Source organism: Zootoca vivipara, chromosome 7 (genome assembly GCF_965207765.1).
Source record: "Zootoca vivipara chromosome 7, rZooViv2.hap1.1, whole genome shotgun sequence".
NCBI classification, from domain to species: domain Eukaryota; kingdom Metazoa; phylum Chordata; class Lepidosauria; order Squamata; family Lacertidae; genus Zootoca; species Zootoca vivipara.
This window is the reverse complement of record NC_142590.1, coordinates 44,781,683-44,925,861: the sequence shown is the minus strand read 5'-3', so window position 1 is coordinate 44,925,861 and position 144,179 is coordinate 44,781,683. Positions and strand designations below refer to the sequence as shown.

The window sequence follows — 144,179 nt, the reverse complement described above, 5'->3', positions numbered from 1 at the left end:
GAAAACCACAGCCAGACTGTCCGTACTTTTTTCCTGGAACTGATCCGAGCCAGAAAGCCACTCATTCTGCATAATGGCCTAATTGATTTGGTTTTCCTGTACCAGTGCTTTTATGCTCACCTTCCTGACAATTTGGGCACCTTCACTGCTGATCTTTCAGAGATGTTCCCAGCTGGCATCTATGACACCAAGTATGCTTCCGAATTTGAGGCACGTTTTGTGGCTTCTTACCTAGAGTATGCCTACAAGAAATGGTAGGTATCTCTTGCCAGATCAAGCTGTAAGCACCCTGACGAGGATTCTTGGGCTGAGATCCATCATAGCACAAGTGGACATTTATTTGCCTGCTCACATAACAAAGCTTTTCCTTCCTCCCCTCCCCCTTTCACCTCCCCATGTACTCCCAAAATCTACTCTGGAGATTTGAGGGACCAGGTTTTGGGAGCACATGGGTGTGGGAGGTAGAATAGAATTTGGAAGTTCCATTGCACAGGCTGATTTCTGTTGGGTAAGCAGGCATACATCATTGAATGCTGCTCCTGGGCTTTAAGTAAGGAGAATACAACTGCTGGGTCCAAGGCTGCTGCTCTTCTATTTTTACTGGAACAGGTCTGATTTGGGTATGAATGAGTAGGTAGAGGACAAGAAGTATGAATACCATATCCAGTTAGTGACTTCCATTACTTTCCATATAGGTTATTCTATTTATGTGCATTTTGGGCAAATACTGTGATTCAGTTAAATCTTAATTGTGATTCAATTAAACCCCAGGCTCCACTACAAACTCATGTACAAACACATGCATGTACTTGCCTGCCATTTGTCTCAGGTTGTTCTCTTGCTACAGCTTTCAGCAGAAATTCTTTGAGTTTAAATTATTCTTGTTACTAAATTTGTATTCTGCCCTATACCTGTAGATCTTAGGGTGGTTCACAACATAAAAATTCAATATAAAAAACACAAAATACATGATAGAAATATGAACAAAAACAAACCAATAAGCGCCCCTTCCACAACCCATATTAAAGGGCATCGGATGTCAATCAGACAAAGGCCTGGCTGAAGAGGAACGTTTTCACCTGGTGCCTAAAGATGTATAATGAAGATGAGTTGCATTTCTTTGTACTGCTTAGGAGACTGAAATCTCCTATTTGATACTAGAGCCTGGATTCTGAGTAATGCATTTTACTTAATTCCAGTCTACAAAATTTTGACTGGCCTTGGCAGTTAGCCATAATTTATGGTCTCCACGAACTCTACTCCTTTGGCACATCCAGAGGACCCAAGAGATGAAGGGTCAGTCGCATTCCATGTTGTGCCTTTAAAACACTAAAATACAGCAAGGAGGATTGTCACTCAATTTTCGGTATCTTCAAAATGTGGCATGAAGCAAAAGTTCTTTGCATACAGTATATCAGAAAATATATTGAAAAAGAGACTGCAACAGTCTCGTCTGTCTAATGCAATAGAGGGTGGCTCCTGACTAAGTTCTCTGTGGCAGCAGAATGAAGGGGTAGGGTTTTTCATGTTGTCCTTGGCTACTAGCAGAAGAAACTAGTAGAAATGTGCAGAACTGACTAAACAACTCCTCAGGTTTTTCTCTTCCCTTTTCTCTGTTTCCTCACTCCCTGATTCTAATAATCAAATGAGAGGTTTGCCTTCTGCTTAGAGAAAAATACTAGTTTGGGAAGATGCTCATACCCTGTTAGGGTGTTCCAGGTATCGCTGCCAGTCAGGGAAACAAGCAGTTGTGCTGATAGCATTTTCATGTGTCTGTGCTTCTCTTCTAAAAGGCAATGCTATGTATCTTTTATATTCTTATTTCCGCTTTAGCTCATTTTTCTACATGCAGGGGGCTTTTCTATGAATACATAGAGGAGCCTGTCCCGAAGGGCAGTTGATCTCCTTGCTCTGACACAGCCTCTGTTCCAGGTTCTAATGCTATTCTTGCCTTCCAGCAAGCGAGACAACTACAGGTTGAAGAATTCAGAAAAGCAGCACCTCAGCATAGAGTTCTGCAACTACCCAGACAGCATAGCTTCCTACATCGATTATCGTTTCTGTTCCCTGTCAGATGCCAGCCAATCTGGGCTTGACCCTGCAAACAAAGTCACCATCTGTCAAACGTTTTCTGTAAGTATTACTTCTCTCTACCTTCTGTCAAATAGAATTTGACATTTACAATAGTAAATTGTAAATAGTTCATTCAGTGTGGTGGATATTCTCAGATAGGGACTGTGAGGACAATATGTCTACCGGTAGGATGAGAGAGAGGCTCTTGGGCTGGGTGTGTGCGCAGCAGTGGGAGGCAAATGCTTCTCCTGGCATTATGGTGAATTTTAAAGCATGGTACCTCTTTCTGCAGCTTTCTGATAAAAATGGAGATGTGCTACCTTTTAATAATGAGGGTATCTGGGAGCTTACTAGGGAACACAGGAGACCTGCTAGATCAGGCTAAAGGTCCAATTAGTCCAGTATATTTGATTTGGGTGATCCAGAATAGTCTTTAACATTGCTATTTTCTAGTTAATTAGCATGGCATAATCTCACAAATGTGGTAAATATCCAGAAGTTAATGTTGAAAGTCTCAAACTTGGGTCCCCAGCTGTTAGACTACAACTCCCATCATCCCTGACCACTGGTTCTGCTAGCTAGGGATGATGGGAGCTGTAGTCCAGCAACAGCTGGAGACCCTGGAGACCCAAGTTTGAGAATCACTGCTGTAGGGTATCTAAGATCCAGTGATATTTTCTCAAGTGTTCTAATGATTCTCTCTCCCCCCTGCAGGCCTATGGCTGGTGCCCAGATGGATTGAAGTGTTCACAGTCTCACAACATTGACCTAATAATTAATGAAGATGAGAACCACAAAGAGGACAAGCGGAAGAAAAGAAAGCAGAAGTGGAAGCATCGGAAGAATTTTGTAGAGCCTTCAAAGGAACCTGCGTTAAGAAAACCTGAGAAGGAAGGAGAGGCGGCTTGCAATATGGAGGATGGTCCCCCATCCAAGCAGTCTTGTTTAAGCAACATGGTTGCTCCTACTGTAGATTCTGCAGGCACAGAAGCTGTATCCAGTAATGAGGAGAGTTCAATGGACGTGGAACGAGAACTAGGCTCTGACACGGCATCTGATACCAAGATGGATGAAGAACAAGCCAGTGCCACAGACAATGAGGGCATCACTTTATCACCATCCAAAGATGGGCCACAACAAAGGGCAGCAGGGACTGAAGGATCAGGACCAAAAGTCCAGATAGAGTGTGCTTCTGTAGCAACAGCTTTGTCTGGCACCCAGAACCCAGTGGCACCAGTGCCTGGCTGTTCAGAGGGTGGTATTCACCGGGCTGGCTTTGATGCCTTCATGACAGGTTACATTATTGCCTACGTTCATATGCTCAAAAATGATGAACACAAAGACTCAAGTGAAGGGCCTTGGTTGCCGGACTGCCATAACAAAGTGTACCTCAGTGGGAAGTCTGTCCCCCTTCAGATAGTGAAAAGTTTGTTTTCTAAATCCTCCAAAGCTCACAGCCAGAAGATGAAATTGGCTTGGGCTAGTAAGTAGAGCTGGGAACCCTCCTACTTGGGACTTTATATAAGAGCTGTTGAAAACAGCAGCAGCTTCTACCCACAGTCCTCAAACAAAAGCAGCAGACTGTAACTTTTATTTTTAAACATCTGCACAATTAAATTACTCTGTATAGTACTAGAATTTCCTTTCTTGTTAAAGGTAGAGCCTTATGTACACAGGACCAGGCAACTGTCTTAAACATGGGAGAGCTATGAGGAGCCCTAATTTATAGCATATTAATTTAATCCACTCATTCAAACCCAACAGCATGAGAACCAGAAGCTTATTTTTGTAACAACCATGGAGACCACTTCTTCTCTTGCATACAAAGACCAAACAGCTTCCATATATAAGTAACAATATTTATAGTAGTATAAAACCTTGTATTTATGCAGTATTTGTGCAATTTAAATTTCAGATCAGAGCCTGTTGGGGATTACAGTCATACCTCGTGTTATGTTTGCTTCACGTTGCTGCTTTTCAGGTTATGAATATGTCAAACCCGGAAGTGTTTACTTCCGGGTTTGCCACACACAGAAGCGATCTGTGCGCTCCATACATGTGCAGTAGCGGTGCTCTACTTACGGACTTTTTGGGATGCAAATGGTACCCCGAAATGGATCGCATTCGTAAGTAGAGGTAGCACTGTATATTGGTAAGTATGCACCAGCGTACTTACCAAACTAGATACAATATTGTGTAAATTCAGTTAAAGTGCGTATTCAAAAAGATTCAAATCGCAGAGGGAGGGAGGGGAGAAGGAACAACATTCAGACTTCAGGGTATGTGGCAGTGGGGGTGCTTTCATCCCACCCTGCTGCTTGTGCCCAGTATTTGCATATTTTAAAAGTGCATGGTAGCCATATAACTAAGCTCATGTTTTGATGATTGGGTCTTTAGTTAACTACTTTTCCAACCCACCCAAAGTTCTATGGGCCTCATCAGTGCCTAGTACATGGCATGTGCAGAAAACCTAGTACAAGACTCTGCTGCTTAAAGACATTCTTGAGGTCCAGCAGGTCTGTTTTGAACAAGGCACGAACAGTGCGACAACATGTCTCTTGCAGTAGTCTAGCTGTTGCTCATGTTTATCACCCTTTATGAAATATTGCATTGTATCCAACTAAATAATTGTGTGCACTGAATGACTTCCACAAGTGCAACAGTGTTCCCTTTCCTCCCACTGCATGCCCCCCCATATACTCTTGACATTTCTGCAACCTGGCAGTGTGTGCAATGATTTGGTTAGATACGGCCTATTCTTTTCTGTAATAATAATGTTGGAACATTTGGCGCAGGAGGTAAAAAACTGCAGCTATGTGTGAGACACAGAGGATGGCACAAGAGCTTGAAGATGCAAGAGAATTTCAGAAATAGGTTTCATGCTTTTCTTCTACCCATACCACTTGCCTGTTCGATGGTAAGTTTGCTGCAGAATAAATGAGTAAGAAGCTTCTGTGAACCTTAGTTTGCAAAGGGCAGAGGAAGATATCTGCAGCATACTCTGCATTCTGTTGTTCTCAAACTAAATCAAACAACTGCTCAAGATTTGGAGTGTACTTTAGGTAAAACCTACTGGAAACAAAAAAGGGTCAAAAATCGATTCACCAATGCTACCTTTAAAGTCAGGTTTGGCATTAGTAGAGGGGAAATGTGCCCAGCCAACTAATGCTGTTACAGCAGAGATTTAATCTCTTGCTGGCTGCCTTTACTTATAAAAGGCTTTTAATCTTACTCAGCTTTGTAACCACTAGCTTTAGCAGGGAAAGAAAACAGTCTGTTTTGTTAGTACTCTCCTTCTCAGGCCAAATGATCCTCCCACCAATTAGTTGCAAAGACAGTGGCCTCCCCATGCTGTGGTAGTTTGGCCCTCTGACCAATCTAGTTTGGGCAATCTAATCTCAGTAGAAGTAGTATGCACAAGTATTAGCTGTGCACAAACTTCCTTTTTGTGAACAAGCAGAAAGCCTTGGTTGATCATAGTGCTTGGTTATGCCCAAATGGCTTCCAAACAAGCCAAAATATGGAGTTAAGGTTTTAGGTTTGCTTATATATCTTAGCTTGTTTGGCAGCTATTAACCATCTGTTCATAGTGGGAACAGGAAACCATGCTTAACTGGGATTTCCTGGCTTGTTTCACAGCTCACAAAAAGGGAGGAGCAAAGCTTCCATGTGTGGGTGCCTGACACTCCTGTATATTGCAGCTTAGAATTGATGGTCATAGCACAATTATCAAGTAAACTTGGTATACAACTAAATCAGTACAGCAGGTGTGGGAAACCTGTCGCTCTCTAGATGTTACTGAACTACAACTCCCATCAGCCCCCACAAGTGTGGCCAGTGATGATAGGAGTTCATCAACATCTGAAGAGCCAAAGGCTTCCCACACCTGCAGTACAAATCAGCCATAAGTTCTAAATCTATCCAGTATTTCTTACTCTTCCCCCTACCCAAATGTATTTATACATTAAGCTTCTCTCTCTTTTCCTTCCGCTTAAATTTATTTTGCTTTTCTAACTTTTGTTTTCTGCTTCTAACACTAATGGTACATTTTAATTCACTGGTTGCCACTTATTGCTAATATTCCTAATTGATGGTGATCTGTGGGTTTCAGATACAAAGGAGTTGTACGGGGAAAATACGGGGAACATATTAATCTATCACTTTTGCCTGAACTGGTGCCATAACGCCCACTGCCAACACTAGTGTACAATATCCTTTTGGGCTAGCCCTGCATGTGTTACAAGAGGTTGTTATAGCTGCTAGTCCTCAGAAGTCCTGTTCACATAAGTAGCACAAGATGCTTAGGAGCCAAGCATTCAAAGTTGATTCAATAAAACTATAAAAGTATTTAATATACAGTAACTTGATTTGTTGACATAAGATGTTGTGATGACTACTGGGTTAAACGACTAAAAAAAAGATTATGCCAAATACAAATGAAATAGGCCAGAAGCAGTATGCGTCTGAATACCTGTTGTTGGGGAGGATACTGTTTATGCATTCCTTCCTGACTTTATGGAAACGTGACTTGACCACTGTGGGAAACAGAATGATGACACTTTAGTTCAAAGCATAGCTTTGATGAAAGATCAGAATGAAAGTGGGGGGTGTATTTTCTAAGCCGCATACTGTTGGGTAGTTGGAAATAGAAACACCACCTTTTTTTGGGGGGGGAATCTGAATTCCACACAACAAATAAATAGTAACTGTCTCTTTGTAGCTTGAAAAAAAGGAATCATAAAATACTATAAAAGGAACCTCTGTGAAATCAGACATTTACCAAAGAAGCAGACTATCACATCCCTTAAAAGTTGCACAAGAAATGCAACTGTTTCATTGGATTTCATACTGCATTATTATTTCATACTGCATTATTATTTCATACTCCATTATTCTCGCCCTTATGCTAGCACAGCAGCTCTTGCTCTGGTGGTCAGAGAATGCTGAATCCAGGGTAGAGCTTTCTTCCTTAGCTCTCTTTTCAACCACAAAAGTAGATTTATTTGTTTTTATTCTGAAAGCAAATTGGGAAACAGTTTACAAAAACTGACAAAGAAAACATTCAAATACTTTAAACTAGATTCATCTTTGGTTACTTATTTCAGTTCCAGTAAAACATACTGCTGCTGTAGTTCAGGAAAAAAAGTCAGACCAAGTAAAACATAAAAACCAATATTTGCCTTCTTTACACATCCATAAATATCTGCAGTATTAGAAAAATGTTTCATAAAGATTCTTTTCTGGCAGTGTTAAATTATACACAGGCTACAGACTTTTTTTCCTAAGATTTAATGACAAAGTTTAGCTATTTACAGACTGCAAATATTAAGACATAAAATTCCTTCATAAATATGAAAATAGATCTTGCAAAGATCTTTAAACCTTAATCAAATATTTGGCTGCCCCAAAAGTTATTTTTGCATAGAAATGTAGTGACATGCAGTATAAACAGCAGCATTAAGTGCAAAGAGGAATTATTCAAGTGTCTGTAGTTAAACTGGCAAGAAACACCAGTGTTCTTGGACAAGATACAGCAACCAAGAATAAACCTATCATACTCCTGTCTTCTGCTGGGGTAGCAATTTGTTACATACAATTATACACAGTCATCTTTCACCAATCAGTTACAAGTATTGCTGCTATTACGTGTTTAATAAATGTAACATAGAAAGATTGAGTGAATTAAAAACAGATTGGGGATCTTAGATGGGTCTGCAGGTCGCTTGTAAGAAAGCAAGATGCATCTGTCAGCAAATCAAAAACATGATAAAAGCAAAATTCACTATTGTATTTGTACAAAGCACTGCCAATGTCTTGCCACAATCTGTATTCATTACAGCTAATGGCCAACAGCTGCTCTGCAATACTGGCTCTAGACTGCATACCCAGAAGGCCATGGGGCCAGGGACTCTTACAGGTTGTAAAAGTGGACAGTATACATTAATTTTTAGCCACACAATGACCAAGGAATTGGCTTCTACCAAGCTCCTTCAAAAAGAACTCCATTACAGTGTGGGCTGGAGAAATGTCATGCTTTCTGTACCAGGATAAGAGACTAAAGCATTGCACTAGCATTCTGATAAGAATGCAGAGCAGCCATATAAAGGACCCTCTCCCCCAGCTCAAGAAAGAATACCACATCTGATAGGTTGTTTGCAGAAAAACTGCATGAAAGCAAAATCATAGATGCACTTTTAAAACATAGATGAAGCAAAATCAGAGAGGCCACTTGTTTAAATCTTCACAAAACAGTAAGAGTACAAGTCAAACATCTAAAGGCTACAGGGTTCTAGGAGCTCACACATCAACCACAGAAGTGTGGACTCCTTTCATGGCCTCTAAAGCAGACTCCAGTGCTCAGTTCTTTCAGTATCCATGCACTGATCAAGAGTAAATGCATCTTCCTTGGAGAAACAAAATGTTACTATATCCTAAGTGTGCAGTGAGGTGGTAACACATTTATTTTTCACTGTCTTAAAAAAAAATGCATGCAAAAAATAGCTGTGGGGAGTTCTCCGGAAGGAACTTGACATTGTTAAGGGCTCCTTTATAGATAAGCATAGATTGCAAAAAGACTTTTCTGCTGTCAAGGTTGCAACAAGCAACTCTTAGGCAAGATATTGTTACCTGTTTTTCAAATATTTCCATATCTGTGATCCCCAAGTTATTGCTTGCTACTTTTTGTGGACTTTCACTGTTTTTATTGTTCCTTTTTGAGGGGTTAATAAGAGAGGACATCTACACACATCAGGAAGCAGCACTGCTTTTTTATTTCTTCCCCACAGGGGAGTTCTCATTAGCCTATTATATTAAAATAAGGGACTAGAGTCAAGACTTGGGACCCCAATCCCTCTTATTCAGCACATACTAACTTCTCTCTACATTGAGCATTGTGCTGGACTTGATACTCAGAGAGAGATTAGTGAGGACTGGAAGTACTATTTCTGCAGCTACAGTCAGAGTCTAGTGAACAAGCATCCCTCTTCCAATGGAGGAATCTCAAGTGAGGTACTTGTAAGTTATACATAATGTAAATACAGACCAAGTTTCCATATGTGCACACATCTGTTCAGAGTGTGTGACTGACCTACATGGAGAGGCTGATTGAAGAGTTGCACAAAGAGCTGGACAGAGCTGGATTTTAAGAGAATGCTGCTGCGGAAGGGCTGGCTTACTTTTAAGAGCTCCCATGTCAAACACTTGGGTGGTTATACACTTAATTTCTTCTACAATATAGAATTGGAGATACTGAAGAGTTACAAACACACAGCTGTTCATCCTCTTTGTGCACTTCAAATTTACTGAATAGGCATTTGGTTGCACAGCACCTATTATTGCTTAAGGAAAATGGGATCGACCTCTTTCTTAAGGTGACCAAAGCAAGTAATAATTGGACAAGGAATGCTTGAAGTAGGAATCTGAGCTGTTTGCTTCCAGTATTTGAAACTGGATTGGAAGAGGTAGGAAATTTAGCTCCAGCACTGAAGTCTGACTTTCTTCAGTGGAACTTTGGGTTTCAAGCCAGCACTATGAACCTGTCATTACAACAGAGGTACAGGATGCTACCACCTTATCTATGTTGTCCCAGCATTGCCAATTTCCATCTTGTTATACTCAATAAGAGGTCCTTTATACCTGCACAGCAGCTCCCAAGAAGGGACACAAAAAGAGAGTTATAGATTTTTTTAAAGGATGCTGCCAAGTTTGGAAGAATTTCTTAAATGGGATCTAAGCTGTGTACACAGACAGAAAATGGCTTCTAAGTAGAGGCAAGCCTAGGATCCCATATTTATGGCCCTGCATTGATCCAGGCGTTCCATGGAGATATCGTTCTCCCCTTCCACCTGCAGTAGCTGCCTCCTGAGGTACAGTAAGGGATTATTATCTCTCACACACTGACATACATGCTCTCTCTCCAAATGGACTGGTCTGGTTGCTACACTTTGCTAGAGTATTCTGACATAGAAAATTAAAAAAGCAAAGAGTTGGGAGGAATATGCCACCATGGTATCATGGCTGAACTTTAAATGTCACATTTTGATTGCTCGCATACTGATGCTGGTGCATTTGAAGATGGCAGAGAAACAAGATTTGAGATGTCACTATCCACTGCCTCAAAAAGAGAGGCTTCTCTGCCAGACTGTGGGGAAGGGTTAACACTGAACAATAGTTTGGAAGACTCCGACCTAGTGGAAGGCATGTTCCTTTGAGTTTCATCTTCAACTTCCATATCTTCAGAGGAGATGCAGCTCATAAACATCTCTGAGGATCTATTTTCTGAATGGTCTAAATTATGTGCCAAGATACCATCTACATTCTGGGCAACTTGCCCCCTGGGCTTTCCGAGTTCTGCTTCCTTAGCAAAATTTACAGGGCAGTACCCATTTTCATCTTGGGGCTCCAGTCCATCAGAATAGTCCATCTCCTCCTCTTGCAGAGGAGGAGAAGGCAAGTCCTGCCTATGATGTTTGGCCTGAAAAGGAGGAATCTCAGACACTCCATACTGACTGCTGCTCAGTAGCTTCTGCCGCATTTCAGCCCCCAGCTGGCTGGGATCACATCTACCAATGGTTGAAGAGAGATCCCCAAATGTTCTATAATCTTTATGCACAAATTCAAGAGATCCTGGAAGTGATCTGCTCCGTCTTGCAGGAAGAAAAGAGGAGTCCAGCCAGTCAGTGTTAGAAGTCTGCCGGAATGGGGTCTGGTTCATCTTCAGACATCCTTCTGCCTCCGGCGAGTGCAAGTCAAATACAAGTGATATAACAGATTTGCTTGGCAAATCAAAAAATTTGACCTTCCCACCTTTCAAGTCTTCCCTAGAATTGAAAGGATTGACTTTCCGATTTGCCCCTTTGCTTGGTGTATAGTAGGGGTCCTGAACATTTATCTTGCAGCAAGGTTTGCGAGAGAATATGTCTGACTGACTGCGTGATAGCCAGATATTGCGCCGTGGACGGGGTGATTTAGGTGGAATCTTGTCATCCAGTGAACTTAGCCTTTTTAATCCTTGTCCCCTCTCTAGTAAACCTAAAATGGAGAGAAAAAGAAAATCAGACTTAAAGAATGTTGCTAGTGACAGGATTAGAATGATACAGAAAAAGATCACCAATGTACATATGACATTCTGTTCAGTCTTCCACAAAACCCCACACTTTGGAAATGTATGAACTCACATGGAATTCTGTATCAATTGAGATCCAAATATTTTTTATGCAACATAAGTAGGAAGTAAAGGTCTAGTATAGAATATTAGTACCAATAAATTGTGTTTACAGTAATCTAAGGATTGATATGATCTCTAACTCCTCATGTTCATCCAAAATCTTTTCTCTAAGTCAACATTTTACTGCTTTGAGCTGCATTCTGCATAGACCATTAGAGGGGAATGCAGTACCAATTGTTAAAGACTGAAGACAGAATAACAATCTTATCTCTATTATATGTGGACAAGTATTTTCAAAGGCCAATATAACAGGAGATACAGCCTTCCCATTGCTCACTGGAAGGACAGATCCTGAAGCTAAGGCTCCAATACTTTGGCCACCTCATGAGAAGAGAAGACTCCCTGGAAAAGACCCTGATGTTGGGAAAGATTGAATGCACAAGGAGAAGGGGACGACAGAGGACTAGATAGTTGGACAGTGTTCTTGAAGCTACCAACATGAGTTTGACCAAATTGTGGGAGGCAGTAGAAGACAGGAGTGCCTGGCGTGCTCTGGGCCATGGGGTCACAAAGAGTCGGACACGACTAAATGACTAAACAACAACAACAGCCTTCCCATTCTATTATTGTGCTCTGTGCACTAGCAGAATGTTCCCAAGAACAAGGGTTGAGGAGGACAGCCACCATTTCATGAGACTATAAGACAAATCCATGCTACTAAAGGCTGATGTTTTCAACGTGAGGTTTCCTTAAAGCAAAGACACCCCTGTGCTTTGGAAGGTGAAGGCAAACAATAATACCTCCCTCTGGAAGTGAAGAGGTTATATTCCACATCAGCTTTGAAACAGCACATTGTCCAGTGGAGAAACTATGACACACAGCAGTTGGGCTTGGGGGTAAAATCTGTTAAATACATGTAAATAATGCATCACTAAATAGAGCAACTGCAAATATTAAGGTCAAGTGGAAAGTACCGTGTTTCTCATATTTTAAGTCATCCCTACAAAATAAGCCATGGCAGGATTTTCCTGAGTTGAAGAAATATAAGACATACCCCAAAAATAAGCCGTAGTGGTGGGAGCAGGTCTGGATGGCGCCATGGAAGAGGAAGATGCCTGTAAGCGCCCGGAATCGGCTGCTGCTGCCCCTCCAAAATGTCCAGCAGCATGCACCGCGCCAAGCGCTGACCCGGCGGCGGGACGCAGCAAGAGCCGCAGCACGCGCTGCTCCGAGCCCCGACCCGGCGGCGAGACCCGGCAAGAGCCTCAGCGCGCGCCGCGTGGAGCCCCGACCCGGCGGGACCCAGCAGCGTGCCCCGCTGAAGCGCCGACAACGCGCGCAGCAGCCGCCAGTTCCGGGCGCCGAGCCGTGACAGGAAGAGGAGGGACGCAGCGGGACGCAGCTACAACGACAAAAAACACCCGGCCGAGCCTTCATTGGCCGCCGCGGCTGCCACTCGCTGGTCCCTCCTCTTCCTGTCGCGCGCGCTGCAGGTCCCGCCGGTCCCGCTGCTGGGTTGGCGCTTGGCGCTGGCGCTGCGGGACGCAGCAAGAGCCGCAGCGCGCGCTGCTCCGAGCCGGGATCCGGCAAGAGCCTCAGCGCGCGCCGCGTGAAGCCCCGACCCGGCGGGACCCAGCAGCGTGCCCTGCTGAAGCGCCGACAACGCGCCCAGCAGCGCAGCAGCTGCCAGTTCCGGGCGCCGGACAGGGGAGGTACCATACTGTAATTTTTTAAAAAAATAATAAGACACCCCCCGAAAATAAGCCATAGGCTTATTTTCTTGAGAAAAAAAGATTATAAGACATGACTTATAATATGAGAAACACGGTAGCTGTCCCAGCCATGTAACAGGTTCCTCTCAAAATTGAGAACAGATACCCAAATTTTGGCTGCAATTTCTCTAAGCACACCAGGGGGCAGTGTGATGCTTTACAAGAAGGTACAATCCAATCCTAACACCAATGCTTCCTATGTTTTATTATGTTAAACGTACATATTTCTGGGTACATTAAAGGATTTGCAATTAACCAGCACTGATACAAAAACCTTTTGAACAAATTTCAGGGTCCACATGTATCTCCCACATATGAAAGTGCTTCCTCATTTGTGCAATGCCAAGTGAATTTCTTCTCACATGTCTCCAGTGCCCTTAATATTGCAAAGAATGAAGAACCCAGTGTACTCTGGATCAAGCTGAACAGCTATTGCTGTTCAAATAAAGGCACTTTTCCGTACAGTCCTCAATCCTTATTGTGTGGGGTAATGACACCTATGGCCCAAAACAATGTATTCAGTCCCTAGATTCATTTCACTCGCAGTTTCCACAAACAAACTTGCAGCAGTAGTCTTCAAAGCTGCAATAATTCAAACTGATCTGATATAGTCTCTAGGAAATACTTTGCAGTAAGTCAGCCTCTGGTTAAAGGTCAGACATCCCAAGCCAACAAGGAAGAGCTTAATTTGGATGAAGTTCCTGGAATCCGTTTCAGAAGGGCACAGCAGACACCAGGAGCCTTGTTTGCTTCTAAAATTAGATATTTAAACTCCAAAAGTGCAAGCTACAGAAAAAGCTACTAACAGCTAGTAGTTACTTAAGTAACAGTTTCCTTTTGAGGTCTATATAGTTAGAATTTGGGTACCTATGGAGCTGGGCTTTAGAAAAAGTGAGAAATAAGAATAAAAAAGATGAACGATCCAAAGTTTACATCATATGCAAATAAAATGTTCCCTTTGAAAAATAAAATAAGAGTACTAATGTCAAGCAAAAAAGCGTTTGTGAGAACTGGTCTTCATCTGTCATAGCCTATGATGCATTAAAAAACGGGTGTTTCAGAAATGATATTAGGGAAAGTTTGTTCTCAAAGTGGCACCTGCTTTGATCCTGCAAGGATTAATTAAGACATCAAAGGATTATTTTACTCCACTAGTCAAGATGATCCTTAATGCAGAGCAATTCTAATTCATATTTACACATGGGGCGTGGCAGAGAGAAGACAAGACAACATCCTGGAGATCCACTTGCAGAGTGTCCATCACATCAACTGTCCTGCTACTGCCACTGAGAACAGAGCAGCTTCCTTTTCTCTCCCCAACTGACAGGGCTGGCACAGAGTTGCACCTTTTCCATGGGCCTGTCTGGGGAAAAGGGGCTTTGGCACACACCTTGTTTCCCCAGTGCAACATCAATATTCAATTTCATGATAATGTAGCTCAAGTCATGTTTTCTTATTTAGAAATAAAGGTATTATTTCTGGTTCACATTCTCCATCAAAAATTCAAGAAAGGAACCCTCATTATAATACAATTTTTGTTATTCTTGCTTAGTAATCAGAGCAGCTTTGTGCTCATTCCCCTTGATCCCTACCTTTGGAAACTGAGATGGGTTTTCGATCTGTGCTGTCCAGATTTAGGAGCTTTCTTTCTCTTTCAGCCTCCTCACTTTTCAAATTCCCTAGAATTTCCTCCAGTGTCTTGACAATGTCAGCAAATGAAGGACGTAATTTTGGGTCCATCTATTAACAAAATATGTGACAAGATACAAAAGAGCTTAGTTATGAAGAAAAATCTGTACACATAGCACTATGTTACAAAAACATGATTTTCTTGGTTTTTTACAAATTTTACATGATTTTCTTGGTTTTTTCTCACAGGCATCATCTTTAACACATGTATACCTACAGGTATATTGTTATGTTACATGGAAGAAAGATTAACTGATGTTTCATTTTGACAAAGTCATACATCTAAAGCAATGTAGAGCAGAGGAACTATAACTTTTAAAATATCCTCTTTGCTTTAAAATATCCTATTTGCATTCCAGAAATCTAACATTAGATTGTAGAGATGCCCTCTCCTCCAAGTCCCTCATGAACCATTTATCAAAGTTACCAGAGGCCTCAGTGTACTGATGTTTGTTTTAGGAAATATGCTCATTCCATTCTTTTCCTTTAAATAATCAGCACCGTTGATTATTGTCTCACAAACAGGGAGGCTTTTGAATCAATTAAATATACTCACATTGCAGCAGTTGAAGGCCAACTGGAGGAAGTTAGGGGGACAATCTCCCACCATGTGCTGGAAAGCATCATAATCCAACCCAAAATTCTGCAAGTAGAGGTGGAAAAAGAAAAGGAAGGTAAAAGTTAACAATTGAGGCACAAGAGAGGAATGGGGAGGAAATGAGGAAATCATGAAGACAGTGTTACAAGGCAAAGCATGAAAGGGAATTAGAGATAATAATTCTCTACTTAAGCAATACAATGAATTACATATATAGGTTATTCCCCATACAAGCAACACACCAAATCACATCTATTAGTGTTCTAACAAAAACACAAGGTTCCTATGTAGATATGAGCAATGGCAAGGGGAAAGGGTAATTTATTCTTGTCTCAGTTTGTGCCTTGATCTTGTATGGACACTGAGGTACACCTACTATCTCCTAAACATTCTGCCATATGAGGTGAACTTACTTGAAGCACAGTTCATATAACCTGACATTCCTAACTGTACAATGTTTAGCCATCTACAGCTTAAAATGCATAAACTCCATAACGTATCTGTGATGAAGTAAGAAAACGTTCAACTTGCATCATAATCCATCTAGTTTTGCAATAACTTTGGCATGGACTACTTTAAGAGTTGGTGATTTCATAAGTTCTCTCCAAGGAGAGATGACTGCCTTAAAATCCCCCCTTCTCTTGCAAGGAGAAGACATTTTCTACATTTTCAGTTTGAGAACATTTCATAGGAAGCTGTCTTATGCCAGGTCAGGCTACTTGCAATTTGGCCAAGCATCATCTACTTCAGCTAGCAGTAATTCTCAAGTGTCTCCTGTAGAGGTCTATCACATCAGTGCCTACCTAGTCTTTTTAAATGGAGATGCCTGGGGTTGAATCTGGAACTTTCTGCATAGGTAGGATAGGACATGACAGCTTCCCTCTTACCCTGCTCTCCTGTGAAAAGGCAGAAGTGCATCTGAGGTAGTGAGGCAACTCACCGATACCAAAATGTAGTTCTAATTTAGAAGAGAAGGATTCCTATGCAGATAGTCCTCTTTCAGTGAATAAGGTACCATCAATAACCTGCTTTGGGTTATACCAGTCAGATATTATAGAAGCTCATGGCTAACTGCTGATGTAACATTCACCTGCAAAGTATAATTATGTGCTTTAAATGGGGAAGGAGTGGAGAGAAGGGGTTAGTGCCAGTCTCTGCATGCAACTGTAGCAGAGGATGAATGCTTTATTAGAAGACTTATACAGTGGTCATTCATCATGTGTTCAGCAACTCTGCGAACATTAATAATCCAGCAAAATTCTTTAGGATTCTTCCCTTTCCAGTCCTTGTTAATGCACTCTGCTTACCTCTGTGCGAGGGAGATAGTCTGGATCTGCCTGGATCCTTGCTATAATCTCACAAAGAATGATGCCATACGAGAATACATCCGCCTGAGGAGGGGTGGAGGGGGAGAAAGAAAACATGACCACAACTGTATTACAGGCACTCCTGTGCTGCCTGATCTAGTAGGGTCTCCCTTCCCCATTCATATGACAAAAGTGTCCTCTATGGTGTTCACGTTTTTTACTTTCCAACATTTGCCAGTTCTAGGTCAAGCAATTAAAACCTAGGCCTGCAGACTGGCAGTCTCACTTCCTTCTCCTAAGGGATAATGCATAAAAGCACATTCATTGAACAGGTATCTTAGGACCCAGAGATGTACCTGTAAACAGGGCTCAATGTGGACTTTTCAACTTTGAGGTGATCTCCACTTCCCCATCTCTGCTGCTCAACGCATGTGTGCAAGCCCCCAAATCAAGGTCCAATTGCCTGTTCCCCTTCCCCTTCCATGCTTCAGGTGGGCTGCCCAATTTGTATTGTTATATGATCAAGTGTGTGTTTACTACACTTTTTTTAATGGCTAGCCTTTATTCACTTTTAAAACTGCTCTGAGAAGACATGACTGTGGTTGCGGCCAGCTAATCAGTACTGTGCAAAACTGGCTTCTGTTGCAAACCAGAAGAACATATTTAAGCTCAGTCTGGCAGAGCCTGGACAAAAATGTGATGTGCTAAAAATAATGTACATCTAATGTACATGTATCCCACTGCCCACTCCGAACAAGGAAAATCAGAAAATGTTGCAGTATTAACTGGGAGAGAGAGCTCATCAAAACAGTTACCAAATGTATTTAGAGCTATAAAAATACTGGTACTACTCACAGGAAAGAGAAAGTACATAGCATATTGCTGTGCAATATTAAAAACAAAACAGCATGTGTATGACTAGAGGAAACAACTTCCCCTATAGCATATCATACCTATCATATGAGATAATTCAGCTAGGTACCTGCAGGCACAGGGTTTCATATGATTTATGCTGTGCTGCTTTTTACTTGCTTATCTGGAAGCATTTATTGTCATAATAAAACTGTCAAGGTTGAGAAACCCATTTTTTGCTACTCTGAAAATTAAGAAAAACAGAAACCTTGGATATTTATTCCACTTAATGAAATAAAAAGTGCTGTCATTCCATTCAAATGAGATCTATAGTAATCCACAGAACTCTGAAATCATGTTCAGGAAGGAGCAGAATTTTCCAAGTAGGACCCATTCAGCTAAACTTATTAATTACTATCATGTTAGAACAGCTTTAAAGCTACAGGTGCTCACAAATTCCCCACCCCCACCTATGCCAGGCAACCAGCATCCCAATATCTATTAACTGATGTATAATTAAAGAAGACCAACCTTTTCATTATATGGCTCATCTCTCAGCACTTCAGGTGCCATCCAGTAAGGAGAGCCCACCACTGGCAGTTTCTCACTTTAAACATTTGAAGAGAGAGGTGGTTAGAAGCTGGCAAATTAAGCATTTCTTTGCAACTCCTTTCACTTTCAGCATGGGAACAAGTACAAGCTGTTCTCTTGCCATTCATATTAATTCTATTTGTCTGGACAACAGAAGGTGATGGAGAGAGCAGAGGTGAAGTGTGAAGTGCCCAGAGTGCCACTGCAAGCCAAAAGAGCTTCTGTCCTTTCTCCTGAAAGGCCTCTTCATAGTTCTAGGCTCTTTAGAGCAAGTCTTCAGATATCATTAACAGGCAACAGTTGACACTTCAGAACACCATTCAGTAGCAGATAACCCTTATCTTGAACAAAATATCCCATGACAAATCAGACTATTCAGAAGTTTATCCCTAGACAATTCAGAAAAGCATTCTACTTAGGAAGCATAATAGGAAGCTTCCTGGAAATTGAAATAATTCATTTCCATATTTATAGAGCAGCTGCGTCGAGTCAGTACATTTTTTAGTTTAATTTTGTTTCACCCAAACTGTTCTAGTTACAGGTAGGTAGCCGTGTTGGTCTGCCGTAGTTAAAACAAAATAAAAATAAAAAAATCTTTCCAGTAACACCTTAAAGACCAACTAAGTTTGGTATCTGAAGAAATGTGCATGCACATGAAAGCTTATACCAATGACAAACTTAGTTGGTCTCTAAGGTGCTACTGGAAGGAATTTTTTAATTTTCTTCTAGTTCAGTTCATTAATGGATCACTTATCCAATGGGAAGAATATGACAATACTGATTTGCATAACTGCTTGAACCATGTTCAGGGTCAACATAGTCACTAAAATAGTAATTTTACAGAACCCCACTCATTAGTATTCATGGTACTTTACACAGCAGTTAAACCATTTGGATATCTTTTTAAAAAATATATGAAAAACAGGAAGGCAAGGAGAAGGCTTTCTAAGTGGCGTGATGATATCTGAAAGAACTGTATGAAACTTTCAAGAACTGATTTTAGTGTGAGAACTCAAATGTGAATCGTGTGAAGAAAGATATACTTGAGCATGTGCAAAGTATTTATATTCCTCACTGAGCAAACATACACTGCTGCAAACACTGAGGATCAAAAGGTGCATGTCAAGGTGAGCACCAACATCTATCTTTTTTAGGAGATGACCTCATTTAGCCACTATGCAAACTCATGGTAAAAACTCCCATAGCAACTTCAGTCTTAGTCTATTGCAGCTAAAACAAAGAGTCTGAAAGCACCTTAAAGTCTAACCAATTTATTATGGCATAAGCTTTCATGGTCTGGAGTCCATTTCATAAGTTGCTGTTGGGACTGTTATCCTCACTTGACAGATACATATAAACACTGGGGCATACAAGAGAGAAAATATAAATAGGTGGGCTAAAAAAAGCCAATAATTTCAAATAGGTGGAATACAGTCTTGTTCTTCTTCAGCTTTGGTTTTGCAGGTTTCTGCTGATCTGAAAGCTGCCATTCTCTATTAGAAGAATGTCAAAGGGAAATCTAGCATGAAATAGAAGAACTAGAACTAATAACCATATTTGATTTTGTTTGCCTTGTTTGGCAAGTTTAATTCTGTTTGAATATACAAAATGGTTCTCTCTCCCACTACAGGTATTAGCGATGAGAAGTTGATTCTGTTAAATAACTCATAACCAATACCTGCTGCTGTGAATGGTCACTACTTGTTTGACAGATTAAAATATTTACTGAATTTTCAGACTGTACCTTTAAATTTCTTTGCCATTTTATTCCCACGGCTGAGGATTTCCCCCATAGTTTATGTTTGCAGTAATATTCCTCATTTTGATTCATGCTGACAATGCTACTTACCTGAATTCGGGGATTTTCTCTGCTAAGCCAAAGTCACCAACTATAGCAGAATATCCATTCTCATCAAGCTTTATCAAACAGTTCTGAATGAAAAGAAGAGGGGAATTAGTGTGGTCCACATTTGAATCCCACCATTAAAAACTTAAAAATAGGAAGCAATACGTGTGTGTGTGTGTGTGTGTGTGTTATATAGTATCCCACCCTTCATCAGAAGTAATCTCGAGATAGCTCACAAAATTAAATATACAATCAACTAACAAACCATTAATCATAGTAACTAATCCATCTGTCAAGTATTACAAGGAACACCTCTCATTGTAATGTAGGCACATGCACCACAAATTTAAGAGGCCTGGCAAAAGAGGAAAGTCATTAGCTGGTGCATAAATATAGACAAGTATGCACCAGGTGAAGCTCTGAGGGGAGTGAATGTACCTCAACTGGGGTGCTCTTGCCAAGACCCTCTGGTGAGTCATTTTGTGACTTCAGTCAGCCATAGCACTGCCAGAAGAGCCTACAACCTCAAAGCCTGGCCAGAACAATATGATGTGTTTCTTCAGATAATCAGGCCTCTATTGTGCCATTTAGGGCTTTGTGTGCCAGTGCGTGTATTTGAAGACTAGTTATACAGTCTTAGGCAAATATACCTACTAAAACTCTGGCTTCTGCAATCTCCAGATATGACTGATCTGAAGATCAGCCAAAGCTACTGCTCCTTTTTTAGCAATCTGTTCAAGTTTACTATACAGTTTGACTGGGAAAAAGAATGTCCACCCCAATTCTAAATATGCAACAGTTACCTGAATAATTACCCAATAGCACAGGAACATTTGGGAGGCTAGAGAAACTAGTAGTGTAATTCTATGCTTGCTGAGTCAGAAGGCTTACTCCCAGCTAAGTATGTATTGGATTGCAGCCTAAGGCTCTACTCCTAAACATGCTTATGAGGGAGCAATCCCCCTTGAACACAGTAGGAATTCTCAACAAGTGTACGACTGCACCATAAGGCTGGAAATTCTATTTACATTTGGGAGCAAATCATACTGAACCCAGCAAGACTTCTGAGCTAACACATACCAGTATAGGAATGAGTTGCAAACAGAACAAGGAACAAATATGATATATTGGGCACTTGTGCTGTTTGATATCTTTAAGTGAAATCACTTTGCTAGATTCAGTTCATGGATTATTACTATGAATTATAATTTCTAGGTTTACACTGCATTTAGGCTGTAGTTTAAGCACAGTATTAATTTCAATTTTTTTGCCTTTTGCTGATTTTAATATCTCAGGTAGAACATTAATTTGATATTTCCATTCAGAACATTTTTTGGGATTTTGCTTTTTAAAATAGATCACTACATACATTTAATCTATTTTAAAATTAAAAAATAACTTGCTTGCAATGTCTGCAAGCCACTGTCAAGTCTCACTTAGCCAAAATCTTGTAGGTAAACTAGGACTGTGAACTGTAGTCTTTACTGGATTTGGAGACCAATGGCCACATCATTACAATGATACTTAACTGTCAAAGACAAGGAGCAGATGGGGAAATTAAGCATTCTGGTCTGTGTACTGTTCTCTCTAATGTACTGATGCCTCTGGCACTGGCAATTGTTAGCCTTTCATTGAAGTATATGAAAGTATAGTAAAGTTCTGTTCTTAGTTTTGTACAGTTTAATTTCTTGCACAACTGCATTGCCCACTGTAACACACACATCCATGTTAACAGCAGGCAGCAGTGACTTTATGGACTTTTCTTGAGTTGTAAACTGCAAAATCAGCAAATAAATTCAGGTACTTGCCTGCTCATAAAAAGAGCAGATGGGAAAGGAGAGGGGGAGGAAGGGAGAGGGTAGACACATCAGGCTCAGGTCTTCATTGTACTTCTCTAATGGACACACATAGATTCCTGTTTGATGCCTAGGTCCCAATTAATATTTATTTTATTTTAACCTGGATCAGTTATAGCACCCACAGTTCACTTTGAGATTTGAAAAATTGCACAAGGTCAACTGAATCAGGCCAACCCAACACACACTAAAGCTTCTCAATTATGGCCTTTGTTATCTCTCGTCAAAGAATGCATTCATTCAGCTTGCTTGTGGTAAACTATTTGTTCACTGCAAAATGCAGCTAAATCCTAGAGGGATAACATTAATCATACAGCAATGTTAAAACCACGATGAAAATTCAGCAGTTGGTGTAGAAGTAACCATATGCTGGGCAGCAGCCATTTGATAATGCTAGGGTTCATTTTGGGTGCTTCATATGGCAAGTAATTTTTCTACCTACTTAAGAAGCTTTTAGTATAATACAATGAAATCAAGCTTTCTCTTACAGTTTATGAACTTTCAAACTATATGCCCTGAATACAGAGTTGTATTTCTCCAAAAAAAAAAATGTTGCTGATCAGTGAGTGGTTGCTATTCATTTGCTTTCCTGCATTAGCCTTCAATATTTTTTCCTTAAATGTAAACAATGCATGGGAGGCACATCTTATTGTCCAAACTTTTACAAGTATTCCAGTAAGAATAACTGCTTTGAATTTGTTTGACCATAACTTCATGTCAAACTCTGCTTGAGATAATACCCTTTTCAATCATTATGGCACCCACCCACAGTTTGTCTCCTAATCTCATTCCTATTCATTATCTCCCTCAAAACTTCCCTTTTCCTGTTCTCTCTGAAATTGCTGCCCCTTCACTCCAATAACTATACCTTACTGTAACCAAGTCAAAGTGTCTGTAATTGAAAACACCATGTTCTTCTCTGCCTCCATTTCCCTCCCACTTCCTCTGTTTTTCATGTGTTTATTTTAGAATGCTATTTGTAAAGCATCGTGTTTTACCTGAACCAATGGATTCAAATTACAAGAAATGAGATTCCAACTAAACACCAGGAAGAACTTTCTGACAGTAATAGCTGTTCAACAGTGGAAAGGGACTACATTGGAAGGTGGTGGACTCTCCTTCATTGGAAATGTTTACATCTACCTGTCAGCTATTCTTCAGCTGGAATTCCTGCATTTGCAGGACTAGGTGATCCTTTGGGTCTCTTTCAACTCTACAGTTCTATGATTTTATGTGTACAAATGTAGTCCCATATAGATTTTTTTAAAACCACTTTAAGCCATATTAATTGTGCTTTATTTAGTTTCTTCTCTAATCCAATTTCATTTCAAATACTAATATGTATTGAGACACCGAATTTACATGGGCAATCTGCTGAATCAGATTACACTACAAGGACATCATAAAATTACTGTATTCCAGAAAACCCACATCACTGATTAGCCAAGCTGTGCTCTACAAGGCAACTGTGGGCACTTATTATAGATACGTCCCTGGATTGAGCATTACAGAAGGTCTGTGGGAAACTGTTTCATTATATTAATTTTGATAAAGAGAAGGCAATCAGACTGGGAACCAATGGTTACATTTAGTTGAAATACTTACTGTCACTATACTATCCCTGAAAATAAGTATTTAGAATGAATTTAATCATGACAATCGGGAGTGTTCTTGGTTACTGAGGAGTGACAGTGTTGCAACAGGTTTTGGATGGAATTGTATTCCCCTTTGCCTGTTTTCAGGCAAAATTCAAAGTCATTGTCTAAAAACCCTATATGTTTCAGTACAGGATATTTAAAGGACTGCCATCTGCCCTACTTTAATCTTGCCCATCCACTGAGGTCAATGAGAGAGGCGCTTTTTGTATGTCCAATAACTCATCACCATCTGAAACATGGTGGGTGGGACTAGCACTGCTCTGTTTATCTAGCCCAGTACCCTCTACCGTCTACCCTGACTGATCTCGCACAGAGGCTTCTCACAGGCTGGTGGTTCCAAGGATTGAACATGGAATATTCTGTATGCAAATATTGCACTCCACCACTGAGCTACGGCCCCTCATTATGCAGATTCAAATTCTGTGGAATGTATTGATACACTGCATGTATAAAAAAAGTCCAACAATACATGATCAAATCTCTCTGTGGAGACTTCCCCAGAGATACAATTCTGGAAGTTTATACAACCTGAGTTATGCCTTAGGCTGAAATCTTCACTTAAAGAAGCTGAAACTGAACTCCAAAGAGTTAACAAATGTTTATACATAAACAGATGTGAGGTAACATAAAGCTCCTTTTGTGTGTTGAGAGAGCTTAACATCTGCTTTGCACAGTGTAATCCTGCTAAGGAAGTTCAACATTTATTTTCTTTTCACATAAGAAAAAGAGATCCACTAGCAATAGCTTGTTCAGGCCCAATGCAGTTTCCATTAATTTCTTTGTGCTACGGAAAGCAAAGAAGGATTGCTTTATATTCAGGCATGTTACCACAGTTTCCTTCACATTAGCTAAAATGCCAAACAGCCAAATGGGACAATATTAACTGCTACTTGTTCTGTCATCATCACTGCCAATGATGGATGAGGAGAGTAAAGGCAAACGTATAATCCCTCAGTTTCAAACCACATCTTTCTAATGAAATGTATCACAGCCCTTACTATGAAGTATGAAAGTGAACAGGCACAGTGCTAATACACAACAATATATTCCTGGTTACATACGTTTTACAATATTGCTAAAGAAATCCATTTCTGCTAAATGCTAAATGAAGTCATTTAAGAGAAGCAATTTATGCTGAAAAGTGTGATATAAACTCTCTCTCTCTCTCTCTCTCTCTCTCTCTCTCTATATATATATAGTGTGTGTGTGTAAACAAGAGAGAGTTCACACAATTTTGCACTGTAAAAATTTGTCTCAGACAATCAGATTTATATAAAAACATAAACAGGTAAGAAATGCATCCTCACAATAACTCATTGTCTTCTGCTTCTCATCCTCTTTCATTATTGCTTTCTGGCAACTTGAAGGTTTTACAAGGAAATTATCTAAATCCAAATTTAATTACCTCATTTGATTTTGAAGTTCACTAGCTTAAATAGCAATTCCATAAATCAAAGGAAGGTAGGGAAAAGGCTAGCATAAAAAATATGCTGAGTAGATTTATTACCACTTAAGTAACATTGGTATTTCTATTTTAGGATTTTTAATTTTAGGATTATGGAGCTTTTGTACTACTCTGGCTTGTCAATCTTGAAAACTTTTCAAGAAGCATAATGGCAACATGGAAATCTACTCCACATTCTCCATAGTGTTCTCAATATATTTTGCATTTAGACCGAGGTGCAGGGAAGAACCTTTGTTCGTTAGTCTGATAAGGATCCCAAAAAGGTCCACAAGGACATTTTTCTCAAAAAAAACCCTGAGCTGTCCATCTCTCTTTGTAAGCTTCATGCATGTGCATCTGGTTGGAAAGCATATGAGTAAAAATGCTACTACAGTATTTTTCAAATGAGGAAAAGAACTGGATCCTCAGCCCAGAGCTTCTGCACTTCACAGAATGCCTCCCTGGCTGTGTTTAAAAGCAAAGAAGAAATGGTGAGAAATGCAAAATATTTTAGCTGTTCTACAACCATTAGGGGCTTTGCTGGGCTTAAATATAAAACCTCTTGGGATCCTACCTGCAAAACACAAACATATCAGATAGATATTGGGGAAGGAGGTTTGCAGTGCAATCCTAACCACGCCTACCCAGAAGAAAATCCTATTGAATTAAATGGGGCTTTCTGCCAGGGAATAGAACTGCTAATACATTTGCAAAGCTAAGCAGGCCTGCTTTGGTTTCAAAGTGGATGGGGGATTGCAAGGTGAGATTCCTACCTCTCAGAGGGTTGGACTAGATGGCCCATGGGGTCCCTTCTAAATCTACAGTTCTATGATTCTACCCCATACCTGTGATGTCAGGTATGCAACAGGTAGAGATTTGGAGACTTAAAGTGTGCTCCCAGTTGTTCCTTGGCAAGCGAGGACTGGTGCTGCTGAAAGCACCAATTACTTTGTATTCTCAGCTTGAATTCAAGCTGGTGATTCAAATGATCTTAATCTACTGGCATGGCTCGAGCCAGGGTGACATTGGAAAATAATTACTTTGCGTCATCTGATGTCATGTTGAAGTCAGGTAATTTGAGTGCACAGCTCCGCCCAGCTGTCAAATTGGTCTGCAGGGGATGGGGGAGCTTCCAAAATGGCCCACTGGCTGCCAAACGTTCCCTGCTCCCGATTTAAAGGGTTAAAAAAGATTGCACATACGAGTACATTATACCGTTGTAATTCTAACTATCTATAAAGGTAGATATCATCATAGTACAAATGGGGAGAGGGGTCGATATTGAGAGGGTGTGGCTTTTTAAAGACCACCTAGTGAGTTCAGGGCTGATTCAAACAGGAGAATTCATTGATTCAAACAGAATTCATCTCAATCACTTAAACAGCAAGATAGAGTGAAACCACAGACAACACTAACAGGAATTATGATTTGCTCACCAATATTGTAACACCAAACAATTTTACACTATTAAGTGGTATCAATGCAGCCCAAGTGCTATTGTACTAAAGCTTCTCATCTTAGTGTTTCAGGCATGACCTAATTACTTTCAAGGCTCACACAACTCTTCAGCCATAAGTATACCACCTGTTAATATTTGCCTTCCATTTGAATTAATTTCAAAAAGACCACAGTTCAGTTACAAAAATCAGTATACTGAAGTCTGGAAATACTCCTATAAACAGAAGAGGTGGCATTTGGGATGCTTTGCTTCTCAAGAACAGAGACAGTAACTCTTTATTCCATTCTGTCCCATCTCCCCAGAGTTGGCAGACTATTAAAGTGCATCCCAGCTGGTCATTTGCAGTTTTGGCATGAGAACCTTCATAGTAACTCTGCATTTTACCTATGGCACATTTAAAAAATCACTATCACTTTTTTTTAATCATTAGTGGTTTATAATAGTGTTGTTTATGAATTAGTGCCAAAACAACAGATAATCGTCAAGGTGATAAATTTCTGATTGCTTTCCTCACCAGTTTGCAATTACAATGTGACATTTATAAGGAAAGAAATTATTTTCATATTACTAGCTACAATGTTAAATAGTCGTAATGACAAGGCATCTTGAAAAGCAAAGTTTATGCAATTATTTGTAGCATAATTGCTGTTTTATCCATCAGTTAAACAGTTTCTGGAGTAAAACTACTACCAGCTCAGTGTTGCTCTGTAGCAGTTTAGGTCACCTGTAGAACAATGTTGAATGTATCTGAAGTTATGGGGAACATATACAGCAATAAGCCTTTAGGAAAGTAGGGTGGGACACAGAGCCAATCTGTATGCCTGCATCTTTTTGTAGTTTTATATTATAAAATGTGTAGCAGCTGGATCTCTAGGCTTTGGGAACTAGAAGTCTGAATAACTTGCTGTGAACAAATTAAAGAAGTTGTGCAACCACCTTCCCAGGAACATAATCCTAACTCATTTATTTGTGACCTCTACTTCAGGTTAGTTTCTTCTCAGACATCTACACAACGTGAGTTGTTCTGGGAAAGTTTAATCCACTAAACTATGTTTTCAGTGTTTTCTTGCAATCTTTAAAGTGACATTTTACATAACAGTTTTACAGTTTGAGGCACTGAGTGGGGCTGGAGAAAAATAAAACTACGCAAGATTGTTTGTCGTCCGTTAAGTAATACACATCTACAGGGCCGTCTCAAGCGTGTCGCGCTCCCTGGCGCCGTGATCTCTCCGGCGCCCCCGCTCCACCCCGTTTCTTGGCGTGGCTGGTGGGCGGGCGCAGGGCGCAGCGCGGCTTTGCCGCACTGCGCCCCCGCGCCACCCAGCCTACACCTAGAGCCGGCCCTGCACATTTATTGCCAAATGTTTTCATTTGATAGGGACGCATGGTACCTTGGATGTCAGATCCCGATGGAAAATGCCTTTATAGTGAAGGTAAGTGAGTCCCAGAGCAATGTCCAGTGCCAGCTTCACCCTTACTGTCCAGGGCAGATGTTGATTACCATCCAACAGCTGTTCTAGGTTACCACAGTTGATATACTGAAAATATTAAAAAAACCAATTAAAAAGAAAAGAAAAGAACCACAGTTAAACTGTCTGTACTTCAAAGTACAGACAGGTGAGGAATTTCTTCTTGGATTTAGTGGGGCAAATGTTAAGTTCCTCCAACTGTACTAATGATATACCGTACTAACTCAAACCAAACAATCATAAAAGTAAACAATCTATAAACTTTAAGATCAGTAGGTGAATGCATCCCCAATAACTCCTGGACCTCCTCCTTGTTGGCATTCATCTATCTCGAGAGACAATGGAGTGTGCGTCCAGGGGTGAAGTCAAACTGCTGTGTTAGCAGCACTGAAATAATTTCCCAGTGTGTATGGAGGTCCTGAGCTGCCCAGATGGACAAGGCCTCTTGGCCTCACTGATGTGGTCCATAGGAAAGCAGAGCAATATGTTTGGCACAAGCTATACTGCCTGAGTTGCTGGTAGGAGGCATACAAGGTGCCATCCAACAGTCTTAGGGACCCCACTCAGGATATGTTTAGAAACCACCTTCTTGACCCCTTTTTCATGAATGCACAAGAAGCTGTCAAGGCTGAGTCAGACCTTTGGTCCATCTAGATCAGGGGTCCCCAGACTACAGCCCGCGGGTCAGATGCGGCCCAATTGGCCTCCCAATCCGGCCCGCGACAACCCCCTCTGCCCGCTTTTACGGCGCACAGTGCGGCGGCGCTCTTCCAGGTCGGAAAAAAGCGCCGCAAATCATTTGTGCGCATGCGTATGGGCCTCTCCCGACCCAGAAGAGGTCATTTCCGGTGCACTTCTGGGTCGGGGGAGGCCCATACGCATGTGCACAAACGATTTCCGGCGCTTTTTCCGACCTGGAAGCGCGCCACCGCGCCAGTAAGTGTGTGTGCGCATGCGCACGGGCGCGCACTCCCCCACCCTCCGGCCCGCCGCACGATCGGCGCGGCGGGCACCGGCCCAAAGCCAGGTAAGTCTGGGGACCCCTGATCTAGCTCAATACTGTTAACACTGACTGTCAGTGACTCTCCAGGGTTTCAGTCAAGGGACATTCTCAGCCCTCCCTAGACAAGCCAGGGATTGAACCTGGGCCCTTTAGCATGCAACACACGTGCTCTGATACTGAGGTATGACCCTTCCCTAAAGCACAGCATACACCAAAAGAGGAGGAAATGACAACTGGATAGAGGTAGTGCAGACAAAACAACTGATAACTGAGACATCATCCTAGATTTCAATTAACATGGTTAGTTTTTGGCAGCAGGTGGTGGCTTGAAGTTATTCAAGGTTCTCCTCTCTCCCTGTATTTCTACTACAAAAAGAGTTCTCATGTAGTAGATTTCTAACTGCTAAACACCACACACTGTAGCACAATATTTCTGCAAGTCAGCCCAGACTTCAGGCTTGTAGAGAAGTACTATCAAATAAGTCCCACTTGTTAAACTGCAAGTGCACAAAGAATAAACATACAAAATTCTTTCTATATTTGCACCCCTCTTTAAATACAATGAGACCAAAAATTTATATCCAAGTGGGATTACTTTAACACAAACCAGTGACCCAGCAACTGTATCAGCCACTGAGCTACAAATCAAAGAACTGTTAATTTCTAGCTGTCCAGAATACTTGAGGATCTAAAGAGGATCAAAACGAAGTGTTCCTTGGCTAGATGCCAAACTACTTGGCCCAGATTTTAGGAGCCAGCTCAAGTTTCTCAACGTATTATGCCTGGAGAGTTCAAGGCCACCTCACAAAAAAGTGCAGTTGTTTACCACTTGTGGACCAGGACTATGTTATACAGCAATTTCCACTACAAGCAAATTAATTGTGCATATTAATGCAGATTGCCCTTTGGAAGCAACAGTTATCTGCCCCAGACAAAAAATAAGTTCCTGATGCAGCAAAAATGAGTCTTCCAGCAGTTATCCAGTAATGCAGCAACTTGCTTAGGAACAAAGGAAGCCACATTTTATTAAGGGAGACCCATCAGCCCATCTAGAACATTCGCCAGTCTGAGGGTCAGATACTCTCACAGACAACCTTCTGTGGGCCACATGATAGTGGTGCATAGGGCCAGTGGCAAGAACTGGGTGCGGCAACGGATGTGAATTTTTACCTTTGTTCAACCACACAAACGTCAGAAGTCAGTCAGTCAGTCAGTCAGTCTCTCTCTCTCTCTCTCTCTCTCTCACACACACACACACACACAGAGAGAGAGAGTGTGTGTCCATCTACCATCCAAGAAACCAAGAATCATTGTCATAGTTCAAGGACAGATTTGTGCCAGGCAAGAGCACTTGAGGAGGCTGTGAAGCACTACAGTGAGGGGTGTGACCTTGGGAAAATCTCAATGGCTGACTAGAAAAGGCTTTGGAGGTTCAGATTTGGCCTCCAGGCCATGAGGTTCCCCACCATGTTCTACACTGACTGGCAGTAGCACTCCAGGATTTCAGACAGGGGCATTCCCAGTCCTATCCGGAAATGCCAGAGATTGAACTTGGGACCTTCTGCATGCAAAGCAGATGCTCTGTTACTGAGCTATGGCTCTCCTGCTTGCTTCATCCAGCACTCTATGGAACCATGCAAATGTTTTGGGAAGAAAATAGTGGGCATACTTTTTTGACAGTTAAAACAACTGAGCCACAGTATCTACATTGCAAATAACAGTTGATCCCAGATTCCCTGGTGTGATTGCTCTGCCAGAATCTGCAGTTTTGGAGCGATACTGAGGTCAGGTCTTCTTGCAATGCACCACACCTCCTTTACATGGTACTAAGCTGCAGGATATCACCGTCCTGCTACATAATGTCCAACCGTCATTCTCAAAGAGCCTGCTTTGCACTAGCAGTACTTCCTTCATATTTTTCTCAGAACATATTGTCCTTTACAGTTCAGTATTGTTTTGTCTCCTGCATATCATTGTTTGAAGGACTGAGAGGTGTTGTGGCAGATGTGCTGAACCAGTGCCTGGCCTTGATAATAGATTTGGTGAGCGGCAACAAACTGAAGCTCAACTCAGACAAGAGATATGCACAGTCAGTAGGTAGTTTCCTGTCCAGATGGATGAGGTAGAATCTGCTCTAAATGCGGTCAGAATCCCCTTGAAGAAACAGGTGTGCAAGCCTGGGGGGTACTCCTGTATGCTCCATTGCCAATGAAGGAACAAGTGGGCTCCATGCTGCCAAATGCCTTTTAACAGCTTTGGCTGGTGGTCCAGCAGCCTTCCTATCTGGATACAGATAGCCTGGCTTGAGTGACCTGGTAATTTATAGGATAGATTACTGCATTGTGTTTTATGTTGAAATACCTTTGAAGACTATTCAGTAACTGCAGCTACTGCAGAATGTGGTGGCCAGACTGACAAGGACTAGCTGGCTTTAACATATAACTTCAGTTCTGGCTAGCTTGTGCTGACTGTCAATATTTTTTCCTGAGCCCAATTCAAAGTGCTAATCTTGACATATAAAGTCTTGGGTGGCTAGCACTTCAAGGACTGCTTTTCCTCACATGAAGGTGAAATCAATATCTGAGGTCCTTCTGTGTGCCCCCTCCAACAGATATTCAGAGGGTGTCAACAAGAGAAGCTACCCACAAATAATGGATTGTCCTTCCCAGAGATGCTTTCTTGGCACTGACTTTGTCACCTTCACAGTGCCAGCCAAAAAGATTTTTATTCTCACAAGCATTTGGACAGAGTTCCAATAGTCTGACTTTTGATTGTTTATTTTTAGTGTTCATTCCTATGAATGTGGGCTGATTATTTTTATATTGTGGGGTGGTTTTTGTGAATTTAGACTTTTCATACTTGTTTTGTTCCAATGGCTTTTTATTGTGTATATACTGCCTAGTGTTGTAAATCACTGTGGGACTTTTTCCTGCATGAAGCAATTCATAAATTGATTTGGAACAAACCGATGATTTGTTTGCTGTGTCTATACTGCAGCCAATAATTAAACTGGGTTTACCAGGTATTTTAGTATTACCCATTTTTGAATTCAGCTTACAAATATATTAGCACATTGCATTTTTACCACAATCACTCTTTTTTCTTCTGTATGAGTGATAGTCAACGTCACAGAATTAGACCTCCACTCATGCAACTGGACTTCCTCTTTCCAACCCCCTACACCTCCCACAGCTCAGCCACCATAACAGAGTTGCAGCATGTACAGAGGGCTGCAATGGGAGCAGGAATCATTCCACAAACTGGAATGTGCCACTGGTGGACCAGTGGATATCACCCTCTTGTTTATTGAATGCTATGTCGCCACAGCAAAATGCGCTCGGCATGTAAAGCATGCAGATACTGGAAATATTTGACTGCAAATCAATAATGAAGGTTTAATTAAGAAAGACCTTTAATAGTGAAAGGGCTATACTAGTAGTGCAAATGTGTCGAATTTCATGCTGATTGCCTGTTTGGCTTCAGAGTACTTTGTCTATTGTAACTGTAACTTAATCTTATCTGTTGATGCAGTTAGCACATAAAAAGGCAAGATCCAGTCTGCTCAAATAATTAGTACCATAGATCTGAATAAATCTTCCCCAGGAGAAATTATAACACTTTGCTCTTCTCTTTGCATAGTAGGACTACTGCTCATTTCAACAGCCCCACAGGCTTCCATAGTCAAGAATCTCAGGTGAAAGGATCTCTGTTACCAAGCTATTCCACCCTCCTCCTCCCAACAAGTTATCAGTCCCAATGCAAGTACTGGAATATGTGGTCTTTGCGATTTCAAATAAGCATGCTGTGAATATCTGCCATTTCAGATAAATTAACTATCCATTGGGGCCTTGCTCCTGCTGATGCTACAATATAAGCGCTGCTTTAACAGTTGGGCCTAAAAGTTCATTGTGTGTACAAATGCAATTATAATTCTACAATACCGTACTTAAAACCAAATTAATCCAACTCTTCAAAATAGGGATAAGGCTCCACCTAATTATATATTTGGGATAGCCTTCTAAGCAAGGGGGGGAGTAAAGTAAAAAAGATGTGACAGCTCTTGCTCCCATTATGTACAAAACAAACGCGGCTTTGCAAGTAACAGAGGACTTTTTCCAACTGGAACAAGGGTTAAGTACATAAAAAGTGGCAGCTCAGGACTGAAGGCTAGGAATACTTGTGCTCCAAGTATGCCAACAATTCAAATTCCATTAAAAATACAAGTATGCCCTTGAAGAGCTAGATGGGAAGGAAAGGCCTACTGGGTGTGCTGCTGGAACTCAGCTGAATGTTGTTTCCTTTCTTCACAATCCTTGATAGAATATACTTTAAGCAGCAATACAAATTCATGTAGATCTAAATTCTTGATTCTGGTGTTTTTACTTCTGAGTGTTTGCAAAGTTGTTGTATGGTCCTGTGAAATTGTGGGTTGTAGGAAAATATTAGAGAATTCAGGATTAGAGAAATTTGTAGGTAAAAGTAAAGGACCCCTGGACGGTTAAGTCCAGTCAAAGACGACTATGGGGTGCGGTGCTCATCTTGCCTTCAGGCCGAGGGAGCCAGTGTTTGTCCACAGACAGCCTTCCGGGTATGTGGCCAGCATGACTAAATCGCTTCTGTGGCAACAAAACACCCGTGATGGAAGCCAGAGCCCACGGAAACACCATATTCTGCAATTATTTTTGTCCTGAGCTTCACAAATTTCTTCAAACAATCTGATCTTAAGTTTGCAGGCAACTAACTACTATATAGGTCTTTCCCCTATACAGCAGAGAAGCAGTACTTGGAACTTATATTTAGTTGTAAAATAAAGCCTGTACAAACCTACTCATAGAAATGCTACAAAAGCTTTACTGCATTCTTAAAGTGAATTCCACCATAACATCTCTTTTAATATATTCAGGTATATATTTTAATATTCAGGTAAGAGAAAGAAAGAAATAGAACAGATGATGAATTTATAAATCTGTATGCTGTATCCTTGTGCAATAAGATGCGGCTCCAGTTGGAGAAACAGTTCTAGCACAGCAAGAAGGACAGCAACACTAAGGGCTGTGAAGGACCTGGTCACTTAATTCTTTCCATATGATCCCTCCTATGTATGTGGAAAAGCCTCTGTGTGGATTTCCACAGAAGAAGGAACACTTTTGCAACTACAAGAAATGGATGCTGAGCACCATGAGCTACATCCTCATACCATCCAATTTATACTGAGGTTATTCTGTGCAATCTGATATTGGGGAACAGTGAGTTTAGTGACTAGTAATCAAGTCTGCAAAAGTGCAATAGAACTCAGTTTCCTAGGCTGAACAGTAACAATTGGATCAGTGAACTGGGACTTAAGATTAGCACCTGATGACCATAAAGAATTTCAGAAAATTAAACTAAAAGCACATGCCACAGTGGGGGAGACAAGTCACCCAAATGTTTGTATGCCTTCTCCACCCCTCCTTCTCACATGCAACTCCCTCCTCCACTTCATATTTGCTAGCCATAGTTTGCCATCATTTCTGTGACGTAGGAATAGAAAGGAAAGCCTGCTGGGTGACTGGGTACTCCCAGTTACCAAACCACAACTTGTCTCAACTGAACCACCAGTGGAAGTAAAATGAACCAGAGGCTTCCACACATAAATCCTGAGTGTAATCAGTTTCAGTTCCTCTGCAAATTTTCATTATAAGGCTTAACAGCCAGAAACCTAGCTTTGAAAAAGGAGGGTGGGACAAACAGTAGCATGGCTATTTCTCACTGCAACAAAATAATCATCCACCTTCATTAAGCATGGGATAAAATGAAGTATTCAACTGCTATGTGTGAAGGGAAGAAGAGGAAAGGAGGAAGCACACAAACTCAAGGACTGTACTTAAAAACATTTAACTGGTTTGTCCTTGGCTTCCTGCACATGGTTTGTTTAAGGGAAACAAGTCATGAGCCCCTGACTCATGATAAGCCAGATTCTGCCTTGTTTCCTGCTGGTGCAGGAGGAGCAGGGGAGGAGCAATAACTTTTAAACAGGATGCACTAGCACCCTGTACATTCACGTTAAACCAGTTTAATGCAACATGTGAATTAAGCCATTTCAGTCTATTGTCTACCTGTGGAAATACGATGCAGAGATGGCCTGAAATTTTAAAATTTCACTGAGAATTATGGTTCCTCAGTCAGATTAAGTTCCAAATATTTAATATGAGAAATTAATATTTTAGCAATGCTTTGTAAAAATGAAAATAGCTTCAATTTGATTTTGTTATAATTAAAAATTAATGTATTTAAATTGGAGAGTATTATGAAATGTCAAGGCAAATTATTCTTTGTATAAAATACAAGAAAAAGTTACGCTTATAAAGTAACAAAATATCTTTTATTTGTGCAGACTAAGTGCCAAACTCAGTTCAAGTTTCTCAAAGGCCTTGGCAGTTACTAAAAATAACTACATGAAAAATGCATTAAGACCTCAAGAGAGTTTACAAGTGAATACTTGAATTGCTGAAGAACAGCTTCCAAGCCAAAGACTGATTTCATGCCAAAGTACAGCCACATGGCTTACTGCAACATGACTTATTTGTATCAAAAAGTGCTTCCATACAACAATAAGCGTTCTTTTATTTACTTTTGCAGATACTATGCAAGCTCTAGCTAATTAAGCAATATGCAGTGCGAATTAAGTAATATGCAGCTGTCACAGAATGGACTTTATTCAGAAGGGATAACTATGCTTAGGATAAACTTCATTCACACCTTTACTAAAGAAATTGCTGGTGAAATTTAAAGGAGCCAACCCTTTCCCTGTAATGGGCACCTCTTGTTTCCAACTAGAGGAAGAGTCACTCTCCCCTTAACAAGAGTACCTACCCCTGTCTACAAGGACGGGAACCTCTGGCCTAAGGACCAAATTTGGCCCAGCATGGGTCACAGTTGGTCTGTGAGGTCGTTTCCCCCAAATCACACCTATCTAATCCACATCTGATGTTACATGTGGAGCAGGTAGAGTCACAGTTCAATTAGATGCACGACATAGTTCCCCATGGGGAACTCAACTCCGCAGCTTACCCTTGCAGAATGTAGCTTGAAATCACCACCCGTCAGTGGATCACTTTCACCACCCATACCCCCATACCCTACTCCTACAGATATAAACTTTTCTAGCTCAACCCTAAGCTAGAACTCCTGAGTCATCTGAGTTCCTGAGCCACCATTGTGGTGTTCTATGGAGAGCAAAAAAATTGACAAAAATTATCAACGTTGACTTTCTCTTTGGCCTTCAAACTATAGGAAGACAATCTCTAGGTGAAAAGCAAAGAGTCTCCTTAATTTCACCATTCCCCACACCTAACAAAAGCAAACTACAGCCAAAGAAATTCTACCAATTTTTCAAGCACATGAAAATGACAACATTCCCCACTGGGGAATCTACATTGCTCCTCCCTGGACTTTTTAACTTGGTGAGGAAGCTAAGACCTTAACCACAATCCTGGTTTGGATGCCAAGTAAAAGCTTGGCTTAGCTATTGCAGTGTGCTAAAAATCTCAGGGAAAAGCAAAGCAGGTGCAAGCTTCTCTCCAGAAGCATGTGCACTCTGTCCCAATAAGTTACACATTTGCTTCTAGTTTGTATATTTGCATTAAGTGCCCTACCCTCCTTGCACAATGATCCGCAAGGCCTATAGACAGAAAACAACTGCTGGATTTGGAGGGCATAGGAAGCATCTCCTACTGAATATTCTCAAAGCGTAACATCTGTAAAGCATCATTAAGAACAAAAGATCAAATGGGAGACTGGTTAACCACAGGGGATGGAGTCCACTCATAACAATACCACAGAATCCATTGCAATCACACTTCAATGCCTCCAGGTGCAATATAGTTTACAGAATCAGTGGGATGTGACTATCCTTACTGTCTTAGCACCCTTCTCTAATTTCTGATTTTGCAGAAGTTCTATAACCACTGAGACAAGTGGGATTTTCAGCTCAATAGAGCATGCACTTAGGAAGTGGTATTGATGGTTCAATGGTTCAAACATAGCTTTTGTAGTTTTCAGTCTCTAGTGGTGCCAAACTAAGTGATAAACTAGACATGGTAACAGTAGATCAGTGTTTAATCCAGATTTGTCCCAATCATTTAGGAAGAGGGAGTGAGGGGAGGTATATGATCCTATGAGCAGATGGCATGCATGCAAAAGCTGTTTGACCCTTCCTGCAATCTGAACTCAGCTGTTGGAAAGGCTTGGGAAGAAGGACAATATTAAGTGGGAAAGGGGGAAGGGAGAGATCTATATTCTTCACCCACATACCCCTCTTCTGTTAAAACCAGTCTCTATTCACTGTGTAATACTGTGGCTCCAGGTTTAAACAAGCAGCCTGGGAGGGTGTGTGTGTTCATACTGATCAGAAAAATAACTGAAAGAAAAAGCCTCTCCCTCACCTGTCTTTCATTCAGGCTTGCATTCAACTAATTCCACATTAATGTTTTTGGAAACGTATTACTGTAGTTGCTCTACATCCAGCTGAGGATTTGGTGCTCTGTAGTAGTGCAGGATAGCAACATATGTGATTGGTTTGCTAGAAAACAAATTTCTGAAGCAAGCAATTCAAAATAAGGCTGACTGGTGTCAGTCCTCCCTCCCTTTCCTTAAAGAACCAGATGTGCTAACTTCCTTCAAACATAAGCACATAACCTCAAAATCTTTAATGTGTACAGACTCTCAAGCAGACATGTGAGAAAAAAACCTGTAATACTTGATGTATAGCCATTCTGCGCTTCTACAGAACACAAATCTGCAACAGCCCAAAGATGCATTATTCAGTTTCAGAATTCCTCTAGCAAGTTTGCTACACTTCCTTGATATTTTTGCTGCTTGAGTGAAGGGCATCAACAGAATGGACATATAATATTTTCCAGAAGACTCCAGCTCAAAGAACAGATGAGAAATCTTGGACACTTGAAACTATGTTCATGTGCTAATCTTATGCTAGATGTTAGATCTAACCCTTTTAGATCTCTAGTTTTGCATTCATGGGCGTACCCAGGATCAAAACTAGGGGGCGACAAGGGGAGGGGCCAAGGCACGGAAGGGGAGGGGCCACAAAGTGGGCGGGAACAGCGAACTCGCGCTCCGCCGGGCTGTGCCCCTCCCTAGAAGCAGGGCTGGTGGGCGGAGGCGGAGCCCAGCCCAGCGGAGCGCGAGTTCAGCGTTCCCACCCACCGCGGCGCGCTCCCTGGTTCCCCGCCGCGCTTGGCCTTGCCTGAGGGCGCGCCGGGGAGCTGGAGGGAGGGTGCGGCGCGGTGCGGCGGGAATGGCGAACTCGCGCTCCGCCGGGCTGTGCTCCGCCTCTGCCCACCAGCCCTGCTTCTAGAGTAGGGCAGCTGCCCTAACTTGCCGCATGGTGGGTACGCCCTTGTTTGCATTCAAAATTCATTCAGAATGAATCTGTGTTTCACCTAAACAGGAATTGAAAGGAAGAAAAGATATAGCATTCCTTTAATTATCTTGGGTTGTATCCAACTAAATACTTGTGCGTGTGGGACAGCTTCACTGGTTCATAAGAACTTCCTCTCCCTTTCCTCCTGCCGCACACACCCCATATCTGCTCTGAGGGTTTTCTCAACCTTCCAGTGCAGAACTGGAGGTGATGTGAGGGGGCAGGCAGAGGAGCGGGAGGGGAAGTTCTGTTGCATGCACGGAACTTGTATGAGCACAATTTTTAATCCAAGATGTTTCTTAACTAGCAACATAAAAACAACCAGTGCTGTTGCAATATCTGAGTTTACACACACTTATGAATAATTTTCCTGCTCTGAATTATTGAAGGCAAGTAGGTGAATTAATGACAGTTGCTTTCATGCAAATAGCATTAGATGCGGCACAAGATGAACAAACTACAAGTGTGTTGTGACTTCTGGAGAATGTCCTTTTAGATTAAAATCTGCAGTTTGTAACCAAGCTTGCTCTTTAGAAACCAATATGTTGTTTTCCATCTCCCTTTTAATTCCATTGTGCTCAGAAATGACATGCCACCCAAATTTATAAAGCAGCATAGGAATTAAATTACTTGAACACTGGATACAGGTAGGTAGCCGTGTTGGTCTGACATAGTTGAAAGAAAATAAAAAATTCCTTCCAGTGCATGCACACGAAAGCTCATACCAATGGCAAACTTAGCTGGTCTCTAAGGTGCTACTGGAAGGACTTTTTTTTTATTTCGTTTGAACACTGGAGATGCTCTTAACACATCCTTTCTTATATTCTACTTTGGCAAGGAAGGGCTGTGAAATTTAAATATAAACTGCAATAATATTAAAATGTGAACTAGAGTATATTAGAAGTTCTATAGGTGTGGTAGTAGCATAGTTTGCAATGATTTAAGTAATGACTTGGTCTCCTACTTAATTCTAATAAGGAATGTGTCAGTGAAAATTAAGAGGACTGATTATAGAACCCTTACAATTAAGACTTGCATTCAATTATATTGGAATGCTTGGGTAAACACAGAATCATAGATTTGGAAAGGACCCCGAATGTCAACTAGTCCAGCCCCCTGCAATGCAGGATTCTCAACTACATCATACATGACAGGTGGCCTCCCAGCCTCTGCTTTAAAACCTCCAAGGAAACTATGTTTCTAGGGACAATTACAGATAACCCAACTAGTTCAAGGGAAGTACATATGATAAATAGCTTGGTACTTTATACAGTCATACCTCAGTAAGGGCATGCAGTTGTCCTTGATGTACACAGACGCCCATAAACCTATAAAACAGGAGTAAACAGCTTCTTAAAATGGGAAACAGACAGTGCATTTTGTCAACTTTAAAACAAGTTACCAGTGCATCTGAATCATTATGTTAATAGCTGCTGCTTTAAAAATACAAATCACTAAGTATATTAGTTTCTAGCACTAGTATACTGAACCAATGTTGTTGAAGATGGGGAGTAGATTTCTAAATTCTGCCTATTCCTAAACATTTGTAAGGTTTGGGGTTAGGACAATACTAACAAACACAACCTTTTACTTTCATACATACAGAAAAAGTTTGGTGTAGAGAAATCAATGCTGTGTCTTAATGTAGAAATGGACATCTTAAAGTGTATGTTTGACCTGGCCTTAGCAATTGTCTAGCTAGATTTTATATCTACCCGGACATTAGTATTGGTATATAAAATGTGGATTATTAGAACAGCAATGAAGATACCACCAAATGTGATCACACTGCCAGAAAAGACCAACAAATAAACTGCTAAGTTTTCTATTCAGTTAAAATATAGATTATACATGCCATAAACTTTAAGGCTTAGGAATCCAATTATTTTCAGTTCATCTCACAACTGCAAAATGTTATCAGTTCTAAATATGACTTTTATGAAAGTACCTTTGAGCTATGTCATGACATTGAGCTATGTAATAACTGAAAAATTGAACAATAAGTTTAATTTTTAGTATGGGGCAATTCTGGGACTTTATTTAGCATAAGCAGAAGTGAAAATGCACAATTTCAAAAAAAAAAAAAAAGACCACAAGACGCCTGACATGCAGTAGAACGCAAGCTGCTTTTGAGTAAACTTTCAGTATTCTTATCTATTAAGTGTGTGGGGGGGGGTATGGGGATAACTTCATTAAGACTGAAGGAAAACAGGCAAATAAGCCTTCAGCTATGAAAATCTGTTTGCGTTAATAGAACAATTAAATAAGCTCATTTTTATCTTATCCAATATATAACGTTCTGCCTTAAAATAAAATAAAGCATAAAGAATGAAGCTGCTTCGGACATTATAGCATATGGAATCACACATGAAAACTAACCACCAAACTGACTGTATGGCAACTATGCACCTACCTGAAGGCATATCAGAGTACAGTAGTACCTCTGGTTAAGAACTTAATTCGTTACGGAGGTCCGTTCTTAACCTGAAACTGTTCTTAACCTGAAGCACCACTTTAGCTAATGGGGCCTCCTGTTGCTGCCGCGCCGCTGGAGCACGATTTCTGTTCTCCTCCTGAAGCAAAGTTCTTAACCTGAGGTACTATTTCTGGGTTAGCGGAGTTTGTAACCTGAAGCGTTTGTAACCCGAGGGACCACTGTATTTCAAAGGAAATGAGGTTTCCTTTGAAACTTGTTGCCTTTCACTGCTGTTGTCCCACTAATTTTTGTGCATTTCCTATGCATACATACTTCCTCTTCTTGGGGAAAAAAAGTCTTGTATCCTCCCCTTTAAAAAAAAAGCACCACTCCAACATTTCACACACCCATTTATTTATTATTTATTTTCTTGCATTTCTACCCTCCCTTCTTCAAGGAACTCAAGGTAGCATACATGTGGTTTCCAGGCAGTCATCTATCCAAGTATTTATGCTCATACACATACCTATGCAACAATGTGCCAAGTGGGGAGGGGGGCAATCTTGAGGCAGGACTATGAAAATATGTTTATGTAAGATGGAAATTTATATTTACCCATTCCCCTCTGCAGATGCCTCTGTCCATTTGCATTAATAAACAAACATGGAACTGGAAACCTAGCCTCACATTTTTCCAGAAGAGCTGTGGTTCAGTTATAAGTATCTGCATGCAGAAGGGCCCAGGCTGAAATCCTGAAGAGCCACTATCAGGTCTGACTCAGCGTTAAGGCAGTACCCTATGTTCCTAGTTCCCAAAAGTGCGGTGCTAAGCGCTTGAGTAGCATTGTACAGTTGGCCATTGGAAATGAGGAAATTAGACAAATTGCACTTCTTTCATTTGAACAGTTTTAGTTAACAGAAGTCATAAAGCTTAAAGCATACAGATGCTATTGTAATCCCATTTTATAAATTCATTTGTACGAATATATTTTCCCCATTTTCTTATTTAAATACAGGTTTAAATGGATCTGCATAAAATATTTCCTATGGAAATGATATGCTATAAGCAAGATACTTAGATACTTCAGGAGCTTGTCACTATTAAAGCAGTTGTTTAATCTTTCTAGAAAAAGAATACTGATTTAAAACATGACAGTGGAGTACTAATCATTTGCATGAGTATTTCTGCTCAAAGTGCCAGTCATCACCACAACACATATAGTAATACTATGTTTTGCAATGCTCTATTTGTGCAAATACTTGCATTGTTCTGTAACAAATATTCCACAACAAGGACCACCTCAAATATAATTTCAGGGGGGTTTCATTTAAATTTACAACCACGTTGTATAACTGCACACTGCCATGTCTCACCCACCTCAAAGTCTATGAGCTTTGTCCAATGCTCTAATCACTACTTCACACAGGCACAATGCAAATTAAGATTTAAATAACTAATATTTGTAAAATTAAGTTACAGTTATGGTCATTAATTTCAAAAGGTCTACTCTGAGTAAAAGTTAGAGGAATACAACACATAATATTTAATGCAGAATGCAGAAGGCCAGAAGAAAGCTAGTCAAAATTATGGTATAAGACAATAGAAATGTATTTAGAATCAGGATGACTCTGGGAATAATGGCATAAACAAGAGTCTAAACACTGATCCAAAACTTAGCTCCAAAGTTTTGAGAGACAGTACCTGAATATTCAACTTTACCTCCACAAACACAAAGGACCATAAGAGGTGGTACATGAAACTTGATTTGCATTCCCACATACAAAAATACACCCCACCTTTCTTACTTTAATATGTTTGGATGTGAAAGTCTATTCATGAGCTGGACTTCTTTCAGCATATTTGCTCTGTTGCTGCTTAGCGTGTTCATCTTCAAAGCCATAACCTGATCAGATACTTTGTGCCGCACCTAAAAGACAACCCCCGAAAAAGAAGCTATGAGTCACACAGTGAAAATGAATGGAAACAGTAATGGGCCTAGTACATCTCAAGAAGTTAAAATTACGTTCTCTAATATGAAATGGGGAATAGTAATTAATCCCCTTCTACAGATATTGAAAAACATTTCTAAAACTTCAGAGATGTGCTTATGTAACAATGGATTCCTCGCTGGCTCTCTTCCGCTTTCAAGTAGGCTATGTTAATTTATAATATAGCTGAGTACAGGGAGTCAGGGACAGAGGAAGGGGGTGCGGTGGGGGCAGGCCACCCTGGGTGTCAATGGAGGGGTGTGCCAAAATGCCAGGTGGCACTTACCGTGGGGCCTGCAGCACTCCCGTGCCACGCGTCTCTCCTGGGAGAGACACGGTGGCTTGGGCGCACGCACACAGGCTCCATGCTGACCAAACGGTCCGCCCGCTGCCTCCCCCCCCCAGCTGTAGGGTGACTGAGTGGGAGGAGGCAAGCAGACTCCAGAGGCCCCACAGTGCACAGCACTCCTATGGGCAGCTCACCCCGCCCCTGGGCATGCTGCCCCAGGCGCCTGAGTGGCTTCCTCTGCAGTTGGGGGGGAGTACTGCCAACACCCTAAGACTCCACATAAATAGCCCTTTAAGTTAACTTACTCTTCTCTATTCCAATTTTGCCAGTGGTCAGAAGTGTTTAAGGCAGGTTGGGGTTGCATCCAAGTAAGTTTCACTCAATGAAATTAGTGGACCTAAATTAGTCATGCCCATTCATTTCAATGGTTCTAATTCAAGGTGCTATTTTTATCCCATGAAGTCTCAGGGACAACTATGCCCCGAGAAAAGCATCAGAAGCCTTTCTATGAGTGCCTTCTCCAAAAGTTGTCTGAAGCGTGGAGATGAGGGAATGTTTCTCATCTTCAAGATAATTTAGTGGTGTTGTTGTTTTCATTTGCAGCAGTTCATTGTGTTCTCTTCCCTCTTTGGGGGCTGTTTGTGGTGGTTAGACTTATGTTAGGGGATAGAAGGATAGCTTTTATGGTTTGATTGCCTTTTATTGTGCTTTACTTTTAATTATTTTGTGTGTGTCCCCCCCCGTAGTATAGGGTATTTCGCTACTATTTTTAGTCACTTTCAGACTCTTGAGCATAGCAACCAATAAGTGGAAGAATTTTCAGTTTCTGCTACACATTGTAAATAACCCACAGGCTTGAATCAATCCTGCAAAGAACAAAGTTCTCATATCAGAGTTACCAAATTAAGTCATTTATTTATGTTATTTATAGGACTGAAAAACAAAAATTGTCTGAGCAATAAAAGTAAAAAGTGCAACAATAAGCATACTGTACAGTATAGTAATCTAAAACTGAGCATTAAGTCATAACCAAATAAGATAAAACTGAATCAAATCAAATTGGTTTTCAGCACTGCAATGCTGGCCATAGTGAAAGGGAAGGCTTTTCTGCATATTTTGTTATTGGTATTTACACTGAACAAGACCGTTCTAACCCACCCTGATTTATGTAGAGCCTTGAAAAACCTGCCCGATACCTATTCTCCTCTTGTGTCATGGGTACTTTAGATCCATAGCTGGTTGGTTTTTTCACAAGCATACTGATTACATTACTGTTTCCAAGTTTGTTTATAATCAATTAACTGAACATTTGTTACTCTATTTCTGCAGTAAAATCCTTGATTGTTTCCATGGTGTGTACATACATTTATTTTGTCCTACTTTCATATCTGGTCAAATATATTGTGCAGGTTTTTAAGATCCTGTAGTCCCACACTATATTTCCCACAATACATATTTCCCATTTGAGCCAGGGACAGAGGTAGGAAAATGTATCACATGTGGTGGGGGTGCAAGGTGGTTAACAATTTTGAATAGTGGTATATGAAGAGCTTAAAAAGATATTTAAGAGTTCAATCTCTAAAAAGCCAGAAGCATATTTGCTGGGCTTGATATCCAGTGACAACCCCAAGGACAAAAGGAATGTATTCCTATACGCAACAACAGCGGCTAGATTACTAGTGGCAAAAAATTGGAAAACAGAAAAAATACCAGAACTATCAGAATGGCGACCTAAATTTTGTGAATTTGCTGAGATGGCAAAATTAACGGCAACAATTAGAGGCTGTTCTAATAAATTTTTTTTACAAAGAGTGGGAGTGCGTAAATGAATATATGGAAAGAACTGGAATTGGAGCTCAAATTTAATATGCAATAGCTAAAGTGCGCAAGGATACAATATGATATCATAATATATACGAAACAATAAATACAACTTTAATTAACACAACGAGAAACAAGCATTAGGTATGTACAGAAGATCGCACATGAGTGAAGGGAAGCAATGGGTCGGGGGAGGGAGGCATGGGGGAATATTTGGAAAATTGTTAAGGATACATAGGTGATTTAAAAGGCTAAGAACAAGGAGTTAAAAGAAGAAGACTAACATTAAAGAACAGAAAAACAAGGGAATATGAGAAGAATTTGGTAAAAATGAAAATATGTGAGTCATGTTTTTCCTTGTATTCTGGTTTATTTTGGATGTAAAGTCTTCTGTTGAAAGGACTGTACATAATAAAATAAAATAAAATAAAATAAAATACCCCCCCCCAAATCTGAAGATGGAGTGCAAGTCATTCATCAGTAGGATACTGGCAACTAGTGCTGGAGTAGACTAATGAAAAGCACATGCATATTAGCAATAGCATTACAGTATTTGTGAAATGACTTCTTGAGAAGAAATCAGTACGTTGATACTGGGCTGCCTGGAGAGTGGGGTGGGGGGATCTCTGCTTTTAACTTTGTGATAAATGTAAATGCTTTCTATAACATGTACAGAAAAGAGCATGCTTTTATATTAGAAATACATCTGTCAGTATTTGTTAAGACATATCACATATAAAATGCTGAATATAATCCCTATGTTCTGCAATCATGGGAAAAGAAAGGAATTTAAGTTATTGACTTCGGATTAATTTGCACAGTGTTCACTTTCCCCTCAATGTTTCTGGGTTATTTCAACAAATAACAGCACTGTCAAGTGAAATGCTGAGGAGAAAAAACAGCACACAGAGTACCCTCACTCCTTCAAAAGTTCATCAATATATAAAATAGCTCCTGCCAAACACATCTGCAGAAACTAGAAAAAACAAATAAGCATTATATCAACAACTTTTGTTCTTTTCAGAAAACAGGAGAAAAATATTGGTCTCTAAAGCAGAAACCATTTATATGTTGGTTATTAAAAAAAGGAAATTCAATTTACAATCCTTTTAGTATATCTCATAGTTAAGCAATTTGAGAATTCTTGTTTACACTAGGTAATCAGATGAGCAAGGAAGGAATATTCACCTCCAATTTAGAACCCTTTCCTCTTAGTTATATCCCAGACATATTGAAAGGATAAATATAAAAAAGACACCCCATCAGACTGACATGTAAAGAAAGGATGCCAAGGAAACCCAAAAGAAAAATACAGTATTAAAGACAAAAACTGTCTTTGAGCTACTTTACATCTCTCCAGCCTAAAGAATACAAAAACTTCACAGGAGTTTTTCTTCACAAGAATTAAAAAGAGGAAAGTATTTGAGCTGCACAAACTAGTGGTAGGGGTAGCTGGTTACAAATGCCTATTGCTGTGCATTAAGTATTACAGGGCAATTGCAACTTACATAAGGGTTATGTTACCAGGGGTTGGGCATAAAGGCAAAATCACACAGTCAGAATGAGCCTTGGAACAGCCCACAAGATATGGCAAGGGAAAACCCTTCACAGAAAGTTTTTAAACCTAGTTACAGGTAGGTAGCCGTGTTGGTCTGCCGTAGTCGAAACAAAATAAAAAAATTCCTTCCAGTTGCACCTTAGCTTTTGTGTGCTCATATCAATGACAAACTTAGTTGATCTCTAAGGTGCTACTGGAAGGAATTTTTTAATTTAGTTTTTAAAGGTTGAAGACCTTTGAAGGCTGTAGACCTCTCAGGAAAAGGTTGGGCAAATTTGTACTGTACTAGCTTAGCGAGCTTCTGCTCACAAAACTACGAATGCAGCTAGATAGAAATTATGTTGGACAGTGTGTATACCAGGCTACTAAAATTTCTTCCTTTTTCACAGTATTAGCATATTTTGTTTCCACAAACTCTGCTGTGAAGCATGACACATAACTGAACTGATGCATTGAACTAGGAAACTTACAAGCTGCATTATTAGAGAAGGAATTTCAATTGGAAGCCTACTAAATATTTAATTTCATTTTCCAGTGGTTTTTAAGTGGTAAAATAAGACATTTAACTGTAATTGATGGTACACAACATAAACATGCAGTTATGGAGCCATTCCCCTCAGGGAATTCCCAAGATCAATGCTTATTAAAGTAATTTATCCTGGTGACCACAGTAAAGCATCTCTATTATGGTCACAAAAGCCACAATTAAGCACTTGCTCATTTTTTTAACACTAAACTGAATTGATTTAGAAGATTTACACTTAGACAAGTCAATAAGGATAAAAAGATAAAATGTTCCTTGAGTTGCCAGTCATTTAAAGGATTGCTTTGTTTGCTTTTATTTTTTTTTTTTAAATATTTTTATTAATTTTCCAATTAAAACCAATTATATCACATTCAATATTTCAAATTATACACATATATATATCAATCAAACCGAATGTTATGCCAAATCATCTAAATAATTTATTTTTGGGTTCCCATGCTTCAAGAAATTGGGAATTCCTCGCAACTGTCCACTGCCGTCTTATTTCTAAAGTTCAAATCGTCCTCCAAGCTCATAATATTCCAAATCTTCCCCTTACAGTCACCTAGATGTTTTCCACTTTCATCCGATTGTTCCAGCTGCTGAGATAAATGTCAAACGAAGTTTCACAGATGTTCTTTCTCCTGTGTGAGTTAATCAGTCCAGCCTCCCCATAAATCTTCTTAGTGGAGCTCCCTGTTGCGACGGAGTAGCAGCGCCATCTTAAAAGGCTCAAATCACTTTCATTTTCTCTCATAGCCATGAAGATTTACGATTTATTTATCTTTATAGAATTTACAGCTTTTTCAGGCAGGAGACCCAAACATCCCACCATGAACTCTTGGTAAATTAATGGATCTCCTTGCCCTATAGCTGAACTTAGCTTCAGGTCGCTGCTCCAATTTAAAGTGCGTCACAGCTCATAAATCCTCCGAACGCGTCCAGAACTCCTTCCGTCTGACTAGGGGGGGGCTTTTCTCATCGGCAACTTCACATCTTTAAGAAATATGCTCAGTAACAACAGCTATAAAGTTCAACTCACACAGTCTTTTGCTTCTCTTTCACTCCAAACAAGCCAGGACATCGCGTCCGGGAAGATACGAGGCAACAATATGAAGAAAAAATAAAAACTTGCTTCCCTTATCGCTCCGTCCCCATCAATCCTTCTTCCAGATGCCGTACATTCTTTGACTCCTCTCGCTCAGCAGCGTAAAATTCTCAGCAGTAAACAGCGCTTCTTCCCCTCCTTCTGAAGTATGTCCATAGATTTAAGCCTAATTATCTTCTTTAACCATGGAAATCCCCGCCATGCAGATTAGCGTCCGGGAGTCCTGGCCGTCGTAAGTGCTCAGCCCAAGCTCCCCCCACTCCAAAAACAGTCGGAGTGGGTCTGGGGGCATCGCGGGCCAGCGGCCCCTCTCCGTAACCCCCGGAGAGGGTAGGGGGTTGCCATTTACTCCCCTAGCAACCGCCAAATTCCTTACGAAGGTCAGAGAGATGGAAAACAGGTCCGCCATTCCTGCAGGCGGAAACCGGAACCTGCTTTGTTTGCTTTTAAATGTTTTTATGTTGCTGGACCTGATGATTTATGAGAAGGAGGTATATAAATACTTTTATAACTAAAGATAAGTGCATAACTTGTAAATCACACCAACAGAGGTTTCCACAGCAACAAAAGGGGAAATAACTTTCTTTTTAAAAATAAAAAATGTCTGAAAAGGAAAACAGAAAGCACGCACGCACACACGCACACACCCAAATAGTCCTCAGAAGACTGTACCTTTCAGTTAGATTTAAGAGGAAAACTCTTCTCTTCAAATTCTGGAACCAATTCACATGAACTTGCACAAGCAAAAAGGAACAAACCGTGGCTGCAGGATGTTTACATCAGCAAACCTCATATTCCAACTGTCAACCTCTTCTTCCCATACTGTATTAGCAACTCTTATCCAAAACATAACATGTACATATACAAATTACAGTACTACCCACTCTGCTTTTTAGAATGTAAGCAAAACGTGGAGAATAGCAAACACAATAGATTTCACAATTATTAGGCTGAGTTCAAATAATAATTTTACCCCATTAAGTCTCACTGCATTCCAAGTTTTTAAAATAGTGCCTTTTCTTCTTAAAATCACATTGTATAAGAAAATACTTGGCATTTTTCCAGTCATTTTAAACTTGCACCACATTTCCTAAATAATACATGTATAGTGTTCTTCACTTTGATTGCAGGAAGACGCTTTTCTTTAAGGCAGTTACTTCATCTATATATATAATATATAAAAATATAAACTGGGCATGTGTGTTCGTCTCCAATGTTCAAGGAAACCGCTTGACCGTTTGCGTTCAAATTTGGGCACGAAGTCAAATGTGACTACTAGAGCAAGCCCATACCGTTTTCAAAGACAGATGTCAGACCTGTGCAACGTAAAACCCCCAAAACCACGTGTTCCAGAACTCACAAATCAGACAAAACTGCATGTTGGGAGCATAGGAGAGGATGCAAAATAGCGCCCTCTAGTGACAACTACACTGGTACTGCACCTAGGAAAAGTTCAATCTCCACACCATCTTGGCTTGGCTTTCCAGACTGGGCCGAGTGGAGGCGGGGGCTCGCCTGGGTGGGGGATGGGGGGAGGAGGGGGCAGGATAGGTCATGGGTCAGGACAGGGTGGGGGCAATCACAGGGATGAGCCAGGAGGTGGGGGGGAGGAGGGGCCGGGATATAAAACAAGGGGACTCTGAAGGTGAGGGGAGTCTGAAGGGGGACTCTGAGGCTCCATTTAACAGACTGAGCTACAGCAACGTGCATATTATGTAATGTGCATATTATGCTGTACACCATGCAGTAGTAATTCAGCAGTCGCTGCTTTGTCATTTATTTTAATTTGTTCCCATATTTCTTCCCCCACCTCATCTTTGGCTATCTCAGTTATTAATTCAGTGTTCCCCCTCCCCCATTCTCATGCACAGAAGACCAAACGGTAGTTCATGGAAATCAGAAAATCTACAAGTGCTTCCCAAAGTTAATCTAAACACACACACACACACACACACACACACACACACCACATATACCGTGTTTCTCCAAAAATAAGACACCATCTTATATTTATTTTTCCTCAAAAAACCCCCCACTATGGCTTATTTTCAGGGGATGTCTTATTTTTCTCCTCCTCCTGCTATGGCCGGCATTGCTGCTGTGCCTATCACTATGTCTTATTTTCGGGTTATGGCTTATATTCCTTGAATGCTTAAAAATCCTGCTACGTCTTATTTTACGGCTTCATCTTATTTTTGGAGAAACAGGGTATGACTGGACAAGAAATGTATAAAGTCTACTGTTTCAGAGTAGACTACACTAAAATCCAAAACTAGGCTGCTCAAACAATGACTCTTCTCCATGAACTGTCAGGGCAGAATACATAAGGAAAATACATAATTAATATATGAAAGAAAAGACCCAATAAAGAAGATTTTAAAAGGAGTGGAAACTGCACCACTATTCAAACCCTGCATAACATCTCCCACCACCCACAACTGGTTATGCCAGCTGCAGCTGTTGAGAGTTCAGGTCCAACAACACGTGGAAGGCCACAAGTTATCTACTCCTGTTCTAGTAACTCTTTCCTCAGTTATTTTGAGCAAGCAGGCGATGTTCAAATATGTTGTTTTTGTTCTTCAGTGGATTGGAATAGGTCATAAGTGGAAGTTCCTATTCAAATGGATGATTTGGCAATTTTTTAAAAAGAAAAAAAATAGCTCTAAGATGTAGAAGCAGTTCAGACCTTCATTAAACAATGAAAACTCTGAAGATAATGTGGATCTCTTCTGAGATATTGGTAGCAATTCCTTTGACCAATAAATGAAGTAAAACAAATGCAAAATGCAACAGCAGAGATCGAAAATGACATATACAGTATTCTTGAACTCAGGTGATTTTCTGCTCCCATTCCCACCTCCCTCAAAACCTTTCAGGACTGGAGGACACTCTGGAACACCAACTCACATATAAGACATGAGCAGCTGCTGCTGAAAAGCAGCATTTTCTTTCCCCAACATGCACAAGTGTGCTTTTCCAGACACACAGGGAGGTGGGAAGATTAGTGCTTAGACCTGGCAAATGTATGCAGTCATGTATCTGCGTTATGAATTCCTAGCATGGTTTATTTTAACGAAAAAAGACATTGAAACAGACCTGAAGGCAGAAGCAGCCTCCCATAGAAGTATGTGTTGATGGATAACATGCTCAGCACAAGCTGCACTTCCCAGATGGCCTACATTGTCATGGGTATGACCCAGAACATCCAGAATCAAAAACACATGGAAAAGCATTGCTTGTTCTGAACATTTCTGTTTTTCTTTGAAAAAGGAACTGGGCATATGGCAGCTCTCTTTAAGCTCAAGCATTAAAGGCTTTTGTTGTGGAAGCTGAAACCTCTACGGTAAGTTCTCCCCAAATACCCATATTATTTACACCTCCTCAACTGCAGTTTGCTTTAAATATTATTGTCATTACAAAATGCAACAAGATAACTGGAGTACACAATAAATTCTATATATGGGCAAAATCCAGTTGAGGATTATTCTTTTTTCTCCAGAGGAAGCATAACATCACAATTTTGCATGACCAAGGACTGCATAGTACACAAGCCTAGGCCAGGGTTTTAGCTTTATGAAGTAATTTTTACAATAGCTAGATACTATGTAAAGCTTCAACACAAACTGGAATGCAATTAGAACAATGTATTCAGACATTAAATATAGAATGTCTGCAGCAAATCAAAATTTGAGTAGGTAAAACGGCCATGCAGAAAACTTGTTAAACTTCTTCACCTCAATTAACAGTGGACCATGTAGATAGAGAACTTAGGTTATGCCACTCCCACATCTGCTCCAAGTAATATGTATTGCTATGCCATTGGACAAGATAAGAGAAAGAGTGAGAGTGAGAGTGAGAAAGTAAGAGTTCAGTGACATTAATGGGTTACTCATACCATAGACCAAGGTCCTGCAGCCTTAATCCTTGTAATTAAAAAGTGGCAAGGGGCACAGTTCAATTCTTCTTATTGACTAGAACTAAAGGTGCATGAGAAACTAATCCAGTCAGTAAAAAGGGAAGGTTGCAAGATTGGCTGATTTCCTGAGGCAGTCTTATCTCCTCAGACTTGTAATGTTTTGTCTATAAAATGTAATATGGTCAGGAAGTACGGTTTTTGTCTTGCAACTTAAACTTGCAAGGGAAATTTGAATTGTCTGTCTCATGGAGTGGTCCAGTAACAAGATATTACTAAACAATTCTTTGAGGTAGGAAAAAGACTTGAAGATCATGATTCATTGGGCAAGATCTTATGCTTATGCTTAGCTGCCAATTCATTCTGATCCCAAGTATTGAAGGAGAATATAGGTTGTTCTTTTGGATTGCCAACTGATGAGGTTTTAATTTTAACATCTTTTCTCTCTCCTGTTTTTACAGTTTTATGACTTTTATTATTTTTTGTCAATAATTTTTATTCATTTTCCACATTTAAAAAAAATAGCCATTTTTACAATTTCCGCAATATTATATCACTTTTTCACATAATATACATATATAAATTTCCAACATGTCCATAGCTGCTTAGGAGAGGAAAAGGGGGGGGGGGGACACACATACAAAAAAAAAGGAAAAAAGGACAACAAATAATATTGGACTTCCACACTACCTTTTGCTGTTTTTTAAAGGAATTTTTAAGTTTTATGCAGTTTGTTACTCTTCATTGTTACAATAGTCCCTTTCATATTTTGTGTACTATGTTCTAATTTGTAAATATATGTCCTTATTTTCTTTATTATATATACATTGTATTTTGTCTTTTCCTGGAATTAACCCAATAAAGAGTTTTTATTTCCCACTATGAGGTGTATTCGTTAGTCAATATTTTCATTACCCAATTGACTTATCCGTATATATCTTAACCTTTCTCCATTCTTTCTCAAACAACTCGCTACCATGCTGTCTCAGTCTAGATGTCAATTCCGCAATTCCCATATACTCCATCATTCTCCTGCGCCAGTCTTGTATCTTTCTTCCACACTTGTGCTAAGGTTATTCTAGCACCTGTGGTTGCGTATAAGAACGCTTTAACATCATACTTCTGTACATCCTTTCCAACCATTCCCAAGAGGAAGGCTTCCGGTTTCTTTTTTATTGTGTAGCCCAAAATATTTTTTATTTCATTATATATGTCTTCCCAATATTTCTTTACCCGGTCACAAAACCACCATATGTGAATGAAATCACCTTCTTTGATGCCACATTTCCAGCATTTTTTGTCCCCAGACTTGTACATTTTATATAACTTAATTGGAGTGATATACCATCGGAAAATCATTTTATATGCATTTTCTTTTAGCATTGTGCATGCTGTAAATTTGACTCCTGAGTTCCATAGTTTGTACCAATCCGCAAAGTCAATGTTGTGGCCTAAATCGATTGCCCATTTAATCATAGTGTTTTTAGTGAGCTCATCTTTCGTGTTCCATTCAAGTAGGAAATCATATATTTTGGACAGGTTTTTTATATTACTCTTCAATACTGTTTTTTCCAATATTGTTTCTGTTTTCTCAAACCCTTTTGCTTTCCTGTCCTTTGTAAAAACACTATATAGTTGTTGATATTCCCACCAACCTTGTAAGTTCTCTTTAAGGTCTTCATATGGTTTCATACAAAAGGCATTGTCTTGTTCTTTTATAATATCTCTGTAAGTTAGCCATTTTGTTTTCATATTTAGTTTTTTAACCGATAGGGCCTCTTGCATGGACAGCCATCCTGGGGTTTTCCGTTCTAGCCACTCTTTATGTCTAGACCATACTTCATATAATGGTTTTTTAATACAGTGGTTCAGGAAGTCCTTATGCGCCTTAACCTTATCTTGCCAGAGATACACGTGCCAACCAAAACGGTTTTGAAAACCTTCCAGATCTAATATTTCCCCGTTTTCCAATTTAAACCACTCTTTTAGCCAAACAATACAAGCAGAGTCGTAGTATAGTCTAAGATCCAGCAGAGCAAGACCTCCCCTTTCTTTTTTATCAGTTAAGATTTTCAATTTTGTTCTGGGTTTCTTGCCCTCCCATACAAAATTTGATATTGTTCTTTGCCACTCTTGAAATTGGTTTTGCCCAGAAATGATCGGGATTGATTGAAACAAAAATAACATCTTAGGGAGTATTGACATTTTAACTGCCGCTATGCTTCCCCACCAGGACAATTTTAGTTGGTTCCACGTCTCCATCTTAATTGTCAAATCTTTCCATACTGTTTTGTAGTTGTCTTTATACAGGTTTGCATTCCTTTCTGACAGCCATATGCCAAATATTTCACTTTGTTTACCACTGATATTCCTGTTTGGCCATGTATTTTCTCTATTTGTTCACTTTTTACATTTTTGAGCATCATTTTGGTCTTGTTTCTGTTTAGCTTAAATCCTGCCAGTTCACCAAACTCCTCTATCACCTTTAGGGTCTCCTGTACCGAAACTACCGGGTCTTGTAGCGGGTCTACAAGATATTACTAAACCATTCTTTGAGGTAGGAAAAAGACTTGAAGATCATGATTCATTGGGCAAGATCTTATGCTTATGCTTAGCTGCCAATTCATTCTGATCCCAAATATTGAAGGAGAATATATGTTGTTCTTTTGGATTGCCAACTGATGAGGTTTAATTTTTAACATCTTTTCTCTCTCCTGTTTTTACAGTTTCATGACTTTTAATTTTGGTCCTGCAAGTCACCTTGCTTCAGTCTAAAAAATAGAGCTAGATATTTAAATAAAACATACACATTTCTGCAAGTTTTCCAACTTAAAAAATTAAAATGTATTCATGTATTTAGTATAGATACGTTACTCAGCTGCCAACCAAGTGTCTCATCTCACTGTACTTTAAGCTTCCCAGAAATACTCATAGATGCTAAATACTCCAAGGCAATTAAAGTCCCTGTTACTCGGTGATCTTAGGCAAAGCACAGTCAAAAGACCAACAACAAGAGAATATTCATTCATAATTTGCTTGATTACTATATGAAAAATAGGGAAAGAGGAGAATTAAGGTCAGTCTACTCACCTTGAACACCTCAGAGAAGAAACCAGATCCTATTTTCTCACAAGAAAAGTCATCAAGTCGTGTAAGTCTTGAAAAGGCACTAATCAAGGCCTTGTATGAAGAAGTCCAAACTCTGCCCATCTGGGACATGGACCCATCGCCTCCGCCACCCCCATCAAAATCTTCAACACGCTCCAAGCGTGGTGGAAATCCTGCTATTGAATTTCGCTTACTCCGATCCATCTTGCAAACAATATGGTTCCTTTAGAAAGAAGAGGAGCTTTCACATCCTAGGTGCTCAATTTGTTTTTCTTCTCTCTGGCCGTATACTAAAAATGAAGGAAACAGAATTGAACCATTTTCTTGTCCAAAATCTATTGATAGAATGCTCAAGATGAAGCTATAAAAGTATAATTCTACTTGGGTGGTTGAGAAGGGGAAAAGGTACACAATGCTTCATCCCGGGTTTGTAATCAATCTGTGGTCAGAATCGACTCTAGGGGAGCAGAGAAGTTAGTTTTACAAAACTTGGTGTACCCTTTCTTTTAGTCTCAAAAAAATCAGTAACATTAATATCGTGAACTAATGGGATACTAAAGTATTGCATATTTGCTTGCAAGGTTGAACACAAATGACTGCTGCCTTCTCTTGTCTTTTTGGCATTATAAGGATGTTCCTCTTTCAACAAACCTCCTAAAATCTTTATACTAACTGGTATCTGTTTCGATTTGAACTGGTTTTATGTGTTGTTTTTATATATTCAATTGTTTTAAATGTTTATATGTGCAATTGTTTTATTATTCTCTATGTCACTTTGGGATTCCCCACAGGAAGAGATTCATAAATGAAAGAATATAATAATTTATCCTTTCACACAAAGTGTTTAACTGAAATTTAAAAATGTATGTAGGCTTTCCTTAGGCATCTGGTAGGCCACTTTGGCCTGACCCAGTAGGACTTTTATTATATTGTTACCCAGAAGAATTGCAGCAATTGACTCCCAAGGCCATTCAACCACTAACCTAGCAGTCACTGCCATGATGCCCATGAAGGCCTTATCTGGTGCCCCAGAATTAAGAATGATCCTCAGATTCCCAGTTTTCATTTTAAATAGATTTTATAGCATTTTCAGAAAAAAAGATATGAGGTAAATCCCCAGACACCATTATTTGCTTTTGTAGCAAATTAGCTTTGTAGCAAATTAACCTGTTCAACCCTTTCCATGCTTTATTACCCCCACCTTATATATTTGGTCACATTGTACATTTCGCTGGTACTGGGGAATGCTCCCTGTTGTCAATAAAAAGCAGCAGCAGCAGCAGCATTGTATTTGAGGGGGGAAATCAGTATTGTTTAATCTCCACAATCAGAATTTCTGGGGGTAAGGAACAGCAATGACTATACCCATCCTATTTTTGGCTTTTGCCATGCTCACCTGCCCACATGGCAGCCAAGCAGTATAGAAATGAAAATGATGATGATGATGATGTGTTATGCCTCTCTTCCCTATGGCAGCCAGAGGTATCACAACAATCAAGCAACATAAATATTGTTAAATCTTGTCATTGATGACCACAAGACTTTCTCAAAATTTAAGACGTGAATGCTGGTCTAAAAAAGTTAGTGCCCACTGTACTAATCTATTGGATTGCCTTGGTATGTCATTTACAGGTAGTTTATCTTGCTTCCACCTTTCTCTGTAAGGCAAAGGAAATTTTTCACCCACGAATTAGCACTTTTTACAATGCTCTGAAGATGTGGTATCAGCATCTTCTACATCTTATCCTTTTGTGAAGTATTTTAATTGCATAGCCTCTGTCAGTGATTACTGCTTCTCCAAAAAGAAAACTCCTGGTTTTAGCTAGCGCTATCATATTTCTCACTTCCCACAGATGGAACGAGTCCCAAGAGGTGACCTGCTTTACCCTGTACTATTCTGGTTCAGACAGAGCCTGTCACTACATAGTGTACTAGTTTGGTGGAAATTAATTCGCATTATAAAAGGACGTCTCACATTAGCAAAGCAAAGTCTAAACCCAATAAAGTGACCAGGCATCAACTTTCTGAATGGAGCCAGGGAGTCTCAAATTTATACTTCACACTAGACAGACTGGTATTTTAAATCTTGGAACCTAGTTGTGGTGCAAAAACAAACAAACAAAAAACCTCACACAGAATTCATTCCTTCAAAGCTTATGCCAGTTAAAATGTAGGAAACTTTCAACTACTATAACCACATAGCTTGCCTCCCCAAGAAGACTCCCCCAAAAAAACTGAATTTCACATCTCTCTAGTGCAACTGAGGAAGGTGGAAGATGGATTAGTGTATACCATGAATTGCAGCTTGTATCTTCCAAAAAGTGAGAGCATTACATGTTTCTCCCGAAACTACATGCACTATCCCCTTATTCACTTCTACCCACCCAAAACTTTTCCTACTTGCTCAGGCCCTGCACCCATGACACCTAAATGTATCTTTCGTGTTCAGAGGCAGTATATACCAAATGCTACGGAAGAACAGGGCTAACTGTGATACAGTACTCTCATGACCTACTGGTACTTGAATTCCCAGAGACGTTTTATTGGTCACTGCTGGAAACAGGATGCTGAACTAGATGGAATACAAAGCAGAGGTGGGGCCTGAACCCCAAATTTGCTCTTGCAACACAACGTCTATTTTACATAAGACAAGCTAATGAGTTTGACACAAATGAATTACCCAAGGCTATGAACAAAGTACTGTACAAGGCAAATGTGAGGTCTATGCTACAAAACATTAAATTCCTCAAATCAATTTCCCTTTTAATTTACTCTTGAACACTTGTTTCCTTCTGCTTTCTTTCAACCCATTTTTCTGTTACCACATGCCTAACTCTCCTTATATGCAACCACTCTTCTCTTCCTACAACGTAAGAAAACAGGACAGCATAAAAGTCAAATGGCATCAGCTGTCCAATCAACAGCTGTGCACCAGCATCCTGATCACCAATCACTACCTTCCACTGTACTGCATTATAGTGGAGGCAGTCATGCACTACTCAGTGCAAGTCAATAGGGGCCTGTAAACCCTTTTAGCATTCCTGCACATGCCCTGATAACTCAGAGGCTGTAATTATTTTAAAATATTTTCCCCTTCAATTTGGCAGATTTTAAAGTGAATACGCTTTTCAGAAAGCTCCTTGCTAAATTTTATTTTATTTCAATTATGTGACTGCATATCAATTTCCATTTTTTAAAAAAAATTAAAAAATTTGAATGACAAACCTGCCAGCATATTGGATATACTGTAATGTTGTAATTACCCAAATGCGAAACTCATAAGATGACTTACAGTCAGTTACAATCTCCTACTTTACTTTGTAAGGTTATGGGATGAATGAAATAAAATAGTCCACATAAGCCATCCTGAGCACCATTGAAGGAAGATAATGTACCAGGATAAAACAAATAAAACTAGGTGTGTTTATTTTTATTCCTCTTCAATATTGTGTTCCTGTTCAGATATGCCTACAGTTACAGCATATACTAATAGAAGCTAGCCATGTGGTTTACTCAGGAAGGGAGAGAGCAGAAGTTCTCCAGAAACAGTTGTTGAGCACAGAAATACTTGGGAATGCTAGTTCTTAAATGGGAGGTGTATTTGTGTGTAACTTTCCTACCAAAATGCATGAGCTGACATTTATAAAAGAGCATTTTAGACTTCAAAAAAAATTGACTGTGATCAAAGGACAAATTAAGCCAACTTTTTATTTTCAGACCCATGCAATAATCTCCTGCCTTTGTTTCGTCTGGAGCTAATGGGAGGTGTAACCAAAACCCCCTGAAGGGCACTAGCTAACTTAAACTACTGTATTTAACAGTTCAGTGGCCCATCTATCTCATTATCCTGACCTACACAAGATGCTTCAGGTAATTCCCATTCTGCCTGCCCAAAGTGCAGGCCAGCAGATATAATGCCCCAGGGATTTCAGCCAGCTGTAACCTGTAGAAAACCCCAAACTGGGTATTCCAGACAGGGAGAGATTGAACAAGTCCAGAATATTCTAGTTCCCAATCTAGGCCTGAAAGCCACACCAGAACAGGTTTTACCTGGCCCCCACCTTCCACTGCAGACAGCAGGGGCAGCAGGGCTACTGATGCAACAGTAGTTCCATTCCTCAATCACACCCTGCTACTGCTCAGCCAGGGTTAGAATAGCTCTGTCAATTTTAAAAGGAATCCATGCCTGTAGGAGTATTACCAGCATAAGCAAATCTAAGGCAACTAAAGGATTCATTGCAGAACCAGAGGAAAGACAGACTTCCTAGAAAAATGAAAGTATGAGCAGAAGCCTAGTCCTGTGGGTAAGGAAATTGGACAAATAGTGCTTTGTTATTCATCCACACAAGGAATAGTCATTGTCAGCTTTTATTTTTCAATTTACAGGATATCAGAACCTAACAAAAGCCACAATGGAAGCATGACAAAGTCAGTGGACAAATTGGTTCTCTTGAATTACAGCTTACAACAATGCAGACTTGGGCACCTACAAAACACTTACAGAAGTGCAAACATAGCAATTTAAACACAAGGTTGTATCCAATGTTGTCTGTGCATAAGCAAAGCAGACTTTTGCTCACACAACAAGACTTCACCACCATCTCTCTCCCCTGCACCTCCAAAGCTGCTCTGGAGGGTTGGGAAAGAAGAGGACATTGCGCAAGCCAAAGTCCACTTGCACAACATTGCATTCCATCCATGTGCTATAGCTAAAGACATTAATAGAATTCTACACTTCAGTCATCTGAAAAAAGAATAATAAAAATAAAAATGAACAGGCAACTTGTTTGATCATTGGTGAGCAATCTTATCTAGGTCATGATTTATAGAGGAAAGGTGCAATCTATATGCATTTACGTCAGCATGTGTTCTGCTATCAAGACGCAAGTCCTCAAGAGCCTTTCCAGACTTTTATCCTTTCACTGACAAATAGCTGTTACAAGATATCTTTCCCACAGCTAGCATTTCAACTGCAGGAAAGTCATATTCAAATAGGAGTGATCCGTAACTTTATTACTCCAGCAGTCCACCTAATGGTTAGTTCCCACAACAACTCTCATGGAAATGCTCTACATACTCTGCACCGTTTTTTTTTAATTAGACTGATTAAGTGGCAGAACCAGGCATAGTCAAACTCGGCCCTCCAGATGTTTTGGGACTACAACTCCCATCACCCTAGCTAACAGGACCAGTGGTCAGGGATGATGGGAGTTGGAGTTCCAAAACATCTGGAGGACCGAGTTTGACTATGCCTGGAACAATACTTACTGCAGTGATCATTTAAATTGTTTAATATTACAAACTTGGAAACACAAGCAAGCTACCTCCCTACTTCATCTTTATTGTATTATGTATACTTTCCCCTATCTAGTATGCACTCTTTTTTAAAGGCAAAAGTGAACAGGCAATCCCGCCAGAGCACAGCTTCCCTTATGTATCCTATGGGACATGAAATTGCGTTGCTGGTGCTGGACTGGGACTATAACATCAAAACTGTTTTCCTTTTTTTAAATCACCAGGAAATGCCCTAAGTTACACAAAGCAAGGCTTGGCTACAAATAAGGACCTCACAAGTGACCAGTCACAATATACAGTTAAAGACCACATATCTCATCAATTACAGGTACAAGAAACTGGTGACAGATAAGAGAAGATGGCTATTACCATTACTGTATGTCCTATGACTGTGTTAGACTAGATGTATTGAATCAGATCCAGGGTCCAGGCCTTATGCTCTTAAATAAGAGTGCATAGTCAGGATTGTTTAATACATATTAGTTATGCTTTAACTGTGAAGAGGTCCAAGTATATAGTCTCACTTTGTAAAATAAAAACATTTCAGTAGAACATAGATGCCAGAGAACAGTCGACTGCTGATTTACATTATCAATCCTCAACACAAAGCTGTTTCTTTTCTAAAGCATCAATTTGCAAAACAGTATATAAAATGCAAAGTTCCTGTGCGCATATGCAAGTAGTAATTCCAGACAGAAACCGAAAAGGCCAACAGAGAATGGCCCATTGTCCCCTTCCTATTCTATTGTTATTGCAAATGTTTCCTTGTTGGGTTTTTTATTTTTTATTCTTGCCACAACCTATCATATATATTAGGAAACAAACTCAAATAGCCAAGTTTTCATAGAAAACCAGAGTACAGATTCTTAGATTAGGAAAAATATTTATACAGTATCTACACTTTTGCAACCAATATTGTCCTTTAGAACGCCCGTCTACTATCATATTCCCTATAACTATTCTATTCTATTTCTCCACATACTTATTTTACATCACTATCATGCCATCATTTACTTGCCTTTTCTAAACTAAAAAAGTCCCAAATAGTGTCACATTTCATCATAAGGGAGTTGCTCTATCCCCTTTTCATATAGTTTGTCTCTAAAAGGAGGTGAAGCAAACAACTATTGTAAAAGAATGCTTAGATGAACAGTATACTTGCTCAGAAAAGTAATACATCTTACACTAAAGATTGTAGAATATATATATACCTTTAATGTAGCCGTTATTCTTTAATATGCATTTCTTTAAACTCAGAAATAGCAGAAAAAATGTTATTGAAATGGTGAGACATGTGACACACACTTACCATTTTCACTCTTTCACACCAAGAACAATGAAAGTATTTATGATTCATACACTAATGTAAAAGGCCTTATCTCAGGTTTTAAATTGCAAAAGTCTTATTTACTTTGTAGATCTACAAAGCAAGGTAGGGCTGGAATTCAAGCGCAATTCAAAAAAATGTTTTATTCAGAATTGCAGATGCTGAATTCTATGTAGTATTCTAACAAATAGAAAACTTCAATACAGTAACAAACTTTAGAAAAACTATAGGAACAATGTCAAAAAAGGTGGAAAAGTTTGTCAACTTCAGAGACAATTAATCAACAACCTAAATAAGTGACAAAAAGTATATAGTCCTACTCTACATACGACAGTTTATTATACCTTCCATTAAAAGCAAACCCATGTGCAACATAAACAAAGACAAAAATGATAATTAAACCATCACAGTGAGCATTCAACTTTCCCATTCAAGTAACAGGTAGGTAGCCGTGTTGGTCTGGGTCGAAGTAAAATAAAAAAATTCCTTCAGTAGCACCTTAAAGACCAACTAAGTTTTTATTTTGGTATGAGCTTTCCAAAATAAAAACTTAGTTGGTCTTTAAGGTGCTACTGAAGGAATTTTTTTATTTTCCATTCAAGTAAGATCAGCCCTTTTAATGGAAACAGCTACCCAGAAGCAACATTAGCAGGGCTCTGGGATTAAGCAACGCTGGATATTTCCAATTGCATCTTTCAAAGCATCGCAGCAAAGACAAACCTTCTTAACCAAAATCAGTAAGATGATGAGATTCATTACTTGAAAAGTTCTGGGCATTAAACGACATGGTGGAGGCTGGCAGAGAGAAAGAGAAAAAGGCAAGGAAGTCATCTCCCCCCTTCCCCTTCACCATCTTTACCTCACACCCTCGGCCAGGTGGCTAAACTCCTCCATCTTTGACCATTTCCTGCTATTGGGGACCAAAATAATGGTTTTGCATTACTTTTTAGGGCTTTTGGGGGGGGGAAGAAGAGAGAATGGGAGTTCTGCAAAGTGCTGTCAAACTACAAAAGAATCCCCTCGCCCTCGTGTTCCTGCCCTCACACTTTTCCTTCACAACACTCCCACAAAATACACAACTCGGGACAGCCCCCCTAACCTTCCTCTACCTAAGAGGCTCCCAGCCTCGCTCCTCAGGCTCCCGTCTTCAGGAACTCACTCTTTGACAGTCATGTTCCTCAACATCACCACAAAGGGGGTGGGAAGGGGAAGGGGGGGGGTTCCAAGCTCCTTCCTTGCCGCCGTCCGGGCCCGGGGCCCCGTCCGCTAATCCCATCCCCGCTTCCCGGCTCGTTACCACCCCCCTCCACAGCCCCCCCCCCGCATCCCACGCGCGAACCAGCCTCTCTCGCCTCCGCCCCCACGAAGCGCCCGCCGCCCACACTCACCCCGGACCTCGCTCTTCTTTACCTGCCTCAGAGAGGAGGGGCGGTGGGCTCTGCGCACCAAGAAACGGCTCATATTCACCCGCTCCTTGGGAAGCGACCAAGCGCTGCAGCCGGAGAAAGAGGTCTAACGCCCCGCCGTGAACGTCCGGGCGGGGCGAGGGGGCGCAGAGACAGGGCGACCTGGGACTCCTTCTTCCAGAGGGAACGACAAGGCAGGGCCGCAGCGGCCTCGGGCCCTTCCCCACCCCACCGTCCTCCGCAGCGCCGAGGAAATGAGACGGCGCACTTTCACACCAGTCCAGCGGCCACTGCAGACCAACTGAGTCCCCCTGTCTGGCTCGAAGCCACCACAGGACGGAGAAGGGCGGAGCTAACCTCCCCCCTCTGCTATATCCGCCAATCCGCTTTGACTGGAGTCTGATTGGCGGCTCGCGCGGCTAATCATATCGAAGACTTAAGCACGGTCGAGGTGTGGGCCGCCTTTTGCTTAGCGAAAGAGCGCTTGAGTGACAGGCCAGCTTGACTCAAGCGCAACAACAGCTTCGACTGAAACCAGAGAAAGGGTGGGGGGAAGAGCGAGGGGGGGGAGGAGAAGGCGGGTTGCTAGGGGAGCTTCAGAACTATTGGCCGTCAGTCGAAGGCGGATGATAAACAGGGCGCCAGGCCAATGAGAATGTGCTTACTAGTGACTGCAAAGCCTGGGAGCCAATTCTAAACTGTTTACCAGGGAGGAGGGATAATACAGCTGTCAACGCGGGCTCAGACCTTAATTAGTGCTGAGAGACAGTGAAGAGTCATGAACTGCCTGGGCGCTGGACGGGGGTGGGGGTGGGATCAAGATTTGCTGAGTGGGCGTTTGGATATGCAGCAGTGTTTCTAGTAATAAAAACACACACGTGCACGAATAATAATAATAATAATGGTTAATTAGTGTATTACTGTGTCATGAGATGCCCAAAATCTTCCTGACACAGCACATGTGGAAGGTGTTCAGGCATGGCTCCTGGTGTGTGCAAGTTGCCCGGGTCTCACTGCCATAAAACTGTGTGCTCAACACATGAACCTGGTAACCCTTCATCTTGGTATTGGTTGATAGCGTCACATTCTCCCAGACCCTTTTGAAGAAGGCAAGCCATTGCCATAGTTGCCTTGCCCACATTCCCAGCATGTTTGCACTCCTGTCTCTGCAAGATCTACACTAGCTTGGTCATGTCCACAGAATGGAAAATGGCAGGGTCCCCAAGGACGTGCGTTACAAATATGTATGCAAATGTGACATGAAGGCTGGCAACATTAACTGTGCTGTGTGAGAATCCCTTGCAGATGACCCACAGTGCCTGGAGACAGGTCGTGTATCCACAGCAGTGGTCAGTCAAGGAATAATCATTGGGAGGAGCACAGAAAGAAGAAACACCATGGTACATCTGCATCAGCACAACCAGATGCCTTCATCTGCCCCTCCTTCAACAAAACATGTCTCTCTCATATCAGTCTCTACAGCTACATCAGCACTGCAACCCTCCAATGATCTGACTTCACCCCTGAAGGTGCACTCTTTCATTGTCTCCCGAGACAAAAGGATGGCAACCAACTACAGTGGTCCCACGGTTTATGAACTTAATCCGTTCCGGAAGTCTGTTCTTCAACCGAAAACGTTCTTAAACCAAGGCAGGCTTTCCCTAATGAGGCCTCCCGCCGCTGGTGCCCTTCCACCATTTGGATTCCATTCTTTTTTTTTCTTTTTTTTTTTAAATAAAGTTTATTATAGATTTGAACATATACAACAATTAAAATACACCCAACTAAACAGAACAAGCACAAAAACAAAAAAACCCCTCCCCCCTACCTCCAAAAACCCCCCTTCCCTCCCCTGCTCTTACCCCCAACCCTATTCCTTCACAACCTAAATTAGACTTATCTAAATTGTAAATATTTACATCACACACACAATATTACAATTTTGCTCAATTAGAAACAAAATCCAAATTGAAAAATAGTGATGCAGAATATTACAATACAAATAATATCCAGATAATCAAATTCTATCTTATCTTCTTAATCCTTGAGTCTTACTATCTCGGAAAGAGAACAAGTATAGTCCACATATACATTGAAACGAGAAATATAATATCCATAAAATTAATCATTTTTTTCTTCTTGTTTCTAGAATCCTGCTACGTCGGAAAGAAGAGACGGTTTATCTATGTGTGTACTAAGATAAATGGTAAGTGATTCCCATTTCTTTCTTTTTTTTTTCATTTTGAAAAACCTTTATTACTTGTTAAAAATTACAAAATTACAAAGAAAATACATACAAAAGAAAATACATATAATCCAGTTACAAAACCAGAAAATACGTATAACAGATAAACAGCCTTTTCCAATCGTAGCATTCTAAAATCGGCCATAAAATCCCACTAACCCAAAACTTAATCTTTACAATTGGATCTGGGGGCCAAGAATATATGGAACCGGACAAGAGAAAGAATAAGAATGAAAGAAGAACAAACATAAGAAGAACGAACAAGGAAAGGGAATCCAGGTAAGTCAGAGGTACGGGAAGGTGGGACGGGGGGGTAGGGAAGGGAGGAAGGGGAGGAAGGGGAAATAAACAAAGAATAGAGGTAGATAAAGTAAAAATAGAAAAGGTGTAAAGTAAGATAAAATTTTGACTTCCCAACACTTATCATCGGTTCCCTCACATAAATAAATTTTACTAAGCTTCTCCTTTTATTTACATCAATTGCCTTTCTCTCCTCCCATCACCTTGTTTCCTATCCTCTTGTGTCTCTTAGTCTAAACATATCATTAATTTTGTGCTTATTTTTTGTTTATGAAAATATTCATCCACATATTTCCACTCATCTTTGATTTTTTGTTTTGGTATCCTTCTGATCGTTGCGGTTAGCTTTGCAAGTGTCATGTATTCAGTCAATTTTATATGCCAATCTTGAATAGTTGGAACCTTATCTCCTTTCCAATTTTGGGCGATCAGCATTCTAGCGGCCGCACACGAATAAAGAAGTATATTCCTCCTATCTTTTGGTATGTCCTCTGGGATCATGCTCAGCAGCAAGATCTCAGGTTTTTTCTCGAATGTCAACCTAAGCATTTTTTTCATTTCTTCGTATATTTTTGACCAATATGAGCTAATCCTATCGCAGTTCCACCAGCAATGAAAAAAATCACCCAGTTTCTCTTTACATTTCCAACATTTATCCTGGTTGTTTCTATAAATTTTAGCTAATTTTGCTGGTGTGAGATGATACCTATAAACCATTTTCCATATATTTTCCCTTATTGTCATACATGCTGTGAAATTTATATCTTTAATCCATAATTTCTCCCACTGTTCAACATAGATTACCCTCCCTATATCTTTTGCCCATTTTACCATTACATCTTTTACCATCTCATCTTTCATTTCCCATTCCAGCAAGAATTTGTATATTTTCGCCAATGATCTCCCCTGATTTTCTAATAGTAATTCTTGTAATTTTGATCTTTCCTCCTCGAATCCAATTACTTTGTGTTCTTTAAAGATCGATTGCACTTGAAGGTAATGTAACCAGCTTTGACAATATTGCTCAATTTGGTTGTATGGTTTTAGCTCATATTGGTTGTTTATTTTCTCAATTAATTCTTTATATGTTGGCCAATTATTCCCTTTGGGTTCTTTGCTTGTTGCTGACATTTCTACAGGTGAAGCCCACCACGGTATTTTAGGTTCTAGTAAGCATCTGAATTCTTCCCAAATATCGAACAGAGGTTTTTTAAATATATGATTTTTGAAGGATGTATATTCACCTTTCTTTTCCTTTAATAGGTATGCGTGCCAGCCCCCAGTATTTCTAAAGCCTTCCAATTTCAATAACTCCAAATCATCCAACAGGAACCAGTCTTTCAGCCAACACAGGCAAGATGCAGCATAATACAGTCTTAAATTCGGAACTCCCAAACCTCCTCTTTCTTTTGCGTCTGTTAGCAACCTATATTGTATTCTTGCCTTTTTTCCTTGCCAAATAAAGTTATTTAAATCTCTTTTCCATGTTTCGAATGTTTCTTTTTTCAATTTTATCGGCAACATTTGAAATAGAAAAATCAGTTTAGGTAAGATCATCATTTTAATTGCGGCAATCCTACCTGCTAATGTTAGATTCAGTCCCTTCCAATGCTCTAAATCCTCTTTTATTTTCTTCCAAATTTTATCGTAGTTATTATCAAATAAATCTGCTTTATTATTGGAAATAGTAATCCCCAAATATTTGATTTTCCTTACTATCTCCCACCCACTAATCATTTGTATTTCCCTTTCTTCTTCCTTTCTTATGTTTTTGATCATCAATTTAGTTTTTTGATTATTGACTTTTAAGCCCGCTACCTTGCCATAATCTAATAATTTACTTTTTAATCTGGGTAAGGTCTCCACAGGGTCTTCCAACATTATTATCAAATCATCGGCGAAAGCTCGCAATTTGTACTCACTTCTCCCAACCGATATGCCCTTGAGGTTCCTATCCATTTGGATGTCTTTTATTAGAAATTCCAGTGCCCATATAAATAATAATGGGGACAATGGGCATCCCTGCCGCGTTCCCTTAGAAATTTCAAATTCTTTTGATATGTCCCCATTAATGATCAACCTCGCCAGCTGTTTACTATATATGGCCTTTATTCCCTCCAGTGATTCCCATTTCTTTAAATTATCCTTCACATTTGTTTCTTTCAATAATTCGTGTTTTCTTGCTAAATTATAATATAATATTAATTTTTGTAACCAATCCTCCTTCTTTGGAATCTCCTGTGATTTCCATGCTTTTGCCAATAAGAGTCTTGCTGAGGCTGTTGCGTAACTCACTACACATCTATCATTCGGTTTTATGTCCTCTCCTAACATCCCTAATAAAAAGATTTCTGGTTGTTTCTTAAAAGAGTATTTCACAATTTTCTTTAACTCTTTATAGACTAGTTCCCAGAAGTCTTTAATGAGGTCACAGCTCCACCAGATATGAACGTATGTCCCAACTTCTTTACGGCATCTCCAGCAGATATTGCTTACATTTGGGTACATTTTAGCCAGTTTGGCCGGCGTTAAATGCCATTGATTTTGCATTTTGAATATATTCTCTATCAAATCATAATTTGGCGTAAATCTCGAATCTCTTTTCCATAATTGTTCCCATTTTTGCATACTTATTGTTTTTCCCAAATCCTGGCTCCATTTGATCATATAATTTTTTGTTAGCTCCTCTTCTGTTTCCCATTTTAATAATATCTGATATAAATTCGAAATATATTTGCCCTCCTTATCAATTAAAATTTCCTCCAGGTACGATTTATTCTTTTCAAATCCCACTTTCTTATCCAATTGTAATCTCTGATTAATTTGGAAATAATCTAACCACGTGTTTAAATGATATTTTATTTCTTTATATTCTCTTAATTTCAGCATTCCTTCCTTTTCTTCCAGGAGCATACGGTATGTGGGCCATGTGTTATTCATATTACGTCTCCTCACCGCCAATAATTCAGCTGGAGAAAGCCACCAGGGGGTTTTAGGTTCAAAGAATCTCCTATATTTTAACCAAACTTTAAATAAAGATTTTCTAATCATATGGAACATGAAAAAATTCTTCTTATCTATTCTATCTTTCATCAGGTAATAGTGCCAGCCGTGTCCTAGCCCATCGCCTTCTAAGTCTAATAGATCCGAATTTTTTAAAACTACCCATTCTTTAATCCAGGCTAATGCCGCTGAATCATGAAAAATTTCCAAATCTGGGAGGCCGTATCCCCCTCTCTCCTTATGGTCTATCAAGATCTTATATTTTATACGGGGTTTTTTCCCGTTCCATATGAACTCCGCAATGTCCCTTTTCCAATCCCTAAAATATTTCTCCATCCCCAACAATGGAAGGTTTTGGAAAAGGAAATTCATCTTGGGCACCACGCACATCTTAATGGCTGAGATTCTACCCATAAATGAAAGTTTTAATTTACTCCAAACGTCAAACTTCTTCCTAATTTGCTTCCAAGTTTCCGAATAGTTATCCTGAATCAGGTCGATTGCTTTTGTTGTCATCTCTATTCCTAAATATTTCATTTTTTTACTAATTTTGAGTTTTGTGGTTTCTTGCAACAATTTTTCCTCATTTACCTCAAGATTTTTGACTAACAATTTTGTCTTATTATAATTTATTTTCAAGCCGGCCAATTCCCCGTATTCTTCTATCAAGCGGATGGCGCTGGGAATGCTTGTAATTGGGTCCTCTGATGTTATTATAATATCGTCGGCAAAGGCCTTTACTTTATAACTTTTATTGCCCACCACAATTCCTTTAATTTCCTTGCTTTTCCTAATTGTGTTTAATAAAATTTCGAGCGTAATAATAAATAAGATGGGGGACAGAGGGCACCCTTGTCTTGTCCCCCTTGTGATGTTAATTTTGTTAGTGAACTTTCCATTTATAATTAGTTTAGCATTTTGGGAATTGTAAATGGCCTTTATTGCCCTTTCTAATCTATCCCCCATTTTTACCTCTTCTAAGAATCTTAGCATAAAGTCCCAGGCCACCCTGTCAAAGGCCTTTTCCGCGTCCACGGACAGAATTGCGGCTTGTTTGTCTCTTCTGTTTTCTAAAAGTTCTATAATATTTATGACATTTCTTATATTGTCTTTGGCGAATCTGCCTTTCACAAAGCCGACCTGATCTTTTTGTATTATATCTTCTAAGATGGGGGATAATCTATTCGCCAACAATTTAGCAAATATCTTGTAGTCGCTATTCAGAAGCGAGATTGGTCTAAAGTCGTTCGGAGTTGGGATTTCTAGCTTTGATTTTGGGATTAAGATTATTTGCGCTTCTTCCCATGAATGCGGGATAGTACCTTTTTCCAAAATTAAATTGAATAAGTCTTTCAAAGGGGCCAACATTATCTCATCCAGGGTCTTATATAGTTCCGTAGGGAGGCCATCTGGGCCTGGGGCCTTGCCATTTTTCATCTTTTTTAGGGTCTCCTTTATTTCCTCTACTGTTATTTCCCTATTTAACGCTCTTAGCTTATCCGCTGGTATTGATGGCATATTATGCTTTTTAATAAATTCTTCTATTCTCTGCAAATTTGTACCTTCTTTCTGGTAAACCAATTCATAATGTTTTTGAAAAGCTTTCACAATCTCACTTGATTTCTCTAGAATTCTATCATTAAATTCAATCTTATTAATAATTTTCTCTTTTTGTCTCTTCTTTAGTTGCCAGGTTAATAATTTGCTCGGTTTGTTTGCCCATTTAAAATTTTTGTATTTCCAAAATTGTAAATTTTGATCCAATTCATCATCAATCAATTTCTCATATTCCAATTTTAAAATTTTTAATTCATGTTTTATGGCTTCATTTTCCTTTTTTAATAATTTTTTTTCCTTCTTTCTGATTTCTTGTAACAAATTAACCTTTTTCTCCTCTCTAATTTTCCGCCATTTTGCGTTTTGTTGAATGAAGAACCCACGTAGCATTGCTTTCCCTGCGTCCCAGACTATAGTAGGGTCTACTTCTCCCCCATTATTTATATCTAAATACTCTTTATACTGTGTTGATACATCTTGAATTATTTTTGAATTTTTTAACAAGAACACATTCAGCCTCCATCTTCTATCTTTTACCTCTGGCACAAACGTCAACCATACCGGATTATGGTCCGATAAGGTGCGTGCACTTATTTCCACTGGAAATAAGTGGAAATTTGGATTCCATTCTTAGACCGAGGTAAAGTTTGCAAACCGGGACACTACTTCCAGTTTTGTGGAGTTCGTGAACCGAATCGTTCGTAAACAGGGCTGTTCTTAAACCGAGGTACCACTGTATTAGCATATTAAAATACATAAATTAATGGCAGCTCTCCATTGCCTAGCAATGAAAGTTACACTTACAGTACGAGGCCAATTTGCCTCATTTGCACTGTGTACCTGGGGGGTAGTGCTCTTATTAAAATGCAATGTGCATTACTGTCCTCATTCATCTTTAAAATGTGGAAATTATTTCCATATGAGCATAAGACTTTACTTTCTTGTTCAAGAAGATAATGAAGGGAATCTTTAGATGAAATGGCACTGTAACACAGGAGATCCATCCACACCACTCTGCCCAGTGAATCACACTGCCTTTCCAAGGTACACAACCTAGTGGATGTGGCACTAAGGTCAGGGATTTATAAGATTCATTCAGGGATTCACCTGAGTGAATATGCATAGGAGAAAACACTCCTCGAAGTAACCTGATCCTGGATCACTTAGGACTTTAGAAACCAGCATTTCTAATTATTTCCAGAAGAACTTGCAACCAATGAAGATATTTCTACACTTCCCCTATCACACCATGACCCCCCAGTGGCTAGTGATAGACAGTAATTAAAAAGTCACATTTTTAAACAGCTGCAACTTCCAAATAGTCATCAAGTACTGGCCCATGCAAAATACATTACAATGGTTCAAAACTTAAGTCTGAACATCTCTTACTTTTGTCACAACCAAAAGTTATGACTGGTATGTGCAGATAATTTAAGAAATTTATTGTTTTTATTTAAATGTCCTATTAAAACAGCTGGGCTTCATGATGCACATATATAATATGACTACCCTACACCTACAAAAGAAGAAGAAAACGTCATGCATCAATGTACCAACTATACCACTATGACTTTGAATCAATATTGGAATAGTGGGCTGCATAAATTCAATTCCTGATCACTGAGTACCCTTAGGTAAGTCACTAACTCCAATCCTAATTTGTTTCTCACTGTAGCAGTGAGGATGAACAGAATAAGAACTGCAAAGCACTTTGTATTCTGGTGTTACAAAAATATCAATTACAGCTTTGAAACATGATAACTGTCCTTCTCTTCAGGTTTCCAACTCAAAATAGATACCCACGACAGCAGGTGCTTACCTGATTATGCACCTAGCATAATGCAAAACAATTATCCTATAATACATTGTAACCACTCTTAGTATGCTCCTCTTGGTACTCATAACTGAGGTAGTGAATTAAAAGGATACATTCCCTCCACCTTTCAATTAATATTTATCAATTGAGTGGGTGAATTCTAAAGAGGAAAAAATGTGATCTTGGGTGAGTATGTAGTGTTGTAGTTATAAAAAGGCACAGATCCCTTCTGTACAGAGTGTTGCCATAGCCTATCAGCGCTTCTCTTTAAAAGTCAAATTTCTCTTTTCTACTAGGTCCTATGATATCCAGATTACAAATCAAATTTCTCAGGAATTTTATGCAGCTCTCTAACAGCTGGGGTTGTTCACGTTTTTGTTCTTGGTTCAAGTTTAAATATCACTGTTAGTATCAGCAGACCAGTTCATAATAGCCCTGGCTGCAATCCCAACCTTACTTTCTTGGGAGTAGGCTAAGCCCCTCTGAATTCAACAGACTTTGTGGTTAGGCTTGTGGTGAGTACACTGAGGCTGCAGTCCTGTATCCACTAACCTGTGAGCAAGTTCCACCAAACTCAATGAGACTTATTTCTGAAAAGAGGTGTACAGTATAGGGCAGTGCTATGAAACGTTAAAGGATGGTGACATCTAGCGTTCAAAAGAGTGAACAATTTAAGTGTTTACAGGTACAGTACTGTATCTGGAATTAAAATCCTTTGAGAATGGTGTAGCAATTCTACTTACTTAAAAATAGCCAGTTAGTTAATATTTAAATGAAAGGGAAGAAAATAGCTACAAAGATAGAGGTGCACAGCCAATATATACCTGCTCTTAAAAAATACAGGAAAGCAGCTGCCCACAACATGGTCTTGTCCCCACTTCCATTTATGGACTACATAAGCCTTTAGTAAAATCTGTTCTGAAACTCAGTTTATTTTCATGTATGAGTGGCAAATACCATGGACATGAAAAGCACACACATACACAGTTCTACCTTTTCAAGAGAGAGGAACTGATATTTTCTCCCATCTAGCCACAGATTTGTATATTCTGTCAACATATTATTTACAATTAAACAACTACGGTAATGTATAGAAAGTATGGTGCAGATTCGGACATTTGTGTTGATTATTTATTATTTTTGTGGCACAGTCAATGTAAATGCTACTTTACAAGCTGGGAAGCAAACCACATAATTGCTAAAAATCTAAACAAAGGCAAATAATGGATAGGAACAGAAAACAAAGATCAGAATCAAAATAAGAGCAAACACCTTACAAACTAAAGCAAGTAAAAACACATATGAGCTTCCTAAGTTTTAATACAGTACCATCAGCAGAAATACTGCTGTGAGAAAGCGCCCCTGCTTGCATTAAATAATGTACAGCTATCTGAGAATAGTGTTATTTTGTGCAGGTAGATATAAATACATAATTTTAGACTAGTTAGTTCAAAACACCACCAGCTTTTACAACCATCAATCCCCTTTCCAATATTAAAAGCTAATATTTAGTAATATTTAGTTCTGCAGATACACTAATAATTGCACTGTTGTAGTAGAACAAGACAAGGGAGAGAAGATCCAACTCATAGGTAGAATTATTTTCAAACATATTTAGCACTATTTCAAACATATTAGCTGCCTAGTAATGGAAGAACTTTAAAGCTTTTGGTAGCTTGTCGCATGAAGAGTGTGTACTGCTTTTCCTTACTCTCAAGCAAACTCAAGCACTGTTCTCTGTAGTCTCCTTTGTCTTTTGCAAGATATAAAGCAGCCATTTATCAACTTTCTGGGGACAACTTCTGGCAAGCACTTAAATCACTCCTTACTTATATGGAAGTATCCTGTAAGTTTCGGAGATCTGAAATCTGGTGCACTAGTTGAGATTGCAGTTAAGAGTCTACATGTTAAGAGTCTGAAATTTAGCCCACAATCCTGTGGCTATTTCAGAATCCCAAGTATTTACTCTTACATGTTTTAAATTTAACTTACTGCCACGAATAAAGTATGATGAAAAATATGTCCCAGATCCTGCAGAGCAGAGGATGTGAGATGCGTTGCCAAATATCACATTTGTAGCTTGGGAATGCTGTGAGATCCTACCCTCATTTTCGAGGGTGAAGCATCTTCTGTGGCATGAAGCATGTTTTATCTGTTTCAGCTGTCCCCTCCTGGATAGAGCTAGCTTCAGCTATCTATGTCTGGTATCATGATGTAATAAATGCATTGCATGTGAGTCTGTCCTCATAAACTTCAGCTGCTCCAGAAAACATCAGAAAGATAATTGACCCTGAATCTGCCTTTCCCAACCATGTGTCCCCAGTTTTTGCAAGACTACAACTTCCACCATCAATCTCCACTGGACATGATGGCTAGGGGTGATGGGAGTTGTAGACCAACAACATCTGGGGACCCAATGTTGGGAAAGGCCACTTGGAACCTAACTCACCAGTATTAAACATATTTTCCCTGCTTTCAAAGCCTCCCCAGAAGACTCAAACTAAATTATAAGGGCTGTTTCAAATAAGCAGGGAAGCCAAGGGGTACCACCTTGTAAAAACTGCATTGTTTCATATGATAGGATGGAGAATTATACATCTGAATATTCCCAAACTGCAAGAAGCACAGTAATCTCTACCTCAGGATGGAGTCTACGTCATGCCATTTCTAAATGTTTGAACCGCTTCTCAATTATTTTCTAAGGCAGCAGGCCAGGATGGGGAACCTATGGTCCTTCACATGCTAATGGACTTCAACTCTTATCAGCTCCAGCAAGCATGGCCAGTGGTCAGAGATGATGGGTATTGTAGTTCAACTTCATCTGGAGGACCAGCACAGAGATTGGCACATCTTCCATGTCTGCAGCATCGGAGGAAGCTGCTCGGGCACCTGGGGCAGCGTGCCCAGGGATGGGGCGATCCGCCCATAGGGATGGGGCGATCCGCCCATAGAGATGGGGCAAGCCGCCCATAGGGGTGGGGTGCACCATGGGGCCTCCGGAGTCTGCCTGCCTCCTTCCACTCAGCCGTCCTACAGCTGGAGGGGAGGCAGTGGGTGGACAGTTTGGGCAGCGCGGAGCCTGCGTGCACCCAAGCCACCATGTCTCTCCCAGGAGAGACATGTGGCTCAGGCACGCCGCAGGCCCCGCAGTGAGTGCTGCCCGGCATTTTGTCACCCCCATCAGTGGCGATACCCAGGGCGGCCCATACCCACCAAACCCCCTTCCTCCTCCCCTGCCTGTCTGTATTTGCAGTGTGCATTCCACTTGTGTTGCCATTCACATGCACAGAAATGAATGCCTTTGCCCATTCCAGCAAAGAGATTAACTTCTAATCTCTGTGTCTTAAAAAAACCTAAAATAGAGGACAAGGGCAAAAGATAGAGGAAAGATAGGAGCTGCCAAAAGTGATGCAGTGAGGTAGGTGAATTGTTTGTAAAAGACGAGGGAGAAATCATGGTTTTCATGAGAAGTGGGTCTGGTGGGAGAAGGTTTGGCAAAAGGGTAGAAGGCTATTCCAGCCGCAATCCCAGAGTGTGGTAGTAAGACAGACAACTCATTGAGTTTTCCATTACTTCCTGAAGAGTTTAAAAGCGGCACTGGAAGGAAAGGATCAAAGTTAATGTTTCACAAGGGCAACAATCCTTTATTATTTATCTTCCCCACACATACAGGAAGGCCAAGGAAGGCAGGCATCCTGAAAACCACACTCCAGGAAGCTCTGCTCATTTGCTGTGCATCCTGCCCTCCCCTCCATCCCCAGCCCTTCATCTAATTATACTCTAATATGCCTGCAGACAGATCTTCAGTCCTTGGATTATATCACACCAGATGGCTTTGTTCCTCTAAAAGTGATATGCTTCTAAACTGGGATGGAAGGAGGGAACAAAGAAATAACCGACCCCCTTTCTTATCATTCTGGATTGCTTTTTATTGCATTTTGTTTGCAGGACATGTCCTTCCCTGGATACACTACTGCTTTTATTTTTATCATGTGAATGCTCCTAAGCAACCTGTGAAATTATTCTCTCCAAACATATATTAAGTGTGGAAAAACCTTTTTTAAAACATGAGAATATTTTTTATGCTGCAACCTGCTTCCAAAGGCATCCCAGCCCACAGTTGAGAAATCTGGTCTATGTTAGAAAGCACATTACACAAGGGATCCACACTGTATCTCCTACTACACAGTCTGCAACCTGTGAGGAATGAAAGTGGTGTGCTGCTTTATAGCTCAAAGATGCACAAAAAAGATCCTGGGTTGTGCATCACTGCTTAATCAGAATCAGTAACTGTGACAATAGGAAGTCCATCCTTCTGAAACCATATCCAGCTCTGACAGATAACATTCGCAGAGATGCCACATCCTCTAGGAGCAAAATGCCTCATTATCAATTTTCAGTCGCACTGTGGATGACTGATTTGCACAGAGATAGGGTTGCTGCTTGCCAGCTTTTTTCCTGTGCTTTTGGTAGCTATGGGGCCATCAGAAATTTAGCAAACACAGCTTTTATTGGCATAGAAATACAGTGGCAGGAGCAAAAACCTCTCTGCCTGCTAAATTCTACTTATAAACACAGCTTCTAAAGGCAGAGAAGCTTAGGGCAGGGAGGGGTGCAACTTTAACCCAGAGCTATGCTTGCTATGCTTTTTGCAGAAGAATATGCATTTCTCTATTTAAGAAAAAATGTTGAGTGCCTAGGAGTACCTATTAATAATTAGTTGTACATCCAACTTCATCAGAGCATGCTGGTGAATTGTGGCTGCTGTTACACTTTATCTCAGGGGTCCCCAGTATGACACCCCGAGTCCCCCAATTTCATTTTATGTTTAATTGTGCAGAGGGTTATTTTATTTTTGGGTTGTTTGTAGGCTGTTGCTTGCTCTTTTGTCTGTGCCTTCTTTGGTTTTGGGTATGCAGACATTTTGCCAGCTGAGGAGTGGGCTTCTGAGCATCATTAGTTTTTCTTCTGCAAAATGAGTATTTTGTGGACCCCACAACAGTTTTTTGTGTTTTTTTGGTTTTGTTTTTTAGATTTTCAAATGGGTCCCTGGGCCCAAAAAGGCTAGGAACCCCTGCCTCATACACTAGAAGATTTCACCAAGGATCAGGATTCTACTAGTATAAGTGCTGTATGGCATTATATTAATTCCTGTCTCTACCCAACCATGCATTTTTGGTATAAAGGCTGCCTCAAAGCATGAAGGTGTGTGTGCCTGTTGTCAGTGTCCTAGTGCGGTGTAGTGGTTAGTGTGTTGGACTAGGACCTGGGAGACCAGGGTTCAACTCCCCAAGTAGCCATGACTCTCAGTGGGTGCCCTTGGGCCACTTAGTCACTCCTAGCCTAACCTCCCTCACCAGGTTGTTATGAAGATAAAGTGGGGAGGAAGAGAACGATGTATGCCACCTTCAGCTCCTTCAGGAAAGGTGGGATATGTGATAAATAAACAGAGCAGGATAACAAAACGCAGGACATTGCCCTCCTTAATGCTGGTGCAGAAACCATCTTCCGAGTATTGTTACAACCAATATATACCGTAGTATTGCTTATTATTATTATTCAAAAGCAAGACAAATAAAGGCTGGCCAGCGTATAAGGAAAGCCAACACAGGTCACAAAAGGGATTACACAAGCGCAGGCATGCATTTTCCTAGCACAAGACCAAAGTACAGTGGTACTTCGGGTTACAGACGTTTCAGGTTACAGACTCCGCTAACCCAGAAATAGTACCTTGGGTTAAGAACTTTGTTTCAGGATGAGAACAGAAATCGTGTGGCAGCAGCAGGAGGCCCCATTAGCTAAAGTGGTACCTTAGGTTAAGAATGGACATCCAGAACGAATTAAGTTCTTAACCTGAGGTACCACTGTATTAAAGGTTGTCCCATGCCACTTCTAATAAAACTTTGTATTTGTTTTAGGTGTGGTGGATACAGAAGGCACACTTCCAAACTACAAACATGCATTTGTGTGAGAACTCCCTAAACACCATGTGCTTCCTTAATCCTGGTTGCAGCTGGTCTATTAATATCCTGCAGTTGATAAAACATCAAACAACCTTTCCCAACCAGCTATAAAGTAAAGGCAGTTACAAAGTTCATCAGGGTTGGTCTGAGACACTTTTGCTGTCTCACATAGAATAGCAAACACCAACACCAATCCCCCAAATTAAGTGACCTAACTCAAGGCTTGCCAAAGTTTTTTTGGCAACTGAGATGGAAAGTCCCACAGATATTTCTCCCCGAGAGTAGAAATGCAATAAAAAAATTAAATAACTAAGAATTTCACTGCCCTTTTGCGACACCCAAAATCAACAGCCTGAGGCTGCTGCTTCATTCTGCCTAATGGCAAGACTATACTTCTCAAGAAGTGGATGTTGCTCTTAATGATTCCCTGGTTCCTACCATATTGTTTAACATAAAAGAACCCATTTATGGACTTACCCTGTGACAATGATGGCTGCAGAGTTCATATTTTATACATTGTAATAACTTGTCCTCAAAATAGTTGAGTAGAGTAAATCCTCTTTCTTTCTTTCTTTCTTTCTTTCTTTCTAAGTCGTTCATCAATTTTCAAACATTTCCTTCTGATACCTCTTAACACTTTGCCTGAGAAAAACAGGTCTTGCTTCCTCCCAGACAACATACACACATTCCTCCTTAACATGGCCTTGAACATTGCTGCCTGACATTAGGCCCCAGTAATCAACAACTCAGCTTCACTGGTGCAGAGGGTGAAAATGAAACTTCTACATTTTTTTGTATAAATATATAATATACATCCCTCCCCTCTAATGCTGCCAATCTCCCAGCGTCACCCATACTTCACATTTTGCCAAATTTAACCCTCAATTTTACATACAACCAGGTCATTAATAAATAAACACAATCCATATCTCTTCTTTTCTGTCTGAAAGTCAAGATGGTATACACTGTGATCCATCCTGTCCCTTTCACTGTTCTTATTTCCAGCTTCAAGATCTACTTCAGAGGCCTTGCTTAGTTACAGATGCAACAACCATTATGTTGTTGGGGACACTGAACATTGCCTTTTTGCAGTTGGCACCACTGCTCTGAAAGTCAATCCAACGTAAAATCAACCATGCTCCAACCCTCAATATTTTAGACGGTACATGTATATGATAAAAGCCACCATTTTGTCATTACCCCCAGTGGCTAAAAGTAAACTGAGCCCCCAAAATAGTGCTGCGATCTGGTTTTTCTGTGAATAAAATGTGTTGGGCTTTTTGTTCTTTTGGAACTGTCTTTTAGTAATATACAGTGTTTTTAGTAGTGTACAACCATATTTTATGGGTTATGTTTTGACGTGCATTTTGTAAGACGCTTGGTAGAGAAAGTCTCTTTAAAAAGCAAGTTGTAATTATTAATTAATTGATCAATCAATCCATTCTTGTTAGCCTTGTTCCCGAGTTCTGTGAACACAGCCGAGGGCATGGGAGTGCACATGCCTGTCCATATGCCAATATCACTTCAAGCTGGCACATACTCACCCTGAACTGGGCCATTGTTCCAGCTACAGCCGGAACAATTTTGTTGCCCAACTATCGAAATAAGCTTGAAATATACATAGCGAAGTCCTGACTCACCCTCGCAGCATCCCATGATTTAACATTGAATTGGTTGGATGAGGATTTGTGTTAAATATAAGCGCGCCTCAAGGCCTCCCGCTTCAGGGTGGAAGGCGGAGGCCCAGTCTGGCCCTTCAGTGGGGTGGGAGCGCACTCGAGGGCAGACGCCGATGACTTTGCAGCGCCCACAAACTGAAATAGCAGACTTTGCGCTAGGAAATAAACAAAACCCGACAGCCACAGGCTTCCATCCAATAGAAACCACTCCGGCCAGTCGGCGGGGGAGGATCCACACATCTTGCTTCAACTAACGAGGCGGGTTGCGCCTGGTGGGGCTACGCCGAGGAGGCGGGAGAGAGAAACCCAGGATCCCGTCGGTCTCGTAGGGAGCGAGCGAGGGAGGGGGGCGCATCTGACACGCCCAGGCCGCGCGTGGGCTTGTGAATGAACCACGTGGCACAGACTCATTTCCAGCTCTGGAGACGCACCTCTGCCTGGGACTCTTAGAAATTTAGCGCTTTCTCCGGCGGTTCGCTCACCGCTGCCAGCCAATCCATCCGGATGCAGCCCGGCATGGAGGCAACAGCGCGCCGCTCCTCCTACAGTTTCTCTGCCGTTTGCTGCCTCCTCGCTGGAACCTTCCTGCCGCTGCCAGGTAAGAGAAAGAGCCTCCGACCGCTTCCTTTCGTCATAGGTGGGACTTCGGGATCGAGCGCTCTTGCGGGAAAGTGTCCTGATCCTTAATGGGTTATTGAGTTCTCCTAGAGGAGGCGCGCTTGGGTGGCACCCTATAAGTCTCTCAGAGAAGCGAGTACCTACCCTGTTTGCTAATAACCCAGCTTTATTGCCGCGTCTGAGGCTTTTTCATGTGATCGCCCTAGATTTTCCGCAACCCAGGAGACAGTACTGCTCCCTGTGTGCTAAGGGACTGACTCTCTAGCTTCGTTCCCACCCTGGAAAACCAAGGTGGGTTTTTCCCGCCCCCTTAGAGCGCAATAACTTTATCTGTCTGGAAACTTGTGAGCTTGAGCGCTGTAGTGTCTGCCTAGAATGGTGTCCTTCCTTGCGACGGGGCCCCCATTTCCCGGAGTTCCGTCGTGGGTCCTTGCAAGCTATTGTGATTGTTGGTTTATAAAATGAGAATGTCTGATGTTTAAGGCTTTCTAGAACCCTTATCCTCGACTGATCTGGAATTTCGAAGCCCTGAAGAAGGTGCTTGGCCAGGAGAGAGAGCAGTCAGGAAAATGCACTCTGCATATGCTTGTAGTATCGTCTTCACATTTCGAAATTCGGCATACAGAAACATTACTGGGTCTTAGCCCAGGCTCAAATGAAGTCCTTGCTTGGATGGATCTAGTTTTCACACCTTCTTTATGTTTGATGGAGGCTCATTGTGCTGTGCTTTCCCCCTATCCTTGCTTCCCTCTCAGTTTCTTCCTGACTACAGGTAGGTAGCCGTGTTGGTCTGGATCGAAGTAAAATAAAAAAATTCCTTCAGTAGCACCTTAAAGACCAACTAAGTTTTTATTTTGGTATGAGCTTTCGTGTGCATGCACACTTCTTCAGATACTTCTTCCTGACTAGTTATTTATTTAGTCATTCCATTTATATCCCATCCTTCCTCCCAAAATAGTCCAGGGTGGCAAACACATCACACTTACACACACACACACACCAGACTAAAAACAGTTAAAAACTTCCTCGCATCCAGTAATCTCAAGGTTGCCAGGAACAGTGCATTTCAGCCATCAGATGCCTGGGTAAACAGGAATGCTAAATTCCGCTTGAAAGTCAATAACAAATTAGGACTTTCTGTTATTTGTTTGCTGGTTGCAGACAAGTCTGAAACTATGACGTTTCCTCACCTCCTGGTGGGTGGGACAGTGATGCTGTTAGGGCGGGATGCTGGGGCAGAAGTCCAGGAGCACACTAAGACAATGATGTTTCAGAAGTTCTTAGATGGTGTTGGGGAAATTGTTAGTCACTTTCTGCCCAGTGTGATTGATGTAGCTTTTCAAGAAACTACCGTGTTTCCCCCTTTTTAATACGTAGTCATAAAGTAAGCCAGGGCAGCAATTTTAAACATTTGTAAAATGTAAGACATACCCCGAAAATAAGACGTACCCCCATGCCTGCCAGCTCGGGGCCTGGAACTGGCTGCTGCTGCAGCAGCAAGCGTGCGGAGCGCCCAAGCCAGCGGCTGGGCCTCTGCCGAGCCTGGCCGAGGAGCCTTACATCCCAATGCCCGGAACCGGCGGCTGCTGCAGCGCCGAGCACGCGGCATCGCCGAGCACTCGGAACGCGCGGCAGTGCTGAGCGGAGCCCCCGAACCAGCGGCCGGGCCTCTGCTGAGCCTGGCCGAGGAGCCTTACATCCCGCCGCCCGGAACCGGCGGCTGCAGCAGCGCCAAGCACGCAGCATCGACGAGCACTCGGAGCGCGCAGCAGCGCCGAGCGGAGCCCCTGAAACAGCGGCTGGGCCTCTGCTGAGCCTGGCCGAGGAGCCTTACATTCCGCCGCCCGGAACCGGCGGCTGCTGCAGCGACAAGCACGCGGCATCGCCGAGCACTCGGAGCGCGCAGCAGCGCCGAGCGGAGCCCCTGAAACAGCGGCCGGGCCTCTGCTGAGCCTGGCCGAGGAGCCTTACATCCCGCCGCCCGGAACCGGCGGCTGCAGCAGCGCCGAGCGGAGCCCCTGAAACAGTGGCCGGGCCTCTGCTGAGCCTGGCCGAGGAGCCTTACGGTACATCCTGCCGCCCGGAACCGGCGGCTGCTGCAGCGCCGAGCACGCGGCATCGCCCAGCACTCGGAGCGCGCAGCAGCGCCGAGCGGAGCCCCTGAAACAGCGGCCGGGCCTCTGCTGAGCCCGGCCGAGGAGCCTTCCACCCCGCCGCCTGGAAGCGGCGGCGGCTGCAGCGCCAAGCACGCAGCATCGCCGAGCGCTCGTAGCACGCGGCAGTGCTGAGCGGAGCCCTTGAACCAGCGGCCGGGCCTCTGCCGAGCCTGGCCGAGGAGCCTTCCTCCCTGCCGCCCAGAACCGCCGCTGCTGCAGCGCCAAACACGCAGCATCGCTGAGCGCGCAGCAGCGCCAGGCGGAGCGCCCTGCCATCCCGCCACCCTGAACCAGCTGCTGGAGCGCACCGAGTGCTCAGCAGCTCGGAGCACCCAGAAGCGCCCTTGCCCCTTTCTTCTTCTCTCTCTTTTTTCCCCCATACGCCCATCCTGTCAACAGCATATCCTCTGCTTTACTGGTAGGTGATAGAGATAAATGAGAGAAAAGCTACATCAGCAGAAAATAGACAGATTTCTGTCTGACCTTTATTTCCTAGGAAAGTCTTCCCACTGCAAAAGTAGACTGCAGCGTTAACTCAAATCTCATGCACATTCAAAGAACTTGCTTTCCCTCAAAGAATTCTGGGCATTATACAGAAGTTTGCTCCTCAAAAATTTACAGTTCCCAGCCAACCCTTAACAAACTATATTTTTGCATACATTGTATTGTTCTAATACATACAACAGCCTTGTCAGGTAGGACAGAGCCCAGCAGCGCCGTGTGCAGTGCCCAGCAGCACCCTGAGCCAGCGGCCTGACCCGGCCAAGGAGACCGTAAGGTAATAAAAACCATAATAAAAAAATAAGACATCCCACCAAAAATAAGCCACCCTGTGTTTTTTTGAGGAAAAAAAGTTATAAGACGGTGTCTTAAAAAAGGGGAAACACGGTAAGTATATCACATACACACTCCCGTTTTTATTGCAGCTGCAAGATGTGAAAGAACTTAGATTAAACAATAAACATTCAACCTTACATTTCTACAGTTCTTTGCCTACCTGAGTCTTTCTGGTCTCACACCAACCTGGGGAACTGAGAAACAACTTGCTGATTTTGAGCTTTAAAACTGGAATACAGCCAACTCATGCAATATGCAGCAGATGGAAGCAGAGCCAGGCTCTGGTTAAAGGCTCCCTCTTCCTGTCAAGTGTAACTAATCATTATGTGATAAATTAAACCTTTGGTAATGAAAAAAAATCATAGAAAAGACTGCAGACAGTAAACCTTATTTGTACTATTTATGTATTCACACCCAGAAGCTTCCAGTTCCAGGGGACCAACACTTGTTTACTATTCTGGGTGTTCTAAGTGCTGCCAGAAAACCACAAAATCTGGCTAAGGGTGGCACTACCTGTTGCAAGAAACATCTCTGAAAACAGCAGCCCCATATTGAAACCCAACTTGCAACATGTGATATTTTAACTTAACATACAGGCAAACCCCCCCCATTTACGTGGGGGGGGGGTATGTTCTGGGGAACCACACATTTAAGTGAAATTGTGTATATTTGAAATACTTCTGAAAAAACCTACAAACACCCCAGTCATTGTAAAACCTACCCTTACTGTCTAATTAAGGTCCATTGGGACATTTACAAAGATGCAAGATTCAGAGGCTAAAGGAAAGAAAGCTGATTACAAAAAATATTCATTCATCCAAATCAATAAACACAAAGGTCTAGATCACTGCAATTGTCATTATGGTGCTTCCACATAAACAGGCTGGCTAGTGATCAATACTCTAAATCAGAGCATCTGTCACTCTCACAAGGTACATGTCCAGGAAGAGTAATATTTCATCCTATTGCTGCTAATCTACACAGATGTAAGATACACAGTGGTACCTCGGTTTAAGAACAGCCCTGTTTACGAACTATTCGGTTTACAAACTCCGCAAAACCAGAAGTAGTATCCCGGTTTGCGAACTTTACCTCTGTCTAAGAACAGAATCCAAATGGTGGAGGGCACCGGCGGCAGGAGGCCTCATTAGGGAAAGCGTGCCTCAGTTTAAGAACAGTTTTGGTTTAAGAACGGATGTCTGGAACGGATTAAGTTTGTAAACCAAGGTACCACTGTAATAGGAAACTATGCTTTGTTATTACATGAATAGACCAGGACAAGGCTCAGGTTCCTGTGCTCCTCACTCTCCTTTCACAGGAGGAGAAAATTGGCAGCTTTTCCTTCCAACTTTTATACAAACCACAGTTCCAAGCTCAGACATGATGGGGAACTGTGGTTTGCTTAAAATTAGAAGCAGAAGCTTCTAATTTCTTTACTGCCACAAAACAAAACAAAAAAGCTGGGAGGAGAAAGTGCATAAAGCTCACCACAACTTATTCTTGTAATAGGAAACCATGGCTTCCTGTTATGTCTGAACCAGACCTAAAAAGACATATTTACCTTCACAGCAATGTAATCATGTTCAATCTAAACATCTCCTTCCTGTTTACTGGCTACTGTCACTCAACTGATCAATATGCAGAAGAATCCTACTTTGAGCAAGTGGTCAAGCATGGCCTTTCTTCAACTACAGAACAGTGCAGTTAGATTACTCATCTAATCTCACCCATAATGAGCATGCTGCACGCAAAAATTTCCTCAAAGACTCTCTGGTCATTGGAAGAGGTTGTCCCTTTCTCTGTTTCTACACATAGTAGTCTGTTATAGAACACACTGCAAAGTACATACAGGAGATGAGCTTGTATTCTGTCATAAGGCCCAGACAGAAAGCTGGTCAAGCAAGGAATTGAAACTAAGGATGCAAAACCCAGCTGAAATAAATTCAAGACCTGTGAGCAGTTTTTTGTTTTCGTTTTGTTATTTGCAGTGCCCCCACTTAAACACGTGCAATTCTAAATGAGCTGATTAGCTGGCTGCTTATTGTGCAGTATGAAAAGCTTATATCACTGGTACAACCTGCCCACAACCTCCTGTTTGAAGCCATCAAGGTGGACGTCACCTTGGAAGCTGAGGAAGCCTGGCCAAGCATCAATCTCTTTCTGAGTTAAAGTAACCACCATACCTGCTGCCAATAGTGCCCCCCCCTGCATCTGCTGCCTCTGTCACTGCTGAGAGTCGGTCTGCTATTGCTTACCTTTGTTGCTCACCTAACTTTCTGCCATTCTAAGTCTCTTTGGAAAAGCAAACCAGGACCTTTGGGGCTAGATTTCCTTTCCTACAATGACACTTGGAAAGGCCACAGAGCTCTGGGTGGCAATGGGTAGCTCGGCGGCAGAAACAAGGCCTTCTTTTCGCAATGGAGTCATCATGACTGATGGAACCAGGGCTGGCGAGGGAGATCTGACCTCTTCTATGTTTGTTTGACAAGTGACTAATAAGTTTAATAAATGGTGGTGATGATCACTCCTTTCCCCCCAGGGGGTACTCAGGGGTACTCAGTGCTGGCACTTCCTTTGTTGTTGTTGAAAAGTGTGGCACTTACTGTAACAACTTCATGGTGAATACTGGCACCTATTTTTCTAGAAAAAAAGCACTGATGATGATGATGGATTTTGAGGTGGTTTTTTCTGCATACACTTAATCAAATAAGAAGATCCTGCTGGATGGTCCATCTAGCCCACCATCCTGTCTTCACCACCCAGATGCCGTCTGGGAAGCATACAAGCAGAACTGAGCTCTTTGAGCCTCCTGCAGTTCCCTGTAAGTGATATTCAGAAGTATTCTGCCTTCAACAGCAGAGGTAGAACATAGCCAGTGTGGCTAGTAGCTGTGATAGCCTTATCCTCATGTCTAATCCTCTTTTGAAGCCAAGTTGCTGGTCAGCCCTACTTCTTGTGGGAGGATGCGTCTGAGAGGCAAATTGTCTGAATATTTCCTTGGGCTCAAGCCTCATTGGAACCTACTTCTGAGTAAACTTATTCAACGGTAAGTGCCTTTTATTATTTCAATGGGGCTTTCGCCCAAGGAAATCAACAGAAAACAATTGCAGCCTTGTAAAAAATATATGCACGTGCAAATTTGATGGATTGAAAATTCAAGCTGAAACCCACTTGATTAAAAAGCATATGCACTCTCACACACGACACCCAAGGCGAGTTCATAATATTGGCTTACTTGATTAATCAAATCATTTTTTTTTACTTAAAAAAACACCTCTAAAAATGAAAAGAGTGGAAGCCATAGCTGAAATTCATATTCTGGCCATGGACTCTAAGTGGGCATTTGCAACAAAGCACTGCTTTGATAGGAGATTGTGACTCATAGAATAAAAGAAAATAACTATGTCTACCTTAACAATATATAGTCCACCCTCCCATGGAGACAATTTTAATACCTAGGTTTTATGTAGCACTTTTAGACTGTTTGAAGTACTCCATATACATTTTCTTAGTAATCTATGGGCCAGAGATGAGATATATTAGCCTATCTCAAAGGGTAGGAGAGGAGAGTGCTGCTGCTCTCAGGTGCTACTTGCGGGCTTCCCAGAGGCAGCTCACTGGTCATTGTGAGAACAAGATGGGCCACTGGCCTGATCCAGCAGGCTCCTCTTATGATCTTAAGATAAAGCTTGGGGAAGAACTGTGTGTGCCTCCCTCAGCTGCTTATATGAAGGATGGGATACAAGTGTAATAAATAACTAATACTGTAAGGTAGATCAGTTTTACTATACCCAGTAATAGTATAGTCGAAAGGTCGCTCAGTTGCGGATATGCCTGGAAGCAAAAGGAAAGTCCAATGCTGTAAAGAAAAATATTGCATAGGAACCTGGAATGTAAGAACCATGAACCTTGGTAAGCTGGATGTAGCCAAAAATGAGATGGCAAGAATAAATATTGACATCCTAGGCATCAGTGAACTAAAATAGACAGGAATGGGTGAATTCACTTCGGATGTCCATCATATCTACTACTGTGGGCAAGAATCCTGTAGAAGAAATGGAGTGGCCCTCATAGTCAACAAAAGAGTGACGAAAGCTGTACTGGGATGCAATCTCAAAAATGATAGAATGATCTCGATACGAATCCAAGGCAGACCTTTTAACATCACAGTAATCTAAGTTTATGCACCAACTACCGGTGCTGAAGAAAGTGAAATTGACCAATTCTATGAAGACTTACTTCTAGAAATGACACCAAAAACCTACTTCTAGAAATTACACCAAAGAAGGATGTTCTTCTCATTATAGGGGATTGGAATGCTAAAGTAGGGAATCAAGAGATAAAAGGAACAACTGGCAAGTTTGGCCTTGGAGTTCAAAATGAAGCAGGGCAAAGGTTACTAGAGTTCTGTCAAGAGAACAAGCTGGTCATCACAAACACTCTTTTCCAACAACACAAGAGAGGACTCTACACATGGATATCACCAGATGAGCAGCATCAAAATCATTTGATTACCATAACAAAGATTACCATAATAAAGGACAAAAGTGGAAAGGACCTAACAGAAGCAGAAGACATCAAGAAGAGGTGGCAAGAATACACAGAGGAATTATATCAGAAAGATATGGAGGTCTCGTACACCCCAGGTAGTGTGGTTGAGCCAGACATCCTGGAGAGTGAAGTCAAATGGGCCTTAGAAAGCACTGCTAATAACAAGGCCAGTGGAAGTGATGATATTCCAGCTGAACTATTTAAAATTTTAAAAGATGGTGCTGTTAAGGTGCTACACTCAATATGCCAGCAAGTTTGGAAAACTCAGCAGTGGACAGAGGATTGGAGAAGATCAGTCTACATCCCAATCCCAAAGAAGGGCAGTGCCAAAGAATGCTCCAACTACCGCACAATTGCGCTCATTTCACACGCTAGCAAGGTTATGCTTAAAATTCTACAAGGCAGGCTTAGGCAGTATGTGGACCGAGAACTCCCAGAAGTGCAAGCTGGATTTCGAAGGGGCAGAGGAACCAGAGACCAAATAGCAAACATGCGCTGGATTATGGAGAAACCTAGAGAGTTCCAGAAAACCGTCTACTTCTGCTTCATTGACTATGCAATAACATTTCACAGTGTCGACCACAGCAAACTATGGCAAGCTCTTAAAGAAATGGGAGTGCCTGATCACCTCACCTTTCTCCTGAGAAATCTCTATGTGGGACAATAAGCTACAGTTAGAACTGGATATGGAATAACTGATTGGTTCAAAATTGGGAAAGGAGTACAACAAGGCTGTATATTGTCTCCCTGCTTATTTAACTTATATGCAGAATTCATCATGCGAAAGGCTGGACTGGATGAATCCCAAGCCGGAATTAAGATTCCCGGAAGAAATATCAACAACCTCAGATATGCTGATGACACAACCTTGATGGCAGAAAGTGAGGAGGAATTAAAGAACCTTTTAATTAGGGTGAAAGAGGAGAGCAGAAAATATGGTCTGACGCTCAACATCGAAAAAACTAAGATCATGGCCACTGGTCCCATCACCTCCTGGCAAATAGAAAGGGAAGAAATGGAGGCAGTGAGAGATTTTACTTTCTTGGGTTCCATGATCACTGCAGATGGTGACAGCAGTCATGAAATCAAAAGGCGCCTGCTTCTTCGGAGAAAAGCAATGACAAACCTAGACAGCATCTTAAAAAGCAGAGACATCACCTTGCCTACAAAGGTCCGTATAGTTAAAGCAATGGTTTTCCCAGTAGTGATGTATGGAAGTGAGAGCTGGACCATAAAGAAGGCTGATCGCCGAAGAATTGATGCTTTTGAATTATGGTGCTGGAGGAGACTCTTGAGAGTCCCATGGACTGCAAGAAGATCAAACCTATCCACTCTGAAGGAAATCAGCCCTGAGTGCTCATTGGAAGGACAGATCCTGAAGCTGAGACTCCAATACTTTGGCCACCTCATGAGAAGAGAAGACTCCCTGGAAAAGACCCTGATGTTGGGAAAGATGGAGGGCACAAGGAGAAGGGGATGACAGAGGACGAGATGGTTGGACAGTGTTCTCGAAGCCACGAACATGAGTCTGACCAAACCGCGGGAGGCAGTGGAAGACAGGAGTGCCTGGCGTGCTCTGGTCCATGGGGTCACGAAGAGTCGGACACGACAAAACAACTAAACAACATACCCAGTGCTTTTTTCTGGGGGTATCAGGGGTATGCATACCCCTAAACATTTTTGAATCTTTGTCCATTTGTTCATTTACTGTATTTATTTTTCCCAGTTTGAACTATAAAATGGTGATTTTTTTTGAGTCAAAATGAGAGTACCCCTAAACATTTTTTGGGAAAAAACGCATTGACTATACCTATACAGTATAGCAGATGGTAGATCTGAGAACAAGATACAGTAGCTTGAATAAGGAGGATAGAGTAGTTAAATAACCAAGGTGAACAAGGCACTTTCTGTCTTCCAGCTTAGACTTTTAACCAATAATAAACAGAAATATGCTGCCTATCAAATCTATATCCCAATTTTTCTCAGAGGAGTGAAAATTTGCATACAGTTCCATCCTGGTTTAGGTAGATGATCAAAGGCAGACAATAATCAACTTTTGTACTCTTTGTACACAGGATGTATTGCAATAACAAGGTCCAATACTAATTGACTATTCCCCACCCCGCCCCCACGCAAAAACATCTAACACACACCAGAGCTTTGTATCCCAGGCCCACACCTTTAGGGAAATAGCTTGGTTGCTTGCCAAGGTGCGTCAGAATGCTGAATGCTCTCATTCATCCCACAGCATGTGTTTATATCAAAAGGCAGAGAACATGGATCCAACTCATTTACTGCAAGTAGGGATAGGACACTTAAACATAGATGTGTGACCTGGATATGCAATATCAAACTCTGGCAAACTGCAACCTAGAATTGTCCCTTTTCAGCAACAGTCTACAGGTACTATTAAGAGCATGGGCCATTTGTGTATTTCTTTAAATTATATAAGCCTCCCATTAAAAATTGAATCCCCATGTACATCCTCACTAGCACTTTGCATTAACACCCCAGAGGTGCAGAGAATGTCGATGAGAAGCCCTTCACTGCAGCTTGCCCTGTAATCATCCAATCATCCACACACTCACTCAAGAATAAGCCGTACTGAATTCAGTAAAACTGATTTAGGATTGTGCTGTACATACATTTAATCCACAGACACAAACATAGAACACTGGCCCTAGAAGAGCTTTGCAAAAATGGAGCAACTCTCAGCCGCCACCCCACCAACATATTCTGTTTAACACAAAAGAACCTTTACCAAAAAGAGTGGTATAATAAGACAGGGTTTTCAATGTTTTTGGGTCCACGGCTCCCTTGAGCTACTGATTTATTTCTGTGGCACCCCTGCGGGGCTCAGGAGCCCAGTTATGTCACCCCTTGCCTGCACAGCCTTTTTGTACACCCTCCCTTGTGGTGTGTTCCCTCAGCCTCCTCCCCTCTCCCCTTTCCTTGGGAATCCTCTGGGCAGCCACTGCTGCCACCCCTCTTCTCTGAGCTGCCCGCCCTGCCCCAAAGAGAGGTGCCTCCTCACACTGCCCCACAGGGGTCTGGGAAGCACCCCCTGACAAGCCCCAGAGGCACCATTCGTCTGGGGAGCTTGTAGCCAGGGCTGCTGCAATGAACAGCTGTGCAAGCCTTTGGAAGGCAGAGATGCAAGAGGGCATCAGAGGGAGGGAGGGAAGGAAGGAAAGAGGGATAGAGGCCAGTGTTGCCCACGACACACCTGGCCATCATTCAAGGCACCCCTGAGTGCCACGGCACACTGGTTGAAAACTACTGTAATAAGAGATAGCCTTACTTTGTTTCCCAAATTCTCCGACAGCAACAGAGCAGCAGCCTGCACCAGTTACAGTACTTGCACCTGAGGCTTTGGAAGTGGCTGGCACCCATCACATTTCCCTACATTCAATCGTCTCTTCCTCTGTTGCAAAATTTTCCCTACAGAATGAGGTTCTGTTCACATGTGAAATAAGTCAGTGAGCCTATTTTGTTTTGTAAGACAGCCCTCTGCACAAGGCCCCTTGGATTGAACATGTCCCATTTCATTTCCAAAGCTGGAAGACCAACTACCGTGTTTCCCCCTTTTTAATACGTAGTCATAAAGTAAGCCAGGGCAGCAATTTTAAACATTTGTAAAATGTAAGACATACCCCGAAAATAAGACGTACCCCCATGCCTGCCAGCTCGGGGCCTGGAACTGGCTGCTGCTGCAGCAGCAAGCGTGCGGAGCGCCCAAGCCAGCGGCTGGGCCTCTGCCGAGCCTGGCCGAGGAGCCTTACATCCCAATGCCCGGAACCGGCGGCTGCTGCAGCGCCGAGCACGCGGCATCGCCGAGCACTCGGAACGCGCGGCAGTGCTGAGCGGAGCCCCCGAACCAGCGGCCGGGCCTCTGCTGAGCCTGGCCGAGGAGCCTTACATCCCGCCGCCCGGAACCGGCGGCTGCAGCAGCGCCAAGCACGCAGCATCGACGAGCACTCGGAGCGCGCAGCAGCGCCGAGCGGAGCCCCTGAAACAGCGGCTGGGCCTCTGCTGAGCCTGGCCGAGGAGCCTTACATTCCGCCGCCCGGAACCGGCGGCTGCTGCAGCGACAAGCACGCGGCATCGCCGAGCACTCGGAGCGCGCAGCAGCGCCGAGCGGAGCCCCTGAAACAGCGGCCGGGCCTCTGCTGAGCCTGGCCGAGGAGCCTTACATCCCGCCGCCCGGAACCGGCGGCTGCAGCAGCGCCGAGCGGAGCCCCTGAAACAGTGGCCGGGCCTCTGCTGAGCCTGGCCGAGGAGCCTTACGGTACATCCTGCCGCCCGGAACCGGCGGCTGCTGCAGCGCCGAGCACGCGGCATCGCCCAGCACTCGGAGCGCGCAGCAGCGCCGAGCGGAGCCCCTGAAACAGCGGCCGGGCCTCTGCTGAGCCCGGCCGAGGAGCCTTCCACCCCGCCGCCTGGAAGCGGCGGCGGCTGCAGCGCCAAGCACGCAGCATCGCCGAGCGCTCGTAGCACGCGGCAGTGCTGAGCGGAGCCCTTGAACCAGCGGCCGGGCCTCTGCCGAGCCTGGCCGAGGAGCCTTCCTCCCTGCCGCCCAGAACCGCCGCTGCTGCAGCGCCAAACACGCAGCATCGCTGAGCGCGCAGCAGCGCCAGGCGGAGCGCCCTGCCATCCCGCCACCCTGAACCAGCTGCTGGAGCGCACCGAGTGCTCAGCAGCTCGGAGCACCCAGAAGCGCCCTTGCCCCTTTCTTCTTCTCTCTCTTTTTTCCCCCATACGCCCATCCTGTCAACAGCATATCCTCTGCTTTACTGGTAGGTGATAGAGATAAATGAGAGAAAAGCTACATCAGCAGAAAATAGACAGATTTCTGTCTGACCTTTATTTCCTAGGAAAGTCTTCCCACTGCAAAAGTAGACTGCAGCGTTAACTCAAATCTCATGCACATTCAAAGAACTTGCTTTCCCTCAAAGAATTCTGGGCATTATACAGAAGTTTGCTCCTCAAAAATTTACAGTTCCCAGCCAACCCTTAACAAACTATATTTTTGCATACATTGTATTGTTCTAATACATACAACAGCCTTGTCAGGTAGGACAGAGCCCAGCAGCGCCGTGTGCAGTGCCCAGCAGCACCCTGAGCCAGCGGCCTGACCCGGCCAAGGAGACCGTAAGGTAATAAAAACCATAATAAAAAAATAAGACATCCCACCAAAAATAAGCCACCCTGTGTTTTTTTGAGGAAAAAAAGTTATAAGACGGTGTCTTAAAAAAGGGGAAACACGGTAAGGCAGTGCTGGGGTGGGGGTGGGAAGAGAGGAGGAAACAGACACCGCCCATGTTGGCTGTGTTACACACTGCTCCCAGTGTATCCCTGACCTCAGGGCAATAGAGCAGGGCCTGGAACTGTGACAAACTAAGCTTTATGCTTCTCTGCAAATCAGGGCTCCGCTGAAGACGTGCATGTACAGAAGACAAGCAAACACCACTACAACACCCAGACACAGCCAGAGGCGTTCAGGAGACAAAGCCAAAATTCACAGACCAAAAAATAAAATAAAAACTTTCAGGAGGAGTTTTATATCTTTGAAAGTCATTGAAGGAAGTGGGTTTCTTCATTTAGCTGGGAAAGGTACTACTGAACAAAACAAGTACCTGATTGGTTAGCCGAGACTGAGCTGGCAGGCAAATTCGAACTCTTGCCACAGGGAGCCCTAAGCAATTCCAGAGACAGCCATTCCAACGGCTCAGGAACAGAACTTAAAAGCATTTAAAATATCTAAGCATCTTCAGCCCAGTCACTTTTTTTAAGAGAAAATGCTTGGGCCTATCTTAGTTCTAACTCAGAGACTGTCTGAACCACCTCTTGGATCTGCTATCTCATGAAGGCTCTGCAAGGGAAGCAGAATTTCAGCAGAACACACAGCTTGCTTTTATATTTCCCTTCCAGAATTAGCACAAGAAGGAGACTTGTAACAAATAACTTGATGTCAGGTTGCCTTTATTGCTCCCGAAGTGGATTTGTCTGGTAAAATTTGTTGCAACTTTGGCTGCATTTAGATGCAACCTTAAACCATAATTTAGCACTCAAGGTTGCATGCTCCCTCATCCCATGCAGCTGGGATGATGATTTGACCACAATTTACCCAGAATCTCTGCTCAGCATTGTGTTAGAACTGTGGTTTAAACTATGGTTAGTTTTAACAAACCAGCTTCATAGCCCACCATTTGAAGCTAACTTGTTTTGAAACGGGAGGTAATTCGTGATAGTCCACAGCCACCAGTTCAGATGCAGTGACCATAGGTTGTAGCTCAGTGACAGTCGTAGCTCAGTGGTAGAGCATGTTTTTCAGGCAGAAGGACTCAGCTTTATTCCCCAGCATTTCCAGATAGGGCTGGGGCTCCCTGCTGGAAACTCTGGAGAGCTATTTCAAGCACTGTAGCCAATACTGAGCTAAATGGACCTATGGTCTAACAAAACATATTAAAGCATCTTCCTAAGTTCTTAATGACAAGTTGAGATTCTGGGAAACTGAAAGTAAAATGTTGCCCAAATCCTCCTCCTGACTATGCAGGTGGTGGAAAGTGTACAAGCCAGAGGCTCCCTGCAACTTGTCCCAGTTGTGCCACAGTGCCAAGCCATGGTTTAGTGTTATATTCAAATGCAGCCTCTCTCAGGTTTGAGAGTAGAGTGAGCATGAAGACAGCAGCCTTGCAAATAAGTCTGCTACACTGACTGATCCACAAAATCAGTTCATGGCGCATCTGCCCTCACATGCCAATGTCAGTTATTTGCGGTACATACAGTCTGTAAGAAAAATATGGGTGATTATCTTTTCATTTACCAACCCCCCCTTCCTCACAAACTTTTCAGGAGGCTCTTTAAATCAGACCCCTGCTTTGATTAGGGTGGACTCAGATATAAAAACAAGCAGCTCTGACAGTTATTTCTAATGCATGTCTGAATCCTGAAGTTTGATATACCTAGTTGGTCTTCCAGCTTTGGAAATGAAATGGGACATGTTCAATCCAAGGGGCCTTGTGCAGAGGGCTGTCTTACAAAACAAAATAGGCTCACTGACTTATTTCACATGTGAACAGAACCTCATTCTGTAGGGAAAATTTTGCAACAGAGGAAGAGACGATTGAATGTAGGGAAATGTGATGGGTGCCAGCCACTTCCAAAGCCTCAGGTGCAAGTACTGTAACTGGTGCAGGCTGCTGCTCTGTTGCTGTCGGAGAATTTGGGAAACAAAGTAAGGCTATCTCTTATTACAGTAGTTTTCAACCAGTGTGCCGTGGCACTCAGGGGTGCCTTGAATGATGGCCAGGTGTGTCGTGGGCAACACTGGCCTCTATCCCTCTTTCCTTCCTTCCCTCCCTCCCTCTGATGCCCTCTTGCATCTCTGCCTTCCAAAGGCTTGCACAGCTGTTCATTGCAGCAGCCCTGGCTACAAGCTCCCCAGACGAATGGTGCCTCTGGGGCTTGTCAGGGGGTGCTTCCCAGACCCCTGTGGGGCAGTGTGAGGAGGCACCTCTCTTTGGGGCAGGGCGGGCAGCTCAGAGAAGAGGGGTGGCAGCAGTGGCTGCCCAGAGGATTCCCAAGGAAAGGGGAGAGGGGAGGAGGCTGAGGGAACACACCACAAGGGAGGGTGTACAAAAAGGCTGTGCAGGCAAGGGGTGACATAACTGGGCTCCTGAGCCCCGCAGGGGTGCCACAGAAATAAATCAGTAGCTCAAGGGAGCCGTGGACCCAAAAACATTGAAAACCCTGTCTTATTATACCACTCTTTTTGGTAAAGGTTCTTTTGTGTTAAACAGAATATGTTGGTGGGGTGGCGGCTGAGAGTTGCTCCATTTTTGCAAAGCTCTTCTAGGGCCAGTGTTCTATGTTTGTGTCTGTGGATTAAATGTATGTACAGCACAATCCTAAATCAGTTTTACTGAATTCAGTACGGCTTATTCTTGAGTGAGTGTGTGGATGATTGGATGATTACAGGGCAAGCTGCAGTGAAGGGCTTCTCATCGACATTCTCTGCACCTCTGGGGTGTTAATGCAAAGTGCTAGTGAGGATGTACATGGGGATTCAATTTTTAATGGGAGGCTTATATAATTTAAAGAAATACACAAATGGCCCATGCTCTTAATAGTACCTGTAGACTGTTGCTGAAAAGGGACAATTCTAGGTTGCAGTTTGCCAGAGTTTGATATTGCATATCCAGGTCACACATCTATGTTTAAGTGTCCTATCCCTACTTGCAGTAAATGAGTTGGATCCATGTTCTCTGCCTTTTGATATAAACACATGCTGTGGGATGAATGAGAGCATTCAGCATTCTGACGCACCTTGGCAAGCAACCAAGCTATTTCCCTAAAGGTGTGGGCCTGGGATACAAAGCTCTGGTGTGTGTTAGATGTTTTTGCGTGGGGGCGGGGTGGGGAATAGTCAATTAGTATTGGACCTTGTTATTGCAATACATCCTGTGTACAAAGAGTACAAAAGTTGATTATTGTCTGCCTTTGATCATCTACCTAAACCAGGATGGAACTGTATGCAAATTTTCACTCCTCTGAGAAAAATTGGGATATAGATTTGATAGGCAGCATATTTCTGTTTATTATTGGTTAAAAGTCTAAGCTGGAAGACAGAAAGTGCCTTGTTCACCTTGGTTATTTAACTACTCTATCCTCCTTATTCAAGCTACTGTATCTTGTTCTCAGATCTACCATCTGCTATACTGTATAGGTATAGTCAATGCGTTTTTTCCCAAAAAATGTTTAGGGGTACTCTCATTTTGACTCAAAAAAAATCACCATTTTATAGTTCAAACTGGGAAAAATAAATACAGTAAATGAACAAATGGACAAAGATTCAAAAATGTTTAGGGGTATGCATACCCCTGATACCCCCAGAAAAAAGCACTGGGTATGTTGTTTAGTTGTTTTGTCGTGTCCGACTCTTCGTGACCCCATGGACCAGAGCACGCCAGGCACTCCTGTCTTCCACTGCCTCCCGCGGTTTGGTCAGACTCATGTTCGTGGCTTCGAGAACACTGTCCAACCATCTCGTCCTCTGTCATCCCCTTCTCCTTGTGCCCTCCATCTTTCCCAACATCAGGGTCTTTTCCAGGGAGTCTTCTCTTCTCATGAGGTGGCCAAAGTATTGGAGTCTCAGCTTCAGGATCTGTCCTTCCAATGAGCACTCAGGGCTGATTTCCTTCAGAGTGGATAGGTTTGATCTTCTTGCAGTCCATGGGACTCTCAAGAGTCTCCTCCAGCACCATAATTCAAAAGCATCAATTCTTCGGCGATCAGCCTTCTTTATGGTCCAGCTCTCACTTCCATACATCACTACTGGGAAAACCATTGCTTTAACTATACGGACCTTTGTAGGCAAGGTGATGTCTCTGCTTTTTAAGATGCTGTCTAGGTTTGTCATTGCTTTTCTCCGAAGAAGCAGGCGCCTTTTGATTTCATGACTGCTGTCACCATCTGCAGTGATCATGGAACCCAAGAAAGTAAAATCTCTCACTGCCTCCATTTCTTCCCTTTCTATTTGCCAGGAGGTGATGGGACCAGTGGCCATGATCTTAGTTTTTTCGATGTTGAGCGTCAGACCATATTTTCTGCTCTCCTCTTTCACCCTAATTAAAAGGTTCTTTAATTCCTCCTCACTTTCTGCCATCAAGGTTGTGTCATCAGCATATCTGAGGTTGTTGATATTTCTTCCGGGAATCTTAATTCCGGCTTGGGATTCATCCAGTCCAGCCTTTCGCATGATGAATTCTGCATATAAGTTAAATAAGCAGGGAGACAATATACAGCCTTGTTGTACTCCTTTCCCAATTTTGAACCAATCAGTTATTCCATATCCAGTTCTAACTGTAGCTTATTGTCCCACATAGAGATTTCTCAGGAGAAAGGTGAGGTGATCAGGCACTCCCATTTCTTTAAGAGCTTGCCATAGTTTGCTGTGGTCGACACTGTGAAATGTTATTGCATAGTCAATGAAGCAGAAGTAGACGGTTTTCTGGAACTCTCTAGGTTTCTCCATAATCCAGCGCATGTTTGCTATTTGGTCTCTGGTTCCTCTGCCCCTTCGAAATCCAGCTTGCACTTCTGGGAGTTCTCGGTCCACATACTGCCTAAGCCTGCCTTGTAGAATTTTAAGCATAACCTTGCTAGCGTGTGAAATGAGCGCAATTGTGCGGTAGTTGGAGCATTCTTTGGCACTGCCCTTCTTTGGGATTGGGATGTAGACTGATCTTCTCCAATCCTCTGTCCACTGCTGAGTTTTCCAAACTTGCTGGCATATTGAGTGTAGCACCTTAACAGCACCATCTTTTAAAATTTTAAATAGTTCAGCTGGAATATCATCACTTCCACTGGCCTTGTTATTAGCAGTGCTTTCTAAGGCCCATTTGACTTCACTCTCCAGGATGTCTGGCTCAACCACACTACCTGGGGTGTACGAGACCTCCATATCTTTCTGATATAATTCCTCTGTGTATTCTTGCCACCTCTTCTTGATGTCTTCTGCTTCTGTTAGGTCCTTTCCACTTTTGTCCTTTATTATGGTAATCTTTGTTATGGTAATCAAATGATTTTGATGCTGCTCATCTGGTGATATCCATGTGTAGAGTCCTCTCTTGTGTTGTTGGAAAAGAGTGTTTGTGATGACCAGCTTGTTCTCTTGACAGAACTCTAGTAACCTTTGCCCTGCTTCATTTTGAACTCCAAGGCCAAACTTGCCAGTTGTTCCTTTTATCTCTTGATTCCCTACTTTAGCATTCCAATCCCCTATAATGAGAAGAACATCCTTCTTTGGTGTAATTTCTAGAAGTAGGTTTTTGGTGTCATTTCTAGAAGTAAGTCTTCATAGAATTGGTCAATTTCACTTTCTTCAGCACCGGTAGTTGGTGCATAAACTTAGATTACTGTGATGTTAAAAGGTCTGCCTTGGATTCGTATCGAGATCATTCTATCATTTTTGAGATTGCATCCCAGTACAGCTTTCGTCACTCTTTTGTTGACTATGAGGGCCACTCCATTTCTTCTACAGGATTCTTGCCCACAGTAGTAGATATGATGGACATCCGAAGTGAATTCACCCATTCCTGTCTATTTTAGTTCACTGATGCCTAGGATGTCAATATTTATTCTTGCCATCTCATTTTTGGCTACATCCAGCTTACCAAGGTTCATGGTTCTTACATTCCAGGTTCCTATGCAATATTTTTCTTTACAGCATTGGACTTTCCTTTTGCTTCCAGGCATATCCGCAACTGAGCGACCTTTCGACTATACTATTACTGGGTATAGTAAAACTGATCTACCTTACAGTATTAGTTATTTATTACACTTGTATCCCATCCTTCATATAAGCAGCTGAGGGAGGCACACACAGTTCTTCCCCAAGCTTTATCTTAAGATCATAAGAGGAGCCTGCTGGATCAGGCCAGTGGCCCATCTTGTTCTCACAATGACCAGTGAGCTGCCTCTGGGAAGCCCGCAAGTAGCACCTGAGAGCAGCAGCACTCTCCTCTCCTACCCTTTGAGATAGGCTAATATATCTCATCTCTGGCCCATAGATTACTAAGAAAATGTATATGGAGTACTTCAAACAGTCTAAAAGTGCTACATAAAACCTAGGTATTAAAATTGTCTCCATGGGAGGGTGGACTATATATTGTTAAGGTAGACATAGTTATTTTCTTTTATTCTATGAGTCACAATCTCCTATCAAAGCAGTGCTTTGTTGCAAATGCCCACTTAGAGTCCATGGCCAGAATATGAATTTCAGCTATGGCTTCCACTCTTTTCATTTTTAGAGGTGTTTTTTTAAGTAAAAAAAAATGATTTGATTAATCAAGTAAGCCAATATTATGAACTCGCCTTGGGTGTCGTGTGTGAGAGTGCATATGCTTTTTAATCAAGTGGGTTTCAGCTTGAATTTTCAATCCATCAAATTTGCACGTGCATATATTTTTTACAAGGCTGCAATTGTTTTCTGTTGATTTCCTTGGGCGAAAGCCCCATTGAAATAATAAAAGGCACTTACCGTTGAATAAGTTTACTCAGAAGTAGGTTCCAATGAGGCTTGAGCCCAAGGAAATATTCAGACAATTTGCCTCTCAGACGCATCCTCCCACAAGAAGTAGGGCTGACCAGCAACTTGGCTTCAAAAGAGGATTAGACATGAGGATAAGGCTATCACAGCTACTAGCCACACTGGCTATGTTCTACCTCTGCTGTTGAAGGCAGAATACTTCTGAATATCACTTACAGGGAACTGCAGGAGGCTCAAAGAGCTCAGTTCTGCTTGTATGCTTCCCAGACGGCATCTGGGTGGTGAAGACAGGATGGTGGGCTAGATGGACCATCCAGCAGGATCTTCTTATTTGATTAAGTGTATGCAGAAAAAACCACCTCAAAATCCATCATCATCATCAGTGCTTTTTTTCTAGAAAAATAGGTGCCAGTATTCACCATGAAGTTGTTACAGTAAGTGCCACACTTTTCAACAACAACAAAGGAAGTGCCAGCACTGAGTACCCCTGAGTACCCCCTGGGGGGAAAGGAGTGATCATCACCACCATTTATTAAACTTATTAGTCACTTGTCAAACAAACATAGAAGAGGTCAGATCTCCCTCGCCAGCCCTGGTTCCATCAGTCATGATGACTCCATTGCGAAAAGAAGGCCTTGTTTCTGCCGCCGAGCTACCCATTGCCACCCAGAGCTCTGTGGCCTTTCCAAGTGTCATTGTAGGAAAGGAAATCTAGCCCCAAAGGTCCTGGTTTGCTTTTCCAAAGAGACTTAGAATGGCAGAAAGTTAGGTGAGCAACAAAGGTAAGCAATAGCAGACCGACTCTCAGCAGTGACAGAGGCAGCAGATGCAGGGGGGGGCACTATTGGCAGCAGGTATGGTGGTTACTTTAACTCAGAAAGAGATTGATGCTTGGCCAGGCTTCCTCAGCTTCCAAGGTGACGTCCACCTTGATGGCTTCAAACAGGAGGTTGTGGGCAGGTTGTACCAGTGATATAAGCTTTTCATACTGCACAATAAGCAGCCAGCTAATCAGCTCATTTAGAATTGCACGTGTTTAAGTGGGGGCACTGCAAATAACAAAACGAAAACAAAAAACTGCTCACAGGTCTTGAATTTATTTCAGCTGGGTTTTGCATCCTTAGTTTCAATTCCTTGCTTGACCAGCTTTCTGTCTGGGCCTTATGACAGAATACAAGCTCATCTCCTGTATGTACTTTGCAGTGTGTTCTATAACAGACTACTATGTGTAGAAACAGAGAAAGGGACAACCTCTTCCAATGACCAGAGAGTCTTTGAGGAAATTTTTGCGTGCAGCATGCTCATTATGGGTGAGATTAGATGAGTAATCTAACTGCACTGTTCTGTAGTTGAAGAAAGGCCATGCTTGACCACTTGCTCAAAGTAGGATTCTTCTGCATATTGATCAGTTGAGTGACAGTAGCCAGTAAACAGGAAGGAGATGTTTAGATTGAACATGATTACATTGCTGTGAAGGTAAATATGTCTTTTTAGGTCTGGTTCAGACATAACAGGAAGCCATGGTTTCCTATTACAAGAATAAGTTGTGGTGAGCTTTATGCACTTTCTCCTCCCAGCTTTTTTGTTTTGTTTTGTGGCAGTAAAGAAATTAGAAGCTTCTGCTTCTAATTTTAAGCAAACCACAGTTCCCCATCATGTCTGAGCTTGGAACTGTGGTTTGTATAAAAGTTGGAAGGAAAAGCTGCCAATTTTCTCCTCCTGTGAAAGGAGAGTGAGGAGCACAGGAACCTGAGCCTTGTCCTGGTCTATTCATGTAATAACAAAGCATAGTTTCCTATTACAGTGGTACCTTGGTTTACAAACTTAATCCGTTCCAGACATCCGTTCTTAAACCAAAACTGTTCTTAAACTGAGGCACGCTTTCCCTAATGAGGCCTCCTGCCGCCGGTGCCCTCCACCATTTGGATTCTGTTCTTAGACAGAGGTAAAGTTCGCAAACCGGGATACTACTTCTGGTTTTGCGGAGTTTGTAAACCGAATAGTTCGTAAACAGGGCTGTTCTTAAACCGAGGTACCACTGTGTATCTTACATCTGTGTAGATTAGCAGCAATAGGATGAAATATTACTCTTCCTGGACATGTACCTTGTGAGAGTGACAGATGCTCTGATTTAGAGTATTGATCACTAGCCAGCCTGTTTATGTGGAAGCACCATAATGACAATTGCAGTGATCTAGACCTTTGTGTTTATTGATTTGGATGAATGAATATTTTTTGTAATCAGCTTTCTTTCCTTTAGCCTCTGAATCTTGCATCTTTGTAAATGTCCCAATGGACCTTAATTAGACAGTAAGGGTAGGTTTTACAATGACTGGGGTGTTTGTAGGTTTTTTCAGAAGTATTTCAAATATACACAATTTCACTTAAATGTGTGGTTCCCCAGAACATACCCCCCCCCCACGTAAATGGGGGGGGTTTGCCTGTATGTTAAGTTAAAATATCACATGTTGCAAGTTGGGTTTCAATATGGGGCTGCTGTTTTCAGAGATGTTTCTTGCAACAGGTAGTGCCACCCTTAGCCAGATTTTGTGGTTTTCTGGCAGCACTTAGAACACCCAGAATAGTAAACAAGTGTTGGTCCCCTGGAACTGGAAGCTTCTGGGTGTGAATACATAAATAGTACAAATAAGGTTTACTGTCTGCAGTCTTTTCTATGATTTTTTTTCATTACCAAAGGTTTAATTTATCACATAATGATTAGTTACACTTGACAGGAAGAGGGAGCCTTTAACCAGAGCCTGGCTCTGCTTCCATCTGCTGCATATTGCATGAGTTGGCTGTATTCCAGTTTTAAAGCTCAAAATCAGCAAGTTGTTTCTCAGTTCCCCAGGTTGGTGTGAGACCAGAAAGACTCAGGTAGGCAAAGAACTGTAGAAATGTAAGGTTGAATGTTTATTGTTTAATCTAAGTTCTTTCACATCTTGCAGCTGCAATAAAAACGGGAGTGTGTATGTGATATACTTACTATAACATCCTTGCTTTATTCTGGCATGCTGCTTTGGTGTTACTTTTTATAACAGCCTATGCCAGCCTGGTGTTTTGCACTACAACAACTCCTTTCCCCTTAACACTGCCCCCCAAAAGATAGTGTTAAAGGGAAGGTGGGATGTGGCATTTAGCTGCAGGAGCTGAAAAAGAAGTGGTCCAGAACAGAAACGAGCATTGTGTGAGAGGCAGAATGCCTACCTTCAAGTATGAGAACATCCACTCAAAGCTCTGCAGGCTTCTAAGTCTTGTGGAACTGTTCACATCTTTGTCAGAGTTGTCTTTTCTGCCATTGCAGCTTTTTAAAAAAGTGAGTTGATATGAACTGAATGATGCAGAACCCAGAGACAGAATAATTAGTGCTTTTCTCAGGGGGTACTCAAGGGAACACAATACCAGTACCCCTTTGTCATTGTTAAAAAGTGTGGTACTTGCTATAACAACTTCATGGTGAGTACCAGCACCTATTTTTCTAGGGGTGGATGGGAAGCGCTGAGACAAATTATATCATACTGTGATGTGACTGCAAATATGCACAGCTCAGGATAAGAGAGGGTTGGCATCTTAATAGTGTACCCTTGAGTGGTTGAAGTGGAGAAAGAACTGCTTCTGTCTAGATTAATATTTCCACCTAAAATATCCATGGCAACTATTGGCTCATGATAAAATTTTATCAAGTGATTGCTGCATGCTAATGCAAAGGAAGGAGTTCTTTGTTCTAGCTGGAAAAAAATGTGTTTCCTTTTGTGACTCCTTTGTATTCTGAGCTCAGGGTACCTGCAGTCTTTTCCTCCAAGCGAAATGCATGCCATGGCAGTTACTGAAAGATGAAAATTGTCCTCTTAAGGACTCTGTCAAATTGCCTACGGAGGGAGTCCAAGATGCAAAGGTCCATAGGACTAGTTTATAATAATATTTACTTTTATTTAATTAATACAAATATAATCCAATGTGTATTGAATAAAGAAACAAACAACAAGTTTCATGAAAATGAAAATTGAACATACACTAACAAAATGAATTTCCTCCACTTGGATGCCTTGCAGGTTCAAAATGAGCAAACTAGTTACTTGACACATAATAAAAAGCACCTTCTCTCATACTTGTCCAATGGGATTTGCTAAACGAGTCAGAGGTGATATGTGTGTGATTATAAAGATGGTTAAGGGGCAGTATTCATTCTTCTTGGATGCCTTTTAGAAGGGTGCAACAGCTGGTTGTTAGAAGGGTAACAATCGCAAAGCCCTTGACATGTTGCCCGGCCCACTGTGTAAAGCAGAACTGGCCAAGTACCTAGAATCATAGAATCATAGAGTTGGAAGAGACCACAAGGGCCATCCAGTCCAACCCCGTGCCAAGCAGGAAACACCATCAAAGCATTCTTGACATATGGCTGTCAAGCCTCTGCTTAAAGACCTCCAAAGAAGGAGACTCCACCACACTCCTTGGCAGCAAATTCTACTGTCGAACAGCTCTTACTGTCAGGAAGTTCTTCCTAATGTTTAGGTGGAATCTTCTTTCTTGTAGTTTGGCAAGAAAGAAGATTCCTCAGTAACAGCAAGGCAACAAAGGACAAGACCAGGATCCTGTTGCTACTGCTGTGCTGTAGATCACTACCAAGCCCATGTCAGAGTGGCCCGAGACTGTCACCATCCTTTCATCTTCCTCAGGATGGAGGGTTTAGCCTCAGTCTGGTGTGTTATGTTTACTCTGATGACTGTAGGTGAAAGCTTAAATTCAAAAGGCATTGGGGGCTGCCTTATAATAGAAGCTATCTCAAGCACACACCATACTCCCCAGACAAACATCTTGGCATGTTGCTTTCCCCCTAAGTCATTATCCTGAGCCTGCTGTGTAGGGGTGTGTTGAGTTTGGGTGAAGAAGCCAGCCCACTTGTGCTCCAGCATGAGGGTTCTTTCAGCAATGCAGAGGAACAGCTGCCTCAGCAGAGACCCAAGACTGGAATAAAATGAGTAAAGAGTTATTGAGAAGCTGTAATTCTGTGGTTTGTGGGTGGAGAGTGGGAGTCCAGTTTTAACTCCTGCTTTACTGTGTGAGCAAATGGTTTGGGACTTCCTCCAATGCCACACTTAACTGTCTTGTTGGCTGTTGATTATTCAACACTGTATGGGACGTACGAGATACTTCATTCAGACTGCTGTGATTCTTCTGCAGAGATAGCAATGGCTACCAAGCATAAGGTAAAGGGATCCCTGACCGTCAGGTCCAGTCACGGGCTACTCTGGGGTTGTGGCACTCCTCTCGCTTTATTGGCCAAGGGAACTGGTGTACAGCTTCCGGGTCATGTGGCCAGCGTGACTAAGCCGCTTCTGGAGAACCAGAGCAGCGCACGGAAACGCCGTTTACCTTCCCACTGGAGCGGTACCTATTTATCTGCTTACACTTTGACATGCTTTCGAACTGCTAGGTTGGCAGGAGCTGGGACCGAGCAACGGGAGCTCACCCCGTCGCGGGGATTCAAACCGCCAACCTTCTGATCGGCAAGCCCTAGGCTCTGTGGTTTAGACCACAGCACCACCCGTGTGCATACTTGGTTCTAATTGTTTTGGGTTGTTCCCTACCACCAGTTAAGTCCCTCCCCTTTATTTTTTTGTACTTCTGCAAACTCAGGGGTTCACCTCCAAGCCTGCTATCATCTCTCTCTTGTGCATGGCTGGTTCCATTTTGTGTACACCAGGATCAGTACTTAAAGAATGAGGTCACTATAAATATACTTGTATATGGTTGATCGTTGCGAAAGGACATGAGATTCTCAAATTGACTTGAACTTTGAGATGATGAAAACTTGTTTTTCAGGGGTGTTAGATTTCAACCTTGGCCTGCTGTATTTTTTGTCTTCACTGCTTTTTCATATTTTGCAAGGAAGCACCCTCACAAAATGTTTTGGTCTACATAGTTCCATATGTTATCTTTGGAGGCGGGGAAATAGTGCTTTTTCAAATCCTTGACTTCGTAACTCTACTGATTTCTTTCTCCGATTCTTTACCCAGCAATGATCATCAGTGGCCATAGGCACCTTTACTACTTCAGTATGAAGCTCCAATACAGTACATTGGTTTGTCATACTTTGTATGTTTGAGGAGCATAGGGTGAGCTTTGGAGAAAATTATTTCCATTCTGCAGAGAACTGGATGGCTGCAGTGCGACTAGAGGAGGAGGTTAATAGAAGATGAGTTTCCTTCCCACCCTGTAATTGTAATTGATTTGTCCTGTGGGCTCTGTTCCTTCCCTTTCCTTCTTATTTTCCCCTTGCTGGAAGCAGCTGACCTTCTGAGCATGTGTCAGTGATTTTAGCTTTCCTCTGTTTGTTTTTTCTGCACTAGGAGATGGGCAGAATTTATCATCAATTCAATCTGGCACCGTGTCGCACTTTGTGCTCCCTCACACGGAGGCTGGCGGCCTCGGCAACTGGACAATTCCCCCTACTGCTATAAGTGTGGATAGCAATGCCACCCTTGCTTCACAGTTAAATGTCAGTAGCTCCGTCCCGCTTGAACCTCTGGCACCTACGGAACACAGCTCCTTAAGCACAACAGCAAAACTACAGAACACAACGCATGTTGCCAACAGTAGTGCTGACATCCATTCACTTCCTGCTGCAACTGCAAACTTGGTAGAAGTGAACCAGACCCGCCTGAATGATTCCGAACCCATCAGTGCCACAGTCTTGGTTATTTCCAGTACAAATGTCATGGCTACAGAGCCCTCTCAGCCAAAGGAGGTACAAGGTAAGATGTGGTAGTAGTCAACCATTTCCCATGGAATGTAGCTTACCGTAATTCTCAAGCAACTTGAGTTGTTGTACACACAGCATTTTGTTCTGGAATCAAAGGAGACCGAATGTTTGGTTTTTTCCTCCATAGTCCTTGCACAATCTAGATCTACTGCATATTTTTATTTCCCTGAAAAGTATTTCTGGAGAAACTGGTTTCATTCCAAAAAAAAAAGCTCATTGTGGATTGATTCTGTAATACCTCACTGTGTGTCCATTTGAAACAAGATGTAGGCAATCCTGGCAGTGGGTGTTGTATCCATTCACGCCCAATTATGTTGTGGGTGTGCGCATACACCAAGATTGCAATCATCGCTTCCTCCTTCATTCACCTGGGGCATGTGGAGGGAGGAAAACACAAAGATCAGGGATGTCCAACTGGTCGACTGTGATCGACTGGTCAATCCCTGACAGCTAGCGGTTGATCACGGGCTCTTGTTTCCTCCGCGGGGGTGGTGGTGAAAGATCATCTGACCCTGGCCCCGTCCTCGTGCACGATCGCAAAATTGGCAGACGGAGTTATCGCTGCTAGCGATCTTCTGGTGAGTGACTTTCTCTCCCCAAAAAAGGTTAGCCAATTTAACTTGCCTCCCCCCCAAAAAGCTCAACAGATTTGACCTGGCCCCCTAAAAAAAGTTCAACAACTCTGGTTCCCCCCCAATGGGTAGATCACTGCCAGCTTTTTATTCTGGAAGTAGATTGCAGTCTCTTGGGAGTTGGACGTCCCTGATATAGATAGCCTAATAGAGGGGAGGGTTTTCACCTACCCCTCTAGATTGAAAGCCACATGTTGAGGACAAGCATGAACAATTCTCAATGGAGAAACACTACATATTTGTGCTACGGGTGGGTTAGTGAGTACACAGCCTTGGATAGACTTTTCAGTTTACGGTACTCTATTAGGCGGAATACCTCAGAAAGTTTTTTTGCTCTAGTACCTTATCCCATACCTGCCAAAATTGGAGGGGCAAGAATAGAACCTAATCTGAAGTAGAACTCCCAAGTACCTGGAGTCATAACTAGATGTTTCTATAACCTAGGCATAAATATAACCTCTTCAATGACAATTATAGTTCAGTTAACACAGGATATTTATTCAATCCCTCATGTAAACTTCAATACAGTTTGAAAACCCTGCAGTTTTTCATAACATGAAAGGCAGGTAATTCTGGGTTGTTGTCAAGCAGTAAATGGAGAACAGAAAGTCAGAACACCTGGGCAAATGCCTTGCTCCATATATATGAAAAGTTATGGCATAACAAATTGGTATAATTTGGAAATGCAGTACTGTAAATTAAAATATAAACAAGGAACTGCAGAAAGAGGGGGAGGGGAGTCTAAATAAGATAATGATTGTCTGCAAATTAAATTAATATTTATATTTATTTTGTATATTGTAAAAGCTTATACGTATATTTAAAAAAGTTATGGAATTGTAACAAAAATAGGGAAAGTTATTTTCACCTTTCTTCAAAGGATGAGAAAATCGCAGCAAGATGTGATGCAGGGTTCTATATGATTAGCAGGAACCATTCCATACTGGGAGTCCTGGTGTCCATGAAGGCAGATGTCTTACTCTGATAGTTCTTTGACTACTTTTTTGTTTTTGTTTTGGTGGCTTCAGGATAAAGAACAGTTTCTCTCAGGGAACCATTGGTGACAGTGGGAGGAGGGGTAAGCTCTGTGTCTGATGCGTCAGAAACAAATGATGCAAAGCACATATTGACATAGGCATTGATCTTGTAGGTACCTATCTCTGATGTGTTTGGGCAGGCAATTGATTGCTGATGCTGTAGCGCTCCAAGAGATTCCTCTATGCACCATGCAGTGGGGCTTGCCTTTGAACTTCCTTTTCCTGTTTAGGGTAAGGTAAAGGTAAAGGTAAAGGGACCCCTGACCATTAGGTCCAGTCGTGACCGACTCTGGGGTTGCGCGCTCATCTCGCATTATTGGCCGAGGGAGCCGGCGTATAGCTTCCAGGTCATGTGGCCAGCATGACAAAGCTGCTTCTGGAGAACCAGAGCAGCACATGGAAACGCCGTTTACCTTCCCGCTGTAGCGGTTCCTATTTATCTACTTGCATTTTGACGTGCTTTCGAACTGCTAGGTTGGCAGGAGCTGGGACCAAGCAACGGGAGCTCACCCCGTCACAGGGATTCGAACCGCCGACCTTCTGATCAGCAAGCCCTAGGCTCAGTGGTTTAGCCACAGCGCCACCTGGGTCCCTCCTGTTTAGGGTACACTATGCTAATTCACCTACTCCCCCCCCCCTTGGGCCACATGATAAAAGAAGAGCTAGGCTGTGTACACACCATATATTTAAAGCACATCCCCACCACCCAAGAATCCTGTGAACTGCATTTTGTTGAGGGTGCTGGGAATTGTAGCTCTTTGGGGGCAAACTACAGTTCCCATGATTCTTTGAGGGGGGATGATCTCTGACCCCTGGCTTGTCTGATAGAATTAAAGTACAGTATGTTTGGAACTAAAGATTTGGTTTCTAGGATTTCAGTCAGAACCCTCTTCTAATTATTTTGTGTAGATCAGTTAGGACTCACTTTAGCTGTCTCAATTTGCACCCTAAGATTTCCAGGCTCTACAGCTGAAAAACCCAGGTTCTGCCATATCTAAGAACAGATATTTTCTGCACATCACATCTCATAGAATCATAGAGTTGGAAGAGACCACAAGGGCCATCCAGTCCAACCCCCTGCCAAGCAGGAAACACCATCAAAGCATTCTTGACATATGCCTGTCAAGCCTCTGCTTAAAGACCTCCAAAGAAGGAGACTCCACCACACTCCTTGGTAGCAAATTCCACTGCCAAACAGCTCTTACTGTCAGGAAGTTCTTCCTAATGTTTAGGTGGAATCTTCTTGTGTGGCGATACCCCGATGCCTCCCCGAGAAATAAAAACACTAGACACATTGCATAAGGTTAATGGGCATAGAAGGCCACAACTTTATTGATTACGGATGTAGAGGGGTATTGGCCTAGGCATTGGATCTAACCGACTATATCTGACTCCAGCCCGCTCTGCTGGCAGTCTGTGAAAGGTTAACCACCGTTGGATGAGTCCTGCGATGCACATCAACTAGGAGCTCATCCTGGGGCCACCGCTAGGGGCGTGCCCTCTGGCCCTCACCTACCACGGCTTCGGACTTGGCAACGCCCCCGGACTCCTTAAGGGAGTACCTTTCCGCATTTTGGGGGAGGTGATGGCCGCAACCTCCCCCCCACACACCTGTACCTTCACGAGATAATCCAATGCCTACCGCCAAAACCCAAGTTGTGACGAGTAGCTACGAGGTAGGCGAAAACCACAAGGCCTGAGCCAATTTGCCAAGTGGGAAAAACTCCTACCAGGCCCCAATAGGCGACCAACCGTAGTCCATAGCACTGTCACGAAGAAACCCTGCCTACGTGGGGGAGGTGGGTGGGAGAAACGCAGTTGTTGAATCCAGAAGAAGCAAGGCAGAGTCCCTGCCGCGCTCTTGTTCAAATAGGCGAGCCACGCCCCCCAGAGCGACCTAATTGGCTGTGCTAGGGGCGTGCCCGGCAGGGAGATGACCAATGGGCTGGGGGGGAATGCTAACCATTCCCCCCCCACGTGAAGGCCTCGTGGCGCCCACAACATCTCCTCCCCCCGAGGTGGGGAAGAGACTTTGTGTGGCGATACCCCGATGCCTCCCCGAGAAATAAAAACACTAGACACATTGCATAAGGTTAATGGGCATAGAAGGCCACAACTTTATTGATTACGGATGTAGAGGGGTATTGGCCTAGGCATTGGATCTAACCGACTATATCTGACTCCAGCCCGCTCTGCTGGCAGTCTGTGAAAGGTTAACCACCGTTGGATGAGTCCTGCGATGCACATCAACTAGGAGCTCATCCTGGGGCCACCGCTAGGGGCGTGCCCTCTGGCCCTCACCTACCACGGCTTCGGACTTGGCAACGCCCCCGGACTCCTTAAGGGAGTACCTTTCCGCATTTTGGGGGAGGTGATGGCCGCAACCTCCCCCCCACACCTGTACCTTCACGAGATAATCCAATGCCTACCGCCAATCGAGCCCAAAGGGCTCGCCGCCAATACCCCCACAACCGCAACCAATACCTAATAGCAAAAGGAATGTCAGCAAGCCAAACACCATTTCCCTCATTTGAGAGGTGTATGCCATCAACACGGTACAGGGACGCCTTGCAAAAGGAATGTCAGCAAGCCAAACACCATTTCCCTCATTTGCGAGGTGAATGCCATCAACACGGTACAGGAACGCCTTGCAGTCATAGGACTCCAGCCTGCTGCGCTGGCAGTCTGTGAAGGATTAACCACCGTTTTGTGAGTCCTTCAACTAGGACTCACCCTGGGGCCTCAGAATCCTATGGCTGGGCACAAGATAGTTTGTCCATTCAAAGCTGAAACCTTTCTGGTCACTTTGTCCATTTGAAGCTGAAACCTTTCTGGCCACTGCCAGAACCAAGAATTTCCTTCATTTATCAATAGCAGCAGGGGTGTGAAAGTCGCACAAAATGCGTCTCTTCAGCAGTGAAGACCAAAGATAGTTCAAGATTTGGAAAGGCAGTCCCCAGCTGACAAAGTCTTTAAAATCTCTGGTGCAAATCAACGCCTTTACAGTAAGCCAAATCATTTCCACCGGGCTGCACCTCAAGAAAACAGGGGGATTTTGTGAGGCGGCCCTGGCGGCCTTGGCCTACACAGCTGGCAGGAGTCTGTCCCAGCACTTCCATCTCCTTGTAAAGCAGGAAACTTTGACCCGTGGAGGTAGCCCCAAATTGGGACCCAGTCTCCAATCAAGGGCGCGCGCCTGGGCATGGTACTGTGATCAACCATCCAGATATTCACTGTATTATCTCCTGAGAACAAAGCAAAAGAATGTAAGTGATTTGCCGAACTCAGTTGCTTAGTCACATTGTGCAGCGGAGGTAACCCTTGTAAGCTTGGACTTCCATTGACCCAAATCTTTTATTCTCTCCAATGAGAGGCCCATGTGTACCACTGCTGTAGCAGACCGAATTCGGAAGGAATGTGCAGTACCACACAGGGACTCTTCCCTCTCCTGTCCATTTTTGATTGACGAATGTGAAGCAATAGTTATGTATCGGATAGAATTAGGTCGGAAGAAGCAAGGCAGAGTCCCTGCCGCGCTCTTGTTCAAATAGGCGAGCCACGCCCCCCAGAGCGACCTAATTGGCTGTGCTAGGGGCGTGCCCGGCAGGGAGATGACCAATGGGCTGGGGGGGAATGCTAACCATTCCCCCCCCCACGTGAAGGCCTCGTGGCGCCCACAACATCTCCTCCCCCCGAGGTGGGGAAGAGACTTTTCTTGAAGTTTGAATCCATTGCTCCGTGTCCGCTTCTCTGGAGCAGCAGAAAGCTTGCTATTATAAGACAAACTATGGCAAAGGGCTATGAGTATCCACTAGTGCAGGCATCCCCAAACTGTGGCCCTCCAGATGTTTTGGCCTACAACTCCCATGATCCCTAGCTAACAGGACCAGTAGTCGGGGAAGATGGGAATTGTAGTCCAAAACATCTGGAGGGCCAAAGTTTGGGGATGCCTGCACTAGTGTGTTTCACCCATTGATGTACATCTCTTTGCCAGCTTGGTATACTTTGTTCTGGAGTCTACTCCACCCATGGGCTAGAATTGTAGTAACAGAGAGGAAATGATCATGCTGGATTATTTTCATTTATTCTTGCACGTCAAAAGACCCAGGATTCTAGCTTGATTCACTTGTGAGTGTCTTTCTTGTCTCTGTCTCCAGGGCCGACATCTCCTTCCCAGCCCAAAGCTTCCACACTCATCACCTCAGGGCCTACAGAAAGGAGACCAGAAACTATGTCGGTGGCAAACCATGATGCTATCACAGAGGGGAGCAGTGCCGAGTACACCTTGGCTCCAAATACAACTGATACGGATGGAAGAGTGCTCATAGCGAGCGCCTCTAGCACTACCATATTAACACCAGGCATTGTCTCCTCCACACTCACATCTCCCAGAGTCCCACCAGTGGAAACAGAGCAAACAGCGAACCACGTGCAAAAGAAGACCTCTACCACAGACGTGGGAGATAGCGAAGGTACTCACTTGAAGCTCTTATTCCATGCAAGTAGAAACAAGGATAGAGAGCAGTTTGGGAACTAGATATATAGTGGAGACTAAGGTATATACAAATGTTTTTGCGACAGAACAAATTTTGACTTCTGAAATTCCTAGTAGTTGTATGGAACTGTCATTCTGGGCCAGAAGCAATAATCCATGCTTGGCTGTCTGACTTTTTTCCCTTCCTGCAGACCTACCTAGTATACCAGAAGCCAGCCCAATAGGTGAGGACCCTCTGGTGATTGCAGTCATCTTCATCTTCATTGTGACAGTGGGGATCCTGGCTCTTATGGGGTTCTTGCGGTACCGACAGCGCAGTGGTCAGCTGCAGTTCCGGCGGCTCCAGGATTTGCCTATGGTTTGTGCCTTTGATTAATCCTCCTTTTAATATTTTGTTGGGAGCCGACCAGAGTGGCTGGGGCAACCCAGTCGGATGGGCAACATATAAATAAAATTACTGCTAGTGCTGCTACTACTACTACTTGTGGCATGGGCTGAGGGCCTGTGTGCCCTGCTTGCTTTTATGCCCTTCACCTACTCTTGCTGCTTCTGGCCTGTGCAAAATTAACAAGGTCTCTCTTTCCCCCCTTTTTGCTTACAGGATGACATGATGGAGGACACACCTCTTTCCCTCTACAGCTACTAAGCAGTTGGAAGACAATTTTCCTATTCAGATTCTGACCAGCCAAGGGAGGCGTAAAGGCTTCTGACCTGGAAGAGCATCCCCTGCAAGATGCTGCCCTGATTTCCCATGACTATAAAGTTGTGAGTCAGCTGACTTAGTCTACAAAGAGACTTGTTTTTCTTTCCTTTTGGGAATTGGCACCAGCCTGACCTAGTCCTTTCCCTTGTACCTTTGTGCTCCTTGTGCCTTGTGTTCAGAGCCATACAGCTCTCGGGGAAATGGACTTTCGTTCAGTGACTGTACTAACTCTTGTTCACATTGCCAAGGGAGGCCTTGCTTGGATTTTGGAGAGCTGCACTGTGGGATGCTTGCACAAGAAGTGAAGCAGCTGTGGGGGCAAGTCAGCCCAGTGCAAAACCACGGAGTATGTTACATGTGAAAGGAGATGCAACCCAACTGTGATTTGGAGGCCTAGTTGGCTCCTTCCTTGAGTTTTACATATATACTTTTAAATTGCACTTCTATTTACATTTTTTATCAATAGGATCCAAAGGTGTTCCAGAGGGTCTAGTAGGAAAACAGGGAGCAGTGACCCCCATATTTGCCGTAAGAGCCCTGATCCACCAGGACAAAAATCCATTCAGCCCATCATTCTGCTTCCCATATTGATCACTCACAAGCCTCCAGGAAACTTGCAAACAGGATTTGAAGACAGTAACCCTGACCCAGCAAATGGTCATCAAAGACATTGCATAGCTTTATTGCTGTGGAAGACGTGCTCCGGCCCCCCCAATTATTGCTATATTTCAGGGGGAATAAAAGCAGTTTTGATTCAGGCAACACTGTTTGGGGGAAGCAGTTTATTTTTGGAGTTTCTCCATAAAATTCTGCCACTGTTCTTGGTACCAAGGTGTGGTACAGAAGATGGCCAGTAATTATACCAGCCCAGTTGTGCCCATACAGTTGTCTGACAACAGCCCAGATCAATGGGTCTCATATGTGTACTTAATGCTGCCACTGGAAGCTGCATCTGACTGTTGTATCGCTTGCTTGTTAGATTCATACTTAAATAGTCCTGGCAACCGTCTTCATGTGGACTCTTGGCAGTTACCTCCTGCTGTTTGCAGAGAGCGTTCATTACCCACCTTGTCCTCTCCTGTTACTTCTTTACCTGCTAATCCTAGAAGAATTGCTTGTGCCTTGTCTGGATGAAGAAATCTAGATTCACCAACCCCTAACTTTGCTGCACAATCCCAAATGTGCAGCTGTATCTCCCAGACTAGTCCTAACCAAAGATGGGGCAGGCCAATTAAGCTGCAGTGTCCCTATTATGTCTGCATAAGAGTGTACATTTTACTTCTTCATTTCAAATTCTCTTTATTCCACCCTGTATCCTCTTTTCTCCAGCTGTTTTCTGTTTCTTCCGTTCTGTTTCCCCTCACTTCCTCCACCTGACATCTCTCATTTACATCTTTATCCTTCTGAAGGCTTTTCCGGAACATAACACCTTTGTGTTTGGACTGTTGATTGTGGGTCTGCAATAAAATTGGTTTTCCTCTAAATAGGCTTATTTCCTTCCTTGCTTGAAGCTTCTTAAGTTGTAAGTTGGATGAGATAGGAGCCTTTGCTTGGGTTTTCTGCAACACCCCCAATTTGCATCCCAGCAAACTAGAAGCATTATGTTGCTGCTACCCCTTCACATGCCTGTATAAAATAAGGAACAGCATACATTATTTTAAGAGGAGCTAGAGTGAGCATGCCAGGGACAAATAAAAAGCTCTAAAGGTAATGTATTACTCTTTAAATCCTTACACACACCATCTGATTTGTGAAAGGGAATTTTTATTCAGTAGGCATTCATGCAGGGGAATCTCACTGTGACTAAAGGGACTAGTTCTAAGAAGTTCTATCTTCATTCCAAGATAGGGGTACCCCAATCATTTATCTAGTTAGGAAAGCTACCTCTCATGGAAGTTTGAGAACCTCCGCAGTTAAACCTCAAGGTGTCACACACTTGGGCTTTTCAAAGGCCTACAGAAAGTTGAGTATTCCATGTGATGCCCTTAAGAAAGGGGTTGCACAAATGCTCCCCTTGAAGTCTGCAAAATTGCTGTAGAAGTGAGTAGGACTTGTAGCCACAACTGACAGACTAATCCAGATAAAACCCAAACAAGCCTGAAAGATGCTGATAGTGTGACCCTATTCAGGTTTGTTTTGTCTGAAGTCCGTGCCACTGAGATTAATAGGGCTCACTCTAATGTGTGTCAAGGACTGCAGCCCTGCTTGCTAGATAACTGTTAGGCAGGAAGCACATTCATAGAATTGTAGAGTTGGAAGGGACCTCAAGGGTCATCTAGCCCAACCCTCTGCAATGCAGGAATCTCAGCTAAAACATCCATGACACGGGGAGACAACATTTGCTTACTGATCGATGCAGGCTCACTACACAACCCAAAGTCCTTGCACTAACACTAACAGAACGTCCACTGAAATAAAACTGTATTTTCCAAGCCTGCCTTATAGCGGGCAAGGGGGATGCAGAGACATACAAGACTGCAGGGAGGCTATTTCACAGAGAGAGGGGGAGAGAGTCTCATCCCCTCCCTCTGTTTTCAAAGGGCCTCAAACAAAGAGTGAAGTTCCTGGGTAGGCTTGCCTCAGAGACTTCTGCCCCAGCAAAGCTGCACCCTTCTGCTTTGTAGCTGAATGAATGTTAACACTGCAGTTCCCCAGGGGCTAGCCCCCAAAATATATTTGAGGTTTCGTTGCACAAGCAAGGAGTCTGTTTGACAGAGCCACAATGGGCAACATGCCAGATCCTTATAGGTCCCTTTGAAGGCAGCACAAGCCTTTGATACCTCCTCTGGGTTGTTGCTTTTTTCACCATTCCAGGCTGCATTAATTATGTTCATTACGAAGAGGCTAGAAATCAATCTCAGCGGCTTACCTTTGAAGCTAGAAAATGGGTGGGGCACAAACCCAGATAAAAAGAAATCTAAGCCAAGCCACTTCCTTGTGGGAGTGTGCATTCATGTGTCTGTGGCAAAACAATAAAATAGTGGCCATATTTATATGCTGTATGGTGCCTATAAAGCCAGCCAGAGCTGAAGCTAGTTTCTTCTGAAAGGTCCCAGACTCTTAATGGCCAGTGGAAACGTTTGTCAGCAAAGCGAGTTCCATGGTATGTAATGAGTGAGGGTGGGGGGAACTAACAATATACAAAGCAGCAATCCTATCGCCAATTTTCTGGCCACAAGGCACATTGAACTCAACAGAACTTGATTTTTTGCATAGACACACACATAGGGGTGTTCTGCAATGTAGTACATTAGTGTAAGTCAACTAATGTGAGTTAACTTGGACTTCAGGTATATCTAGAGCAGGGGTTGCCAGTCTTTATGGGTATACAAATGCTAACTGGTGAAACTTTTGTAGGCACCACACAGATGCATGAATACTCACTTTCCTCCCCATGCCACCATCTAAGCATTAATGCTCCCCCCCCTTAATTGGGAGTATGATCTTGGAGAATGCAGTTGGAGAGATAGAGTTAAATTTCCTCAAGTCTAATTTCAGTAGGGAAGAGATGGAACCCTTTGAGTACCAGGGAAGATCATAACTTGAGAGCCTGCATATTGTAGGGGTTAGTTCAGAATTAGGAGTAAGGAGACCTGAGTTCAACCACACACACAGCCATGAGCCTCACTGGATGATCCTGGATCAATCTCAATCCCAGAATTGCCCATCTTGAAGGCAAGATGTTTAAGAAGAACCATGTGCTTTACCCTGGGCTCTTTAAAGGAAGAGGTCATGTAAAAGAGGAACACCACAACACACATAGGGCTGAACAGCCCGTTCCATTTTACATTATTCATGCATTACAGATGCAGGGAGTCAGGAGCAACTGTGACTTCCTATTGTATGTACACATGGCAGCAAAATGTTCATCACACTATAATGTGTGAAGCAGGCCTTAGCTACTGCTCTGGAAAAACATGTAGTTTGGGCTTAAAGTAATATTACTGCACTATTAGTTTACAGGCAGCACTGGCCAAACATATTTTGTCAACTGACCTGAACAAGCCCATCTTTGTATCCTACCAGCCCTGCATCATAATGCAAGGGATTGTGGGCCACCCCTTTTTACATACTGCCCCTTTAGCATCCCTGCAACTCTCACCATTCCAACTATGTCATTTGCTTGTGTGATCAAGCTATATCACTGCCAAAATGAAGAGGTGTCATTTGGGAGCTCCTTAAGTACTTTGGTCTCTAAAAGCATTGATTTGAGATTCAGTTTGCAGAGAGAGATGCAGTTGAGAAAGTTGTTTATGAGAGTCTTAAAAGGTAATTTAAAGAGGACAACATACTATTGTCCCTGAAGGAGCCTGAGAGAATCCTTTTTATTGTTATATAGTTGAATGGATCACTTAACATTAATGTAAATGCCCTTGATAATTCATGGCTCAGTCAGGGGGTCCCTGCAAGCCCAGATTCTATTCTTCTTCTGTAGTTCACCTTTAAAGCACAGCAAACCAAAGCACTGGAATCTAGGTTAGCTAGCCTCATGGTGTTACATAATAACAAGGCTATTATTATGACATCACTTAGTAAAAGCAACCACAGGTTTTTTTAAAAAAATTTCAAGCCAATACGCATACTGTACTCAGATTTGTTTTATTTTTAAAGATGCTTAAAAGGTCACAAGCCTCATGTAAAGCTCTATTTCCCCCCCAGCAGAGGCTTAGCAGCCAAGTTTTAAATGAGAAATATGCCCGCTGCATCCATTAAACTTATCAGCTCTCATCTTTAGATTTTGCTTTCACTAAAGCAAAAAACAAAACAAAAACACAACCTATATGTTTCAAACTTTCCTGGACAGGCCTCTTTTAGAGTTAAACTGTTCTAAAATGTTAGTATTGTCTGCCCCATGGGCATCAAGGGTCATTTTGCTTTTAGTCAAAATTCCCTTACAAAGCTGAGTTTGTCCCTTTAGCAGCAATGAGCTTGTTTTGACATTGTTATAGGTCAGCAGCCCCAGGTGGCATCTTCTTGTGTTTCTCTCTTCATATTAACAGAGTACTGTAGTACAGGCAACAAAGAAGTTTGGGGCAGACAGCCCATAAGGAGCCATCTTTCCTAAAGTATATATGCCAGTGCTGCTTCCTCTATAACCAGAATGCGTCCTAATACATGTCAAGATAGTGGACTAAAGAGCTAATATTTTGTTCTACAATAAGTAGTAAAATTTAAATTTATGATATAATGTAAGTTCTACATGAGCACTATCCTATGGTTGTACAAGTATTCTCTACAATAGTTGATTACAATGCAAAGACAGACTAAAGCAGAACAGACCAAAAAGTAATTTGGTTACCACAATTTTTTATTCATTTCCATTTATAAAAAGTTTAAGTTCCAGCAAAACCCAGTGTTCCATCAGCTGAGCAGAGTCAAATTTGTTGGTGAATACACACGATTTGGTCCCACAAATACAGTCAGTTACAGTACATGCTTTGTGACAAACTGCTGTCTAGAGGTCATTAAAGACTTCTCAGCCTACATTTCTCCAGCCCTAAAAACAAACCAGTGTGTATGAGCAGCCCAGAACTAATAAGCTCTAGGAGCAATCACTGCTTGCCAGCACCCTTTGAACTATTATGGAGCATCTGTTGATTTAATCCCCTGTGGGCTAATTCCCCTCCCCTTGCCGTTAATCGTTTTTCCTTCTGAAGTGTTTTTACCCAGAAATTGGACATGCTGTCTACTGCATATGGCCCTTTGAGGGATTCCACTTAACACAGGCTTCCCTAGTTGGTTTTGTATTTTGGGGTGGGGGTAGTAGGAGACACACTTTACTTAATGTTCTAATGTGTTATACACACCACCTCCAGCTGCTACACTATATTGTCTGAATAAGATGGGGAACTTTATCAGTTGTAACAGGTTTGAGCTTTTAATTCAGGCATTGACAAGGAAGGAAGCAGCAGCCATTGATGCGATTCCAGATTAGTAAACTGGCACCCAGTCTTCTGAAAGTCCAGACCAGGTGTTTCAGAATAACTGTACAGGAAAGCTTTTAACACTTACTCATGCAGGTCTGTCATATAATTCCAGTTTTCACAAGAGTTACCAGGTCCAGACCTGAAGATCTTCTCCATAACTTTAAGAATTTTAGAATGTTGAGGTAGACGGGATCACCTTTGCTCAATACAGTGGGTGAATAGGCTGCTCTTTTCACTGGTATGTAGTACAACTTACTACCAAGGCAAGAAAACAGTCAACTGAGACAGTAGGGAAGCATGTGCCAACTGCTACACATTCTCATTATCCTAATTGTGCTGAAGAGCAGCAGGTAGCCCACAAGTAGTGAGTGATTCCCCACCAACAAAGCTATGGCAGAAGGTACCGTGTTTCCCCCTTTTTAATACGTAGTCATAAAGTAAGCCAGGGCAGCAATTTTAAGCATTTGCAAAAGATAAGACATACCCCGAAAATAAGACATAGTGTATCTCCATGCCTGCAGCAGCGCGGGCGGAGTGCTGAGCCAGCGGCCGGGCCTCTGTTGCTTTGCAAACACTGTGTGGGGTGGGAAGAAAGATCGGGTCTGTCAAGCCAAAAAAAGTTCCCCTCCCTTGCTTGATTGCCAGTAGCATTAATTCATGCTGCTCAGGGCATTTACTCTAAAGCCTCCCGGCGGCTGCTGCAGCACCGAGCGCTCGCAGCGCGCAGCAGCGCCAGGCAGAGCGCCGAGCCAGCAGTCGGGTCTCTGCTTGGACCGGCCGAGGAGGCCTACCAACCCGCAGCCCGGAGCGCGCGGCATCACCAGTAACAAGACGCGGCTGGCCAGGCGGCGCACACTCCCTTCCCCCCATGGAGCACACGAGCCACCAATAGCCACGTCGCCTTCAGCGTCCTCCACCCGCACCTGCTGTTCTGCCGCCTGGAGGAGACCTGCTGTTCCGCCGCCCGGAACCGGCTGCTGGAGCGCCCAGCAGCGCCGGAGCCAGCGGCCTCGCCTCCACCCGGCCGCCGCCGCCCCGCCGCCCGGAAACGGCTGCTGGAGCGTGCGGAGCGCCCAGCAGCCCCGGAGCTGAGCGCCAGAGCCAGCGGCCTCGCCTCCACCTGCCCGCCGCCGTCCCGCTGCCCGGAAACGGCTGCTGGAGCGTGCGGAGTGCCCAGGAGCCCCGGAGCTGAGCGCCAGAGCCAGCGGCCTCGCCTCCACCCGGCCGCCGCCGTCCCGCCGCCCGGAAACGGCTGCTGGAGCGCGCGGAGCTCCCAGCAGCCCCGGAGCTGAGCGCCAGAGCCAGCGGCCTCACCTCCACCCGGCCGCCGCCGTCCCGCCACCCGGAAATGGCTGCTGGAGCGCGCGGAGCGCCCAGCTGCTCAAAGCGCCCAGCAGCGCTCAGACAGCCCAGCAGCATGGCGCGCAGTGCCCAGCAGTGCCCCGAGCCAGCAGCCTGGCCCAGCCAAGAAGACCTTAAGGTGCTGTAAAAACCGTAATACCGTAAAAAAATAAGACATGCCACCAAAAATAAGCCACCCTGTGGTTTTTTGAGAAAAAAAGCAATAAGACGGTGTCTTAAAATGTGGGAAACACGGTATATTTTGTGCAGCAAATTAATGCAATGAAGCCCTATTTATTTTTAATGTGGAGGCTGCAAGTGTGAGGAGAGGAGTAATGGGAGCTGCTTAACATTTTCCTTGCATTAGTTGTTTCCACTAAGTATTGCCATCCACAGGTTTTCTGCATCTGGAGCTATGTATGTGTGTGTAGAATAGTTAGGGGGCATTTTTGAAACAAATAGTTGGCAGTCACATTGCCCAATACTCCTCTGCTCAAAATGGCAGCATTCCACAGCTGCCTTTCAAATAATAATAACAATAAACCCGGGTTTTACTATATGCATTTCCTATACGTCTTGGCTAGCAGGTGGTTGATGGATCTCAGTCTATGTGAGCTTCTAACTTAGTTTGAAAGCTTTTTTTTTAAGATCAGTTGTGTAATCTCGTTTCAATAAAGTTCTGAAAACTGAGAAGGCAACCAGGACTCTCTGGTTCTGCTCCTTATTCCAAGTTCTGCTCTAGTTCTGCTCCTTATTCCAAGAAAGGACCAGAGATATGAAGAATATTTAACTAATGCATTGAACTACATAATGCTTTGCCACCTGATCCAAAATTCAGAAACACTAATGCCACTATTACTCAGACCACTTTAGGTCACTGGAAATCATAGTTCACCAGCAGTTCAACCGGCAAGGGAAAAAAAAGTTAGCTGCACAAAGTATTTTCCAGATAAAAGAATGCTCCCCACAGGTTTCTTTCCCTTGGGTATCTCATCACACAGCCTATCCTAGTCAACTGCTAATGTGGCACATCAGTGACTTGCCAAAGGAGTTTAACATACTATAGGCTCCCTTCTTCAGTGGACTCTTTCCATCACTGCTGGTTTTGTCTCAGTGCTGAATCAGGAGCTATTGTGCTGGCACGCACCGTGACACAGATTAGCACAGGCTTCCTCAATCATGGCCCTCCAGATGTTTTGAGACTTACAATTCCCATCATCCCTGACCACTGGTCCTGCTAGCTAGGGATCATGGGCATTGTAGGCCAAAAACATATGGAGGGCTGAGGTTGAGGAAGCCTGGATTAACAGAATCTGGGTTAAAGTGGATTGCTTACCAGAATATTTTCTCTTACAGCTCAGCCTCAATATTTCATTTTAGTATTTAAACACTGAAAATTATGAGTGCTGAGAATAATCAGTTCCTTGAAGCTGGCAGACACGATCCATATCACACACACAGGGACCAGGAATTCAATTGTTCCTTTTCCAGAAAGGGAGACTGGGAAATCTCTGACCAGAACATATATATACACAACACACCCTTCTCAAATGATTTCAGCCCCCCGCATCATACTTGCATGTGCTAATATCACCAGGTTGAGGTTAATACTGTCATTCTACCTCAATGTTGCATCTGTACAAAAGGCAGCTGAGTGTGTGGGAGAACAGTACATATGTTTCTCTGCTCTTTAATTTGTTTTCTCATTAGAAAGAACGAGGCAATCCTTAGGTGAAGTTTTAAAGGTCACTCGAGTTGAGCTCAGGAGGAGTGTCAGTCAGGACACTGCTGAGGTCTTCTGTGTCCAGCGTGCCACTAGCTGCCCCTCCAGGGGTCTTCTTTTCCAGCTTCAAGCCTGGTATGGAAATCTTGTCATCTACAAGTACAATACAAAGTAATTAGCTGACTATTTTGTGGTTGTTGTTATAACGTTTTGCAAAAAGAAAAGAAAGAAAACTGGTAGACCACGTTTCTGAGCTACTATGCAGCAGCATCTTTTTATTTTTCCATACATTAACATTTTAATAAACAAAGTGTTGTCTTACAGGACCAACACGTGTACAGATGTTAAGTCTTGTATTCAGTCACCCACAAGCATCACCATTGAGCCAGCAGTCAGTATATCCATAAGCTGCCCTTTCGTATTTATTACAAGTAGTGTCAAACCCATTTGTCAAGAGCTTCAGAAGAGCCTTCAAGCACCCAACTATGGAGTGATTGGTTTCCCTTTACAAAACCCAAAGGATTATTTGGCTCATCCCCTAGGCATGAGCTCGGATGTGAAAAATATTTTGGCAAAAAAAGACTCTACAGAGGGAAACAGCTCTAGTAAACATCCTTGAAAACACTTTGAGGGCACCAGAACAGAACACAGAGGAAATGTAGCAGCTTCCTTCAGAAAGACTGAGTCACTAGGATTAGGGTAGAGAAAAAGCAAAGTGCAAAGAGGTTTAAAGAGAATCTGTGCACAAGAATCTTAAGCATCTTAATGAAATAGGGTAAGAATTCCCCCAACAAGAATGTTAATCCCTTTATTCTCAAAACTGAGAGTTCCTCTATGTGCTGCAATATGGGCTTTGATATTTCAGAAACAGAAGAAAAGTAAACACAGCAAGTAGTATTTTCAGTATCAATCCGTTCCTTTTCCAGGGTACTCTTGCAATGCTGCAATTCAGAATAAAAACTTTTAGAGATAAACCTCACAGCCCCAGAACAATCACTAGGTAATGGTTTCAGTAAATATTTCAGAGTGTGACAGTTACACCCAGGCTCACCAGCAAGTTGTGCAATCTCTGATTCACTAAAAAGTTCATCTGAGCTGACATCTGTGAGACTGAACTCAGAAGCTGAATCGTCACTGAGAAGGGATGACAAGGTAGCATCATGCAGCAAAACTCTCTTTTTTCCTAGGGGACAAAGTTCAAGGCAGATTAGAGAGACTAGCAGCTCACTTAAAATTCTGAGCTTTGTCTCAAAGCAATGTTTACAACTTAGTAAATAACTGAGCTTGCCCTTACTGTCCAAAGTCCCACAATACAAGACAAGACCATGTATGCAATGCAAGTATACTTTTTTTTTCTAATTAAGAACTTTATTATTTCCATTTAAAATATGGCTGGCACCTGGTCTATCCGTGGAAAGTGTCATGCATACATAGGGCAGGATCCACCTTACAAGTCCTGTCAGTGGAAGCCTGTGCAAGGGGGCTTATCTTTTCCCCAGCTCTCCTGAAATCGGTTTCAGCAGCGTTGGGAGAAGTCCCAGGTCAAAGCATGGGGGAAGGAGAGGGGGAATCATTCCACCTGGTAAGCTGACATAATGTGACACTGAATTCCTCCCAAAATTAGTAAAACTGAGAAAAATGAACTGCTTTTCTGACCACGTATATTTTTTTACAGGAGCAGAATATTTCACAGCTGAAGATGAGAGTCTAATGGGTTGTGCTGAAGCAACACTGGTACAATGAGGGCCATTTTACACAACGTTATATTTTCCTTCACAAAGTTAATATATCCATAGCAAAAAGCAAATACTCTTTCATGTATCTGAGTGCTTATTTTGCAACAAGACAAATGGATGTGCAGCAGCTGCCCAGTACACAAACTTGCAGTAAAACGAGCCCTCGTGCCATACTTCCCATGTGCACCCATTGTCCTAACCAGAGATGCTCTCAGTGCCGGGTGTTCTAAGAATAAGTACTTACTTAGACGGAGGTTTTTGTCTCTTAGTGGACTAGCGCAGTGTTCATCCTCCAAGTGCAGACCTTTCACCTGTTCTTTTAGGTCAGTAATTGTAGTTCTGGTTAAAACAAATGCAAAAGCCCACAAAAATTATTAGCGCAGACAGAAAAAACATATTTATAAGAGATGAGGTACTCTTGCACCTCATAAATCTGAGCGACACAGTCAAGTAAGCTGGTAACAGCTCTGCGCAATTCACTTAATGTCCAGAAGTACCCGTAGGCAGTGAAATAATCAAGCCTTCAGCTTGATGAGCTAATGAAAAGCAAGCCATGACTGACTTCTGTGACACAGAAGCTGAGTTTATTTCAATGATAGATTCAATGGCTTCTCTGGCGTTGCTTACTTAGAATCATTCATAGGTTTTGGAGGAACACAGGGAAATAAGAGGAACCAGAGAGAAAAGAGTTTGATCCTCTGAACTCAAACCACTATAATGTGACTCTGAATCTGGGTGATAATTGCTGGAGAATGTTCCTTCATTCCCATGAGATGAATGCTAGGAAATGGACATGTACTGTGCCACTCAGTACATCCCCTCTTATAAGTTCCAAGCACACTGCAGTTCATGGATAATAAGATTATCAATGGGTACTAAGTCATGATGGCTATGTACTACCTCCAGTCCCAGATCACATGCAGGAAAGTGCTATTGAACGCATGTCCTATACTTGTGGATTTCCCATAGCCATCTAATTGATAAGGTTGCGGAAGAAATTCTATTCACTTTGCATTCAAAGGCAACCTTATCTAATTCACATTTCCCAAACAAATATGAGAACTGAAATCCAACCATCTTTCCCAATTTGTGCTTCTCCGATTTTTGCAATGCAGTTCCCCAGGCCAGTAATGTGTACAAAAATGCACATACTAAGGTAAAGTGTGCATACAAATGCATATGTTATGGAAAATAACATGCAAATATATATTATGCAACATTGCATATTGAATGTACATATTACTTAATAAATAAAATCACACTAACACTCTGATTAATTTTCATGGGTTTTTTTTGGGGGGGGGGTGGAGATGAAAACTGATGTAGAAATGTGAAGAATTGAACTTAAGTCTGGAAAAACAGGAAACTGAAATTGACATCTTTGTCCATCCCTACTGGTTGATCACTGCATAAACAGAATGCTGGACCAGTCAGACCTCTAGTCTGAACCAGCAGGGCCCTTAGGTTCTTACAATTCAAAGCAAAAGCTATAAAATGCAGCAATGCAAAAAAGCAAATACTTAATCTCAATGAAAGGGGACAGAAACAGGAAGTAGTGGACAGAGGTAGCTGATGTTTGAAGTGGCATGTTTGTGAACTCTCTAAACAGCACCAACTGTATCATCAAATTCACTGGGCTCGTTCCCAAGCTAACTTAAGGAAGTTCACAGAAGGAAAGTTTCCTGCCTTCTCCATCCACCTGTGCTCCCTGAAAAGTCAGTCTGGGAGGTCAGGAGCCCTCTTGAGCAATGTGGGATGGGTGAATCACCCCAAACCAGGATTGATCTCAATGGGCTCAATGTAAAGTTAATAGAAGGAACGCTTCCCTTTCTCTTTTCCCCAGCAGTCCCATTTCACATTGCTCATGAAGAACTGACCCTACACAGAAGTTGTTTGGGCCAGGGCTGGGGTGTCATGTGGCTGTGGGGAGAAGGGGATGGGAAACATCCAAACCATTGGTTGACTAGGGCAGCCTTCCTCAACCTGGTACCATCCTGTCTGGTCAGGAATTAGCCCAAAACCTCTGGAAGGCCCCATTTTGGGGAAGTCTGGTCTGGGAAGAAAGCAAACTGCTAGCTTTGCGCAGCACCTTCAAAGATTCCTGTCTCATCATTGCCTTTTTGGAGGCTAATGCTATGAATAGGAGGCCCTCTGGTGGACAATTGTTTACAACCATCTACAACAGGGGTCAGCAAACTTTTTCAGCAGGGGGCCGGTCCACTGTCCCTCAGACCTTGTGGGGGGCCGGACTATATTTTGAAAAATATATATATGAATTCCTATGCCCCACAAATAACCCAGAGATGCATTTTAAATAAAAGAACACATTCTACTCATGTAAAAGCATGCTGATTCCCGGACTGTCCGCGGGCCGGATTTGGAAGGCGATTGGGCCGCATTTGGCCCCCGGGCCTTAGTTTTGGGACCCCTGATCTACAACACCATTTTTGAATGAGAGAAACAGTGGTAATAATTTAGCAACCATGCACGTCTCAATCCTGCATCGAACCACAGGCAGCTATCAAGTGAAGCACAAACAGCATAACATGTGTTTCCCTACTTGACATGACTAAGTTCCTTCTGAGTGCTCTGGGCCTCATTCCTAGCTTTGTCCAAATCCTTAGTCTGAGCTTTATGACTGTCCGTCAGATCTTCCAGCATCTGGGAATAAGAAGACAGATAACTATGGTTTTAACCTAGGCTTTTAGGGTTCATTTTGTTTTTAAAAGAAATCCCCCCCCCAAAAAAAAACATAGGCAGGGAGTGTTTTGGGTATTTGCTTGTTTTTAAGTTTTTAAGTATATCCATAGTTTCCCACTCATGTATTCTTCTGCAGAGATTAACATATACCCACAGACAGAAGCAGAATGCCAAACACACATGACCATATTCCTAATACCACTGCACTGGTTTTTCCAGGCTAGGGAAGCACAGCACAGTGGTATAATGGCCTTAAGAGGTGCCCACAAGTTTCCACAATGTTTGGAAGCAGCACTAAGTCATTAACTATGTTTAAGTAAATTAGGCTGTGCACAAGCTAAGCATCTGTGTATACAGCTGTAACCCTCCCACTTCACTCCTCCTTCCATGAACAAAACAAACAATGAAATCATTTTGCATTCAAACCAGCACTTCTGGTTTGTCTCCAAATAAAACCTCACAATTTGAAGCCAAGGTTAAATCATTACTTCCCAATACAGTAGTGGTTTGTTTGCTCTAAGCCCACACTCTATTTTAATAGTGGTGGCTACAGTTCAGGAATCTTTCCATAGCTTAAGAAACCATTATTAGGGAAGGAAGAGTATTTAAACAAGTGGCATCAAAGGTGAACGACTACTTCTTGAACTGAATATTTGCTAGAGAAGCGGGTGGGGCAAATCTTGGCCAACCAGGCTATTTTCCACCAACCATGCCCACCAGTCAATCTCCTGAAAAATCCAAGTGGCATCAGCTGATTGTCAGGTGGGCAGGGTTCAATTCTGCCTTGGCTGCACAAACAGGTACTTGCAGCCCTTTACTTCTCAGCTGATGAGCAAAGGTTAACTCCTCCTCATGTTGGCTGTATGAGCAGGCGCCACAGTCAAGCCAAGCCAAAAGGAAGGTGCTTTTTGTGAGCATTGAAAGAAAGGAAGAGAGTTTTCACAAGCCAAGGCAGAGAGCATGCGGGAAAAGGCCTTTGCTTGCAAAATGGCCCTTTCTTCATTTACTCCTGGACACAAGGATTTTTACAAGTGGGCAGGACACTCACCTGTCAATCATGTAACATGTCATGTAATTGATGGGTAGGTTGTTGACCTGCAAGGAGGTGCCAAATAAAGTAAAAAAAGGTTCCTCACCCTTGGGCTAGAGTCATTTAGCTTGCAGGTATAGTGTAATCTTGCTCTAATGTTTCAGTCATCTCTGTCTTGTCTGTCTAATATATTTTAGATATCTGGGGTAAGGACTGCATCCCCCCTTCATGTTCCATGCTGGGCTTAGGACTACTAGCACAAAGTGAATGGGTAGCAGCAGGGAACCTTCTTAACAACGTACCTGACAGTATCTTCTTTGAGTCTTCTTTATCTCATCAGTTGCAGACACTTGGTGGAACAGATCATCCTCTTGTTGATCTAAAGGGTGCAATAATGTCATTTTCTCAATTCTGCACATATTTCTCTCTTCCCAATGAGGCCCACAGGGCACATAGCCTTTATCCCAATAGTTATTACAGCAAAGAGGCCAGGGGAGCAGGAGCATCAAGTAGTACTTGCCTAGTTTGTGCTTCAGATGTTCCATCTCTCTTCTGATGCATTTATATTCTTGCCACAAGATTTTCTTACTAGAGTAAGAAGGAAATTAGGAACAGAATTAAGACAACAGGGATTCACTTTTCTGGATTTACTGTGAAGTCCATTCCAAATTCAGCTGTTTTAAAACATTAACAGTTTTGAAATTTATGGAATTGGCCCCATGCCATTCTATTCCCAGAGAAATGGTAAGATAGAGCTCAAGCTTGCATTGTTGGCTTTCTACAGGCTAGAAATCAGTGAAAAAAATATTGCTAACCTACAGGGGTCCACTCAGGTAACACAATTCACTACAAGCAAGTGGTTATTAGGACAGCAACTGTTATTCTTCCCAGCACAGCAGCAACCCCATTCAAGAAAACTTGGCAGAGGGCACAGTTCATTCAAGTCTTTGAAGACATTTTCAAATTGCAAATGACATGCCAATTTTCTTCCAGCAAATAATGATCTGCAGTTGACACTTGGAAAAGTACTGTTCTTTGTCCATCACCACACTATCCCACTCATCTCGAACATCCCTGTACATAAAGCAGAGTTACTTTCACTAGAAAGCTCAATTGCTTACCTCTCCCGCATATCTTGCATGATGCCAGGGTTGGAAAAAGGATCAGGAGTACAGTCACCATCTGACTTCTGAAACACTTGCTGCCGAAGGCTACGGAACTCAGTCTTCAGCCCTTCCATCCTGACTCCCAGCACTGAGTCTAAGCTGCCATGAGAACTGTGCTGCAGTCGATCCACCTCCTCTGCAACATGAAGTAGGACAGGACGAAATTAGCCAACAGTATTCCCCTTGGCTGTTGTGGAGATACTGTGACACTGATGCCCATTCACCATTGGTGCACGGCAGTCTGTTAACCACATTCAACAGAGGTTTGCCCCCATCAGAATACCATGGGTGGTAATTATTATCACTCACTAAAATCTGCTGGAGGGGCTCTCCTTCATGTCTCAGTGATGAATTATGTTAGGCTGGACTGCAGCACAAACCCTCTCTGCAGTTGCACTAGCTATGGGGAACTTTTTTTATGTCCACCCTGCTCCATCCCATCAGCTTCTAAAGATGACTCTTTTGGGAGTTGTTGATGTTTGAAACCTCCTGAACTGAGGTAATTTCTGTGCATGCACGCTCTCTCCCATATTGTGCTTTTACCTTGTATATTTCTCAAACTGTAATTGTAAGCTGCTTTGAACATTTTAATACAAAAAGGAAAAATACACGTTTTAAGTAAAATAAATAAAACTTGTGCTCTTTTAGGTTTAGAGGTGAAACTTGTTTCAACAGATCAGCACGGGAGAAAGGGCAGTCTTGCAGAGGCAATGCCAAACTTGACTAATCTCTCATACCCTCTAGGTGACTGATACTCCGCTGCTGCAGTTCCTTCTCCTGTTTCAGCCGATGTACTGCCTGGGTGAGGGACTCTATGACCTAAGAGGAAGAAAGGAGGACCAGAGTCATGGGATCAGAAATACCATTGAAGCAAGGAGCCCTCAAAACCTTAGGTTGGAACATAATACAGTGCTACCTCTGGTTACAAAGTTAATTCGTTCCGGAGGTCCGTTCTTAAGCCGAAACCGTTCTTAGCATGAGACGTGCTTTCACTAATGGGGCCTCCTGCTGCTGCCGGCGTGCGACTTCCGCTCGCATCCCGGGGCAAAGTTTGCAACTAGGGGCATCTACTTCTGGGTTAGCGGAGCTCATTACCCGAAGCATTCATAAGGAGGGCGGTATGTAACCTGAGGTTCCACTGTATACTAGAAAAACTAATCCTAACCAAATTGTTGGTTTGAGAATATGTATTATTTCTTGTTAAATGATTTAAATCTCACATTTCCTCCAAGGAGCAGAGGTTGGAATTCCCCACTATTCTAACTTCACAACAAACCTGTGATGCAGACTAAATTGAGGCACAATGGCTGGCCAAGGTCACACAGTAAGTTTTATGGCCAAACAGTAATTTACAACCCAGATCTGTCTGCTTTAAGTTCAACTATCTACTGTATGGCACTATCTTCTCATGTGCATGTGGTTTTTCTGGTGTGTGCATCCAGATGTATTAATGAAGGTTTTCTCCACACCATAGCATATTAGCTTCTGCATCTTTGCAGCTTCACTTACCTGGGCTTGGGAATGCAATTGCTTGCTGATGGCAGAAAGCTCATCAGCAGCCATTCTACAGCATGAGTGAGCTCCACATGTGAAATGCAGGGGCGATGGTCCAGTCTGTGGCTCAGTCGGAACAGCACTCTCAGTATTTATTCTGTCTAGCAAGAGATCAGCTGTTGGGATGGAAAGGAACAAACCTGACTGGTTCACCTAGTATGGAAACTGACAAAAGTATCTACCTACATTGCTTCCTCTCTAAATCACCTCCATTGCACCATTCAGCCTACTCCGCTGTGCTATTTCTTGTCCATGTGTGGTCTTGGAAATTTAGCCCCTGGTATGGAATTCTTTCCTTTTAAGTATTCAGCTTGCTACTTCTTTCTCTCACTTTTAAGAAATTAAAATATTCTCTCGGGAGGCTATTGGATTCCAACCCTCTCCCTACTCATAAATTAATTATTGTAGGCTTTTAACTTTCCCCCTTTTATACTACCTCCCAGTGATTTGGGCAGGAATTTGTTATACTTTCCTGCTTTATGCATATTAGGCACTTTTATAAATAGCAACCAATGGTGTAGAAGTGAGTTTACTATCATTTTTTTAAAGCAAAGTCAGAGTTGGAAAAGGGAAAAAACAGAGGTGGCGGTGGATGTGTAGGTTCAAAGAATCACCTTGGTGGACCAGACCCAGCTCTATCTAGCCTTTCATTCAGTTTGCAGGAGCAGCCAATTAGTTAGATGCCTCTAGGTGCTTATAAGCAATACATGAAGGCAATTGCCTTCTCTCACTGTTTACTCCCAGGATTTATATACACTAGAATCAGTAAAGTCTCTATAATCTCAAAAATTCAGAAATTCAAAGTATTAAAGAGATGTTTTTTTCTGCAAAAGGTGCTTTAGAATTATACAAGGCAGGCCAATCATTCTTACCTTTGGAAGAGATGCTGGCAGTGTTCAGACGTTGCTGGAACAAAAACAGAAGATGGGACAGAAAGTTATAACACTGTTTTGAATAAACAGTGGAAAGATTAACACTTGAATGTATGAATGCACATTGCTTCCACCGAGGGATGCTACATGAAATTTAAGTTAGAAAGTACTGCATAAACACTTGGAGAGGAACTGGCAAGACAAAATGTTCTCATTCATCATTATAGTGCCTTCAATGGACATATGACAGTAAAATACACAGGGCACAGTACTGTAAATCTGCAATGTCTTTTGCTAACTTGGCCAAAGATCAAAGAAGCATTCCTATACCTTTATTTATAAGATTTCAAAGCTGCTTTTAAGCTGCCATACCCAAACTGGTGTACAAAATAGTCAAGGCATCCTTAAATCACAGGCTAAAAATAGCAAAACTACAATAGCAATACAAGCCCAGAACTAAACAGTTTAACAGCAAGAACCCAGGTACTAAGGATCATTTCTAAAAGCAGAACAAAATTTTTAAAAACTCACAAAAATGGGTTTACCTGTATCCAGAATGTCATGGAACAGAGTCAAATGAACAACTCTTAGAAGTTAGCTCCAAAGCTCAGAAAAACCCTGCTTTTCTCATCTAGCCTCCCTGCATGATAGAATTTGAAGCACGGCTTCACTGGTATACTTTACAATTAATCTTTAAATCAGTAAAGTTCACGGGGAAAGAGGCTTCTAGACAGTTGTAGATTAAAATTTGTGTATTGAACTGGACCCAGAACTGCACTTGCAGCCAATATAGATACCACATGAATTACAAATTGGAGAGTAGAATTCTGCAGCAGTTCAAGTTTCTGAACCATTTTCATGGGTAGCCCCACACACAGCCCCACACTCAGCATATTTTATTAATGACTAGTTCTTGGAAACTATCATCAACACGTTTCCCCCTTACAGAACACAGCTTTGGTGTGATCACCTTTTAAATATTTAGCAGCATACACATCCCCTGTTCAAATACACTAGACACTTTTCTTCAACCAGTATGTTGCTCCAAACAAAACTTGCCTTAATTTTTGCCATGTTGCTGTCTGCTGCAGTCAAGAGAGAGCTGAGCTGTGTGTCCCAATCCATGCTGTTAGCAAAAAGGTGTTTTAAAAACTCACTGGCTGCCCAACTGTAACCTGGGAAGAGTCCTTGGCTAGAAAGAAATCCCAGCAGGAGAGGAGAGCGCCTGCAAAAGCAGCAGGAGACGGTTTATTTTTCTCCCGTGTGCAACGCTGAATCTCATCATAGCAAAGGAGGGGTGGGGTGGGGAAGGTACAGACTTGGAAATCCAGACACTTTTGCAGAAAGACTGACTAACAAGTTTCCTTCACATTACACACAAAAATGCAGCATCAGACACCCATCATCTCTGGGGCAGATTCACAAGCACCTTTTAGCTACTGCGCCAACAGTTTAAAGAGCACAGCTCTAAAGCACAACGCTCCGGGAGGCCCATAAACTCTTTCAACTACAGACCACGGCTCTCTAGGGGTTAGAGATAACCAAGCAGTTCTTCTGCAGAGGGGAAATGGAAGCGGAGGCCCCCTCTTTTTACAAGAGCAACACTCTTCCCACCCCTGTCCCTAGAGACTGCGGCCAAGAGCAGCTCCTCCTGGGAGGTCGCTTCCTGGTGTCCAGGACACGTTCTCGAGCGCTGGGCGAGAGGGGCTCCTTCGGCCGGTCCCACAAGGGAGCGTGGAACACCCTGCCCGCCTCAACCCAGCCACGGCCGATGGGGGCTCCAGTCTGGAGGGCTGGCTCAGGAACCACGTCAGCCTCCCCGCTATGAGGACACCCAAGCCAGGCCCCACTCACTGGCTGCCCCGACTGCAGGGCGCCGACCAAACGGAGGCCAAGGGAATCGAGAGTCGGGGCCGAAAAGCCGCGCTGGCCTTGCCTGGACCCGCAGCCAAACCCCTCTCCTAAGGCAAAGGATTCGAACACGCACGTCGGAAACCGCTAAAAACCCCGAGGCAGGTTCCGCCTTCCGCTCCGCCGCGGAGGTTTCTGGAGAGGAAAGTCCGTAAGGCCCGGCGGCTATTGTGAGGGGGGGAAGTCACCGGGACTGCATTTCCCGAAAGGCTCTTCGCGCCCCAAAGCGGGGGGTGTCGGGAAAAAGCGTCCCTGTTCCTTATTGGGAGAGGCGCGCGGCCCGTCGCCGCGGCAGCGAAACGCGCTGCCAACGGGAGGGAGGGAGGACTGTCCGGCGCGTGGTGTGGGTCCTCCTTACCTCATGGAAAACTACATTTCCCACAGTGCTCCGCGCTTATGCTATGATGGAGCTACGCATGGTTGAGCTGGAGAAAAGGATCCGAGATCACTTGGAGAAGCTGGGCTTTGAAATCCACCCGCTTAAGGTATTGCAGGAGAGGGGTGCAGAGTTGGGGAAAGCGAGTCGAAGCGAGGAGGGGGAAATCATCGGTTTCTTAATTGCATGTGCTTATTCAGACATATGGTTGGCATGCTGGTAGGGCAGAGCGGCGTTGCATAAGTGTTAACACTGACCCCTGTACACCCAGAATGAATATAGGTGCATGTGTGGAATGTTCTTAAAATAAATATGTGGGCTGCATTTTTCATTTTTATTGCATAATCTGTTATATTTACAACATGGACACCTGAAAGGCTACAAGTAAGCTTGTTAGTGTTGTTTGTGAGCGAACATTATAGGCTGAAAGCCATTAACAATCTCAGACATCAGGCACCATCTGATATACTATGGCATCTTTTTATGAAAAAAACCCTGTTTCTCTGGTTATGTGCCAAATCATTTTTTTACACATTGTTTCCAGAAGTGTTCCATTTCTTTTACTACCCTGTGGGTTGCATTCCAGGATACCATTTTATATTTACCCCTAAGTTTAAAGAATAATTGTATTTCTGAAATCCAGGTACTGTACGTAATATATCAGAGTAGATACAAATGAGATTAGATACAAAGGAGGAATAAAGCACAATAAGGTAGAAAGTGGGGTATAACTGGGAAAGTGGCCAACAGTAGCTGGTTATAAAGATGAATGTCAAGTTCCGTTGTCTAGGAAGTTAAAGATTGACATTGAATAGATTCAACTAGTGTGAAGTTGAGGCATATCCTACCTGTGAGTTAAATATTAATCGCTGGAGAGGAAGAAGAAAAAGGAAATTTTCTCTTTTAGGCCCATCAAATCCTGACATTCCTGCAAAAACGTATTCCTGGTTTTCTGTTGTTTAACTATACTCAGTGCCAGCTGTCCTCAAACATATGGTAACTCTTGCATGAGACAGAGAAGTCACATGACTGAAATGAGTACATTGTAATTTGCCAAAGAGGCAATCAATGCTAGAGGCTATAAAACAAATCTCCATTTGGCTTGCTAATTAATAAGGCCTAGAGGCTCTAGAGAAGAAATTAAATCCATCAGTATGACAGTGTGTTCTCATAGGAGGCACAAATGCTAATAAACTCACTGGACAGCACAGTGTGATGGGAAACAGGAGGTGCGGGTTCAAGACCTACCATGGCACTGTTCCTCATAAGGCTTGGTTTCCAGACCCTTGATCATCTGGATTTCTCTTCTCTTGATCTGGACGCTATAATCCTGTTGATGCAGCCTAGAACAGCATTAGCTTTTTTTGCTGCTGCATCACACTGTTGACTGATGTTAAGCTTGTGGTCTACTAAGACCCCTAGATCCTTTTCACATGTACTGCTGAAAAGTCTGGTGTCCCCCATATATATTTGTGCAGCTGGTTCTTCCTGCTTAAGTGTAGAGCCTTACATTTGTCCCTATTGCAATTCATTTCGTTAGTTATGTCCCAATTTTGTTAAGGTCATCTTGAATCCTGATTCTGTCTTCTGTGGCATTGGCTATCTCTCCCAGTTTGGTGTTATCTGCACATTTGATAAGCATCCCCTCAATTACTTCATCCAAGTTGTTTATAAAGATGTTGAATGACAATGGGCCCAGGACAGAACCCTGCAGCACGTCACTTCTATCCAAGATGATGAGGAACCATGGGTTCAATTAGTCAAGCAGCTACACCATCAACTATTGGAAGTGACCCTAGCTGAGTGAAAGGTGAAAAATACTTAGGGAGAGGGACTGTAGAGATAGGTCTATGACAGATGTAGGAAGGACTCGTGGCCACCCATACTTTGGGTGTTGACATCGTTCTTTAGACATAATCAGAGCAGGTTTATGGTGAAATGCACTTGGAGGCAGTAATGCTTCTGAATATTTGTTGCTGGAAACCACAGGAGGGGAGAATGCTATTGTGCTTGAATCCTGCTTGCTGACTTCCCACAAACATCTGGTTGGCCTCTATGAGAACAGGATGTTGGACTAAATGGGCAATTGACCTTATCTTGTAGGCTCTTATGGATAAAATTGCCACGTGAACAGTTAGTTGTTGCTGGTGTTATTAAATGTATTACCCAACCTTCACCAGCAGGTCCCAGCGTAGGTTATAACTATTTAAAATTAAACATACTGAAAACAGATTACAACCACAGGAATAGGGTGGCTTCTGAAACCTATATCTCAAGTGTCAAAGATCAAGATCAAGAGTTGCGTTGATCCCTCAGTTCTAAGTATTTGTTTATTTTTCAGCAACATTTATATGCTGCTTGCAGTAAAACCTCTAAACAGCTTAAGCAGCTTACAAGAAATGTTAACATTATCAATAAAAACAGTTAAATATAGTTAATATTAACAGTAAAAAGATTAAACACATCGATACCTACTGGTGCCTATCTGGATAGGCTTGCCTAAAGAAAAATGCTTTAGTGGATGGCAAAAAGCGTGGGCACAAATGGGGTAAAATTATTCCGCAAATAAACCAGTCTCCAGCTGTTAAGGACTTTATATAACAATAGTAACACCTTGAAGTTGGCCTAGTAATAAATGGGCAATCAGTGCAAATCTCTGGGCTGCAGTGTTTTATGCTAACAGCACCTCACTCTTATGAGCAACCATGCTACAGCATTCTACACCAACTGGAATTCTGGGTCATGCACAAGGGTAACCCCACATAGCATGCATTGCAGTAATCTAATATTGAAGTCACCAGTACCTGAACTACCATGGTCAAGCTCCCCCAGTCAAGAAATGGTCATAGCTGTTGAACCAGGCACAGTTAATTAAAGGCACTTCATGCCACTCAGGCTACCTGGGCCTTCAGTAACAAAGCTGGATTCAGAAGCACACACCCACACACCCCAGCCTGCACACCTGCTCCTTCAGAAGGGAGTGCAACCCTGTCCAGACCTGGCAATTTACCAATTTGTCAGACTTCCTCACAGTGCCTCCGTCTTTCCAGGATTCAAGCTCAGCTTTTTTTTCTCATCCATCCCACCACTGCATCTAGGCAAGTACAAGCTCTATCATTCATTTTGCTCTTACTTATTTCCGGGTAGTACTTCCAAAACCCTTTTTGTGGTCTCCTGCTGCTCATGACCCCTGCTGCTTGTTCTGCCTTCTAGTTGCTGATCTTTGGGCATGAATCACATGGTTAAACTGCAGGCCCTAGGCTTCTTGTTTGCTGCTGCTCACAACCCTTGTGACATCATAAGGAGCAATGATGCTGTGTGATTTTAGCGTATGTCAGAGGTTGGACTGTGAACTCTAAATTAATTGAGCTCAGTTATTGTTGTCTAATTTCTCTACAGCAATTTGATGAACGGTAGAAATCAGAAATTAGCTGAAGTCTCTATTTTATTTTATAATAAATATATTTTATTGGTTTTGTAAGTAACAGTAGGGCCAAGCCTTGCCCATTGGTATCACATGACATCATATCACATTAGGTGCCAGGCAGGTAAAGCTGCAGTGCCAAATTGAAAAGGACAAATTGGAAGGACACTCTAAAGTGTGATCATTATTCTTCCTTTGCAACCACAGATTTAAGTTTGAAATACCTGCTTCTTGCATCCCCCAGCCTTTGGAAAAACAACAGCAAGTTCTCAATCCTTTGAAAATCTGAAACCTTGAGAAACGCAGTGAAGCACAATTATGCAACTATTAGTACTGTAATTTGTGTTGATTTCTGTGTGGTGATGTTGAGTTTCCTTGAAAGACACAGAGTTCCAGGTTGGGAGGTAAAGACATGTGAAGATTTGTTTGTTTGTTTGTTTGTTTGCTTGCTTCTAAAACCTGTATCTTAAAACCCACATTGCTCAGAGTGTACTCCCATCAGTTTCCAGAATCCAGGCTAACTGTAATTTATTTTCTCTGTTCTGAAGGTAGGGTGGTACAATGCGGTCCTTTCTCCAGCTTTTCACTTGCCGTACTTGGATGACACTCTGGCATTCGTGGTGCTCAGCACTCCTGCTATGTTTGACAAAGCCTTCAAACCTTTCTTGAGGAATGGGCCACTGAAAAAGATTCGTGACCCTGTGGACCAGTGCATTTCTCATCACCTCACATTGCTTAGGGAGGTAAGAGATTTTGATGCATACAGACAAGTCATGGAGAGAGTAGCTATATACACTTTCCTAAAGTAAGACCCATTGAACTCATTGGGGCTTACTTCTAAGTAGGCATGTCTAGAAATGTACTGCCAGTTCCCTATACCTTGGGAAAAGACAAAATATTTGGGTGGTCATCCTTGTTCCTTTTTAACCAAACAATAAATACAGTCATACCTCGGGTTACAGCCGCCTTAGGTTGCGTCTTTTCCGGTTGCGCTCCGTGCCGAACCCAGAAGTACCGGAACGGGTTACTTCTGGGTTTCGGTGCATGCACAGAAGCGCTAAATCGCAACCTGTGCATGTGCAGATGCGGATTTCGAACACTGCGGGTTGCGAACGTGCCTCCCACACGGATCACATTCGCAACCCGAGCGTCCACTGTACTGTAGAGTATATTCCATATTGTGTTTTGGGAATGGAGTGCGCGGGGGTGGGTAGAAGTTACTGCTTATATTTTTAACTGGGATTGGGGGACAGTGGCTAAAATTACACTGAAAGAGATGGTAGACTTTTGTACAGTACTATTATAGATTGTATATTTAACGCTGCACTGTATAAAAAATGAAACAACAAAACAAGCCCTGTATGCTGGGAGCTTTCTACTTATACAAGCATTGCAAAACTTAACACACCCACCCTCCTGCAATCTGAAGCAATTCAATCCAGAATTCTACCGTTGCCACCACCTTCTGCGTGGTGTGTAGAATGGTTTTTGGTAATCAATATTGGAAATAACTTGCAAAATAAGTGTCAGTCCTAGCAAGTATTGTTTGGAAAAATTGTTTTGTGGGTAAAGGGGTCACTGAGAACCTGCTTTAATATATTGCAATAATCCCACCTCACACTGGTCTAATTGAGCTAAGCTTTCCCTGGGATTTATATGGGGCGATTCTTTTCAAAATAAGCAAGCAGTAAATGATGTACCATTGTTATGATGGTGGCTTTGTGTCATATGACATGGTTTCCCTTTGTATGGCTTCAGTTCCCTGTCTGCAGAATAAAAATGCTGAGTGGTGACATTGCAGGGGCATTATAAGGAGACAGGTGTGCAAACACAATGCCATTCATTGTGATAATGTATTTGCACCTGGGCCCAGGAAACACTATTGAGTAGAGGCATGGCTATGCACAAAGGCAGCAATGGCTTCTGTGTCTCTAGCATGAGACGATCTAGCTTTGTTTTCTCTATTTCACCTCCCCTGCAGTCACCTGGAGTAGAGCTTCACTATACAGTGGTACCTCGTGTTACGGACGGGGTCCGTTCCAGAGTCCTGTCCGTAATGTGAAAAGCCCGCAACTCAAAGCGCCATGTCTGCGCAGGCGTGTGGCGCGATTTGGTGCTTCTGTGCATGTGTGAAGCGCGATTGGCGAAACCTGGAAGTAACCCATTCCAGTACTTCCGGGTTGCCGTGGGAGTACTGGAATGGACGTAACGCAACCGGAAGCGGATGTAACATGAGGTATGACTGTATTTGAATAAATGTTGTAAAGGCTTGAAGGTCATTGAGGAAACACTTGCATCTACCAGAGTGGTTTTTCTTGTTCTGCCACTTTGAATATTAATTCAAATCTTTATCAGCAATTTCATTTTATGTATGGAGGCTTTTTAAAAAGAAGCCATTGTGACAAGCCCAGGGAACTGGAAGAATTTGCTTTTGGGTTAAGAGCTGTTTGTAGACTATATTGGCGGTCATGCTTCACCTGTATGTGAGAAGATTTGTGAACTCCTTAATGGAACTGGGTGGAATAATTCTGGAAATCCTGAGAAAGAAGTCCCAGTATAGAACAGATATTCTAAGGCAGGAAATCCCAAGGTCAGCAAAGTGACACATGGCTCAGAGTTTCATAATACACAAGGCTGTAACTCCTTTATCAAGAGGTTGCATTGCTCGTTCAACAAGACTAGAGGCCCAGCTTGGAGCAGGGGACACAGTGAGGCTGGGGAATGTAGACTGACTTGCTACATCATCCCAAATTACCTGTAACCAATCATCTTCAAATGTGAGTTTGATCTAATAAAAACTCCTCTTTCCAGAGTCTTGCTGACCAGCAGGTAGACATCATGTATGACTATGACATCCTGCCCAACCGGAAGCCCAAGTTCCTGGCCCAGACAGCTGCACATATAGCTGGTGCTGCTTACTACTATCAGAGGAAAGATGTGCAACAAGATCCCTGGGGAGAGAAGGTGAGATTTAGATTGGAGCAGGAGAAGCAGCAGAGGGGTGCTTGTTTCTTGGAGAGCTGTTGATAAACTTTGACTTTCTCTGTTTCAGAAGATTTGGTGTGTTTTCTAAATGTTTTATTGGGCGACTTCTTTCTCTCTTTCTGTGATGTATGATGATCAGGAACGCACCCTCACCTTGCATTACACATTCTTCTCTTAGATAAATTATGAAATTAAGGGGCTTGTTTTACTTTATTATAGTGTTCATGTTATTTTTTTCATTATACTTTGTCAAGGACTTGGGTGGCAGAAGACATAAGAAGAGTCTTCTCTAGCATTGGTTGAAGCTACAGGAAGGCAGCCATTAGTGTGTCATGTTTTGCTAAGGTTTGAGATTTCAGCAACTGTTTCCTCCGTGGTTTGAAAACGTTCTCCCACATATTTAAGCTTCATAGCTGCGTTTTTTAAAAGTTGCTTTTAAAAGTAATTTTAGGGAAGCTGCCCAATGTTAGCTATTTTCAGAGTAGATCCACTGAAATGAATGTACATTACTAATTCAGGTCCATTAATTTCGGGGGGGGGGCTACTTTGAGTAGTAAATTATTCCCTGGCATTTCAGTGACAGTGTCAGTTGTCTGCAATAATTAGTGAGATGCCCTAAAGCAGGGCTGAGGAACCTATGACCCTTCAGATATTGCCAGTCTGCAACCAGTAATCGCTGCCCACCGGCTGTGATGGCTCAGGCTGGCCGGAATTGGAGTGGAACGACATCTGGAGGGCCACATGTTTTCTATCCTAAAGAATTTCCTACCAAGGATACTTTCCCCTTTCTAGTATTACAAAGCACTGTAGCAAAACATTTTGGAAGGGCTGTAGTTGGATGGTAAAGCACATGCTTTTTGTACAGAAAGTAAACAAAACAGTTCCTTCAGTGGGCTGCCTGCCAAGTAAACATGTGTGGGGCTGGGCAGCCTGTAAGTTAACAAGTCACTCTTTGTTTCCTTATCTAACTGGCTGTGCAATCAGGTGCCTAGAATGGAAACTAAGGCTGAAATCTTATGAGCTCAATGGGACTTCTGAGTAGACATGTATGGGATTGCACTTAGATGCTTTGTCACACACACACACACACACACACACACACACACTGGATGGTCATCTGTCATGGATGCTTTAGTTGAGATTCCTGCATTGCAGGGGGTTGAACCACATGACCCTCGGGGTCCCTTCCAACTCTACAGTTCTATGATTCTATGAAGATAGTATGTTGGTTGTGATGCTTTCACCTCTGGCTTACTCTTTTTGACATTATTTCAAAAACCTGCAAACCCCACTGGATGTTGTTGGCATCCATCTATCTTGCGAAACAATGGAGTGCGCCTCTGGGGCATAGCTGCCAAGTTACCCCTTTTTTAAAGGGATTTTCCCTTATGCTGAATAGGCTTCCTCGCGAGAAAAGGGAAAACTTGGCAGCTATGCTCTGGGGGTGAAGTCAAACTGCTGCATTAGCAGCACCAAAGTGACTTCCCTGGGGCACAAGCCTGGGCAGTGTATATGGAGGTCCTGGGCTGCCCAGACAACAAGACCTTCCTCTCAGCCCTGCTCATGTGCTCCAAAAGAAAGCAGAGCAATACATTTGGCACCAGCTTGGCTGCAGGAGTTCCCAGAAGCGCCTTGGAGACCCCACTCTGGATTTGTGTAGGGTTTACTCTTTAGCCTTTTCTTCTCCAAAAGGTATCCCACAAGGCAGCAAAGGTTTAGGACCAGAGTTTTCTTTCTCCTAGATAAACTACCTTTTCAGGTTGACAAGCCCCACCCTCTCCTCTACAGTACATGCAGAAACTGCCTTCTTGACCATTGGCCCCACTGTTGGCCTCATCCACTCAATCTGCTGGAGCCTGTCTTTGCATGCAAGGAAAGTCCCTAACTCACCAAGGTTTTGAGTCCTACCCACTACCTTCACCTGGTTTAGCCAGCCAGTTGAAGCCATTTTCCAGGGTGCGGGGAAAATATGTCTGTGCACCATGGGAATATGTGTTTCTCTCAAACCACTTCAAATTCCCTTCTAAATTTATCTCCAGCTTGGCTGAAGGTTGTGCCTCCATGATCAAAAGAGGAATGGAACCAGCCTAAATCCTATTAAGTGATGGAAACCTTACATCTCTCCCCCCACCATTATTTTATTTATTTGCTTTGCTGTTACACATTCCTCCACTAATACATAAACTACATATATAATACACAAGACCAACTACATAAACTCATGCAATCCAAACAAAACAAATACATCCTTTCATGTACTTCCCTTCCACTTCTTCCATGTTTTCTTATCTCTTTACCTCTTGCTATATAACTTACACTGCTGAACTACTCACATCCTGCTGGGTGCCAACCTTACATCTTGAAGAGAAGCTTTCTTAAATCTTTTGGTTATATTTGTCTTATTACAATACCTTTCCTTTTCCCCTGTGAGATGTAAAGATTGGCAGGCCTTTTAATTCACTCAGCCTTTTTTCTTTCTCCAGAAGATCTATGGCGTCTGCATCCACCCACGTTACGGAGGCTGGTTTGCTATCCGGGCTCTCCTGCTTTTTCCAGGTGTTAAGGTGCCTTCCTTGCTGCAGAAAACTCCTGTGGATTGTGTGGCAACAGAGGAAAAGAGAATAGAACTTCTGGAGAAGTTCAATTTCCACTGGCAGGACTGGAGCTATCGGGACATTACTGAAGTGAAGGAGAAGTACTCGGAGGAACAGAAAACGTACTTTGCAACTCCTCCAGCTGAACGGTTAAAATTGCTGACTCTGCAAGGAGGATTGCAAAGGAATGCAATACACTGAGTTGCTGCTCTCCTGGCCCAAGGGGGACTCATAGCCTATTCTACTGTGTCCACTTCCATGGGTGGTTTACTTGTGGACCCAAGCTGTGGTCCTGGACACACTTGCTAGGAAGTAAGACCCATTGAACACAGTGGAGCTTTGCTACAAGTAAATATGTCTAGGGTTGCACTGCAATACTAGTTACACTGAAAGCCTGTGAATCCAGGTGTAGGAACACTAGTCCCCCCCCCATTATTATTTTTTTAGAGGAATTAATTTTTAAAACATGCTGCTGTATTTAATTTGAGGGTATTTAAAAATGCTTTTTGTGTGTGAGAGACTGGTAGGTGGTGTAATTATTTTTCTTTGGTTATGAATTCAGGAGAGATATTTGTGTAAATGGCACTTTTGCTGTCCTGTGGGAGAGATGCCCCACGAAGCAGTTGTTTTTGAAGGATGTTGTTGTCTAGTCCTTATCATAGTGTAAAGTCATTTCAGATTCTCAATATTGCTTCTGAGGCTTTGAAATCATTTTGTTCCAGTGGTTTCTTTTTTTTTACTTTCCACTCCTGTTCAAAGGACTAGAGATGTTGTCTAACTCATGTAGTGAAGGGGAGGTGATAGTAAAACTGAAGGAAGCAAAACGGTCTGGCTCTTTCTGTTACGAGTCCTTTGTGGCATTCATGCTATGTTGCAAGGCTTTTGGGGGAAAGTACATAGCCTTGAATTGGAATATTAGACTAGGAATGCATGTGTCACCCAGTCCATTCCTGCCAGGACCTACAATATCTACTGTTGGCATAGGTAAAGTGCTAGGTATTTCTGTAAGGGTTATTGACAAGAACTTGCCTTGCTGTTCACATATTTTAAGAATTGGCAGACACTAATAATTCTTAACGTGCCTGACATTTTCAATACTCTCAGCAAAGATTAAAGACTGTATCCAATGCTGCACATGCAGTGTTTTTCTCATGCAATGGAAAATCCGCTTCCTTTCCCAGCACACACCCCAGATTCTGTTCTGGAGGGTATCCCAACTCTCTGGAGCAGATTTTAAGGGTTTTTCGGGGGGTTGCAAAGGAGAGGAGGGAAAAATTTCATTGTACAAGTGGAAGTCTGTTGACACAGCAAAACAACAGCATGGATGCAACCCCAAGAAAACAATCCAGTCTCTACCTGTAAGCTTACAGTCTAATATATATTATACAAAAGGTAGAATGGGATAAAGAGAGTACATTGAGGTATTCTGCATAGGTTACAAAAATGTTTCATGACCTGGCGGAATAGCTACTGA

The 144,179-nt window shown here is 42.4% G+C and overlaps 5 protein-coding genes across 11 annotated transcripts in view; 3 read left to right on the top strand and 2 right to left on the bottom strand.

Moving 5' to 3' along the window:
- Positions 1-3,705, top strand: part of TOE1 (target of EGR1, exonuclease) — a 6,662-nt gene extending 2,957 nt beyond the window's left edge. For both annotated transcript variants that reach the window (XM_035121272.3, XM_088673257.1), the window contains exons 6-8: positions 1-254; positions 1,959-2,133; positions 2,788-3,705. The exon at positions 1-254 is cut by the window's left edge and continues 6 nt beyond it. In XM_035121272.3, coding sequence (XP_034977163.3) covers positions 1-254; positions 1,959-2,133; positions 2,788-3,564 — 1,206 coding nt within the window. In that variant the 3' untranslated portion in view covers positions 3,565-3,705. The remainder of the gene's footprint in view (positions 255-1,958; positions 2,134-2,787) is intronic.
- Positions 3,706-7,067: 3,362 nt separating this feature from the next.
- On the bottom strand, positions 7,068-63,272 carry TESK2 (testis associated actin remodelling kinase 2). 4 transcript variants are annotated; one of them, XM_035121268.3, is made up of 11 exons: positions 62,968-63,272; positions 54,914-55,221; positions 42,426-42,547; positions 39,484-39,532; positions 27,703-27,849; positions 19,898-19,980; positions 17,989-18,064; positions 16,606-16,689; positions 15,257-15,343; positions 14,604-14,751; positions 7,068-11,103 (listed from the first exon to the last, which is right to left on the bottom strand). In XM_035121268.3, the coding sequence occupies exons 2-11, from the start codon at positions 55,133-55,135 to the stop codon at positions 10,097-10,099; spliced, it is 2,025 nt and encodes a 674-aa protein (XP_034977159.3). In that variant the 5' UTR covers positions 55,136-55,221; positions 62,968-63,272; the 3' UTR covers positions 7,068-10,096. The 4 variants fall into 4 exon arrangements, with proteins under 4 accessions (XP_034977159.3, XP_034977157.3, XP_034977158.3 ...); XM_035121266.3 differs by having other exon boundaries at positions 62,964-63,267; XM_035121267.3 differs by having other exon boundaries at positions 62,942-63,247.
- A 9,727-nt stretch (positions 63,273-72,999) lies between these two features.
- On the top strand, positions 73,000-114,850 carry LOC118089295 (uncharacterized). The gene is made up of 5 exons (XM_035123827.3): positions 73,000-80,120; positions 106,087-106,491; positions 112,326-112,640; positions 112,855-113,021; positions 113,265-114,850. Exons 1-5 carry the CDS (start codon positions 80,027-80,029, stop codon positions 113,307-113,309), a joined length of 1,026 nt encoding a protein of 341 aa, XP_034979718.3. The 5' UTR covers positions 73,000-80,026; the 3' UTR covers positions 113,310-114,850.
- A 3,806-nt stretch (positions 114,851-118,656) lies between these two features.
- LOC118088722 (uncharacterized) lies at positions 118,657-133,633 on the bottom strand. 3 transcript variants are annotated; one of them, XM_035122713.3, is made up of 12 exons: positions 133,403-133,633; positions 132,475-132,640; positions 131,416-131,449; positions 130,499-130,659; positions 129,727-129,808; positions 128,945-129,125; positions 128,344-128,411; positions 128,126-128,202; positions 126,654-126,754; positions 124,338-124,432; positions 123,409-123,540; positions 118,657-122,510 (listed from the first exon to the last, which is right to left on the bottom strand). In XM_035122713.3, the coding sequence occupies exons 2-12, from the start codon at positions 132,538-132,540 to the stop codon at positions 122,374-122,376; spliced, it is 1,134 nt and encodes a 377-aa protein (XP_034978604.1). In that variant the 5' UTR covers positions 132,541-132,640; positions 133,403-133,633; the 3' UTR covers positions 118,657-122,373. The 3 variants fall into 3 exon arrangements, with proteins under 3 accessions (XP_034978604.1, XP_088529380.1, XP_034978602.1); XM_088673254.1 differs by having other exon boundaries at positions 133,352-133,504; XM_035122711.3 differs by having other exon boundaries at positions 133,270-133,412.
- Positions 132,699-143,839, top strand: MMACHC (metabolism of cobalamin associated C). The gene is made up of 4 exons (XM_035122715.3): positions 132,699-133,811; positions 137,675-137,869; positions 139,938-140,090; positions 142,595-143,839. The coding sequence occupies exons 1-4, from the start codon at positions 133,728-133,730 to the stop codon at positions 142,904-142,906; spliced, it is 744 nt and encodes a 247-aa protein (XP_034978606.3). The 5' UTR covers positions 132,699-133,727; the 3' UTR covers positions 142,907-143,839.
- The last annotated feature ends 340 nt before the right edge of the window (positions 143,840-144,179 follow it).

Excerpts from the sequence above, each read along its gene's own strand:
- LOC118089295 (XM_035123827.3), top strand. The coding sequence starts at position 80,027 with ATGCAGCCCGGCATGGAGGCAACAGCGCGCCGCTCCTCCTACAGTTTC. Across the intron at positions 80,121-106,086 it reads AACCTTCCTGCCGCTGCCAG|GAGATGGGCAGAATTTATCA; the intron begins GTAAGAGAAAGA and ends TTTCTGCACTAG. Across the intron at positions 106,492-112,325 it reads TCAGCCAAAGGAGGTACAAG|GGCCGACATCTCCTTCCCAG; the intron begins GTAAGATGTGGT and ends CTCTGTCTCCAG.
- TESK2 (XM_035121268.3), bottom strand. The coding sequence starts at position 55,135 with ATGGATCGGAGTAAGCGAAATTCAATAGCAGGATTTCCACCACGCTTG. Across the intron at positions 39,533-42,425 it reads TCACATCCAAACATATTAAA|GTTTATGGGCGTCTGTGTAC; the intron begins GTAAGAAAGGTG and ends CCTGTTTTATAG. Across the intron at positions 14,752-15,256 it reads TGGCCTTCAACTGCTGCAAT|ATGGACCCAAAATTACGTCC; the intron begins GTGAGTATATTT and ends TTTTGTTAATAG.
- LOC118088722 (XM_035122713.3), bottom strand. The coding sequence starts at position 132,540 with ATGGATTGGGACACACAGCTCAGCTCTCTCTTGACTGCAGCAGACAGC. Across the intron at positions 128,203-128,343 it reads ACATCTGAAGCACAAACTAG|ATCAACAAGAGGATGATCTG; the intron begins GCAAGTACTACT and ends TGCACCCTTTAG. Across the intron at positions 126,755-128,125 it reads CTCAAAGAAGATACTGTCAG|ATGCTGGAAGATCTGACGGA; the intron begins GTACGTTGTTAA and ends TCTTATTCCCAG.
- MMACHC (XM_035122715.3), top strand. The coding sequence starts at position 133,728 with ATGATGGAGCTACGCATGGTTGAGCTGGAGAAAAGGATCCGAGATCAC. Across the intron at positions 137,870-139,937 it reads ACCTCACATTGCTTAGGGAG|AGTCTTGCTGACCAGCAGGT; the intron begins GTAAGAGATTTT and ends TCCTCTTTCCAG. Across the intron at positions 140,091-142,594 it reads AAGATCCCTGGGGAGAGAAG|AAGATCTATGGCGTCTGCAT; the intron begins GTGAGATTTAGA and ends TTCTTTCTCCAG.